Source organism: Taudactylus pleione, unplaced genomic scaffold (genome assembly GCF_031769625.1).
Source record: "Taudactylus pleione unplaced genomic scaffold, aTauple2 ptg000037l, whole genome shotgun sequence".
Classification (NCBI taxonomy): Eukaryota; Metazoa; Chordata; class Amphibia; order Anura; family Myobatrachidae; genus Taudactylus; species Taudactylus pleione.
The window spans coordinates 15,357,712-15,501,890 of record NW_028284439.1 but is presented as its reverse complement, the minus strand read 5'-3'; the positions used below and the strand labels follow the sequence as shown (position 1 = coordinate 15,501,890).

At 41.0% G+C, this 144,179-nt stretch overlaps 1 long non-coding RNA gene and 1 pseudogene across 1 annotated transcript; both read right to left on the bottom strand.

The window, feature by feature from the left end:
• Positions 1-14,452: 14,452 nt before the first annotated feature.
• LOC148538754 (uncharacterized) lies at positions 14,453-21,276 on the bottom strand (annotated as a pseudogene).
• Positions 21,277-40,435: 19,159 nt separating this feature from the next.
• Positions 40,436-76,903, bottom strand: LOC148538753 (uncharacterized). Its single transcript, XR_015871560.1, has 4 exons — positions 76,705-76,903; positions 48,102-48,598; positions 47,947-48,003; positions 40,436-40,517 (listed from the first exon to the last, which is right to left on the bottom strand). It is a non-coding gene; the product is annotated as an uncharacterized LOC148538753 (long non-coding RNA).
• Positions 76,904-144,179: the final 67,276 nt, after the last annotated feature.

Below are 144,179 nucleotides of genomic sequence, written 5' to 3'. Positions count from 1 at the left end.
TACTTACCAACAAAATATCTTGGACTTACTTTTGTCAGATTTTATGTTTTAAAAAATGATACTTATCTATTCTGGAAAGGTAAATTTGCCCATGTGACATAAGTTTTAGTTTTTTTCATAAATGATTTATCCATCCCTATGAGAAAACCCCTGGCTACATCGCATGCTGACATCACTAATACTTCCCGGCACATTAAAGAAACACTCTGATGCTCCTGTATTGTGGAAACAATGGGAAGATATTACTGAACCCACTGGCTATCATTGATAGTTGGGGTCCAAAGATGGGGGTTTATGTCAGAGCACTCACACAATGTTACACAAAGGCAAGTAATTTAAAGTGAATGTAAATGAGGGTTTCACATAAATAGTGACATACCTCCTTAACATACAAATAAAGAAAAAGGGGCTGATTCAGGGATGTATGCTAACCCAATGGTTAACGCACATCTCTGATTGTTAGAACACTGCAAATGCGTAAGATGTGTACTGTGCATGTGCAGCCCTCCATCTGCTAGTCCGCACACAATGCCTCCCAGCCACAACCTGATATACAGGCTGTGGCGTATGGGAGGCAGTGCAGGGGGCGATCCTGGGCAGCGTTCCCAGAAACAGAGCATGTCGCCCCTATTTTTCAGGAGGGAGGAGGCTAGGGTCTGCGTCGGTAGACACAGATATCCTGGCCTCACAAGCTGCCAGGACCCAGTCGCAATGGTGATTAATTTAAATGGTGGTGCATTTACCATTTCTGGGATAAAATTCCAGGCATCCTAAATGTGTTATGTGTAATTCATGTGCATTTTTTATCAGCCTTGTTGCTTCTAATACGAGAGATATGGTAACATTAGGATACAGTCTTGATTAGCTTTTCAAAAACAGAAAGATACATACACCATATAATCAGCAACTGTCAATGGTTTGAATCTCAAAACATAACATCTGTTTGGATTGGGATATTCCGCAATTCCAGCATCAAGTGTTTTCAACTGTAAACTTGTGTTAGTTTTGGGAGAAAAACATTCAAATGAAAATCTGTACCTCAAAATAATATTCATCATCTATAGTTTTAAATCTTCCTTCACTTGTAGATGTGACTATACATTCAATAAACCAATTTTGCTATAGTAATGTATGCTTACAAAAAAAAACAGAGGCAAATACATTTTTGTACTAATACTTGGAGAGCGAAAAAGTGGACAGAGAAAAAGTGGCAACCAATCAGCTCCTAACTGTCATCTTTCAAATACAGCCTGTAAAGTGACAGGAGCTGATTCAGGGGTGTATTTAAAATGGGTGCAGGGTGTCCACACTGCACACCTATTTAGTTTATACTCACCTTTCTGCAGTCTTCCGAGCAGCAAAGCAGCAGAGCAGTAAAAATCACAGGGAAAATGGCGGAGGTCATTTACCCGGTAACTCGCGCATACGCAGAAAAGATATCCCCGGGAATCAGCGCGTGCGCCATTTTGCCAGTGACCCGCACATGCTCATTAGATTCTGGCATTAAGCTAAAATCTACTACGCTGCCAGAGAGGAGGGGGCCGAAATGGAGGCTGCACATGGGCCCCCTCCTCTCTTAAAACATCCTTGAGCTGATTGGTTGGTACTTTAACTCTGTCCACTTTATCTCTCTCCTAGGCTTAGTACATAGACTCCTAAGTAATTTTCAACACAGGATTGATAGTAAACAATCTTAAAATGATATGCAGCATGCCTACCATAACACTCACTATAAACCCAATAATTCACATTTACAAAAGCTTTTGTAAAGGCCTGGTATGTACAAATATACACATTTTTTTACAGGGAAGCACATGGATATTCCATGTAGGGGTTGCAAGTATTAGGATTACTCAGGATGGGCTACTGTAGGTGCATGAGTGAATCTGCTCTGCACAAAATTTGCAAAAATATAACTGTTTTACTGGATGAGCCCAATGTATGAGATAAAGGAGTGCAGTTACTTATGACAATTAGACACCATTCATGAGGTGCTCAAATGCAGTGTTTCCTATGTCATTTGGAACACAGGGCCTGATTCAGCAGATTCTCGATGGCCGGAAATCTGCGCAGGCGCATGTGCAGTACGGGTCATGCGTGGTCACAGGCAGACTGGCAGTGATTGACAGTATGCTGCCATTTGTGGGCGGGGAGGGGTTGGCGACGGCCTCCTTCCTGAAAAGGAGGCATGTCGCCGCCGTTGGGGAGGGGGGATATCCTGGCTTCTTTCTCTCATTTGCGGTGGCCGGCTTGCGTGAACCCATAGGTCATTTAGCATGACAGTGTTCTTGCAGATTATTCGATGCTGCATTGTACAACGCTGCTCTGATAAGTAATGCATGCTGGAAGCGTGATGCCTCCTGCTGCATTACTGTAACTGCAAGGAAGGAATTGCAAATCTGCTTACGTGCAACTTCGCAATTCCATCCTAATCTGAATCAGACCCACAGTTTGAACCTTCACATTGCAGTGCTGTGGAACAGCACATTTTTTTTGCAGTTTAAACAAGAGAATAAAAAACACATCTGTGAACCTTGCTGCAAAGGCAGTCTTGGTATCCCCACACTTTTATGATTATGTAAAAACATACATAAAGGTGAACTATGCAGTATTATAAAAGGTGAAAGTTTAAATCTAATAATTAGGGTGGCTCTAAAGTAATATTGGGTTAGACTTGATCACGTTTCCTGCTTTTCACCAATTGCATTTTTTAGCATACTTAAAAACACACAAAACAAGATTGACTGAGATTATTTATAGTGTGTCAGAGTTTACATAAGTTTGATGGTCTTACACCAAGTTCTGAATGACAAGAAGTTCCTTCATGGGTGATAATTTGTGTAATAGTTTAAATATGTAGTTAAAATAGCAGAACTTAATATTAATTTAAACTCAAAACATTGAGCTCAAATGCAGTCAGGTGTGGTCTATAGGAGCATCAGAAAGTTCCCAATGGCAAGATATACAGGAAATTACAAAACAAAGTTAACCACATGCTGGCGCTTCTCCTTGGCAGTCACCAAAGTTTTAAAAGTTCTACACAAATGGAACGGCAGCAGAAATCATTAATTTAGTTCAAGATCTTTCGTTTTCAAGTTTTCAACATGTTCTCAGACCATTCCATAGATGTTCTTTTCTTTAAATCAAAGCCCAATAGCATGGAAATAAAAAAAATATTTATTTATTAGGTTTAGTTATGTAACACCAGAATATTCTTCAGGATGCGGTTAATTTACCGGCACCCGGAATGCCGGCCATCGGAAGACCGACCCCGAAGTGAGGGTTAGGTTTAGGGTGCAGGTGGGGGTAGGTTTAGGTGCCCCAGGGGGGACTTAGATTTAGGCACCACTTCGGGAGTTTTAGGGTTAGGAACCACCAAGGGAGGGTTTGGGGGGACAGGGGAGGGTTAGCATACTTAAGAGCCGCTGTTGAGATGTCATCCCTATGGGCTTCCAGTGTCAGTATGAGAACCGTCGGTATTTCATACCGATTCCTATTCTTCTTATGCTTTAAAATTGTAATACGTAATATGGTGTAAAACATGCAAGACAATATTCACCAAGTGTATACAAATAACTATAAGAGAGTGAATCTACTGTCACTCAAGGTTGTGCATAGTAGTGTATTTTTAATGTGTATTTATAATTTGTTGATGTCTGCCTGGCTGATATGTATCTTCTGTGATGCTGCATGAGTCTCAGACTCATTTACCTGTTGATACCTTGACAATGGTCTATGGGCCTGATTCAGAGTTGGGAATAGTGGGCCTGATTCAGAGCCGCTCGTAAGCGGCCTCTCGTTCGCTCCGAGGGATTTTCGCACATCTGCGCATGCGTATGGGTCGTAATGTGCATGCACCAACCAGTCAGTGCAGTCGGAAATTGTGTGTTCGCAAAATTGCGAGTGCCTGCTAATTTGAGTGACAGGATGAGGCGTTTGTGGGTGGTTACAGGGGAAGGTGCTTGAAAACGGGGAGTGGAGATCCGAACGCAGGCGTGCCAAACGGTCAAAACGGGCGTTTTAAGGGTGTGCATAATTAATAAAGCAGTGTCATCGACCACGTCACTTGGTTGTTTCTTAGTCTGAACTGCTCGCATGATTGCGGTAGGAAAATCCAACCACAAGCACTGCGAGCAGTTCAGACGCCTTTCGATGTACTCGATTAATCTAATAAACAGCGGAGATGACATATGATGTGAGTGGCCAGGGGGCGACTTTACAAAATAGCGAGCACATGTTTTGTTCGCTCGCTCAGACATAGAGGCGTCAACAGACCGCAAAGAGCGAGCGCTCAATTTAAATAGCCGGCCCCTTTTTCTGAACGAGTGAGTGCAAATAGCGTCCGGCTCTGAATCAGGCCCAGAGTGAGATGTCTCTCTCAAATGATCATCTTGGTGAAACCATGCTGCACTGCAGGTGGGGCAGATTTAAAATGTGTAGAGAGATTTACATTTGGGAGGGAGGTGTCCAAACTGACATCTAAATTGTAGAGTAATAATAAAGCTGTACAGTATTTGTGGGCTACATGTAAAAGCAGCCAGTATTTACCCCACATGCCAAAAAATTATGTATTTACACCCCTTGCATTGCAGCATGGTTTTTCCAGGTACACAGTTAAGTGTTATGTCTCTCTCTATTCCCAACTCTGAATCAGGCCCTATGTCGAGACCAAAACGTTGGTGTATTTATTGCGACCCTGATTGACTTTCTGAGATTAAATAAATGTGCTGATTTTTATCAAATCCGGTGAGTGCCCTTGTAACTACTCTCTGTGTGTGGTTCCTATCTTCTTTAGATATATGGATTATCATCCATGAGGAGCACCCCAGTCACTGGAATAGAGACGTGAGTGCAGAACTTTTGATTACCATATATAATGGGTGTAGGGTACATGGGCCCCTTAGCACAGGGGGCCCACACCGCACAGCTTGCACCCATGTTCTTTAATACTTATTTATCTAGAGTACCAGTTGGCAGCAGCAGTGCTTCAAAAATAATGGGGAATATAGCAAGGCAGACATTTTCACTGCAATTTGAGCTAGCACATTAGAAAAATCACCAGGAAAATGACTGCGACACCAGAGGCCTGCACATTGGCAATAGATACTGGCACAGCACCAGAGTCTACTCCATGCGCAAATTGACTATATGGGATGCACCCAGAGACTGCACATTGCCGTCTCTTCTCTCTGCATTTTTTGCCCTTTGTATATGCACTAACAAGAAATGCATTTAATTAGGCATATGAGTATGGCCTTTAGTATCAATAAGCAAATGGAAAATAGTGGCCTGCTTTTTATTTTTTTGGTGCATGAAATCAAAAAGAAGCGCAATATAGTTCTGATTATCCTCTATAAACCACTTGTAATATTAATTATAACATTTGCACAATACATAGACACAAATATAAGGTATCCCAAAATGAGCCATATGTGACCTCCTCAGAACGATATTAACAACACTTTCAATCAAAATTATTACCAGAGTGGGGAAAAAAGCCCAAGCAAACAGGATTGTTACATTGCCAATGTCCACAATGGCCTAGAGCTGAAATTTATGAAGGGCCTATTATGTGCCACTGCCTCGGGTGTGACCAGCACTGCAGCACTGTGACTGTTGATGTGGGCCAGTGTGGTGTAGGTGTGGTTTCCATAAGGATGTGGCCTGTGCTGTGCAACTTGTTTAAAACACACGTTTAAGTTAGCAACATTTAATTACTTGTTTTTGTTCTTTCAGTAAACCTAATGATAGAATTAATATAAGTTCTGAAACAGATTTCTTCCCATTTTACTGCTATATATATATATATGACAAGGCACGTAGTAATTATGGTTATGACAGGGCATGTAGTGCCCTACCACCCATAAACTGAAAACATTTTTTTTCAAAGCACAAGGTAATTATTGTCTGGTGATCACTAGACAATAGGTGGTAATGGGCCACTTAATTTGAAAGAGCTGACTCCACTTCAAATATGGATGTCCACAATGTTTCCAGTGCCATTATAGGGGTAAGTGGCACATAGTGCTCTCCCTCCATATACAGAAAACATACGTTTTCTGTAGTGCAGCTTGATATTGTCCGGTGTTCAAAGGTGATCACCAGACAATAATTACTAAGGGGACCCATCATTTGAAAGAGAGGATCTCCTCTTTCTTAAATGGTTGCCCCTGATTTCATGGATTCCAGGTTGGAGGAGACTTACAACTATCCCTGGACTAAATGATTGTTCTGTAGTGCAGGGGGACACATAGTTTGACTCCCTCTTTCAAACAAGGTGCCCCCATTTCTCTAGGTGCCTGGTTTAGGGAGATAGAAGGACTTAATTCCTCATCTCTGGCAATATTTTAAAGGTTTTTTTCTTTATTTAAACAGTGACATTAGCACATTTTTTGTAAGTGTATATACAGTACAAAGGGGGAAACAGGACGCACAACCTTGGGTGACGGGAGATTCAATCCCTTATACTGTACTTATTTGTGCACACATGGTGAATGTTGTCTTGAATGTTTCACCAGAAACTTTTATTTTTATTTCCATGCTATTGGGATTCGAGTTAAAGAGACATCTATGGAATGGTCTGAGAACATTTTGAAATATCTTGAAAATGAAAGACCTTGAACTAAATTCAGTGATTTTTGCTGCCATTCCACTTGTTGAGAACTTACTGTATATTTAAAACATTGGTGACTTGTAGAGAGAAGCACCGGTATCTGGTTAATTACTTTCTGTAATTTGTAGCTTCAAATAGCAGTATGAAACTGTAAATTTCAATTATGTATTTGAATAACCAAATTTAAATTAGGACATATACAAAGTATTTGCAGATTTTGGCATGGTGGCACAGTGGTTATTATCTTTAGGTCAATGAGTTTGATTCCAATTAAAGACACTATTTGTGTGTAGTTTTTGTGTTCTAACTTTTTTTGCATGAGCTTCCTCTGGGTCTTTCAGCTTCTTCCCAGAATCCAATAACAACTGAAAGTTATGTGCAGTAATACACTAATGCCCTTGGCTTTTATTTTAGAAGGTTTTTTACATCTACATTACTACAAACACAATTTTTGTAGTAGATGCTACAGAGTGCTGTGAATACACCCAGGATCCACATTATATGAAGACCTCTATTATTTGATGTTGGGACAATACATGAGCATCATTTCTTGTTTACATTTGTGTTTCTACTTTTTCACAGAGTTTTGTAGTGCCTCTTCTATTATACAAGAGGCTGCTGTGTTGGTAGCGCCTTAGGAACCTTTGCTTGCTTTTATACATATAAAATAAAATAAATCTAAATTGGCTAATAGGAATATTATACAGTAGCAGTTAATACAAATATTGTTGGAATAAAATGAACATGGAGGATAGAGTGATAGTGGTAGAGAATAATGATTGGTACAGAATGCATACAATATTATAGTATTGGAGTCAAATCTGTAGATTAATTTATAAAGAGAATATTTAAAAGAATACTTATTTATGAATTGTGTGAAGAAGTATAAATGTAAACAAAGGTGAAGAATTGTTCAAGAGTATATACATAAAATCAATATATTAGAAAGTGTAATTCATTAATGCTATGAATAAAATCAAGTGAACACAAATAAAATAATAATCAATTATTCTAGTAATTACTTTTGTGAATAATGAAAGGGAAGAATGCATAAGTTAAAAAGAACCAGAAAATGTAAATACTTGCATCTATAGTAATCCATTCTGAGGGGCAATGAAAATGTGATTACCCAGCAGTATGTTTAATGACAATGATTGATAACCTAAAAAAATCGGGTTCATTCAAAGTTTGGGCCCAAAAGGAAGTATTAATGCTATGCTGATCTACCATCTCTATTCCACTAAAGATCTTAACTGTCATTGTTGCTGTCATATCTGTTTGGCTGCTGGTCCCACTCAAACAGTCATTGCTGTTGTCAGTTCTGCTTCAATGTTGGTAATACTGAGATCAACTATCATTACTGTCTCCATGTCTGAGTAGAAGTAGAGTCTAATAGCTGGAAAGAAAGGCAGCATAAGATATTTTGACTGGAACAAATACTGGGTAAAGTTAACTGGGTCTGGTACACAGAAGGACAGCTCAGTATGTAGGGTTGAGGTAGAGGCAAAGTGGAGAAAAAGATGATAATGGTACACATGTACTGTAGGTAATTACTGACAGTATGCTGCAAAAAACTGAGGCATCTCATAAGAACTGTCAAGGAGGACGTGAGGGAACTTGGTTTAGAAAACTGTAGGAAGTAGTGGAAATGAGTAACAAAATACTGGAAGATCAAGATAGCAGTGAAATTGAACAGGACACAAGATATAGGCAAGGTTATGTCCAACAGGAAGAGAAGCCCAGCCAGCAGAGCAGCAGCCTTCAGGGCAAGGAGCCTTGAGCTTAAATCCTGACTACCTGTTCAGCTGCCCTTTGAGCTCAGTTATGATTGATTCTGCCATCTGTTTTTGGCTGCCTACCCACTGTGCCCAACTGTCAGGATTATTTGTTCAATAAATAATGTGTTGTATCTGTCTGTTTTTTTCTGTAGTCTGAAAAAAACCTGCAGTCTTTTCTAATTAAATTTAAATTGTATTTTTCAAGAAATGTGTGTATTTTATAAATTAGTTCACAAATTGGAATATTATGTTTTTGAGTCAGTGTATATTATAGTTTAATGTCCATGCCACCAACTGAAACAAGAGGTACAGTAGTAGCCAAGTGGAATTTCATCCTTTATATGCTTTAGTGGTTGGAGGAACAGCAAAAAGCCATCCAAACCTACACTACAAGCCAGGACACAGGGGAAGAGGTGGGGGCACGTTATCTTAGTCCTGCACAGCAGATAAAACTCTTCATTTTATTCAAGCTACTAAAACCATTTGAAATTTTATCCAATGAAGTGAGTTCAGACACTGCCAGCCAGGTCATACCCTTAATTAAACCAGAGAAGTGAGATGAAACTAAGTGCTTTCACTAAGTATGTTGGACTACTGTAGATCAAGTTCTTTGTTTGCTTTGCCAGGACCAAAGGATTTGCAATATCTTGCAATCAGATTACTATGTTTTTATTAATCATGCTTAATCCTAGGTTTAAATTGTATGTACTGTAATGCCTTTCTTTCCAACTAACAAATATTTCAAGAAGATGCAAAGTGCTCCTAGTGAGCAAGTTGTCAGCTCAAGTGGCACATGACACAATGACAGTTCATGCTTCAGTTTCTCCTGCAAATACTGCTGCCAGGAAAAAACCAAACACTTCCATGAGAGACATTGGTGATAATGATGAGTCAACTTAGTACATCAAAGAGAAACATTGTAACATCTGGTCATGCTTAAAAGAATTCCCAAAATATTTGACACTTCTACCATGACTCAATCTCATACAGTAAGCATCAATAGAATGGTGTAGGATTATAATCCAAGGACAATTCCATTGTGCTCCTGTTTTCATTATGGTCTTTGCCAAGATTGTGTGTGTTTTATAGGCAGCATATATTAATGTACTTCCCTGGGGCATTTATATTCTTTTGCATCTTGCAATGCCATCCATCACCAGCTTCCTGCAGGCATATAGGCCCCTGTTCCTGCAGCTTCTCAGCAGATACAGTGTAGTTTCATCAGTCATATAATTATTATATCTTGTATTGCCTGGGAGCCTGTGATTTGCTACCTAGATTCAGTTTTGACTTTAAAAAGCTCTTTGGGATTTTGGAAGCTTTTCTTAATAGTTTTTTCCATGTCTTCAATTTGTTTTTCTTGATAGTTGTTAGTAGTGTTAGTAATCAATCAATAAATACTTTACCTGGCTTCCACTACATACTCAATTTCCACTTACCTGTGCTGGCCTTGGGTCTCTGATCTAGTTCTTGATTAATGAAAATATTCTATAGGATCATCTAGTTTATCCTATCTGCCACTGCTGTGCTGCTATGTTTCATAGATGTGCTGAACTTTTAAACTGTCATGTATTTGTACTGCTGCTCTATCACTTAATTTTGCCAGCCAACATGCTGCAGCCTTTGGCCAATATTGATAAAACCAATATTGTGAGTTGTGAGGTGATCAAAATTGACTGAAAATCACTGGAAGTTAATGTTATTAACGTTAATAATACTGTAGTAATCAAAATTGCATGCTTTTAGATGTTTCTTTCTATTTTAAAGAAATCCAAACCCAAAACCAGAAAGGCCAAAGGAACTTGAACACCGGAGTCATTTTTAATTAGTCCAGGATCGCAGTCGCAGGCAAAGAAATACCCATAAAATGGTTGCAATATGCCTGTATTGAAGTATGCAACTACCCGTTGCCTCCAACAAATGGCCACCAGCATGGTTCCTGCATGTCAATTACTTTGCAAATGAATCCTCACTACAAGCAACATTGGTAATTAAACTTGATGCATGCACAGTGCAACTCAGATACATACGCAGATTACCGATAATAACTGCATCTACCTCTGAGTCAGGCCCTTAATCCTTATGTGAAAAGGTGTCATGAAATGCTTTCATCTATGTATCTTGTCTACACATATCTTGAACACAGAGATCACTTTTCATATTTCTTTTTACACTGGGTTTTTGTATTTTTGTATTTATTTAGGTATTGAACAATTGTGTGTATTTATACATGTTTTTACAGTGATTATTATTTCTGGGAACACTTACAGTGCTGAGGTAAGTCATTTTTCACTATATCACATTATACAATTTTTGGGGCTTTATTGCTGATTACATAACTTTACATAAATTATAGAATGCATATAATCCACAGTGTGTCACATCGCTGATGGTTTTGCAGTTGTTTGTCTGCAGAAGTTTGTAATGCAATGTTATGTTTAGAGCTTGTCATGTGCCTGGCTGGAGAATGAGGTGGCTGATACACAATTGCAGTTTCAGTGGGCTAGATTTTAGTCATTTGCTCCTGAAGCTGATGTGGTTGGTTACTTTTACCCTTCTTATGTTTGGCAGGTGATGAAGCAAGCATGGAGGGCTTAGCAGTGCAGTATTTGGCCCCACACACTCTGCATGTGTTTAAGCATGCTTGGGAAGAGTGGGGAGGTTTTTCCCAGAGTTGAAGACATGGAGGTAGGAGCTCTTGATGCTTTTTTTTGGAAGCTCTATGTTTTTGGCAGATCTTTGGCATCTGTCTCTCACTGCATGCCTGGGATTTCCTTTTTCTGTTTATTAAAGGGCCTCTCTCACCTTGCCCAGAGTTTTCTTATCATGAAGGCCTTGAAGGTTTGTGATCATCTTTACCCTGCTGTTGCTCTTCCAATATGATGGCTGCTGTGGAAGTGATGGTTTACGTTAAGAGACTTATTTCTTATCCATTACAAGACTTACTTATTTAAAATTTGTCTTTACTGAGGCCTTCCACAGGACCATTCCGTTTTTTTGGAGCTGGTCAATTCTTCCAAGAGGGTGGACATGACCATGCTCTGCTTCAATGTTCTTATCAGTGAGAGGTCTGTGCTTTGCATTTTATGATGATCCAAAGTGAACAGGCCAGCAGAGGCAGGTGGGTTTTTGTGGGTTCTTTATCAGGGCTCTTTATCAGAGAGTTAGCTCTCAGCTCATACATGTACTGTTATCATGCAGTACATCAATTTGTTATTATATGACCCAGAGTGGGTGCTACTATTATGTAGCAATAATTATTTTGGGGTGAGCATTTGGGAGTGGGGCCCCCGGGATTGTTCTGGCTGGACCTTGCTCATGGCATCACCACTTAATTCACATAGAATATTTTTTCACTTTTCTATGCGTTTGTGTATTATTTATGTCATTTTAATTCTTTTACACTTATTAACACTTATTGATTTATCTTTACACACCTATCCTTTAACACTTCACTATCACCTTTTTTCCCCTTTTCGTGTGATGCCCTGGGGGTGGTCCTTGGCTGGAATTTTTTGGGGTACCTCGCTTCTCGGACGTGAACCCCTTAATTTTAGGGATGCTGGTATAGAGGAGCCTTGACGATGGCCCAGCGCTTATTCATATATTTGCAAATGTATGTAAACCAATACCTCTGAATTTCTATTATCATGTAGGATTCAAGTATTTTTGATTTATCTGCAGTGTGCTGGAGGGCAATTTTCTTTTTTCTGTGTTCAGTGTAAACCCCGCCCTTTACAAGCACCTGTAGTATATTAAGCTGATTGAGCAATTACCATATATTTTTTGCTTGCAGTTTGGAGGCATGAAAGGAGTCAGCATTAGGAGGAGGTGCTGATCCTTATAGTGCCATGTGGAGGTTTTTTGGGGTACCTCCAAGGTAAGTTAGCTCTCAGCTCATACATGTACTGTTATCATGCAGTACATCAATTTGTTATTATATGACCCAGAGTGGGTGCTACTATTATGTAGCAATAATTATTTTGGGGTGAGCGTTTGGGAGTGGGGCCCCAGGGATTGTTCTGGCTGGACCTTGCTCATGGCATCACCACTTAATTCACATAGAATATTTTTTCACTTTTCTATGCGTTTGTGTATAATTTATGTCATTTTAATTCTTTTACATCTCATTAACACTTATAGATTTATCTTTACACACCTATCCTTTAACACTTCACTATCACCTTTTTTCCCCATTTCGTGTGATGCCCTGGGGGTGGTCCTTGGCTGGAATTTTTTGGGGTGCCTCGCTTCTCGGACGTGAACCCCTTAATTTTAGGGACGCTGGTATAGAGGAGCCTTGACAACGGCCCAGCGCTTATTCATATATTTGCAAATGTATGTAAACCAATACCTCTGAATTTCTATTATCATGTAGGATTCAAGTATTTTTGATTTATCTGCAGTGTGCTGGAGGGCAATTTTCTTTTTTCTGTGTTCAGTGTAAACCCCGCCCTTTACAAGCACCTGTAGTATATTAAGCTGATTGAGCAACTACCATATATTTTTTGCTTACACCCACTGCAGACAGCACCGAGTGGAGAGGAGCAGCATCGTGAGCAGCAGACATGATTGTGCAGGTATTGTATAGTATTTGCAGGGCACTTGTTTCCCATTACAAAGCCCACTGACCACCAATGTTAAGCATATGCATAGTGGGCATTGGTTTGAGCCCTGCACACACTGACCACCTCTGTTTACCCAGCAATGCCCACCCCTGTTTGCCCAGAAATGCCCATCTATTCCCAATCAATAGCCACCGTCTAGCTATTATTCACCCAACAATCCCCACCCGTTTGCCCAGTAATGCCCTCTATTCCCCAGCAATGCCCACCATCTAGCTATCATTTGCCCAGCAATGCCCATCTATTACCCGGCAATGCCCACCGTATAGCTATTGTTTACCCAGCAATGCCCACCTGTTTGCTCAGCAATGCCGATCTATTCCCCAGCAATGCCCACCGTCTAGCTATTGTTTACCCAACAATGCCCATCTATTCCCCAGCAATGCTCACCATCTAGCTACTGTTTACCCAGCAATGCCCATTGACCACCTATGTTTTTGAACCAATGCCCATTGGCCACCCCACCCCCAACCCGCCATGTTTTATCAATGTAATCATTGAAAGCACATTGTGATACTGAATTGGATTTATCCCCCACCCCATAGACAATTATATGCATCTCAAAAAAATTACACTTCCACTTTATTAATAACAAAAACAACAATTCCAACAAGTGTTCAATACACCATTTTGGGGTCCCCACTTCCACATTTCAATGGCCACCCCCACTGTTGGGGGTGGCAAGAATATTACTCCACTTGGGGGCCCCATTTACACAGTTCAATGGCCACTCCCACTGTTGGGGGTGGCCAGAATATAAGCCCACTTGGGGTCCCCATTTACATAGTTCAATGGCCAGAATATAAGCCCACTTGGGGGCCCCATTTACGCAGTTCAATGGCCACCCCCACTGTTGGGGGTGGCCAGAATATAAGTCCACTTGGGGGCCCCATTTACACAATTCAATGGCCACCCCCACTGTTGGGGGTGGGCATATTAAAAACCATCAAATTAATATGTCCTTTTTACTTTATATTGTTTTTTGTTTTCCCCATAGGAATGTCTCTGCATCGTGAACCAGAATTCATAACTGGCTTTCTTGAGCTATACAGGCACCATGACTGTCTTTGGCGTACCAAGTCCAAAATGTACAGCAACAGACAGAAGCATAACCAGGCCTTAAAGGAGTTGTCAGAGTATAGATACTCCATTTCATGAAGATGCAAAGTCCCTAGTGTGGGTGCGCAATAAGATACAGAATCTGTGTACAACATTCGTCAAACAGCACGAGAAGGTGGAGGATTCTAAACGTTCGGGATCCGGGGCCGACAGCATATTCAAACCCAAACTATGGTATTATGACCTGATGATATTCCTGGTGCAGCAGGATCCTGTGAGATCTTCTGTACAGGTGATGGCTGAGGCAGAGGAGTGCAGCCTGCTGGAAGAGTATTTCCTGGAATCTGCAGAGACATCAGCGGTAATTTCTAATTTTTTCAGATCAAATCTTCTTGCCATGGCACTGCACCATGCCCATTAAAATAGGCCATATATTCCTCTCTGACTTTTTTGGCCAGAGAAGTCCCGGGTTCCCTAACCACTGGTGGCGCCACAGAGGGGAACGGAGCAACCTCTTCCAGATTTTCGGGGTCTTCAACTGTAGGTGTTACCAATAACCTTTGCTGGGTGGCTTTCTTGCGCAGGAAGTTGTACAGGATACAGCAAGCCATGACCACCCAATCAATCTTCTCGACTTTTACATTTATAGGGATATGCAAAATCCGGAATCAGTTGCTCAAGATCCCAAAGGCATTCTCCGCAATATGCCTTGCACGAGATAAGCGGTAATTGAACACCCGCTTTCATAAGTCAAGGCCCTATGAGGGAATGGCTTCATGACATTTTCATGAAGGGCGAAAGCCTCATCAGCTACGAAAATGAAATTCAGCCCATGATTCCTTGACTCTCTGGACGGCAAATGAAGGGTGTTAGTGGTGAGCATCTCATAGAATGCCGTCTTCTGAAAAGAGAAACCTTCAGAAGAACGGCCATTCTTCCCCACATCTACAAACAGTTACTCATATTTGCGTTAACCACAGCCATCAGAACAACACTGAAGTACCTCTTATAGTTATAGTAGTAGGACCCAGTGTTGGCAGGTGGGTTTATCCTAATATGCTTGCCGTCAATAGCTCCTCCACAGTTAGGGAACTGCCAACGGCTCTCAAACTCATCCCCAATGGCTATCCACTCTTCCGTGCTTGTAGGGAACTGTGAAAGAAATTGAAAACTAAATAAAAAACTTAAATTTTACAAAATGTTATCTATTTACAGACTTCAGATATCCCCAGCAACCCAGACCTACACAGTGGAGAAGAGAGTGTTTCGACTCCAAACCATACACCACCAATTTCAAAAAAACAAAGGCGGAAAAACAAAAATAAAGAAAATGAAGAAGACCCACTACTTTGCCAGGCCAGAGGGGCCTTATTGAAACCACCGGATGAATATGACAACTTTGTGGCCTATGTCAGTGCAGCAGTGTGAGGAATGGTCCAGGACCAAAGAATGCAATTTGAAAGAATGACGTCTGACCTCATATTTAAAGCAAGGGAATTTCTACTGACATCGGACACTACCATTATTACCCTGCCAGTAGTTCCAATTCCCCCTACACTCAACACATCAACATCCACCTACTATTCATCCCAAACATACCATCCACCAACTACAAACTACCCACCCTACCAACCTCATCCCCCACCCACATCCTCCTACCAACCTCATCCCGCACCCACCTCCTCCTACCAACCTTATCCCCCACCCACCTCCTCCTACCAACCTCACCCCCCACCAACCTCCACCTACCATACTGCTCCCCCAACCACATCCTCCAGTGAAACAACTCACCCAACCACCTCCTCCTACCAACCACATCCCCCACCCACCTCCACCTACCATCAGACTCCCCCAACTACCTCCTCCTTCCAAACTGGGCCCTCCTGCCTTCTCCTACCAGTCTCTTCCCCCACCCACCTCCACCTACCATCCTGCTCCCCCAGCCACTTCCTCCTACGAAAATATAACTCCATCTGCCGCGTCCTACCAAACTACTTCTACACCCTCTCCACCCAATTTGTCCACACTATTACGTAAAGAAAATGGGGATTTATTTTAATTGTTATGTGTTTCCCAAAAAATGTTACACACTTGTTTGGTATTAATGAAGTTTCATACTCCCTGGTAAGTATGGTGCTGAATGCAGCATGGTGTTTGTGTTCCAGACTCTCAGGCAGCTAGGAACACATGCTGGAAGTGCATGTCAGTGGGGCCGGGCCCACTGAATTTGCACTTTCTGCATGTGTTTGCACCCCTGAAATCTGGGCCACAAACACCAAAGCTCATGCTGCACCATACCTACCAGGGATTGGGTAACTTGGTGATACTTTTAACATTTTATAGATGTGTTTTGTAGACAAAAAGCCATGTTGGCCTATTTTTGCACAGTGTTAAGGAAGTTTCATACTCCCTGGTAAGTATGGTGCTAAATGCAGCATGATGTTTGTGTTCCAGACTCTCAGGCGGCTAGGAACACATGCTGCAAGTGCATGTCAGTGGTGCCGGCCCACTGAATTCGCACTTTCTGCATGTGTTTGAAATCTGGGCCGCAAACACCAAATCTCATGCCGCAGCATACTTACCAGGGTTTGGGTAACTTGGTAATACTTTTAACATTTTAGCCATCTTTATATCTAAATATATATAATTTTCACATAAGTATTTAAGTTTCACATAAGTATTATTTTTGTATCTAATTTTTCACATAACTAGCAAACTACAGAAACCTGAAATAAAACATTTTTCTGGTTTGACAATAAATAAAGTGTGGTGTGTGTTTTATCCTACCTTACAATAATGGAACTGCAGCACCTTCACGATAGCCTTGCACGTCTCCGGGATAATGCGTCCCAAAGCTTGAGCCGAGATGGGGGTCCCAAACTTTAGGTCTTCAAAGGAGCATCCCATAGCCAGGTACCTTAGTGTAGCCATGAGCCTCTCCTTGGCTGTGATGGCCATCCAAAATTTGGTGTCCTGCTTCCAGATATAGGGGGTCACCAGATGCAGCAATTCCTGAAAGGTGGTGTCATCCATCCACAAGAAGTTGCGGTAGTCGTCTGGATTGTCCTCCCTCATCTCAGTCAGCATGGGCATATAGGATTGACTCTCCCTCTCCAACAGCCAATCTTTGGTCCAGCAGGACCTCATCCTCCTCACTCAGCATCACCACAGCATAGGACAGCAGTGCTCTATAATGACAGGGATCCATCACCACAAAAAGCAGAAAATAGACCACAGGAAATAGAGCAAGAAGCACTTTGTAAAGCCAGGCAATACAAAGCAATGCACAGTAGCTAGCAATGTGGAGCATTCAGCAGGGTAAAAACCAAGCCTCGCTAATCACAGAGCAAACAGGAGTGCACAGCGCTGAAGAGGCAGGCATTTTTTATACCCCCAGTGAAGCACAGCCCTCTATTTCAATTTGGGGCCAATCTATGCCATGATAGCATGTTATTGGTGAGGCACAAGTTCAACCGTTTACACGATCCGTCATATAGTGACGTGTGTTTGTACGACTGATCTAATGAAAATCGTGTGTAAAAAAAACCCACAAAATCGTGTGGTCAGGACTGCCGGGGAGCTCCGGGGAATTGAAAAGAAATCATATGATGCATCGGATCTTATGCTAGTCATGCAGGTTTATGGCCAGCATAACAAAAAGCAGTTGTCTGCAGAATAGCAGAGTTGTAGGTGTCAATGCATTTTGTAATTTTGACAATGGAGACTTTCTCAAGACTGACTTCAATCAGATGTCATGCATTCCATAACATGGACTGACTGAGAGCCAGATAAGCATTGGCACTGGTTTTTACTTTATGGAGGGAGTGTATATTGTCAATTTAATTTATATATTTATTTTTAACAGGAAATTGAATTTTATAAATAAATTACTTGCAATGTGGTTAGTTGCAAGTAGAAAACTTAGGAGTGGTGAAGCTCGTTAACATCATAATATATTGGTTGTCATGGTAGCAGCGATAGTGTTTCCAGAGAATAATGTGTTGTATAATTCTCTGTAGATGAAAGTTTATTCCTATGTATTCATGTAAAGATTGCCATAGCTCAGGGCAAAGTTGTTTCTCATGGTTTATCATTTGTGTATGTAGAGTGGATGCCTTGGGATGTGACTAAGATGTGTATGATGTATTTAATGCTATTTATAAGAAACAGTGCTCCTAGCACTCCTTCATTTTATTTTTCTTTGCTTTGGAACCAAGGGGATTCGGTAGTCTGTAAACTGGGAAGTGGAGTGAATATTATATAAGACTGCATTTTTACACAGGCAGCCTAACCTTAGAATAATTTGTTAGTGCACCTATTTTTTTTATTTAATAAAGTGTTTGTAATAAACTCTATTTGATCTCTGTCAAAGACTATACACTCTTCTAGTGTTTTGACTTTCACAAGTGTTTTATTATGGTGTAGGATTTCAATCATTAATGTTACAGCATTATATACTTTTTCCATCACATCCATTAAATCATTACTACTATTATTTGCACTACTATTATTATCTATATCACTATTTCATAAGTACCTCCAACCTAAATTATTAACAGTCTCAATACACTAAATCAGATAACTTTAAAAGTAATTTAACTAATTACACTTTATTTTTGTTGTGAAAATTTACCACACTTTTTCCATTCAGTTACTAGTCTACATTAAGCCCACTGGGGAAGTCTCTGACAATGGCAAAGTGCATTCATTTGAAATAACAGCTATTTGTGTAGATTAAAATGGCAAGGCCATAATACAATTAAATTTTTTGATCAGCAGGTAAGTAAGGAGGTGTTTTATTATTGATCCATTTTAAGTACGTCAATGAAGTAAACAGACAAGTGTTTGGTACTAATTGTTATATGACCTTGCCTTATGATCTTACCACTGGATATAAAAATAGAGGTTTTACAGTATAGTATGATTCAGTTGGGGCTCAGTAATAACTGGAACAATGATGCAACTGACAACTGTTTTACTCAAAAAATGCCTAAGTTTCCTATACTATATATACAGTACTCCCAAAAATACAAAATATGGTACATCCACCTGGAAGGCATCCTATAATCTCTTCACATATTTCTATTTGTCAACCTCTTGTAATTTGTTGATTATTTCTTGCAACCCATACTACAGAATAATGCCACTTACACACCAGACACCACTGATTTTTTTAATCATCTTAATTCCTTAAGAAATATTTCTGACAACAGGCTCATGGTAACACTCAATGTTTCAAGGTAATATACTAACATTTCTCATGATTTGGGTATGAGTGCTGTCAGAGACTCCAACTCCACAAGTTGTATGAAGGTGTATAGAAAATATATATTTTTTTAAGATTCCCTTTTATTTACAGTTCCAAGGAACTGCAATGGGGTCCAATATGACCCCATCACATACAAATTTATTTATGTTTCAAATTGAGAACAGGTTGAATTCTAATTTTTTTTTTTTTTTAAATGTATTTAAGATACATAGGTGATTTGTTTATAATTTAGTCTGATGGAGATAGAATCCTGAAAGCATTCAGTGATCATTCTAATATTTAAGATACCACAATTAAGTTCTGTCTTAATTACAATTGTAGCACTGTTAATTTTATAGATGTGTCTATCATCCATACAAATTCGTTTTGATACAGTATATAGAAAAAGCATTGATGAGAACAAAATATTAATAGTGATCAGTTTCCATCTAAGAACCTTGAAGAAAGGGCTGCCATTCTCACAATTGTTGAGAATCATGCACATTAGTTCCAATCCTTATTTATTAGTTATCTAAGGCCCTTTGTGATATTGGTAAACATTTTATTAAACATGGATATGATCCATTAGAGATTGACAAAGTAATATCTGATTGTTTAGACTTAAATTGGGAAAAGCTTCTTAATGTATATCCCAAGAAGGATGACAATCAATGTATTATCTTTGTTAATACTTATTCAATAGTCTCCAATAAAATTTAGCACACTGATATGCAACATTGGTATATTATTGCCTCAGGTCCTATTTTGGGCAAGGTTCTCATGGAACCCCCATTATTTTGCCACAATTTTAAGGATTGATTTTTGACAAATGACATTATCTACCATGACAACAAAACATGGCTATCATTGCAAACATGAGTATTCAAATACAGTGGATGTGTAAATTGCTAATTTCTGCTGACTGGGTACAAGTTTACAATACGATATTTGAGTTAAACTTTTTCCATCTCACAGAGACACAGGTGCAATCCTAATTGGCAAGGCGGTACTTATACAGTTTGATATAAAGTTTATTGTGTGCGTGTATCCCTTGACAAAGGTGCAGTGGCACAGAAAAAACAGCTGTTGGGCATTCCACAAGATGGACTGACTGAGGTAAGTTGCTCAATGTCATTATTTATATTTGACAATAAACTATTTTGCACTTTTTTCATATAACAGTGTGCTGGTTACTGATATTAGTTCAGTCTGGATTTAATATATGCTCATCACTAGATAACATTATGTATTGCAACAGGCAAATGCATGATTTTTAGAAGTGTTTCCCATGACATGCCACTGGAATGTGTACGTTTGTCATGCAATGGGCAAGGTTATCATTTTATTTGCTAAGCAACTCTCCAACCCCTTTCCATGAGCAGTGTGAATACTTACATCTTAACTGTCTTTGAATTTAGGACAACTCCACCAGAATCAGGAAGGTTGGAAGACTCTCCTACCTGTTTTTGCAGCACTCACTATGTATTGTTGCTAGAATATTAACATCAGTTGCTAATTACGTAGATCCTAAAATGTTGTCCCCCTTTTGAAAAATGGAATCAATACAGTACAATACATGAAATGTGGACACTCTAGTAATTAGTGATGACTTTAGGTCTTTATCTACTTAACCAGTTCCACCACTAAATCACCCCTACTTAATAATCAGATGCAATCCCTGGAGGGCAAATGCAACAAGTAGGCAAGAATGATCATGGTATCTAGTTAGCTTCTTATCTGACAGCCCTGGATACTGCTAATTGCATTTCACCACAGTTTGTTGTCTATTTGGAATTCCTGGACTTTGCATTCCTTACTCAGTCTATCCAAGACCCTTATCCTGTCTGATGTCCTGTGCCCTTTTCCTACAGCCTGTTTCCCAGCCTCAGTCTGCTTTCTGCTATCATAGTGCTTGCAATTATTTGTTTCATATTCTGTGTCTAGCTTGTTCATTATGCATAATTCCTTTGTGTGTCATGCTTAATAAATATCTCTTTATCTCATTCACATTGGTATACAGTTTGCTGCCTGCGTGGGACCAGTCTTTATGCTCAAATCTAGGCTTAAACCATCCCAGGTGATCTCTCCTGTAGAGATCGTGACAAGAATTTTTCTTCAAAATTTTCAAAGTATTATTCTTGCCAATGACAGTGAGAAATATATATATATATATATATATATATAAAATTATTATTCCATATATCTTTACAGCTTTATTTTTATATATTATTAGTTGTACAGAAAGAATTCTGCAATCCAAAATAAAATGTTTCACTCAGCTTTAGTTTCTATAGCAACATTGCCATCTGTAGCATTTATCCTTAGTACAAATATATATATAAATATTCATGAGGTAATTTAAAAAAAATGCATCAGTAGCCCATAACCTTTACTTGGCACTCCTCTTCATATATTATTTTTCTGTAATGTTTATATAATTCTTTATAAGATTCTCGTCATGTGTAGAAATAGACTATACAACACATATAACATTGGTAGAGGGCTGTGAAAATTCCAAATTTTATGATGCTAGACTGCAACTTGTTCTCATTATTTAATGTGTGGTGCCAGAGAATAACTTACTAGATGGAGCTCTCATGCTCTATGGGAATGCAAATATATACAGTAGGCAGGGCCGGCGCTACCACTAGGCAAACGTAGGCAGCTGTCTAAGAGTGCCGGCCACTGCAGGGTGGTAGTGTGGACCACACATAAATGCAGTCTGCACTACACTACTAGGAACAAACACACAGCCGCCGGCAGCTGTGTTTGTTTTAGCAGCCGATGAGAGTCAGACAGACTCTCATCTGCTGCTGTGCTCACTCCCGGAGCTGGGCTGGAGCTCACTCATGAGCTCCATTTTCCAGCTCCCACAGTGAGTGATGGGAGAGATGTCATGATGTCTCTCCCAACATGTAGAGTGGGCCGGCCCTGGGGACAGAGGAGCGGATGCCAAAGTATGGATTAAGGTAAGTGGAGGTTTTTGTTTTTTTCTTGTGTGTGTGCCTGTCTGGGGGCACTGCTGGGGGGAGGCTACTACTGGGGGAATTGCTGGGGGAGGCTACTACTGGGGGCATGACTACTACTGGGGGCATTGCTGGGGGGAGGCTACTATTGGGGGCACGACTACTACTGGGGACACTGCTGGGGGGAATACTGCTGGGGGTACTGCACTGGTGGGACCACTACTGGGGGCATTGCAAAGGTGGGGGACTACTACTGGGGGCACAGCTGGGGAGGAGACTACTGGAGGCACTGTTGGTGGGGGGACTACTACTGGGAGCACTGCACTGGGGGGTTAGTACTGGGGGCACTATATAAGGGGCACTGCATAGGTGGGACTACTACTGGGGACATTATATAAGGGGCACTTCATAGGGAGACCACTACTGGAAACACTGCATAGGGGGCCACTACTGGGGGCACTGTGTAAGGGGCACTGCATAAATGGGACCACTGCTGGGGGCACTGTATAAGGACTTGTGTAGCTATCCGAGGGTGGGGGGTGCAAGGCTGAAGGAATGCCTAGGGTGCCAAGAAACCTTTCAGTGGCCCTGAAAGTAGGTAAGCCAGGTTCCAGAGAAATATATGGAATCTTATCACTTTCTGCAGAATTGATGCACCATGGAATGACTGGCTAAGGAAAAATGTCTGTAGCTTTAGAAGTCTATTTCAGCTTTCACCATTATATTTCATTACAAGAAATGTTTCGATTTGAGGCTTAATTATATGCAAATATAATTTGTTAAACATCACTTACAACCACAATAAACATAGGCCCTCATTCAGAGCCGTACGCTCTGAGCAGAGCGCACGCTCTGAATGAGGGCCGCCCTCCATAAAAATGGAGCGTCCTCCTGGACGCTCGTATAGCTGTGGGTCACCACCCACAGCCTATACGAGCATGCAGTTTGATGGCCGCGATGGTTGTGACCATCGAAACTGCGAGCCGGAGCCTGTGGTTGAGGTTTTCAACCACAAGGCCCGGAGTGATTTTGGCTCTATCAGAGCCAAAATCACTCCCACTGACATCACTAGTGATGTCAGTGGGCCGGCTTCTGACGGGAGGCGTTCCCTTGGGAACGCCCCTGTCAGGGAGGCACGCCCACCAAAGGGGGCGTGCTGTCAATCAACATCGACAGCACGCCCCCTTTGATCAGACACAATGAGCGAAGGACTTTCCTTCTCTCGTCGCATCTGGCGCATGCGCACGACGGAGCTCCCTCCGTCGTGCGCATGCTCAGTGCAAAACATCGACCCACTTGCGAGCGGACAGCCGCTTGTGAGTGGGTCTGAATCAGGGCCATAGTCCCTTTCTTCTAGCCATTTAACTCACATTGAACGAAAATGAAAAGAGAAAAAATCATGGCACAGTAAATTAATATAAAACTTAGCAACCCATTTTAGTAATGACAGAATATATGTGTGATCCAACCGAAAAATTATTTCCTAGAAAGCCCTTCCCCACAGAAAAAACAAGTGAATTGTAAAACAGTTGTTTGGTTTCCCTTAGTACACTTAATAGATGTCAATGCTGAAAAGTATAAAGCTGGAAACATTTTTTTCAATCTTAGGTAGTAGATGGAAGGATGGCAGTAGGACATATTTGGCACCCCATTGTAGTGAAGTGTTATTGTGTGATTGGATAAACACAGGAGAGAAGGTACCTTGTGATGGTGCAACAGCAGGGAAAAGCTCTTGCTCTAGAGCATCAACCTTGGCAACACTGTGACTCAAACCTTTGGCCAAACTACAGCAGATAGACAAGAGATCGTGGGCCTGATTCAGACCCGGTCGCAAGCGCTGAGTGCTCGCAACTGGGTCGATGGTGGCCCAGAGTGCATGTGCAAGACGGAGTCGGCTCTGTCGTGCACATGCACGAGACCCGAATAGCGACAGGCAATCCGTTGCTCTGGGTCTCGCATCAAAGGGGGCGTGCTGTCAATGTTGAGTCACAGCATGCCCCCTTTGGTGGGTGGCTGCCCAAATGGAGGCATTCCCATGTGAACACCTACCATTTGGGGCCAGCCCCACTGACATCACAAGTGATGTCAGTGGAGAGATTCCAGCTCTGTTAGAGCCAAAATCTCTCTGGGGCTTGCGGCAACGAGACCCTACCAGGGTCTCGTCACAAGCCCGATGGTTGTGATGGTCAAGACCATTGCGACCATCTTCCTGGCTACTCGCTATAGCTGTGGGTGGTCACCCACAGCTATGCGAGTGGCCAGGAGGCCGTTCTAAAAAATAAAAAGACCGGCCCTGATTCAGATCGAGCGCTCTGTCAGAGCGTCCGGCTCTGAAACAGGGCCTGTGTCAGGTCAGACTTATGCAATAGAGTGTTGGATTTATTTAGTCAGCTGGAATGAGTCACTTCTATCAAGCATTGGTTTGAAATGTTTCATTCAATTAATCACATAAATCACATTTGAATTAACATAACTACACAACTTTGTGACCTTAGGGTTAAAATTGGTGATTTCTACATGGTTAGCATATATCCTATTCGAGGCTCACTGAAAGAGTTATCACATCGGTGAACACATACTTATAACAATGCATACATGCTGAGTAGTATAGAAAAGATGTTTCTACTGTCAGCATTGAAACACCTTCAGACCCCTGATGCTGTGCAGTGAAGGACAGTCTGATTGGTCCACAGCTTATGAGAGGACAGCTAAAAATTAGATGTTAAAGTACCTGAAATATGTCCTCCCCATAGACAGGAGTTTGTGGTGCGGTGGTCCTCCAAGCACACAAAGATACCCCCTTGGGTGGGCTCACAACACGTGTTTTGCCAGGGCTTTATCAAGAAAGCTCAATGTGCCATGTCTGTGCTAGATGCTAAATAGCTTCTTTTCTTTATTTTCTCTGTGCCACTAATAAGGACTCTCATCTCTCATCCAATGCTTTGCATGATGGCAGAAAGCAGTTCCTCATTTGGGTAAGTTCACAGGCTCTATTTTTCTGAAGTATTATTCAGGGGGGTTAGGGTTAGGCACCCCCAATGGGAGGTTAGGGTTAGGCACCACCAGGGAGAGGTTAGGATTAAGCACTAATAAGGGAGTGTAAGGGTTAGAGGGGGAGAGGGTTAGCATACTTACCACCCCTGTTGGCATCTTCATCCTTCGGGCTTCCAGTATCGGGATATGAACCAGTGACTATTCAGCCACTGGGACTTCATACCCATTCCCATTTATACTATGAAGATGGGTATTATGTGGTTAATTGTTTCACAACACTCTTCTAATTTTTGGATCTATACAGTATTTTTAGCATGTTGTGTGTTTAATTTTCTATCCAGTACTAGCCATATTTTAGGGAATAACTAATAAACGTTATATTTTATATTGCCTGGAAGTGTGCCCCATCAAGCTGTATTTTTTAGTTTCTCTTTTTTTGCTAAGAAGACTCTCAAGGCTAAATTTACTAAGAATTGTGTTGGTCCGAGATTGCAATCACTGGTGTGTTTGGCCATTTTTCAAATACAGAGGTTTACTAAAGGCAAACACGTGTGTAAATTCATGATTCTCCCTGCAAAACATGCGTGAAAACATACAGTAAATAGAAATAAATATGCTATCGGACAAACTCGCAAGTACTTTCCATATTTAGGAATACAACAGAGGCATTTAGCAAGAACCGTGGTTGCAAACATGGGTGTAAAATTAGCAAACTTAGTCCAAAATAGAAGTTCAAAATAGACTACCTCCTCAGCAGTGTGTTTAGCAGAACCATACACAGATCAGTTTTATCGTGCATGTTTCTGACTGTTATAAAATATATATATGATTAATCTTAAAAAATAGCGTGCATTCCCCCTCCCAAGCATAGCCAGCAGGGTATTTTTGAGCTGGTCCTAGATCATGAAATAGGGGGGAAATGGCATGGATGTCCCTTGTATTTCAATGAACCAGCACCAGGCTCCTGTGCCGCTCTTGGTTGAGGAAATACAAGGAAAAATGCATAGGGTTCCATCATATTTCCATCAACAAGCACTGGGATCTTATTAGTGGGGGTATAATGCCACAACCAGGGGACAAACTTCATGGGATACCCCGGTGATAGCATTCATCACCCCACACTAGTCAGCCTGACCCAGGCCAGGCGTTTTTTTTTTATTCAGCTCTCTACAGGGCTTGCCCATCGTTTTTTGGTTTTTATGCCAAGCAAGGCAGGTTAGCAGAGCCTTTCCTGTCATACTTAGGTATACTCCAAAGTTTTGACAAACCTTTCATATTTTTCACAGTAATGTCAAAATTACTGGATCTACTGGATAGCATCAGGTTGGGCCTGGTTACATTAGATGCAGATTTACATGCAGTACATCTGGGCATCCCAGAACTCAGAATTTGCTGACCTATTTAAAAAGTAAGCTACATGTATCTGTAACATATCACATGTATTTGAATGAAGCTATTGCTCCAACCATCTTTAATCCAAGGTGTATACTGCTTGATATGAAATATCAAGTTATAGTTGTACTCAATCACGACTGTACTTGGAATTATCACCCTTGTGGAAGAGGCCACTCCAAGTGTGTCTCCAGCGGTGGCAACTGTCAAGAAAGATGGGCCTGTCCATCTCTTCATCAATTCGGTCCATTCAATCAAAGCTCTCAAGCATCCCCAACAACCCCTGATATCAGAGAAGCATGTGATTGCTGATATGCTTAATGCCAAGATTTTCACCACTTTAGATGCCAAATATGGATTTTGTCAGATCACATTGAACAGAGTCTTCCATGCTGACTACTTTTATGCTACCAGTGGGCAGATATGCATTTCTTCAAGTGACTTATGAACTCTTTATGGGAGCACCTATTCTAGTGTTTTCCATGTGAAACAATTGTGGACAAGATACTGATATGGGATTACTCTATGGAAGAGCATGATCAATCCGTACTCAAAGTCCTGTATAAGATAATGTGGCTGAATATGATGATCAACCCTGACAAGTGTTGCCTCTGTGTCACCAAAGTTCCCTATTTTGGTCATCTACTGTACTCACGCCCCAGAGTGTCAAGCCTAACCATGTAAAGATATAGGCCATACAGTACATTTAATGGCCACATCATCAGATGAGATCAGTCTTCATCAATTCCTAGGCATAACCAACTATCTTTTCAAGTTTCTACTTTATTGCAGCATGCATCATTTGTTACACCAGGATGCTGTGTGGTGTTGGGATTCTCATCACAATGATACAATTGTCCATGCTCCCCAGTAGTCTTGTATTGTGATTCTTTGATGTAAACCTCCATGTGTTATCTGCATATGTCTTACAGCATGGCCTTGATGCTGTTGCATGCAAATTGAAAAAAAGCTTCTGACATTCATGTTTTCTTGCAAAAAGTTCCATGACTTCATATATGGATATCCAATGATTGTTTGCTTAAATCAATCACCAGCCCCTCATCACAGTTCCATGAAAGCCCTGCACACTGCTTCAGCCAGTATCCGGTGTTTCATGTTGAAGCATCAGCATTATCATTTGGATATGGTGTACTAGTGTGACCAATGGCCACTCTCATGCCTTCATTTCTGAGCCTGAAGTACTGTACATATTGATTAAATGGAGACGAATAAACTCTCTTCTCTCTTCTTGACGGTTTGATGAGCTTTGTGATGCTATCTTCTATAATGACTTCTACTGTTTATCTAAAGTTGTGCTGGCTTTCATCCTCCAGGGATCTGTACTAGTACTACTGTCCCTTCTTTTTCATGCATGATGTGCTCCTCCAAGTACAATAGTATATTATCTTTTAATCCTACAAAAGTTTTATAGCACTCAGCTGTACCATGGTAATCCTGATAGAAAGTATGGTGGTCGCTAAAATCAGCTTAATGATATTGCCCAGGTGCTTGTAAAGGGCAGGGTTTACACTGAACCAGAGAAAAAAAGGGATATTCTCTCCAGCACACTGCAGCAATATTGGCAAAAATACTTGAATCCTACATAATAATAGAAATTCAGAGGTATTAGTTGCATAGATTTGCAAATATATGAATAAGCACCGGGCCAACGTCAAGGCTCCTCTATACCGGCATCCCTAACATTAAGGGGTTCACGTCTGAGGCGCAAGGCACCCCAAAAGAATCCAGCCAAGGACCATTCCCAGGGCATCACACGAAAAATGGAAGAAAGGTGATAGTGAAGTGTAAAGTATAGATTGGTAAAAGATAATCAATGAGTGTTTATATAATAAGAAAGAATTAAAATTACATAAATAATAAACATAGAAAAGTGATGAAAAAGTATTTATGTGAATTAAGTGGTGATGCCCTGAAAACGGCCAAGCCAGAGTAACCCCGGGGGCCCCATGCCCAAACGCTCACCCCAAAACAATTATTGCTACCACATAGTAGCACCCACTCTGGGTGATATAATTACAATTAATGTACTGCATAATAACAGCACATATATAAGCCGAGAGCTGACTCACCTAGGAGGTACCCCAGAAACCTCCAAATGGCACTATAAGGACCAGCAGATCCTCCCTATGCTGGCTCTCTTCATGCCTCTCAGAACTACAAATATAAAATATGGTGATCGCTCAAATCAGCTTAATGATATTGCCCATGTGCTCAGGGGCGCCAAGAGGGGGGGGTGCGGGTACAGATTACCCGGGCCCGGGCTTCCTGAGGGATCCGGCGGGGGCCGGGGTCCGACGCCACCCTCCCTCCCTCACAGCAGCCCAGCACACAGCGTGTGCTGAGCTGCAGTTGGAGACTGCTCATGGCTGCTGAGCAGCAGCAACAGCAGTCTCCTATGCCTTTGCGGGGAAGCGATCACACTGATCGCGCCCCCCTGGCTTTGCGCCAGGCTGAGGGGGATCAGAGCGCCCCCCTCCCCGGCACGCAGCGCCAAATCTTTTTCATTTATTTATTTTTGTTGGCAAGGGGGCGTGGCCACGCCTCCCGGGATTAGGCCACGCTCCCTATTACCGGGGCCCGCCTTGGCTCTTGGCGGCCCTGCATGTGCTTGTAAAGGGTGGGGTTTACAATGAACCAGAGAAAAAAAAAGGGATATTCCCTCCAGCACACTGCAGCAATATTGAAATGGTCATTCTGATGCAGAAGCTGTAAAGTCTAGGGCAAAAGATGCTTTGTTTTAGCCTACCATGTCTGCCAACATTGAACTTGTTGTTGTTGCCTGTGCAACTTGCAATGTCATGCACCCATATGCAACAAACTATATATTCATTTTCTTCAATATTCAGGATGTCATATGTAAGATGAATGTTTAGAATAATTATGGAATATTTAAAATGTAGAGGCATTCTATAAAGACCTTATTGCACAAGGTAAATAGATTTTTTAAAAGACTCTAGTACACATATACTGTACAACAAATGACAATCACATAACAGCATAGTTGCCGATCTCTGGGAGAAGCCTGGAGGGCATATGCAGAGGACATATGATGGTGGCGGGGTCGGATATTGCAAATTGTGGCTCAATGGGGAGGGGGTGGGAAAAATATATGTTTTTATGAGAATCACTTCATATTGACCATGCCTCTGCCATACAGATTCGGTCTTCCTGCCTGTTTTAATATATGATAATTTTGTTTAATAATACTCTTAATAGCCGAAGCTTGGTTGTTATATTTACAGACAAAAGACAAGTGTTTATTGTCCATATCATCTGAAGACCTAGGAATCTTGGGTTGAAGTAATTTTTCTCAGGACTCTTTACTCAGTACCCTCTTACCTACAAATCCACAGATAATTTATAGAAAAAATAGATCAATTAAAACTATTTTGGTACATAGTCATCTCAAAATAGAAAAAACTGACAAAACACAAGAAGGTGGCTCAAACTGGTTAGTCCAAAGACCACTAGGTTTTTATAAGTGTGGGAAATCCAGATGTGTTCCCATGTAAACAGAAGGGTGACTACAATTATGATACCTACAAATAATGAACAGTATACTTTACGATATTTCATGAACTGTGAGAGATGTTATATTATATATGGACTCATGTGCGGCTGTGGATTATACTATGTAGGTCGCACAACCAGGTCATAACATGTACGATTTATGGAACACAGATACAATATTTTGAAACGCTATCAATATAGCGTTTCAAGACATTATTCTCTGAAACATGATGGTAATCCAAACTGTCTCTCGATATGTGATATAACAAATTATGTCGCCAAGAGGTATATTGGACCTCGCAATTTAATTCTTTACATCTGACAGGACTGAACGAAACCATCGAACTAAACTCAGTCATCTAATATCGAGTATACATCATAGGTTTAGTATAAATATTTGTGAATAGATCAGTTTTGGTTATTAAGACATAGAAGGAATTACTCATTGGGACCAATGATGTATTTTGACCACTATGATATTATTTCTACCATACCATTTAGTAGTCTGCAGATTTAATGATGGGTATTGAGATATATATAGTTATGTATTTTTTTTTTATTATTATTCTACTTGAGGATTATACAGACATTGAATAGAATTTTTTCATCGATCTGATATCCGACTGTTGGTTACTCTGTATATCAGTATATTACTGGTACAGTCAGGTGCATAAATATTGGGACATTGACAGAATTTTCATATTTTGGCCTCTATTCGCCACCACAATGGCTTTGAAATGAAACAAGCAAGATGTGCTTTAACTACAGACTTTCAGATTTAATTTGAGGGTAATTACATCCAAAGCAGGTGAACGGTGTAAGAATTACAACTGTTTCTATATATGCCTCCCACTTTTTAAGGGGCCAAAAGTAATGGGACAAACTAAACAATCCTAAATCTAACTTTCACTTTTTAATACTTTGTTGCAAATCCTTTGCAGGCAATTACAGCCTGAAGTCTGGAACGCATAGACATCACCAGACGCTGGGTTTCATCCCTGGTGATGCTCTGCCAGGCCTCTACTGCAAATGTCTTCAGTTCCTGCTTGTTCTTGGGGCATTTTCCCTTCAGTTTTGTCTTCATCAAGTGAAATGCATGCTCAATCAGATTCAGGTCAGGGGATTGACTTGGCCATTGCATAACTTTCCACTTTTTAGCCTTAAAAATCTCTTTGGTTGCTTTTGCAGTATGCTTCGGGTCATTGTCCATCTGCACTGTGAAGCGCAGTCCAATGAGTTCTGAAGCATTTCACTGAATATGAGCATATAATATTGCCTGAAACACTTCATAACTCATTCTGCTTTTGTCAGAGTAACATCATCAATAAATACAAGGGAACCAGTTCCATTGGCAGCCATACATGCCCACGCCATGACACTACCACCACCATGCTTCCTGATGAGGTGGTATGTTTTGGATCAAGAGCAGTTCCTTTCCTTCTCAATACTCTTCTCTTCCGATCACTCTGGTACAAGTTGATCTTTGTCTCATCTGTCCATAGGATGTTGTTCCAGAACTGTAATGGCTTTTTTAGATGTTGTTTGGCAAACTCTAATCTTGTCTTCCTGTTTTTGTGGCTCACCAATGGTTTACATCTTATGGTGAACCCTCTATATTCACTCTTGTGAAGTCTTCTCTTGATTGTTGACTTTGACACATATATACCTACCTCCTGGAGAGTGTTCTTGATTTGGCCAACTGTTGTGAAGGGGTTTTTCTTCACCAGGGAAATAATTCTTCTGTCATCCACCACAGTTGTTTTTCATGCTCTTAAAGGTCTTTTGGTGTTGCTGAGCTCTCCGGTGCGTTCTTTCTTTTTAAGAATGTTCCAAACAGTTGATTTGGCAACACCTAATGTTTTTGCTATCGCTCTGATGGGTTTGTTTTGATTTTTCAGCCTAATAATGGCTTGCTTCACTGATAGTGACAGCTCTTTGGATCTCATATTGAGAGTCGACAGCAACTGATTCCAAATGCAAATGTCACACCTAGAATCAACTCCAGACCTTTTACCTGCTTAATTGATAATGAAATAACGAGGGAATAGCCCACACCTGTCCATGAAATAGCTTTTGAGTTGATAGTCACATTACTTTTGGCCCCTTAAAAAGTGGGAGGCACATATAGAAACCGTTGTAATTCCTACACCGTTCACCCGATTTGGATGTAATTACCCTCAAATTAAATCTGAATGTCTGCAGTTAAAGCACATCTTGTTTGTTTCATTTCAAAGCCATTGTGGTGGTGAATAGAGGCTAAAATATGAAAAGTCTGTCAATGTCCCAATATTTATGCACCTGACTGTACATTTAGATGGTGGCATCTATTTCTACATTCATCTAAAATGGTATTATAATACAGATAGAGAGCAATATGACAAACTACTAACTAAGCTTACTATGATTATGGTCAATTGACTAAATGATAACAATTTGATATATGTCATATTGTGTTAATGAGTGGTTGACATTCAGTTTATCTGGAAACCCTCATTGTCAATAGTAGTTACCATGTTTTGATTTATGAATGAGAACATATTTAATTTGTTATGTGAACGAGTACAAACCTTTAATAGACATATAGCCATATCATGGAATTACCTATATTTATCTATATATGTAAGTTAACTTATTAACTACACTATTATTCACTGTTTTGGGATTTTTATATTAGATATATACAATATAAATAGTCCCACAATGTCATTTTAATTACATCGAATACACACAGACGGTTGCTTAACAACTGAGGTTTACTAATACCAATCTACTATAGGTCTCCTTTAGACACATGACTTGGTCACAGGATCGGAGGCTTTATGACACAATCAGTTACCACGCAACCGGTAAATATATACTGGTAATATTACATACAATTTGGAAACTCTCATTGTCATTAGGAGTCTCCATTTTTTGATTCATTAAATTAGAACATGTTTAATTTATCATGTGATCGAATATAAATTCTCAATAGACATATAGCTGAACCATGCAATTATTTATATCTATATATGTATGGAGATCGCAACATGATCCGTCTAATTTATGAATTACACAACTATTTACTTTCTCTAGGTTCCATGTTAGACATATAGAATATAATTGGTCCCATAATTTATTTTAAATACATCTATGTATATAGATGGTTGCTTAGTAACTGAGGTCCTCTAATACCAATCCATTATTGGTCTCCTTTAGACATCTGACATGGTCAGATGACCGGAGGCTCTATGACACAGTCAGTTGCTACACAACCGGTAAACATATGCTGGCAACATTGCTAGTTACTTCCTATCACGTGACAATTTACGATCACGTGATCAGATCGGAATCGTAATAAACATACTAATTCAAGCAAATAGTAATACCACGGTAATGTTTTCTTTTATTTCTGCATTTTGTTAAGATATGTACACTATAGTGTGTTAAAAAAGGATTGCCTTCGTTTTTATATCTATTTTCTATTATTTTAGAGAAGCGGAAGTCTAATCTAAATAGAAATGATTCAATACACAGGTGCTTACTGTGTATTGAATTGTACTGTTTTACTCATTAAAGGGGTATATAAGGAGTATCCTAGAGTCAGTTTAGTTATGCTTCTGATGAAGCTGGAGCATTAATATTCAGCGACACGCGTTAAGCCATTTCTGAATATTATTCTATGGACATTGGGACATCTTTTCATCGTGGATCCAGAGAACACTCTATATATTTAAAATTTACGGTTCTACCCTCATTGCTTGAGGATAAAGCTGCCATCACCACCGCACACTATTGCAGTGACCTGCCAATCGAACCACCATCCTGAGGGAATTTCCTGTGGACTGATGATTCAATTCCAGTCTCCTGTACCACTGATATTACTTCTGCAGTGATCTGCTAATTGGACTGCTATCCCTAAGGATTTTCCATTGGTAATTATCTGCTGTTTTTGAACCTATGTCCTACTTTACATTGACTTTCTACCTGGATACCACTTATGTTTCATCAATTTCCCATTAAGGATCTCCATAGAACTATCATATGACTCACCATTTATGCTCATACAGAGTACTTATTAATAACTAATGTTGTATGTATTTATTGTTTAATAAATGTTCATTGTGTTTTTAGACATCCGCTTCTCAGTAATATATTATCTTTATTAGATTTTTCATATTTTAAAGGTAATATCAGCCATTAAGTGCCAATCTTTTTACACTTTTGTTTAGCTATCTAGAGGCTGACTACCTCTGACTGGCTGCTCATTGACAGTGCACCTAACCACCTCTCTATACAGGGCATAGAAGGGGCTGTCACACAGGTCTGGGCACAGAAGTGGCTGTCGCACAGGGCTGGGCACAGAAGAGGCTATTGCACAGGGCTGCGCACAGTAGGAAGGCTGTCACACAGGGCTGTGCATACAAGGAGTGGTCACACAGGGCTGGTTTTCCCACATCCAGCTCTTACCTCTGTTCTGTGTCCCATACTAGGTAATGCAGCTGCTTTGCGTGCTCTAGCTGGCAGACAGGAAGTCAAAGTAAACTGACTTCCTCTCTAGCCTGAGCAGAGCACGAAGGTTGTGGTGTGGGGCTGCCTCCTGCAGTACTGATGGTGGCCACTAGATGGCTCTGCCAGTTACAGGTAGCAAAAAAAGGAAAGACTAATTAAGAAAAAGTCACCCAGCTGTCAGGTGGCCCCTCGGGTGCATCGGCCCACCGGGAATCTTCCCTGTGAATTCAATGGCCAATCCATCTCTGACGTGTCTGAGTCTTTGATACTCATGTGAATAAAAAGCATTATATCCCACAAGTTTGTATATAATGTTGCTTAGTAATATAGTCTATCAATGCTACACGGATCCGGTATGTAATGCCGGCTATCGGGATACCTCCTGTCACAATACCGACAGCAGCATCCAGATGGTTGTTATCCTGACAGGGATCAGGTAGGTATACTTACCCTCTCCCCCAACCTAACCCTCCCTTCTTGTAGCCTAACCCTAACCCTCCCCACCTGGCACCCTAACACTAACCCTATCCGTTAGTTCCTGAACTTAAGTCCACCTCCTTCATGTCTAAACCTAACCCTCCCCCCTTATTGCCTAAACCTAATCCCCCAGTGGTGCCTGACCCTAACCCTCCCCCCTAGGGGTGCCTAACCCTAACCTCAAAACCTAACGCTAACTCCACTAACTGCCCTAAACATAACCCTCCCCTCCTGTGGCTAACAGCACTGGTGCCCCAGACTTACCTGGTTAGAGATTCCGGTGTCGGGATTAAGATAGGCATCGGTAATTCGACACCTCTCAGCATCGGCATAGAGACCGGCAGCCTCACGGCTGCTGGTCTCTTGACTAAATCCCTGCTAAACAAATGAACCTTACTAAAAACATCAGCATTCTATTACCTTACTGTCATCTAAAATGTCATCTAAAATGTCCTGGTCACTGTTGTCTCCCTATTTCAACCCTGGAAGTCTTCTCATCACTTATCTGTGAATTTTTTATGTTCCTCTCTTTTAGCATGTCTGTCATTTCTTTCTCTAAAATAGCAGCCAGCTCCTTATGTGTATGTTTATGGATGACTATGATAAGGATTTTATATTTGTATTTGATTAACCTGATTACGCTTGTAATGCAACTTAAACAGGCATAATTATGAAAGAAGTTTTAGGTGCAGTAAACGGTGAAGAATAAATACTGAAGGTGAAAGTTACGCAGTTTCAATCTTTAATAAACAGACCCTTTAGATTTATAACTCAGTTGTCAGACTACTCTTAAGCTGGGTACACACTAAAGGATGTGTTCCCAGCGTAATTTAGTTTGTGGCAGGACCTGGCGGGGGTGTCAGCAACTGCAAATGCAAATAAACTGGCCGATCCCGGCACCGAAGATATGCCCCCCACTAATGATATCTGCATGCAGGTCCGAAGGGCAATGTTGCGTGCTTTGTCAGTGACATAGCGGATACAAACTGTCCAATGTGGACGATATGTCATCCGATCCGCCGGATCAGACGATATAAAGTCTAGTGCAGGCATGTCATACATGTGGCCACAAACCGCATGCAGCCCAAACAAACATTTTATGTGGTCCGACAGTTTGGGACCAAATACATGTATGCGGCCTAGCCTGGAGCCCTTCATTCACTCCTGCTGCTCTGCTCAGCCGGCCTGGCTGCTGTGATTGGAGCTCAGCTCTAATAGGGCAGTGTTACTTGTTAGAAAAAAACATGGCAGATGGGGGAGCTGCTGCGCATGCCCCACTGCCGTAGCTCCGCCCTTGAGCTTTTGCAGACCCATCAGGCACCACTGATGGTTCTGCCTCCAGTACATCCATGGTCTACCTCCAGCCAGGATGGGGGGCCAGTCAGAGCAGTCTGTCAGCCTGATCACAACTTCTCCACTCTCCCCTCCCCAGTCTGTGAAGTGTCATGTTTAAGTTTCATTTCACAGCCTGGGGAGAGGAGACAATTGGGTCTGGCTGCAGTCTAGGGAGTGATGATCTATCTGTAGGGGAGGGAGGTTTGATATACTAGGGGTGGGGGAGATGATGATCTGTCTGTGGAGGAGGGTGGCTCTGATATACTAGGGGTGGGGGAGAAGATGATCTGACTGTGTGGGAGGGGGGTCTGCTATATTAGGGGGTGGAGATGATCTGTCTGGGGGAAGGGGGTCTGCTATATTGGAGCGGGGGAAATGATCTGTGTGGGAGTGGGGGTCTGCTATACTAGGGGCAGGGGGAGATGATCTGTCTGTGGGGATGGGGTGCTCTGCTATACTAGGGGTGGGGATATGATGATCTGTCTGTGGGGGAGGGTGGTCTGCTATACTAAGGGCGGGGGAGATGATGATCTGTCAGGGGATGGGGGTCTACTACATTAAGGGTGGGGGAGATGATCTGTTTGGGGGAGGGGGGGTCTGCTATACTAAGGGTGGGGGAGATGATCTGTCTGTGGGAAGGGGGGCCTGCTATATTAGGGGTGGGGGAGATGATCTGTCTGTGTGGGAGTGGGGGTCTGCTATACTAGGGGCAGGGGGAGATGATCTGTCTGTGTGGAGGGGGTGCTCTGCTATACTAGGGGTGGGGGAGATGATGATCTGCCTGGGGGATGTTGGGTCTGCTATGCTAAGGGTGGGGGAGATGATGATCTGTCTGGGGATGGGGGTCTGCTACATTAGGGGTGGGGGAGATAATCTGTCTGGGGATGGGGGTCTGCTATACTAAGGGTCAAGGGAAATGATGATCTGTCTATGGGGACAGGGGGGTTGATCTGTTCTTGGGGGAGGGGGTATTTTGTGCTAAGGGGAGATGAACTGTGTGTGAAAAAGAAGGGCTATTCTGTGCTAGGGCAGGAGGACGCCACTGAGGAGACACAGGATGATGGCGCTCGGGAGACGCAGGAAGATGGCACTGTGGGTGGATGGTGGTGGAGAGAATTGGGGGTGGCACTGGAGAGGTGCAGGGAGGTAGCACTGAAGAAACACACAAGAGAGGATAGGTTGGAGACACACCAAGGCGGTGGCACTGGAGACACACATATAGGATGGTAGGAACACTGATACTATTAGAAGAAAACACTGGGACACAGTAATCTTCAGTAAGATAACAATGCTAATGAAACCATATTCTGATGCAAATGGTACCAAAGGAGCAAATATATTTCATTAATATAAAATTGTTTGATATGAGAAACCCACATTTATTATCTGGTTGAACCTCTGTTGCATGATAATGACATTGGTTTTATTGGGACACATACAGGTGGCTTCCAGACCATGGGATCTTGTGCATGAATAGCAAATACCAACTCAAGACACTGCCTGTCCAGGGAGGATCAATTTCTTCAGAGATTCCCCATTGCAGAGAAATCATATAGGTAATAAAATACTCATTCACATGCTCGCTGTTCTTATTCACTGGAGAGAGGGACTGTGGGCATACCCATCAGCTCCTGGAGTGGTAGGCATGCCCCCAGAATGACTGAAACAGGGGGAGTGGCTTGCGGGAATGGTGTTTCACATTAAACCACACCCCTTTCCACAAGGCCACACCCATTTTTGGCATGTGCCATTGGGGCACTGCATAATGGGCACTACTACAGGGGGCATTGCACATGGGGCACTACTACTGGGGGCACTGCATAGGGGTCACTGCATAATGTACACTACAACAGGGAGCATTGCATATGGGACACTACTACTGGGGCACTGCCTAAAGGGCACTACTACAGGGGGCATTGCCTAAGGGGCACTGCTACTGGGGACATTGCTTAAGGGGCACTACTATAGTAGCCATTGCATGATGGGCACTACTACTGGGAGGCATTGTATAAGGGGCACTACTACTGAGGGGCATTGCATATGGGTCACTACTACTGGGGGCATTAAGGTGCATATGGAATGGAAAGGAATGTTCCCAGAGTGACGAGAGAAACGGTGGTCATGGTATGTTCATTTTTCAGTGGACACGCCCCTTGTGGCATGTGGTCACGCCCACTTTTTTATCTTGCCCTGGATTTCAAATATCCTAATTACACCACTGCCCTGTATTACGTTAATTAATACAGCTAGCGCTTAATGTTTGCAGAGAAGTTGATTATGATTTTGTATTTCAACCACAAGCAAAATTAGAAATAATCATTTGGAAATTAACAATTGGGATTGTGAATTGCAAAAAGTACATATTGGTTGGTAATTCCATCTTACCCTTTCTTTTGATTACATTGTTTATGCTGCCCTCTTAGACATGTATGTAGTCTCTTGCTTCAGAAACTGTATGTTGTGGGTTGATGTGGCTTGTTCTGCACTGTGCAATTATAGTTTTAAGCCTTTTATACTGACCAATCAATTTATCCCTTTATTTGTTCTGAATAAAAATAATTATGCAACCTATCGGTAAGTTTAATACATAATTTATCTGTCATACATTTACTTTCTTTTCTGCACAAAATGTTTCATTTTCCATTGAAAACTTTGTGTGTTATTTCCGCTTACACCAGTCATCACGCTATTATTCCAAGTATGTCATCTTATAATAGTTTTCTTTGTACTAAATCCTTCTAGTTTTTGCCTGATTTTATGTGCTATTATCTTCCCTTGATTGGGTATGCCATTGTTCCTAAAGGATACTAATCTTGCCCTTAGAAGAAATCTCATTATTACTAACTTTGTTATTTTATTCCAAATTGTATTTATGTTATTTTAGAATTCAGAAATACATGTAACTATTAGTAACTATTATGTGTAAAAATATGATTTCAATTGGAATAAAAAAATTATATCTGTCATTAAGGAACGCTGATTAAAGTTGTTTAAAAGGATATATTTAATTATGTTGGCTGGGTGTAAGAGAAATAATAGTTCCTCATTTAAGGGTGTTGAATTGAAACTTATTGGTAACCAATGGTGGCTACTGCCCATCTGGGTGAGGTAGCTGCCCATTCTATCGTCCATTCAACGCCTTGCAAATGGTCACATACAGTATCAAGAAAAATTATCAAAAGGTTGTGAGTCCATGGTTCGCAAACTTTCTTGAAGGAGTTAGAAGAGTTCGGTAAGACATTTTTATGAATTCTATTTGGTATATTGCACAGAGAAATTTGATCTTTTTGAGATAGTCATGTCTCCAATATTGCCTCACAAAAGTCCATGCAGGGGACCAACAAGCACCATGCCTAATAGCTTGTAATTGTAAACCTTTTGATGCAGCTTTGCTTGCAGAAGCCCAATGCATGGTGTGATCTACTTTCATTGTCGCCACTATCATCCTCTAATGGAAGAAGCCATGGAAGGCCAGAAATATTTTCTATGGATTGTATACAATTGTAGAGTGTCCTGCCTGACAGGGTTTGTTAGAGACAGATAACCACACAAGGTGAAGGATTTTCATAATCTCTAACAAGGTCAAATAACAGAAAGAAGTGGAGAATGCTAGATATTTTTGTGTGGCAGCTAAGATAATATGGTATTCTTGCTGTGATTCTGGTAATTAAGTGTCTGAAACAGCAATTGAAATTACTGTCACACGTCAGATCCCAGGACCCCATTATTGTGTCCACTGTGTGTCACATAATAGTCTCCACAATGTATAGTCTCCACAGCCCCAAACACTTACCTGCATATTTAATAGAGAAGGTTTTAGAAAGAGTCAATACCACTTCTTATAAATAACTTCAAATTTATTTAAAAGTCCATTGCAGTTGGTTCAAGAATCCCACAGGTGGCAGGGAAAACAACATCTTGCATAAGGCATATTGAAGAAGAATTGCATAATCTGGATACATGTTTTTAAGGTATTCTGCCCGCTTCTTCAGACTTCTTTATACAAACCTAGATTTAATTATAAATATAATATATCAGTGAACCATCCATACAAACAGAAAGTAATAAATACTGAATAAAAATAAATACATAAAATGTAAATTGTGCATAATATTCTGTAGTAGCCATAAGTGTTAAGGAGATAGGCTGGGGTAACAGATCATAAAAAAGGATAATAAATTATACAATGGTACACCACATAACAGCATATGCAAGCTTTCTTAAATGGGAAAGTTTACTATAAATAGAAACAGATCCAAAAACACTAAAAGGTAGTTGTTCATAATGGAGAATAATGCAGCACATACTGTATCTAGTTGTTACAGTAGCAATAATCAGATTGACATTGGTGTAATGATAATAAGCATAAATGTATCAAAGTGAAAGGAATGTGTTAAGACACAACTTGAAACAAAATGGCAGTTAGACGGCACCAAAAGATGTAGACTAGCTCTTTATTTATGTGAAATTAACAGGTATGCCAAAAGTGGCACTGAAACAGATAGATGGAAAAATGTTTAGGGCAGGGTGAAAAAAATAAATGAAATTAAACTTCCCTTGGGATGTGTATAGATGCTCTCTAGTCACACTCAGGTACATGAAACATAAAATAGTTGTGAGAATACTGTACATCGATAACAGTATGAAAATTATATTCAGTCCATTTAGTATGTAAACATACATATGAATCAGTGACCATGGAGTAAAACTGATACATTTAATAAAAACCATAACAACAGTCATCATAATATGGCAATATACATTAATAGTAAGTCAAATAATAGACTGTTTACCCGATAAATGCAGTTTCCATGGTCAGTGATGTGCCAATTAGGAGGCTCTAGACCCTCCAAATACCATGAGAATATCACAAGATTCAGGTAAAGTTTTTTAGGCTATGCGCATCCGGAACTGGTATCAATGCATTTCGAGAGTTACTTTCTTTTCCTCAGGGCATGAATATCAGCTCTAGTAATCTCCGGGGCCTAAATAGCATGTGTGGATGATACTTCCATTTTTTTTTGGCAAGTTCCGAGTTCTGATGTCACTTCTGGTTTAGCTGGGATTCAGTCTTAGATGAACTTCAATTTACATTGTGTGCAATATGAAGTAATATAGAGGTAAAGTAAGTTATGATGAGATTAGTCACTATGAGATACAGTATTGTATTCCTACATTTATGAATCCCCATCTTTACCCATTGGCTGAAAGTGACGTCATCCAGCAGTTCTGACAATACAGGTAGTGACGTCATTTTGTTGTCCTAACAATACCAAAAATCATGGGTTTTTTTGTAGTTCCTGTGCTGGAAATTATGTATTTTGTAGTTCCAATGTCAGAAATGGAGTCTTTTGTAGTTCCAATGGTGGAAATATTGTAGTGTCACAAAATCAAATAAAAGGAGATTAAATATACAAGCCACAGAATACACTGCATTGTTTAAGACAGTAGGCAAAAATGATAAAGGTACAGCAAAGTACACAAAGTGTTGTATTTTGCTGGCATGCCACAAGGTACAGAGATGCATTGGCATTGTTTATACATGCATAGCATGCAATAAAATGCACAGAGGTGTTGGTAGTGGTTGAGCAGTGCATATCATGTAATAACGTACATGTGTTGCCACTGTTTTTACAGTGCATAGCATGCAATAGGGTACACAATGCTGTTGTTACTGTGTTAGGATCTGTGTTTGTTGTGGACCCGGGCTGGTAACAGGAGCAGACACTGGAACAGATTTAAACTGAAAAGTGGGTTTTTAAATGGGTGAACTTGAAGACATGTACACTGATAATATAAAGTCCAGAATATAGATGGGGAGGTGATGACTTAAAACTGAAGTGAAGCAGGAGTGGGTAATGTCCAGATAGTGGCAGAAATAATAAAAAGTAATTGTAATCCAAATGGTTACTGCAAGGCTGCAGACAGGATATCAGGTTACAAATTGATACTGGTGAGATGAAATCTAGAGAGGTTATGGAGTAGTAGGTTAACTGATGATTAGCACTGAGATGGCTCAGTGTAGAAACTGGATAGCTGCAGAGAGCTAGGAAACTGGAGACAGTGTAGGAACAGGGTTAACTGCACACTCAGGTCTTTAGACAGGGAGAGAGTTAATGGAAGGTGCAGGGTGGTTCCAGCAGGAGACTGTGAGCAGGCAGAGCAATGCACGCTGCTTGGAAGCTGGGATCCAGCAGGAGCACAGGTAAACAGACAGGTTTACTGGAGCACAGGAACTCTCTCACAGCATATGCTGTGAAACACGTTGCACTGGCAACTATGGGAAGCTCTGGACTCCCTTACGTACCCAGTGCAGAATCATGATAGGTCAGAGAGAGCATGTGACACACCAGGACTGGAGCTGCTAAGTCACATGACCAGAGGCAAGATGGCGGCGCCCATACCAGAGTAGATTGGAAACACCACCAGGCATACCCCGGACAGAATTACACAGTGTCCGCAGAACACCTAGCACAGCCAATGCCCGCCGCCAGACACCAGCCCCTCCATGAGAAGGACCACACCACAGTGCCCTCACAGGTAATATCCATCGGTCCCTATGCCGGGAAACCCTGGTTGTGACATACTGTTTGGACAGTGCTTAGCTTGTAACGAGATCCACATATGTGCTGGCACTATGGAAACAGTGCGTAGCATGCAATAAGGTATATGGAGCTGCAGCCACTGCTTGGACAGCAAGTTGCATGTAATAAGATCCATGTATGTGCTGGCACTGGGAAATATCATGTAGAGTGCAATGAGATACACAGAGTATGTTGCAATAACCCTGGAGCTCAAAACAGATACAGGTAGCAAGTGTATAAGAGTACACATACCCACATAGATGGTTAATGCAAACAGGTGGAATTGGTACAATGAAATATCCTGGTGCTGAGTCTAAGACCCCCACCAGACTTCACCAGGAATCCCACAAGAGGATATGGACTTTACTAAATGAGGGCCCAGGTTGCAGCCCAGGCTAGTTTGTTCCCACCCTGAAAGCAGCAGAGTAATTAGCTGGTATGAAGGCTCTGCCTGGAAACATGCAAATTGAAATGCAAGTATTTATGTGCTGTTTCGAGGAAACTGAACAACGGAGTTTAAACAATGCTGGAAGAAAACTGCTACTGTATATACTGGAGAGCATAGTTCTAGAGAGGGATCACATACATATCCCTATTAGAAGAATGTCCTTGAGGCCTCCGATTTGTTGCCAAAATCACCAGAACCTTGAAGACCAGATTCAGATAACATCTTTTAAATTTCAAAAAAGGCCTTCTCATCCACAGATTACCTAAACATTTACTAGATGAACATGATAAAAATACTAATTGCACCAAGTACATAGGCACTGAAGTAGTGTATCCTGGCATGAGGGGAGGTGAAAGAGAGCTATGTCTCTCCCAAAGAGAGGCATACTGGGTACATGAACTCAGGACACTAGCTTCAAAAGGGCTAAATATTGACATATACCTGGGAGCTTTTCTTGTATGAATCCATTAAAAACACTGTACTTCTCATTCATCACTTTATTCAGATTAGTTACACATAATACCAACACATTACCATTTAGTATATGATTATACACTAATCAGATCTTTAGTTCATTAAAGTTCTCTAAACGTCTCTATGTATTTTGCTATATACACTTAACATTAATATTACATAAATATACACACTACTATATATTTGATTAACTCACTGATGTTGGATCTGCCCACAAAAACGAAATTTCTGAATATCTTTCCTATTGACCTCTTATGTTATGTATTTTATCTCATCACCATTATAATACTAATGATTCAGCTTTGCACAGCTTAGCAAACTCCTACTCATGCCTTCACTAATCACACATCATATCTTTGTTATTTTTATTTTATTTTTATTATTTGTATTTTAATTTAATTTTATTTATCTTTATTTTTATTCTGTCTTATTTCTATTTTCATATTCTCCATATACAATATATATATCTCCATATACTGTATATTTTTTATAAAGATAAGGTTTATCAACCACAGGAATTCTGAAAACCACATTAAACACTACACTAAACATTCTCTAATTACTTTCTCCTTTGATTCCTCCCATTGAAACATGGGTTGATCAATTAAGGTTATCCTTGACAACACACCACAAGCACACTTATACAGACTGCCCAGAGACAGCTAGCTCTTTTGGCTTGTGATTTAGGGGTATATTTACTAAAGATCAATTTTGAAAATCGATCAACATCGACGTTGTGGTTCTGGGGCTAAATCACACATTTACTAACTGACATTTTTTGATTTAGTAAGTATTACTAAATGTGTGATTTAGCCCCAGAAACAGAACATTGATGTGGATTGATTTTCATTGGTTTTAAATTGATCAATATTGATTAAAATTGATCTTTAGTAAATATACTCCTTAGACACTAAGAGAAAAGAATGCCACCACTATGTAACTATTCCCATTTCTAGAACATGATTCTACAAGCTGCTGATGCCACCATCTGTAATTTCAAATTTGATATATCTACCTAGAATCTCACAGCTCCCCTTCAGTGCCCTATAGGGACACTACTTGAGAAAAGTATGTACCCTCTTGGTATGTAGTTAACATGCCTACACCCAGCATGCCGGCTGACGAAATCACGGTGCCAGAATGCTACTACCAGGCCAGAAGACCAGCGCAGGAATACCGACAGTAGTGGATATCCAAAACACTGGAATCCTGAGAGCTCGGATGGCGATGGTAAGTATAGTGGGGCTAGTTAGGTCTGAGCTGCCGGTGGAGGGTTAGGTTTAGGCATCATGGGGGGGTTACGGTTAGGCTAGAGGAGGGGAAGATTAGGGTTAGGTACCCCTGGGGGTGGTTTAGGGCTAGGCACCACTGGTGGGGGGTTAGGGTTAGGCACTAAGGGGGGAGGGTTAGGTTTAGGCACTAAGGGGGGAGGTTTAGGGTTAGGGTGGGGGGTGGAGAGGGTTAGTGTTAGTATACAGAAAAGAAAGGTTAGGGAGTGAAAGGGGGACAGTTAACATACTTACAGTTCCCATGTTGGGATCCTGAGCATTGGGATGCCGCTGTTGGTATATTGACAGTTGGCATCCCGAGTGCCGGGATTTCATACCGATTTCTACTCTCTTCTAGCATGTTGCCTTTCAAATTTTGTGTTATTATCACTTCATTTTGTTTAACCTGTAGTATATAAATCACACTGCTGATGCTGAGCAAACCTACATTTGTTGGTGCCATCTAACTGCCATTTTGTTTCAAGTTGTCTCTTGATACTGTACATTCTTTTTACTTTGAATCATTATTTGCTGTTCTATTCTTCATCATGAATGCTTGTATGTTAGTGTTTTTAGATCTGTTTCTATTTATAAGCTTCCCCATTTAAGAAACATTGCATATGTTATATTACATGGTGTTCCATTTTATAACTGTATTGATTTTATTAATCTTTATTACAGTATGATCTGTTAACCCAGACTATCATCCATAACATTGGGGCTACTACTACATCTTATAAACAACCTACCTTTTATATATATGTTTTATTATTTCTGTCTGTTTCTATGAATGTTGATATATATATTATATTTATAATTAAATTTAAATTGACATAAACATGCCTGAAGAAGTTGGCAACATACCAGTGAAATCAGTAACCAGTTTATGTTATTCTTCTTCCATGTGCCTTATGCAAAACACTGTTTTCCCTGCCACCTTTGGGGTGTTTGAACCAACTGCAACAAAATTTTAAATACATTTCAAGTCATTTTATAAGAAATGGTATTGACTCTTTCTATTGGTAGTTCTAAAGTCACCAAGAGAAGTTTTTTGAAAAAGACAGCAACCACTACCATCAGATTCACCTAGCTTCTTCAGTGAGAGGGCATGGAATTATTCTTCACCATTTACCTGCATGTGGTTGGCGCCCTCTGCTCAGCGGTTTCCACGTTTCCAGTCCATGGATGCCACCATCTTGGAATGATGTCACCTTGATGTCCAGTAAATCAGTGAACAGAAGGTCATGGTCATGTGATCAGATGGACCAATTGCTAGCCAAGGTGCCCTATTTAAGTCAGGAAGTGCTGGCAATGGATTTTCCATATAACAACTCTTCCAAATGGTAGTACTTTGGTTCTAGGTTCCTGTTCTGCATACCAGTTCTTGCACTACAGTATTCCTATATTTAACATCCTTAAAAGCTGCACAAGTGTTCCTACATGGGATATCCTGAAAACCTACTCCAGTGTTCCTACATTGGACATCTCGCTTAGGTATTTATCAAAAAATAGCATCCATCAACAATATAGGCAGCTAACAAGTAAGGCGGGTTAAACAAAAAACATATTTAACAATGAGAGGTAGTTATACATGGCCAACATATAGATACAGTACCTATATAAACATCATATCAAATACTGTTAAAAGAATGGTCATGTTTCATAACTACAGTACTTCAGATAGAGTTAATTCAGTTATTACAATAATATAAGAACACATTTTTGTAATAATTGAATTAAATAGAATGAAAAAGAAAAATCTAATAATCTTGGCTGCTTGGTTCCTGCTCTTCCTGTTTGCTTGTTGGCATCCGCTGATGATGGTATCTTGGTCCCAGTGTCCTTGTTGGGTCTAGAGGTGCTGAAGGATGTGACCAAATAGGTTCCTGTGATGGATCTTCTGAAATTGCTACAGGGACCAGTCTTATAGGGATAAAATTGTTCCCAGCTGCAAATTGACCAACATATCCAGTTTGTTAGCAATCAGTGTAGAATTTGCTGATGATTGCTAAAAACTTGCCTCCACCTGGGACTGACTCTGCGCTTGACATTCCTGGGCTGAAAGGGATTTCACCATGCATATCCTGTTTGGCAGAATTTTCTTTCTTGAGAAGTCTTGAGAAGGTCTTTCTGTGTCACAAACTTCTCAAGACTGCTTTAGGATGTTTCCAAGCTTTGCCTCAAACATAGAAAAATCTTTTTTTCAATGGCTAATTGATGGTTTTCTTGATGTTTGTTAATTTCTTTGGCAGTCATTAATGATTCTTATTCTGGCGTCTGTCCCAGCTGAAGATGAGGCTGCTAGGAGGGATGCAGATGTTTGTTGTTTTGCAGCTGTAGACGGTGGTCCAGTAGGCAAAGCTGGATTTATGCTACCGACTGCACAAAAGTATAAAAAGCCTAAATGTATTAAGTAAAGAAAGCATTACAGTTCTCTAGGCTGAAGTATTAAAGGATGACACCGAGGCATGTAGGATAGAGATGAGATATTGGGGAAAAGGAAGATAGGATACATGTGTCAGTGACAGGAGTGGGGCACATAACTGCTCACAAGTTGATTATAAAAACACAATGTGAGAGCATGAGCCATCACAATGATAATTGTGTGATATTGATGAATGTGTCCCTGTCTGTAAGTGCGTGATAATTACATTTCTACTTACCACTATCACAGATCTGCACAAAGGTGGGTCAGGGTCCTGTTTCTGACAGTTGAATATCTTTGAAAAATATTTATACAATGAATTAAAAAGATATAAAAATTAAGAAAAAAGATAAGAAGTAAAAAAAAGACAAAAGTAATACAGGATTGACTTACTGTAATTCAGGGGGATGGGTACAGAATGCCGGTGCTTAGGATCCCAGTGGTCAAAATCCCGCTGGCATCCCGACAGGGTTAGGATACTGATAATAAGGGTTAGAAATCACATGACCTGTGCTTGGTAATACATTACACAAAACATGAGTATTCCTTTAAGTTTCTCCAGTAGTCAGGTTATGACACACATAGTGTTGCAATTTATTTGCAGTATATTTCTTCATAAGCTGGGTAGATGTAAAAACTGTCAACGGGCAGTCCTTTACAGAGCATGTGATGTTACACATCAGTGTCGATCCCGGGCTATCCACTGGCCTCAGCTCCAATCACATCTACCCAGAAATAGAGTCCCTTGGTTGTCACCTGGTCTCCCTCGTCTGGACCACCAATGCGTTTTGGACCACTGTTCTGGGGTCTTTTTCAAGGCAAGTCCCGGTCATAACATGATGGTGTTATGCACGGAGGATGGGTATCCTGTGAGCTGGAAAAGAATTTACCTGGAGAAGGAGATTGGTAAATATTAAGCATTTGTCTGTATCTGCATACACAGTACTTAAAGATGCTCAGCAGGCACCTAAAACAGCATAGCTACTCAAACAGACATCTAAACAAATGGTTTGACTAATCATAAGCAGAGATCAAAGGCATCCCCTTATCCTGTTTTTGACAAAAAAAATTTCCACAGCAAGGGGTTTTCAAAATCATAGAAATATACCTGAAGTCTGTACAATTATCTGGTGAGATTTGAAAGTTCCTAATATGTGTGGTTTGGGAGAAATAAGATATATAACCAACCACACATCCCAGAGCAGTCTTTTTTTACAATCATATGCAGATTAAATAATGCAGATTCATTTAAATGTACCATATTTCATGCAGCTACTACACATGGGGAAGTATGTACAGTTATTTGTATGTGGGTTAAAAGTTAAGTGGATGGTCTTAGCATGGACCCTGGGTTATTAATCTTCCAGCCAGTCATCAGGCACTATAGGGGATGGGAAAGATGATAAAATATATACAGTAGGAGCATTTTGTTCTGTGTCAGACTTGGGATCAATTCTAAGTTGCAGCCTGGACCTTTATTTTCTGCCATGCCCCCTGGTCCACAATAAATTGAGTGTAAGTCTTTTATTTTGAAATTGCAACACGTTTGTTTGTATCATTCCTGTAAGTAAGCATTGTTCGTCCTATTGTAAATAAAGTGATCCTTTATTAGGACCCAGTCTTTGAAGAAGCTATTAGATCACTAATGTTATGCTAGAACTACTAATGATTGCTAGAAGCAGGGGGAGACCAACTAACTGAGTGCTAGTTAGTATCACTGAGACTGCACATTTGTGATAGAGTGTTAGTAGAAATGTGGTCCCTTTATTTTCCATGGGTGGTGGCAGTAAAGAGGGGTGTATGGTATAATGGGCAGAGTGATAGAATTATCATTGGGGGGGAATTTAATTCAGTGCGATGGTGAATAGCTGCTGGAGGGAGCTCCCACGGCTATTCAATTCAATGCGCTGTATGTAGAGACAAAGGATTTTTTCTCGCACCCCCTGGGGATGCGTGGAGAAGTCCAATAAAAGTGCCGGGCACACAGCTGTCTGCCGCCTTAGCGTGGCGCTAACAGCCACGCGCCTGGCACTTTAGTCATATAATGCCAGTTACCATGCCTTAACACCCAGGTTAAGTCGTGAGAACCAGCATTCTCTGTCTTACCCGCTTCCTGATAAGACACACAGTACATTGAATTGAATAACGTGGGAGCTCCCTCCCGTGGCTATTCACCAGCGTGCTGAATTGAATTCCCCCATTATAATTATTGCATTAGGCATTGTCTTCATTACATCAGGACTTGGGGATCTGCGTGATCACAGTCCTGACAGTAGTATAGTGCCAGTCAGAGTGATACAGTCAAATCCTGGATAACAATTGTGGTCCCTGACAGGTGTCCATGTGTGTCCCTTTTTAATTGGAACTCACATAATGATGCACATTTTGAAAGAAATTAGGAAAGTTTAATTCAAATCAATAGAGTATTTAAAAATAATGTAAGTTCACTTTTTAAGCATTGTATTCATGCCTGTGCTGTATGATGACATGTATAAGAACATTTGAATTGCTTTCAAATGATACTTTACTACTGAGATCATGCATCTAAACAATTCACATACACATCTGTCAAGGCAAACCTTTACAAAAATTCATAAAAAATACTTTTTTTGCATTTGAAATATGCATTTTTTTATATCTAAAAGTAATTTTCTCGTCTTTTTATTTATGGAATATAACAAACTAGAATTTTATTATGTAGATAACCAATACTGAAAAACTTTCATTTTTAAGGATAGCAATTTCCAGGGATTCAGAAAGCAAAAATTTATGGCAAATTGATGGTATGAGGGAACATTTGTGTCTAATATGCACATTATGGGCCAAATGTAATAGGCTGTAGTATTAGAAAAGTGCCAAGATTTCTGCAATTTAGCTGTGAGATTTACGTTGGTTTGCCTTTAGAAAACAACTGACATCTTAAAACTATGCCACATTGTGTATATAATTTTTGGTGTAATTGTATACTAAGATAACATTTTTGTTCTCTTTAGGTAGCATGCTAACATGTACACAGGGATGAAATTATAGTTAAAAACAATTAAAGTTGACAGTTCTTTATGTGTCATAGAAACAATACGACAATTGCTGTCAGTCCTCACTTTTGTAAACCTGTATAACTGTAGAAAAATAAAAGTTTGATGTTTTAGTTCCAATTTTAATCTAAAAATTTGCAGCCCACATCATAGGTCCTCAAATTTCCGCTAGTCCTACAAGGACATCATGCTTAAAATAACAACAAATTTCAGTTCAAAGCAATTGCACTGACCTCAATCACAGATACTAACATGCAGCAAGGCTGGTTTGTATGCAACACCCAAAAGGCCTAAAATATGCTTGATAGACAACAGACACCACTACATTAGGCAGTATGCCTTAGTCCAGTGGAGGCCAACCTGTGGCTCTTGAGCCACATGCGGTTCTTCCATTTTTCTGATGCAGCTCCCCTGACTGACACTGACTGCCTCCTCTGATAAGCACATAGCTGTTCAGAGGAGACTCATCTGGATGCATGTTTGGGTGATGTGGTGATGTCATGTCGCAAACAGGAGGCGGAGCTCAAATGGAAGCTGCAGGCATGAGAATTATTATTATCATTTATTGATATGGCACCACAAGTGTTCCGCAGTGCCTTACAAAGTACATAAACAAATAAGTTGACCAGTGGCTTACAGTACAATACAATACAATACAGGACAAAGAACATGCATAATATACATTGCTACATTAGCGACCATAACACCCAGATAACCAACAGAGCAAAGCAGCCAAGTGTTAGGTGCCTTAGTGGGTAGTAAGATATTAGATGAGAGTAGAGAAGGAGAAGCACAAGAGGGTAGAGGGCCCTGCTCATGAGAGCTTACATTATAAAGGGGAGGGGCAGACAAACAGGTGTGACATAGATGGGGTAGGTAGGGAGGAAGGAGTATGTAGCAGCAAGTTAAGATGAGAGCTGGAAGACTTTGATGAAGTACTAAGTCTTGAGAGCCCTTTTGAAGGATTGTAGAGAGGTGGAGAGTCTGATGGGAAGAGGGAGAGAGTTCCAAAGGTGGGGAGCAGCATGGGCAAAATCATGGAGGCAGGAGTGAGAGGAAGTAATCAACTGGCATGAGAGGTGGTGTGCATTTGTTGAACAAAGAGGGCATACAGGAGAGTGAAGAGAGATGAGGTCCGAGATGTAAATGGGAGAGGAATGGGTGAGGGCTTTGTAAGTGAGTGTGAGAACCTTGAATTGGGTTCTGAGAGGGTAGGGGAGCCAGTGGAGTGCTTGTAGGAGAGGGGAGGCAAATGCAGAGCAATTGGAGAGAAGGATGAGCTGAGCAGCAGCATTGAGGACAGACTGGAGAGGGGAGAGAGGGGAGTTGGGGAGGCCAGATAGGAGGAGGTTACAGTAGTCCAATCTGGAGATGACCAATGACTGTATGATGGTTTTAGTGGCATCCTGGGTGAGAAAGGGTCTAATCTTGGAAATATATTTAAGATGAAAATGACAGGACTGCGAGAGATTCTGGATATGTGGTTTGAAGGAAAGGAAGGAGTCCAAGATAAGTCCAAGACAGCCCACTTTGGGGCTAGAGGAGATAGTTGTGCCATCTCATGATAAAGAAATGGTGGGAAGTGCGGTTATTTTGGGGGGTGGGAAAATGATCAGCTCAGTCTTAGATATATTAAGTTTAAGAAATTGCTGAGACATCCATGAAGAGATAGCAGAGAGATAGTTGGAGATACAAGTGAGGAGAGGTCAGGGGAGGAAAAGTAGATCTGAGTATCATCAGCATAGAGATGATAATGGAGGTCAAAAGAGCTGATGAGTTCAACTAGTGAGGATGTATAGAGTAAGAATAGGAGAGGTTCAAGAATAGAACCTTGGTTAACACCCACTGTAAAAGGCTGTTGGGGGGAAGAGGAATCATGAGAGGAGACAGAAGGATCGGTCAGAGCGGTAGGAGGATAGCCAGGAGAGGGCAATGTCATGTAGACCAAGGGAGTGAAGGATTTGCATAAGGAGAGGGTGGTCAACAGTGTCAAAAGCAGCAGAGAGGTCAAGTAGAATGAGCAGAGAGTAGTGGCCCTTGGATTTAGCAGCAATGGAGGTTTTTGCTGACTTTTGTGAGGGCAATTTCAGTGGAGTGGAGAGAATGGAAGCCAGACTGAAAAGGGTCAAGGAGGGAGTGGGAGGAAAGAAAGGTGGTAAGGTGATTTTAAACAACATGCTCAAGGAGCTTGGAGGCAAAAAGGGAGGAGAGAGATGGGATGGTAGTTGGAGAGAGTGTTAGGATCAAGGGTAGGTTTCTTAAAAATGGGGGAGACAAGGGCATGTTTGAATGCAGAAGGGACAGTGCCTGATGATAGGGAGAGATTAAGTAGGTGGGCAAGATGGGAGCAGGCAGAAGGAGAGAGGTAGCGGAGGAGACATGAAGGGATGGGGTCAAGGGGGAAGTGGAAGGGGCAGAGGACTGGATGAGGGACATTACTTCCTCTACAGATGCAGGGGAGAAGGATAAACAAATCCAATATATCAGGCACCAAGCAGTCACTGATCTAGTAAAAATATATAGGTGATATATGCTGCCTCTTGCCACTTGGGAATAATTGCCAATCTTCCCAACAGTAAGAAGGGGAGAAGGATGTCAGAGTCTGTAAGGTGGATGGGGAGGGGTGATCTGGGAAAGGAGGAAGTGGAGGGCTGGGGGACTGGTGGGATATGATGTCCTGACATATGGAGTCAATTTTAGATGTAAAGAAGGTAGCAAAGTCAAGGGCAGAGAGCGAGGAGGGGAGGAAAGGAGGGGGTGGCCAGAGGAGGGAGTTGAAGGTGAAGAGATACTGGGAATTTGAGGACTGAGAGGAGATGAGGTTCTTGAAATAGGACTGTATAGCAAGGGAAAGGGCAGCACTGTAGGATGAGAGCATAAATTTGAAATGGAGAAAATCTGCCTTAGAGCATGATCTTCTCCACTGTTGCTTGGTGGTTTTTGACCACTTTTGCAGGTATCTGGTGCATTTGGAATGCCAGGGTTGAGGTGTGGATAGTGATCGCCGGAGAAACAGAGTACAGAGCAGAAGTAAGAGAGGCATTGTATAGGGAAGTGGCTTGTTCAGGGCAGGAGAGAGATAGGATAGGGGAGAGAAGTGAGTCAGCCTTACAAAGAAACTTAAATAGTGATTGCTGGCATGTGTATGCAATGATTACAATCAACCCCCAATATCCTCCCACTAATATGGCTAGCAATAAATTTTCTAAGGCTGGGTACACACGTAAAAAATTTCTGTCCAACCATCTAACTAGTTGATTGGTTGGAATGAAAATCTGGTAACATATGGGAGTAACTGATGATCAGCAATTTGCTCCTAAATGCCAGAAAACAGATGAAAATGGTCGTCAGACAAATTTGTTAAATGTTTGATCTAAACAATTTGTTCAGACAACAGTTTTTGTCCATTTTCCGGCATTTGGGAGCAAATTGCTGATTGTCATTTGCTTTCATACATTACCAGATTTTCATTCCAACCTATCAACTAGTTGGATGGTTGGACAGAAAATCTTTACATGTGTCTAGTTATTTATACACTGGGCAAATTGTTCAAAATGAGATATTTTGCAGCAATGATGGATATTAGATTACCTAATATACAATACAATGTGCAAACCGGTCAAAATGAGATATTCTGCAGCAATGATAGAGATTTGATTACCTGCCAATGAAGTAGAAGAAAAGAGGTGTCAATTCACAGTCAATATCATCTGAAGATATCATCTAATAATGCCGGAATAATGCCAAATTTGGTTAAAAATGTGAAGTGCGCTTTTAAAATGATGCACTTCGAAATATTGTGCACCAGCAGCCAAAAAAGAGAAGGATGTGGTCTCAGATGCCAGAGCCTACCTACATGACACAGACAGTGGCAACAGGGTAAGAGCTGTAGGGGGATTTTTTTTTAATAATTTTATTTGTGACATATGGGGGCTGGAGTGGCCTGTGGAGTGGGAGGGAGTGTGGGGGAAGATGGCTGGACTGGAGTGGCTCAGGGAAAGGGAGGCGGGTGGAGTGGCACATGAGGGTCTGCTGTTGTGATATGTGAGGGTCTGCTGGAGTGACAATTATGGGGCTGGAGTGACAATTAGGGGGCTGCTGAAGTGACACATCGAGGGCTGCTGTTGTGACAAGAGAGGCCGCTGGAGTGACAAATGGGGGGCTGAATTGACACATTAGAGGCTGCTGAAGTGACAGATGAGGGGCACTAAAGTGACACATGGAGGGGCTGGAGTGACACCAAAGGGAGTTGAATTGTATTATGTGAATCTGTTTTTTTTTTCAATGTATTTTTTGTGGATGTGGCTTTTTCAGTGTATTTTATATGAATGTGGCATTTTCAATGTATTATTTGTGCATGTGGCTTTTTTAGTGTATTTTATGTTGTTCTGGCTTGTTTTAGTGTATTTTCTGTGGATCTGGATTTTTCAATTTTTTTTTATATTGTTCTGGCTTTTTCTTTCCCTTTAATAGTTACCTCCATGTTGATTGTGTGCACACGCTTTTACATGCTCCTACAAACATCATTCTAGGGGCGTGGCCTAGCTGACCATGCCCCTTTTTGCATGTGCTTCTTTGGCATGCGCATGATCTTGGCTCTTTGACATACCTACAGATATTTTTGGTCTCTTTGCCTCTGACTGGTTGGTGACCCTTGCCTTAGTCTAATGTTTCAATGTCTGCATCAGGGGCATAAATACAGGAGACTATGGAAGGTGGTTGCATATGGGTGCCAGCCCTGAAGGGGATACTCTGACCTCCTCCATTGCTCTAGGGCACTGGTGTCAAACTTGTGGTCCTCCAACTGCAATGGAACTACACATTCCAGCATGCACTGCCACAGTTTTGCTATTATGGCATGCTAAAACTGTGGCAGGGCATGCTCTAGGTTTTGCTTTATGCAACCCAAAGCAGGAATAAGCAGGGAGCCCAAGGAGCATGTGCCACTGTCCTCCATCTCCCAGGGCCCCCACCCTGGAGTCTGCTCTCTAGGGACAGATTTCCAGCAAAGAAAACTGCACCAATGTACATAAAAGGGGTGAGGCAGAGGCTGGAGTGCATGGCTCCTCCCTCCTTTGATGCCTCCGCTGTTGCTGTGGATGCAGCAAGTAACAAGAATGGAAGACCCTCATCAGCAACAGGTAGTGTTTGTGTGCTGGGGTGATGATAGGGTTAGAGAAAGATCTCCTTCCATAAATGTATGATGACATCATCTGCCTGTGTCCAATGTCATTCCCTACCATGAAAGTGGGCACAGAGGGGGAAAATATTCTTGTGGCGAGCAAAGCAAGCCACCGTGCCTGCAGCGTAGCAAGCAAAGCGAGCCCGCAAGGGGCCAACTTTCTTATTTTTGTGGAAAGAAATCTCCACTTCCACCGTCACTCATGTCACTTCCAGGTACAGCTACTAAAGGGGTTTTATGCTCTTCAGTGATGATAGTCAGGGATGGATTAAGGAGGGGGGGTGACAAGGGATCCTGCTGTAGGGTCCCCGCACACATAGTGACACAGACACAGGGTTAGTGTGACCCTGCAATTACCAATAATTACTGATAATAGTTGTTCAGCCGCAGCTGATCCCAGACGGGGCTGCCATGGCTCTGTGAGCGGCTCCCAAGTCCCTTCATTCTCATCACATGACACATAATATCCATGACACTGATGAGCATACTTGGAAGCTGCTCTGCGCTGTGTGCAGCACTGACTGTGCATGCAAAACAGAGCCAGAAGGCACAGGAGGTGAGTACTCTGGGGCACAGAGGAGACACTATATACCATACAGAGTGGCACTGTGAAGCATATTGAGGTATCACTGTGTGGCATACAGGAGTGCACATTGAGGGGAGATAAATCATGTGGGGCAAGGTAAGGGGCATAGTGGCACGGTGTCAATTTAATTGGAGGCAGCCCCACAACTTAGTTGTTCTGGGGCCCTCACAAGCCTTAGGGCAAAATTTACTAAGCGGCGGGTTCTAAACCCCGGTATTTTGGTTGGCGGTTTGACAGCGGGTTCTAAACCCCAGAGGTTTAGTGGCAGTTTGGTGGCAGTTTCTAAATGACAGCCCTGTTCTATTCTATTCTAAAATTTATTTTGACAGTAGTTTTGCAGCGGTTTTGGCCTTAATAAATCTGCGGATAGAAAAACCACTGCCAAACTGACACCAAACTGCCAGGGTTTAGAACCCGCCGCTTAGTAAGTTTTGCCTTCAATCTGGCCCTGTTGGTAGTTAATTGGGGGAGAATTGTTGGTGACTGGGTACAGCTGCTGGGGTGTTGGCAGTGAATGCAGAGTGGAGGGTGTGTGTCTGGGTGCTGCTAGGATGTGGGGGGTGAAGAGAATGTGTATGGTGTGTCTGGGTGCTGCTAGTGTGTTAGTAATGAATGATGTTGGCAGTAAAGGAAGGGGGTGAATGTGTGTCTGGGTGCTTCTAGGTTGTTGTTAGTGAATGCAGGGGAAAGTTTGAGTCTAGATGCTGCTGGGGCATTGGCAGTGAATTCCCTGAGTAATCGTGTGTCTAGGTGCTGCTAGGTTGTTAATAATGAATGCAGAGGACGAGAAGAGTGTGTCCCTGTATGCTGATGTAGTATTGGCAGTGAATGCAGGGGAGAGAATATGTGTCTGGGTGCTGCTAGGTTGTGAGTAATGAATATAGGTGGTGTCAAAGTCAAAAATATTAAAAATACAATAATATCCCAGATTTTGACATTAACTGGCATATTATAGGTTAACCAATAATACCACAAGGAGTTGTAAATCCCAGGTTGGATATTATCTGCTCAAGCAACAATGGTGTCATAAAATGTGCAATTTCTATTCACCAACATTCCCTGTGTTTAATGTACAAATAAGCTGACCCTTACTGGACAATGGATGAACTAATTTATGACCACCCCAGGTCTGCTACACTGAGATTGTGATCTTAATTATACATATCGCCTACACACGCCTGTGCAAAGAGTGGCTAGTCCATTGTTCTGTAACATAAACAGAAAAAACCTGTTCAAACTGCCTTCCTAACAAACTAATATATTTGATGTACATTAAATTCAAGAAATTCCCTATTTGATACATGTATACATACAAACACATATGAACTCCTTGCTACAAAATATATAACTTTTTATCATTATGATATTAAGTTGAACAATTTCCCTTCTAATCTTAGTGTTAGTCAAGTATGTTTGATTTTGTAAGTGATATACCAGCTAGCAATGCTCCCACTTGTGGCTAGGAGAGATTGATTTAATTGGCCACAAATTAAATCTACTAACTTAGATATATCCAAATGCATTTTGAGGCATTTCTTGTAAAACCAATCTTTTCTTTATCTTACTATTTAGTAATTTCAGTATATATATATATATATATATATATATATATATATACAGAGAGAGAGAGAGAGAGCGAGAGAGAGAGAGAGAGAGAATTAGACATTTATATTACATGCCAAATGTACTATATATATCCCAGCTTACATGGCTCACACAATACATATAATCCAGGGATGGAACCACATTAACATCGTGTTTGGTATCATATTGTGCAGAATTATGTTGGCAGTGGTCTGATGGTTGTGAATAGATTGCTAATATCTGCTTGCCACAATGTGTGACAATGTCAGATTTATGTTTAATAATAGCATATAACAATGGTAGGTTTGAGCTAGTTTTTGGAGGGAACCCAGAGGTTAACTCTTGTAACTACATCATGAGCCTAAGCATCGCCTACTGTTCAAGCTAGCCAATGACCCCCCGTGAACTGGAGACATGCCGCCCCTGGACCAATGGAAAGAAGAGACAGATTACTATTATGCACACTCATAATTTAACTATATAAGAATGCGCTCCCCTGATCCAGGAACCAGTAGCTGTATTCTAACAGTCATCTGGTGACGACTGTACTCTCAGGATCCGGGGACACGCCTGCAAACGTATGTATACTGGTTTGTAACTCTGACCTCTGTTATTGTATTGTATTGTACCACTGTATAACTTGTTCAATGATAATCTTGTATATTCTTTCAATACAATATTTACTTTTGTGTGTTGGACCACAGAAACTGTGTGTGTGTTCACTTGCTTTCACATAAAGTTAATATACTGTGATATATATTACACTGTAATTCACATGGTATTTTGATAAGGAGGTAGCGATTATTATGCATACTGCTAGTGTTACAGTATAGGAATGTATTGCATATGCATCAGAGAGATTTAAAGTAGGATTTCACAGTGGTGAAGCTGATGGGGTGTTGGCAGTGGATGCAGGGGGAGGAGAGTGTGTACCTGGGTGCTGCTGGAGTGTTGGAAGTAAATGCAGAGGGCGGTGAGTGTGTGATGGTGCTGCTGGGATATTGGTAGTGAAAGTAGTTTATGGGGTGTGAGTGCTGCTGGGACTTGGGTGTTGGTAGTGAATGCAAGCTGAGGGGGGGTACCAACAACTTACTACCAAGCTCCTGGTATAAACTTACGCCCCTGGTATGCATCATTGAGACGTAGCAGCTTCTCATTGGTTAATAGATTTGCAAAGAATTAACTTACAGCCTGATTCAGAGATGGACGCTAATGCAATCACAACTGTGATCGCTTATGTATCTCAGTTGGTTGGTAAAATGTGCTAATACCTTCCAAAGCATAGCCGAGCATATGAACGCCCGATGACGTACAACAGCGTAAACATTGGTGCTATCAACGCAAATCAGCCAGTCATGCAGCATGTAAGTCAAATCTAACCAGCCATAAACACTGCAGCTCTTCTGACACTCAGAGAGCTCTCATACTTTGATGGTGATCACAATTGCTAATATATGCATGCCCATGAAACAGTGTTTAAACGGTCAGACAGGTCTGATTTTTCTAACCCAAATCCATTACCACCCACAAATGCTGATTACCTGTCACTCACTTTGCAAGTGATTCCTATGTACGAGAGTAATCACAATGCAATCGCAGCACGTGCACAGTTCACGAATACCCAATAGCAAACAATCGCTCATTCTGCAAAAAAAAAAAATCGGTATTGTGACCATCTCTAAATCAGATTAGTTAAGCTAAAAGTCATTATTCAAGGTGAGACCATGCTTATTTGATCTATGTGCATTTAAAATGTATAAAGATATAAAGAAACTGCTTGCAATTTCTCACTCAAAAAAGTGAACTTGCTCTACAGTACCATCAGTATTTCATTTAGTATCAATCAATTCAATCATTGCCAAATCTATTATTCAATACTTTCTAATGCAAATGCAATACTTTCTCTGATAGGTTTTCCGGTCCACATAGCGATAGATTTCTAAGCATGTGCCTCACTTACTCTCGTTCACAGCACAGTGCACAGGTGGATGTCTGTTTTAAAAATAAGGTCAAAGAGAATGCTTTAAGCTGCCATATTGGATTCTTAATATTAAATTGGTTAGATATTTGACTTTTGTGAATCTATCAATTTAAATCATCTGAATTATATTGAAATCCCAACAAGGCAAGTACAGTATCTATTCAAAATGTAAATATGTGATAAGCTTAAAAAAAATAATAAATTGTTTGCTGCAGAAATACTGCGCCACGTTACTATTTATCCGTTGCCAAACGTACAATATTATATTTACAATTATATGAGTACATTGTATCATCTGTGCTTACACTTACATGTCCTCACATTTCACTTGTCAGGGACTACACCGTGCTGAACAACAATTGGCAGAGAATCAAGCACTTGCTGTGTGTCTGATTATAGGTGATACTGTAAGTGTCTCTCAAACTGTCAGGGGTAAATTTATCAACATTCCTGTTGGGTCCGATTTGCATTTTCGGGTAATAAGATCACTTTTTTGCAAATTGGGAATTTACTATCCTTAAAGTCGGGTGATTTCTTCATATTTTCAACTTGAAATCGGGTGGTTTAATGCCGCAAATTCGGCTGCTTTGAACAATAGAAATAGAAATATATATCACCATCGGCTCAAATCGAAAGTAATTTTAACTTTTTTAATAAAAATCGGGAATTTATCATTATTCGTTTTGCTAAAGTCGCCCGTTTTACTCTCAAATCGGGGATTCAATAGAAGTTTTAAATGCACCACCTCCTGAGCTGTGAGCTGCCATCGAACATCGAACCCTATAATTAAAACCTGCACTGGACCATTTCTACTGGGGTGCTGATGCCACAGCCAGGGAGCCCTTTCACTGGGCCCCCCAGCCGCAGCATCAGTCCTGAACGCTAGTCAGCCCAGGCCAGGGATCCCTGGGGAGCTGGGGACGCCCCCAATAAAGGGGTCCCCCTCTCCAGAACATCCTTGGCCTAGGCTGATAGCCCGGGGCTATCCCCGCCAACCCTGGGCAGTGGGTGGCGGGTTGATAGCGTATGTGGTGTGTAAAAAATAGATTTAACAACTGTCTTTACAGTGGAACTACACATCCCAGCAAGCCACCCCCGCATTCTGGTACTTATAGAACCACATGTACCAGCATGCGGGTCATTTAGAGTACCTGTAGTTCACATGTAAAGAAATGTGTAAAAAAAACACACAACACACACCGTGAAAGTATAGTTTTTTTTTACATACATACACACATACTCACCTACATTACCTTTATTGGGGGGGCCAACTCCCCACGGGTCCCTAGCCTGGTCTGACTAGCGGTCAGGACTGATGCTGTGGCTGGGGGGCCCGGTGAAAGGGCTCCCCTGGCTGTGGCATCAGGCCCCCCACTAGAAAGGGTCTGGCGCTGGTTTTAATTATAGGGGGACCCCTATGCATTGCGCACACACAGTGCAACAACCGGCCGATCTGTGTACGCAGATGCAATTGCAATCCATCTGAATCAGGCCCAGAGTACCATATTGCAAGTAACTTTGCACCGTAGTAAAATACTGCAGGTGGGCAGGGCCGGACTATAGGTGGGGTGGACAGGGGTCCCCACATTGCTGCATATATTCAGGGACACTTTAGACCCTCTCTGGCCTGCTTCCAGCAGCAAACAGAAGAAGCAGTGACAGGCAGCAGCACAATCACTGATGGTGGACCATGTCTGACAATAGAAGCCTTGCCCCCTCACTGACATACTGCCGCGATTCGTGGATGTATGGGTAGGGAGTGGAGCCTAATGACATTAATTCCCCACCCCCATCAGAAGCTTGTCTGATGCTGCAAGTCTGAAGCAGGTTACTGTGTGTTTGCTCTCTGGACCTCATTCAGAGGCGGTCACAAGAAGCGAGCGCTCGCTCTGAATGAGGGCGGCCGCTTGAATTTTCAAGTGCGGCCTCCTGGTCGCTAGCTAAACTGTGGGTTACCACCCACAGCTTTAGCAACTGACCAGGTTGATGGTCGCGATAGTCAAGACCATCGTGACCATCGGGGCTTGCGATGAGACCCTAAGGGTCTCGGCAACCTCAAGCCCCAGGGAGCTTCCTGCTCTGATCGAGCAGAAAGCTCCCCCACTGACATCACTGCTGGTGTCAGTGCGGCCGTCCACAAAACGGCAGGCATTCCTTAAGGAACACCTCCGTTTGTGAAACCAACCTCCCGCCACACCTACAAAATGGGTAGAGCTGTCGATCAACATCGACAGCCGCCCCTTTTGTAGTGAGCTCCGGAGCGAGAGAAATTCTCTCTCACTCTGGGGCTTGCACACGCACAGTGTGGCCGCTGCGTGTGCGCAGGGCCTAAACATCGACCCAGTTGCAAGCACTCAGCTCTTGCGACTGGGTCTGAATGAGGTCCTTTATCCCTTCCTCCCTCTCTCTCTCTCCCTCTCTCTTTCTCCCATCATCTTTCCTTACCGCCTCCCTCTTTTCTCTCTCCCTCTGTCTCTCGCTCTCTCTGTCTCTCTTCCCTCCCATCCTCTCCCCCTCCCACTCCCTCCTTCTCTCCCAAGTCCCTCTCTCCCTCCCTTTCTCTCCCCTTTTTCTGTTTCTCCTTCATGACTTTTCTCTATCTTCCTTTCTCTCTCCCCCCCTCCCTCTCTCTTGTTTTCTCCCTCTCTCCCTCTGTTTTGCTGTCCTCCCTTCTCCTCTATTTATCATTGTATATTTGAGGTTTAATCGGGTGTTTTCGGGGGTCAACTACAAATATTAAGTTTCCCCCGGATCTACTATGGAGGTACCACAGCAGGTATCTGCTGTGATCCCTCCATTCACGCTGGCAGCCACATCCCCCATAGGTTTCTATGGGAGATGCGATGCTGCCAAGTTTACCAACATCCGGAATGCGATGCATTCCAGGTACTGGTCCCCGCAGCTAATACCACCTGAAGATGACGTTAGCCACTGTAACCTATAGGCTACACTGCACATAATTATCCGGCGGAGGGTTCCTCTGGAACTCTCCCCAGGAATGGCGGCTGTGCATGTGCAGTCAGCATGACAGCGCATGCGCAGCAGCCCCTGTAGCTCTCCAGCACATCACAGGGACGGGCTCTTTTCGGAGCCCATGTCCCTGATGTGCCAGATGATACATCCTGTCGCTATGATCACATATATCAATATGATCATGAGAGGTAATGTCATGCCTGGATCACAATGCAATTGCGATCATTAACACTGTAATTGGGGGCCTATGTCTCACTCCCTCTCTCCCTTCCTTTCTTCCCTCTCTCTCTCCCTATCTCTCTCTCCCTCCATCCTCTCTCTCTCTAATGCCCCACTAAAAATCCTGCATTTGCCCCTGGCAGTGTAAAAGGTCCTGTCTGCTATCCTGCCAGAAGTTGGTTCCCAGCAGTGTTGCAGACATGGGTCCTCATTCAGAGCCGTTTGCAAAAAGTGAGCGCTCGCCCTGAATGAGGGCGGCCACTTTTTTTTCAAAAGCCGGCCTCCAGGCCGCTCGCTAAGCTGTGGGTGACCACCCACAGCTTTAGCAAGCAGCCAGGCGATGGTCACAACCATCGGGGTTTTGCAACGAGACCCTTGCGGTAGGGTCTTATCTACCGCAAGCCCCAGTGAGCTTCCGGCTGTAGTAGAGGTGCCTAGTGTAGTGTAGTGGTGCCACCCCAAAATGGCAGGCGTTCCGTAAAGAATGCCTCCATTTGTCCAGCCACCCCCCCACCTACAAAACGGGATGAGCTGTCGATCAACATCAACAGCCGCCACATTTGTAGCGAGCCCCGGAGCGAGTGAATTTCTCACTCGCTCTGGGGCTTGCATGCACAGTGCTTCAACATCGACCCACTTGCCAGCGCATAGCACTTGTGAGCGAGTCTGAATGAGGGCCATGATGTATTATGCTGTGACCTTTGCATGGTAGCACTCAAAAGGTTAACTACATTGCAGTCTACATTCAACAGTTAAGATGGTCAAAAATAATTTTCTGAATACTAAAGAATTAATTAGAGCATAAGGACAGAAACATTTTAATTTTTAAGATTTCGTAAACAAAACAATAGCGCAGTGCAAGGATCAAAGAATGATGTTATAATATGACACACAATATGCTGCAAAAATGTAGTTTAGAATAAAAATTAGAAATAGGGTGTATAAATATTATATCGGAGACTATACAAACTGCTGCTGGAACTGGCGAGAATAAATGTACAGTCTACCTATCAGTGGGCATGATTCAGAGATGGGCATTGTAGCACAGCGGCTGTGATAAAATATGCATAAGCCACGGAGGCATCTTGTGTAAAAACTGCCCACTGCAGACTTCTGTGATTCACTGCTGCTTCCGATGATGCAGCATTGGATCAACTGCGTGAACATCAGACATCTGAGTAACCCTCAGGTTACTCAGAATGTCCAGTGAGATCACACTGCCGGAGTCAGTGAATATGCGTCCAAGGTGTCAGCCACTGGCTCTGGTAATCTCAGAAAACAGGGTTGATGCCCCATTTTCTAGAATACTGCATGTTGCAGTGTACAGATGACCGCCGCATTTCAATTATGCAGCAGGTTTTGGGGCACTGCAAGCAACATCACTGAAACAGATCTACACATGTGCAGTGCAGCTCCTGCGCATGCACAGATCTGCAAACATCGGAGATGTATGTAAATATCAAATTTACGTAAATCTATGAATGAGGCCCAGAATTGGGTTCCTTAATATGACAATTTCAAAACTATTACAAACCTATAGGGGGATGTAGTCAAAAGGTCGATAATGACAATGTCAACAGTTATTATGTCAACAATCTTAAAATGTGTCAACATTATCCGAGTATTGACTGGTGAATTGTTGACATTGTCAGAATGTTGACATTAGTGTTAGACTGCGGACGGGAGGGTTAGAGTTTGGCTGCGGGCTGATAGGTTAGGCATAGGCACTATAGGGAGGATTATGCGTAGGGATTAGGGTTAGGGATTGAGGAGAACTACTCACTGGAACAATGGAGAATCACAGCTCTGACCTGGTAGTTACAGTCACATGACCACCAGCCCTCGGGAGCAAGGTAAGCCACCACTGGGCCATCAGGGATGATCTATCAACATTCTAACATGAATGTTGACATTATCTACATCGACATTATGAACATTCCGACATTTGACATATTATATCTACAGTACTTGGTAATGCCTCTAATTCATGTCATCCACAGAATTCTATGAGTAGCTTGTTGATCATCTGGTACAGTTTATTGGTCTCTGGCTAACCCTTAGATTTTAAAATTATGGATTGACCTTAACATCACAGCTCTATAATTCCCCTTATTGTGGCTGATAAGTCATTTCACAATTACCTTATACTGTATGATAAATGTCTATTTCAAACATAATGTAGGCTGCAGTTGCCGAATTATAAATATATACAGTGTATGTGTCTAGTATAGATGTATCCCACCTATGGATACTAATGATGTATTTAGGGCTATCTACCCTTTCTCTCCCAATATATTAATTCAGTGCTTCCACTCAAGCTTTGTAGTATATGTTTATGATCAAATTCACCTTACAGCGTGATAAAAACTTAACTCCCTCTAATCTCTTATACTATATTACAGCCATGGCCAAAAGTTTTGAGAATGACACAAGTATTAGTTTTCAAAAAGTTTGCTGCTTCAGTGTTTTTAGACCTTTTTGTCAGCTGTTACTCTGGTATCCTGAAGTAAAATTACAAGCACTTCATAAGTGTCAAAGGCTTTTATTGACCATTACATTACGTTTACGCAAAGAGGCAATATTGGCAGTGTTGACCCTTCTTTTTCAAGACCTCTGCAATTCTCCCTGGCATTATGTGAATCAACTTCTATCAGGGTACATTAAGTATATGTCACCTTTTTTTCTCTTTTGTTTCTGTTGTGAGTTCTAAACTCCCCCAGCTACCTTTTACTACCACTATCTCCTGAACTCACTTATATGCATACTAATGTATAAGGTACCATACCCGCTGTATAGATAACAAAATATTAATATAAACATATTGTAGATCTTTAGGAGTACCACTACTGGGGGCATTGTATTCACCCCTTGTGAAAATTGGAGTTGGTCAGTGTCTCTTAACAGTGAAAACAGCCCTTCAAGAACAGTACTCAGCTGAGTAACATCTCCACATCAAATGAGATTGTCATCCTTCATGTCTCTACATTCTTGTTTTTTAGAGGTTAATTCATCATCAGTTAATTTATACAAAAGCAGGTGAAAATTAACACTTTCACATACTTTTCTATAAATTAAGTGTCAGGGCCATTCATCAAGTTCCAAAAAAACATGTTACTGAACACCATCCTGAGATGGCTTTCAGGGCCAATAATCCTCAGGATGCCATTTACATGGCAGCCTGTGAAGATTTTCATGGCAGGCTGCCACTGCAGCCAGCAGAGGCATCTTTTCAGATCCATCAGATGTATCTGCACTACTGAGTCCCGGGAGCTGAGAGCTTTGTGGCACCGCCGAGTAGCCCTGCTCCGACTCACCTGTCATGTTCTTCCTTTCATCCAGGCTCTGCAGCGCTGCTCCAGGTAAGAAGAGGAGACAGGTGAGAAGAAGCGAGAATGCCAATAAACGTGTTAACAGACAATTAGTAATTAGTATTCAGACTCAGGGTGGGGAGTGGAGCTGAGCAGGGCGGTGCAGGGTATTTACACCCCTTGCATTGTGACAGGGTTTGTCCAGGTACACATTTACTTGCTCTATCTTACTCTATTCCCAAATCTGAATCAGCTCCTGAGTTTGGAAACCACTGATGTACATCTTGAACTGACATTATGAAGAGTAAACTAAGTACTTAATCATTGTCACTTAATGATTTTAATAATTATGTGGGAAAAATTCAAACCGGTCATAGTTAGAGCTGCCAACCCTCACTAATTGAGGTATTAGTCAGAGGAAAAATGTACAGCAAGACCTATCCTGGATCACTTTCCATAAACATTTATTTTGAAAAAGCCATAGCTTTAAGAATGATACCTTTCAATTTAAGAAATTTTTGTCTTGTGATGAAAAGTACCTACATAGTATTGTTTTTCAAACAATGCTATACCCATTTTACACTAGAAATGAGCCATTTGATTTTACTGAAAACTGAACACACCCGATCTTTGGGGTCCAAGTCAAACCATGTCCAGACTGGTTTGCATTTAAGTCCCTCTCTCATGATATCATGAGCTGTGAGGTGGTCAAACTTGAGTGAAAATGACTGGAAATTAATGCTATTGATGTTAATAATACTAAAGGAACAAAACCAGTTCAAGTTAAATAATTAATTTTAGCTATTTTTATACATTTTTAATGAAATCCAAAACCAGAACGAGGGTGGTTTTGACAAAACCAAAACACAACAATGATTTAGAACCAAAACATGGGGGTCTGCATATAAGGTACATCTCTACTTTTTGCATAGTATGCTGACACTGAAAAATCTGCATTTTTAGGATAAATTAACCTCCCTATTTTTCACTTACTATGTTGGTTTTCCTGCTTCGCTCACAGAGGTTAAAAATGGCTGTTAGGAAGTACTGTAGATACTGTAGGATGAAGAACATCATAAATCTCTCCTATTGGCAGGGCTAAATTGTATCTAATAGAGCTACTTCTATTCAATCAAATTTACATGCATCTAATTGTGCCTGCAGGCAGGAGATCCTGATAGTGGTCTCCCTGCATTGTTGTGGGTATTCCCTATACTGGGGAAATATTTGTGATGTCACTGTGGTGATTTATCACGATCTAGTGTTCGGGTGAGTAAATAGCACAAAAAGTGATTATATAGTGTTAGCAACACTGTGCATACAAAATTATGTGCATTGTGCTATAAAAAAAAGAAGCATTTTGCACAATTTGTAAAGAATGATGAACCTCACCAAGCATCCAGCTCTTTAATGGTACCATGTGCACCGGTTTTACACCAAGAGATGTGGCTTGACAGTGAATGCTAAAGTTATAATACCCACTTTGTACACAATATAGTACTTTAATGAAGTATAGTATATACATAAGACAGTTTGTGTCATAGAAGTGTTCTTAGTAAATAATAAAGTTGTATTTACCATGTTAAATACATGTACAAAATAAAAGGGTTTCTTGAGAAAAAATAAATACAGACATCTATTGTCCTCCACTTTAACATATCAACTGGGAATCTTCTTTCCTCCTGTGTACTTAATGCAAATATATATGAAGTAATGCTAATAGTCTGCAGCTAAATTAATAATCTACATAGTATCAGTAGAAGGCATCAATTTGCACTCGACCAATTAGAAGCATCTGCATGATCTTCACTCCACTAGTGTACTTGGCCTATGCTTATATGCCACCATTCACTCCCTTTCTAATTGTAAGGAGTTGTAAGCACAAAATGCAACTGCATCTGCATCAACCCTACAGATCACTTTGAAAATGAATTGCATTGTTCCTGGAGCCTTCTATGGACTGCAGTGTCAGAAGTTTTAAAACAGCAAAGATATTCAGTCACTGCTCTGCTTTTTAGAAAACATGAAGGCTCCATAGTCCTGATGTGGCTGACCTATGTGCTGGTTACATGTTTAATCTACCCCACCCCCCTTTTTGAGCTTAGTTTTTCTTTCAGGTGGTTTTGTTGGCTATTTTTGATGGGAAATCATAGTAGATCATCAGCTTGGGTGCAGCTGTTTTGGGATGCACTAACTTTTAGTTGACATCAAAGTGGGCCTCCTGTAAGTAAATATCATTTAATGCCTCACAAATGAAAAATGAGGGACCTAATTCAGCGATGGAGATAATACCGATGTCTACACAATTGGTCGATTATTGGTTGTGTCTGAGTTGCATTGTGCATGCATCAAGTTTCATTATGAATGTTGCTCGCAGTCAGGATTTATATGCAAAGTGATGGACTGCTTGTGGGTGGTAATCGGGAGGTGGCAACTCAAACACAGTCATGTCATGTTTTCAGGGCACGTCTCTACCTGCAACTGTGACGCAGTACACAGTGAAAACAGCTCTGGCATCTCAGTTCCAGCTGCCATTCTGCACGACCAATGGATTTACTGAGAAGTCCCATAATCTCCTAATCTGCGACCAAGATGCATAATTGAATGCAGTTTCTTGGATTCGCAAAGCCACTACTGGGCGTCCCAATACAAATCTGGCAGCAATGACATTTGCATATGTTTGCACAACCACTGCATACAAATTTGCAGCTGCGGCGGCATTAGCGTACATCTTTGAATCAGCTCCAAGGTGTGTTTTATAGGTATCGTTGTAAGATTATAGATATCTGTTACTTTTAAATTCAGGAAGTGACCATAAGGAAAATGAATGAATATCACCATAAGGTTTATGATGAAATCTAACTTTATCTCACTGATCTAAGTTAAACATACACAGTATGTTGGGGAGGAATATGTTTACATATTTCAGTATTTTCTTTTGAACCAAATTGAAGAACGATGCCTTATACACTGAACATGCAAAAGAGATTGTCACTTTCATCCAAACAGTAAAGTGCTGAATTTGGTCTTTTTTAGATGTACACAAGTAATATTGTCAGTATTGTGATGCAGTACTACTTTCTAAACTACATCAAAAGTATACAGCAACTATTGTATCATTTATGTTTGCACTTAATTACATAAACAAAGAATACTAGACAGAGTAAACAAATGCTAGACAATGAATAAATGAAAACAGCATCTCTTAAAATCTAAAAAAAAAATTATCACATGGAGTTGACATAGAAACAACTGGGCATATATTTATGAGGGAGATGTGGGGAATTAACACATACAAGTAAAGTTGCTCTAACTAAATTTAGGCAGCCCATACCTCCCATATATACTTACATTTCTCTAAGTGGCTTCTACTGATATATTTTATTTTCTGCAGAGGCAAAGTTTGTTTAATGATAAATAGCCAGAATCGCATCAAGGAGGGTTCTGCTGTGTCTATTTCCTAAAGATTTTTTTTAATAACCGCATTTACAGGTTTATGTTTCTGCATTGTGCAAAACCATGGTCATAAGGAATACTAGACAGTTCAGTACAATCTATCAATAAACAAACAAAAACAACAACAACTCGCTCTTAAAAATAACAATGGTTATATGGAGTTGGTATCATATTAAACAGAAGAAAGTATTTATATATTCATTAGTGTAGAAATAGCATAACATAATTTCCTTATATCTGTTCCATTTTCTGCAGCTAAGCTTAAAAGAGAAGGTACTGTATATACACTTGTGATATCTTTGCTTCAAAAGACAAACTATGCAGCAACCTTATTGGGAATAGGGACAGACTAACAATATGGAATATAAAAGAATAAAATGTATGTTGAAATTGTGAGATGGGGTTTTAACAAATACATTTAGATGGTATTGTACAGGACAGAAGACGTTGGAAACACTATAAGCGTATAAACATACAGATGTGTCCTCATACACAGGACGTGACTGAGAATAACCAGTAGGATTAGTGTTTGATTTATGGATCTCTTGCCCCATTTTAACCATCTGTGTAAACCTGTGTCTACAGTATTTTCATATTGTCTGAGTTAAAGGCTTTGATAGATCAACAGAATATTTTGTATGTAGAACAAAGGTAATTTATTCTGGTCACGTAGTGATATGCACAGACAGTATTGAGCTTAACAAAATATGCTTATTGTTACAGAGACTACCCGTTAAGTTTAGAATGGAGTTGGCGTGAAGGGTAGCACTTCTCTGCTGTGGGTGGTAGCAGATAAAATATCCAAATTGTCATAGACATAGGGGTGCCAATAACTGATGCAGTGAGAAAAAGTTTTCATATAGAAACAATAAATGAGTTGAAAAAGTCAACATGTATTGCAACTACAGAACAGAAAACATTAGATATTCACACGTTGTCAGAAGGAATGTATGTTATGGAAATATTGCACAAGTTTGTGGAAATGGCAGCAAGGCAGATGAGGTTTTGAGGTTTCTGATGAAATGCTGTCACCTCAGTGGCATCCCTCCCCGCGGTGTCACCTGGTGCAGGGAAGGATGCTGTGCTTGCAGCATAGCTACCGAAAAGGGGGTGTGACCATGTGGGGAGGGGCGTGGTCTCATGGGCCAAACCCCGTAGTCCAGACTCCCGTACTTTTTAGTGGAAGGGCCAGGGGGTGCAGGAGATGTGAACTGCTCTGTGTGCAGTGTCGGCTCCCTCACAGTGACAGGAGCTGAGTGCTGCACTTAATACTACAGTGCAGCACCCGGCTCCTGTCACTGAGGGGGAGTCAGCACCTGGGTGACACCCGGGGTGTGATGCCATTGTGTCATTTTATGAGATAAATGGTGGTACTCCTGTGATAAATGGGTTACCAGGAACGGTCTAGTTTGTAATAAAATGAGTCAGAACCAGGAAATAAGATTGATATCTTTCAAAAAGGTTGGATTGAGTGACGCTTGGGGAGTGAAGATTTATTTTGCTTCTTCCATTCAAATATGTAAGGAATTAAAAGCCAGGAGGTGGGTGACAGGCAGTACTACAGTCATAATCCCTGCCTCTGAGACTGAAGACATACCCCATGATATTTACATGATACTGCATGAAAACACCCATCCAGATCACTTCACTGTATTACTAGACAAAGACACTGAAAATGGACAGTCTACATTATGTCACGAGAATGTTTGTGTTGAGGAAACATCCATTGCAAATGATGTTTATTTTTTACCATCTGATGCTAAAACAGGGGTTGTGGGAGACACTGACAAATGTACCAACAGCAATGCACAAAGTACATGCATCAGCAGATAAACTGATTGGGGATAACAGAGAACAACAGTGAAGTATTTTGGTATGTAAACACTTTGTTTTGTATTGCAGAAAAGTCTATGAGGGGTATTCAATATGAAACGTAAACTTCGCCGTCTATGCATGTCAAAGTTTTCACCGCACATCGGAGCTTTTGCCGGCGAAAAAGTATCACGCGCGCCCCCGATTATACCCGTATTCAATATGAAATCATCGAAAACAGCACCCGGTGAAAGTGAAATCAGCGAAAACTTTGCTGATTTTTGGGGAAATCACTCTAACACCCCCAAAAAGATGCTCTGACATGGGGGATCACTCTGGATACCCCCAATTAGCCCTGCTGAAAGTTTTTGGGGTCTTTAAACGGGCTCAATAGCTGCTATTTTGGGGATTTGGGAAGGTGGTGAAGAATAGTATTTAGAAGTTTTTTTGCAGAAAATAAGTAGTCCCAGCAAATTTGGGGTACTTGAAAATGGGGGTGAGCATATTTAAAGTTGCTAAAGTGGAGTTTTAAAAAACATGAAAAATTCACCTGCCGCAAACACCTGCAATGAAAAAAACACCTGGGGCATACTTGGGGACCCCCCCAAGATTGTAGTTTGCTAGTTTTTAACTTTGTACCCCCCAATTTTGTTTTTCACCCCCAAAATGAAAGTGCTTTTTGGGGAGTCTTCTGAGGTATTTTTTTTTTTAAATTTGACACAGTTTACCTTTGGGGGACTATCTGAAGGTTGCAGGGTGGTTTCCGAAATGTTGCACCCCAAAACCCCAATTCTGCACTTTTTTTCGCCACCCATTCCTTGGTGATACTTTTTCGCAGGGTCAAATGCAATATACTTTTCACACCAGCGAAAAGTTTTCAAATTGGTTACGGTGTAAAAGTAAAAGCACCGAAAATGACGTCATCCGAGCGAAAACATTGCAGAAACTTAGTTTTCGCTCCATATTGAATACCCCTATGTGCCTATTGTGAATAGTAAGAAAAATGAAACCCTAGTATATTTCCCACAACTTTCTCAGTCAGTTATCCTGCAACAGCTTAAGTACACTGCGATGTTACTAACAGCAACTATAACAACTTTCATGTTGACTTCTTAAGAGATTAAAGAAGAGCAACTGACTGTGCAAAGAATGACATATGATAGGACAAGACCCCTATTGTGTACCTGATGAATTGCAGTTACTTGTTGGACTTGTCAAATTTAAACCAATGTTGCCAAAGATACCAGAAATGTTGTGAAGCCGACGGACGGAATCCCGACCATCGGCTTCCCGACTGTCTAATCCCGGCAAGGGGTTAAATGACAGGTGTTGAAATCCCCACGCCTGTCATTTTACCTACGCCGGGAGCCTGACACCTGGCTTACCGATCGAAGGTAAGCCGTGCCCTGGGCGCGGACAGCTGCGGGGAGAGGGGGGGGAGGGTTAGGTTTAGGGTTCCCGGGATGCCCACTATTGGGATTTGAATAATACTGAATCCAGAACTGTCTATTTTGGATTACTTTATGAGTAAAACTCCACAGTGGGAGGATGCTCAAGAAAGAGAGCAGCTTTGGAAGGAACTTTTGTGGACTTTTGCTGCAGCAGTGCAGCTATCTTTACAGACTATCAGACAGGAGAAGAAGGGGCTAGCCAATTTGTTGAACCTTTGTCAGTGTTCCATGTTACTGAAAAGACTAAGGGGCCTATTCATCATAACTAAAAAATTGATGGAGGTAATTAGGTTTAGAACTCACATGGAGTTCTACATAATTACAGGAGGAATTCATCATTCATCCTCTCCATAAGTATCTATTCCGAAAAGCTGTAATTTTTGCGATGGCAGCTTTTTGGGAAATAGATACTTTTCCCTCTCTACTCTCACTTACCGCAGCTGTAATCAGTGCTGCACATGCGCCGTTACGTTCACAAAAAGTGGCGCATGCATAGCACTTACTACAGCTGTGGTAATTCTGTGTTGGTACAAATCCCAGCTGCCCCCCCCACCATCCCTTACCTCGCAGTGTCAGAGGCTGCCGCCGCGGACTGTCCGCTGCAGACTTTACGCCCGGCCCCGGTCTGCAGTGGACAGTATGGCAAGGGTGGGTTGAAGATTTTTTATTTAAAACTTTACTATGTTCTCCCCCGCCCCAATGCTGCTGCCTGGTAGCGTCTCCCCTCTGTTCCCTGGTGGCACTTGTAAGTGCAGTTAATTGAAGATGCACTTACAAGTGTCACCAAGGAACCGCTACCCGGCAGCAGCAGCATTGCAGAGGGGAGAACACACAGCGCAGCAGCCGGAGCAACGGAGGGAGCCAAAGGAGGACCTGCCCAGCTGAAAGCAGGTAAGTATAACCCGCTGTTCGCCACCTGAGAGTGGTGTATAGTAACACCATCAAATTCCGATAATACATAATTTCGGAATTTGATGAATAGCCTAATTTCCATATCCCCATACTAATGTGTGAAAATTAATGCAGACGGACTTAACCAGGAGATATCAGTGATATCTCCTGTGTTAAGTGTGTTAATGAATACTAAAAAAACAGTAATTACACTTTCCTTAAAACCATTATTTTAGTGTTGATGAATAGGCCCCTAAAAGCCCTGTAAATCTTCACACTGTAAACTGGACATCTGATAAGAAGCCTATGAAAACTGCTGTCCAACACTGGAAATGAGACATGAGACATGTTACTGTAGACACCAGTAACTTGAATGGAGAGTAAGTTATTGAACTGAGGCCCTGATTCAGAGCCGGACGCTCTGACAGAGCGCTCTCTCTGAATCAGGGCCGTCCCTGCTCCTTTTTGGAGCGGCCTCCTGGCTGCTCGCATAGCTGTGGGTGACCACCCACAGCTATAGCAAGCGGCCAAAATGATGGTCGCGATGGTCAAGACCATCGCGACCATCGGGCTTGCGATGAGACCCTGCGGTAGGGTCTTGCTGCTGCAAGCCCTGGAGTACTTTTGGCTCTATCAGAGCCAAAAGCACTCCCACTGACATCACTAGTGATGTCAGTGGGGCCGGCCCCAGATGGTAGGCGTTCCCATGGGAATGCCTCCGTCTGGGCAGCCACGCCCACCAAAGGGGGCGTGTTGTCAATCACCATCGGCAGCACGCCCCCTTTGCTGCGAGACCCATAACGATGGCTTGGCCATCGTTATTCGGGTCTCGCGCATGCGCACGACGGAGCCGGCTCCCTCATGCGCATGACAGACAAAGACTTTTGAGACTTTTAACAAACTTTAAGTAGAAGTAACATGGAATACACTAGTCAATTTTTTACTACCCACAAAACTACCAGAGTTCGGGGTCTACATCATATAGCCATTATAAAGCTACCAGAGGTTGGCATCTGCATTATACAGCCACCAGAGCTTTGGGTCTGCATTATACAGCCACCAGAGCTTTGGGTCTGCATTATAGAACCAGCAGAGAGGCTCTGCTTTATATAGCCAACAGAGAGTTGGGATCTGCTTTGGAAAACCTTAATAAACCTAAAGTCTGAATTGCAGTATATAGTAGTCACCAGAATAAAGGCTCAATTTTATAACAGTCATTAGTATACAATGTGTATATTATATCAGACCCTAGAATACAATGTGTATTGTAGAGAAATAACTATAATTGTTTCTGTATTACAATGAGAGAGAGAAAGAGAGAGAAAAGAGGCAGAAATACAATATAAAAAGTGTGAGTGAGTTTGGAGAAATTGGGAAAGAAGTGAATGGTTGTCTATGTTTAGTACTAACCAAATTGAGGGATGGCTGTATAACACTAGATGCCAGAATTGATTCTGTTTTGTATATCTAACACTATAATGGCCTCTGCTTTGTACACTATGGGCCTGCGTCCGGCGTGCGCATACATGAGCCCCGTCAAGCGACTGAACTTCAGTCGCTCCGGGGCTCACTACAAGACGGGGTGGCTGTCGATGGTGAGTGACAGCTCGCCCCGTTTTGTATGTGGGTAGGGGGGGTGGCTGCACAAACGCAGGCATTCCCTTAGGAACACCTAGCATTTGTGGGAAGACCTACTAACATCACTAGTGATGTCAGTAGTGGACTTCCTGCTCTATTAGAGCAGGGAGTCCACTCGGGCTTGCGGCAGCCGAGACCCTACCCCAGGGTCTCGTCGCAAGCCTGATGGTCACAATAATCGTGATGTCTCCAGCTCGCTCGCACAAGCTGTGGGTGGACACCCACAGCTTTGCAAGCGGCCTGGAGACAAAAAAACACACGCCCGCAGACCCTAAGAGCTGCCTGCGGCAGCGAGCAGGTCTGAATCAGGGCCTATGTCCCAAAATGGTCTCTGCTTTTTATTATACTTGGCAAAATGGGCTGTATTTGTATGCTAGTGACTCAACTTTGCAAGGGTAAATGTAATTTCTTTTTATGCTTCAGGCAGCCCTAAAAGAATTGTCGGTCTTGCTTGCATTACACACATAATAGCAGGGATATTTACAGAAATGGTAAGTTATGTAGTTTTATTGTGTAAAAGAGAATACAACAGGAATTTTGACATTAGAAGGCTATTAGAGAGAGCAAACAAATGTAAGAAATGCCTGTAATAAGAGCTACATTTTAAAACTGCTCCATGAAATATTCAGCTGGATTTGGACATTTTACAAGTAAAATTAGATCTTAAATGTTTACATTCCTACCCATTTCAGAACACTGTCAAATTAATTGATTATCATCAACTGAGTCCTATTCAAAGGCTATATTTAAAAAAAATAATAATTTACAAATACAGTGCAGCATGGTATTCTGTGGAATAGAGAATGCAAAGAACAGAACATGAAAATGGCATCATTGGTTATTTACAGTAGATACAGTATTTGCAAAGGTTTTGGTGTACCTGTAACCTTGTGAACAACATGTCATGGACAGTTTGTAGTAAACATTGGATAAATTCTGTCATCTTCTTTCTTTCTCTTTCTCTTCCTTCTTCCTCAGTTCATTAATTATTTCACCAGTAATAATCAATTGCCATTTTCCTTTTTTTAGATTCTACGGGGCCAATTTATCAAGTGAATGCGTCCATTATACTGTACATGCAGAAACTACAAGTTTAAAAAAAAAAAAACTTTATTTGTAAAAGAGGAAAACAGGAGTGTAAACCAATTATACACGTAAATAGCATGCAGTTACAAAATACAGGAAGAGAAACAGACAAATGTTACAGGTTACAGAATAAAAATACAATAAAAATTATTTTAACCACTTTTTTTAACTTGTTAATAAAATATTATAGAATATGCTACAACAGATCTACAAGAAGAGAGAGGGTAGGGAGGGGAGAGGGGGAGAGGTACAATGCAAGGAGCTCAAATCCAAAAGAAAAATCATCTAATAATACTATGATGTACCAAGAATTTGTCAGTGGAAATAGGGGTACCAAGGTCTCCAAATGTTGTGAGATTTGCATTGTATTATTTTTTTTAATAGTATAAATTTATTAAAAAGATAAGAAAAAAGAAAAGAAAAAAAAATTGTCGAGAGGACAACAGTGAATAAACAGTAGTAGTTGCAGTAGGTAGAGCATGAAAAAGGGAGGTAAAAGGAGAGAGAGTGCTGTAGAAGAACAACAGGGAGTGAGGGAGGAACAGAGATGGGGGTGGGGAAGGAGAGGCAAGCCAGGAAATTGAGAATAGAGTAGAAACAAAAACAAATAAGGGGTGATCAGCTGTAAGAAAAGATGGTAGGGTGACAGCATAGTGGTGGATAAATGATTAAGTGAGACCAGGAAGAGTTGCATTGTGAATCCTGTACCAAGAAGACAAAGTATTGTGAAATTTGTCCACTGTACTGTTTTGAAGGCTAGTGATGTACTCCATTTTGGACACAAAACAGACATGATTGAGAAGTTCCTGATGAGTTGGAGGGGAAAGGTGTTTCCTGGCCCTAGCAATCTGGTATTTAGCCGTACAAGAGATATTGTATGCATAATTAGTTTATTGTCAAACTTGGATAGCTGGCAGACCGAGGCACACAGGAGCAATGAGGCTGGGGAGAGTGGAGGGCACAGTGGGACTATAGAGGAAAAAGCAATTGGACAAGCATCCAAAAAGCTGTGATATTAGGAAATGCCCACCATATGTTGAAAAAGGATCCCACTTGACCACAATTCCGCCAACACAGATTGGAAGTAATGTTCTAGGACGAGATACCAATGAGTATATACTTTGTATGAATTCTTTTTAATGGAGACACTAATAGAACATTTTGATTATGTTGAGGCGAATGGCCTCCCAAGTTTCCTCCAGAGAAACACCCAGATCTAGTTCCCAGGAAAGTTTGTGGGCCACCAGAGGTGGATGGTCCTGGGTTAGGATAGTGTGATCAGAAACTTTTTTTTTTTCTAATTGATCCATTCATCACTAGTGCTCCAATGTGCCAGCCATAAATTCATCAAGCTACAAAAATTTTAAGTGTTCAGAGTCTAACCTCTGAAAATGCCACTACCTGTATATGCCGTTAGCCACTCCTTCCTATTGGAAGGAGATCTGGAGTGCGAAGAGGGATCCATGCAGATCCCTGCACCTCTTCCAGCCCTTAATGTGTACATGCATGAACTAAATTCATGCATGCGCTGTAACACTAATAATGTAAAATGTTGCTGCTATTAGTTAGTTCATTTTAATGGATAGGACCCTAAATATTTATATTCAGATATAGGGCCTGATTCAGACCCACTCGCAAGGGGCTGTCCGCTCGCAAGTGGGTCGATGTTGTGCACTGCGCATGTGCACGACGGCGGAAGCTCCGTCATGCGAATGCGCCCAGATGCGACGAGCGAAGGACTTTCCTTCGCTCGTTGTGTCTGATCAAAGGGGGCTGTCGATGTTGATTGACAGCACGCCCCCTTTGGTGGGTGTGCCGGGGGCGTGCCTCCCTGACGGGGGCGTTCCCAAGGGAACGCCTACCGTCAGAAGCCAGCCCACTGACATCACTAGTGATGTCAGTGGGAGTGATTTTGGCTCTGATAGAGCCAAAATCACTCAGGGCCTTGCGGTTGAAAAACTCAACCGCAGGCTCCGGCTCGCAGTGGCGATGGTCGCGATGGTCAAGACCATCGCGGCCATCAAACTGCACGCTCGTATAGGCTGCGGGTGGTGACCCACAGCTATACGAGCGTCCAGGAGGACGCTCCATAATTATGGAGGGCGGCCCTCATTCAGAGCGTGCGCTCTGCTCAGAGCGTACGGCTCTGAATGAGGGCCATAGTTCCTATAGTTTTTCCAAGCACATACTGTTTTGTTAATATACTGTATATATTTATTTTATTAGTGTGCAGCTACACAGCTCACATATAACTGTAACCCTTCTATATATACTGTAACTGATCATTTATTCAAAAAATGTAAAATGCCCTTCTTCATTTGTGGTAATCACACCTAACCTGTACAGCTGTGGCCATATACATCTAGTCTCCTTGCGCATTCGCACCATGACATGACAACTCAGTAGCACCAAGCATCTTTTTATATGTGACTTTTCCCCTTACAGTGAGTCTTATTCACGACTCTGGCTGTATCTGCATTCACAATGCTAAATTACACTGTCACAGCCACTGACATGTAGCATTTCACATGCAGATATAACCGCAGTCGCAGATAGAATATAAGCATGCCGCATATCATTTTAATCAGCATAAGCTGCTTGTGCATCCTATTCACATATATTTGTGAATACGATGCACTGTAAGGGAAAAGTTCCTTGAAATGAAGCTCAGCGCTATCGAGTTGCATGGCGCTCACGTGTTATTTGTAGCGCACGGAGGATAGATGTATGTGGAAACATTTGTATGTCCTGTACAGATATTCTATAGCTTATTTATGAAACCTAACTTATCAATTTATCTCCAAAATTACTACATTCAAATAATGGGCGTGATATATTAAGTCAACATTCAGAATGTCAACACCAGTATGTCAACATATTCTGAAAGTTGACATTTCCAATATCAACATGGGCAGAATGTTGACAATTCACAATGTCAACATGGTGAAAGACAATAATCAGCATGTAGACAATGTGAGTTTTACATTGAGTCTTCACCTAATCCAAACGCTCGCTCTGAATCAGGGCCCACCTCCATTAATATGGAGCGTCCTCCTGGACGCTCGTATAGCTGTGGGTCACCACCCACAGCATATACGAGCGTGCAAAATGATGGTCGCGATGGTCTTGACCATCGCGACCATCGAAACTGCGAGCAAAAGCCTGCGGTTGGGTTTTGCAACCGCAAGGCCAGGAGTGATTTTGGCTCTCAGAGCCAAAATCACTCCCACTGACATCACTAGTGATGCCAGTGGGGCCGGCTTCAGACGACAGCACGCCCCACGCCCACCATCGACAGCACGCCCCCTTTGATGAGACACTCAGAGCGAAGGAAAGTCCTTCGCTTGTCGGGTCTCGCGCATGCGCACGACGGAGCTCCCTCCGTCGTGCGCATGTGCAGTGGGGACCATCGACCCACTTGCGAGCGGACAGCCGCTCGCGAGTGGGTCTGAATGAGGGCCTTAATCTTAATAACAACCTAGCCTTAACCTTAATTTAACCATATACTTAATATTGATAGTTGCCATTATGTACAAAACAATAAAAGAAAAGGAGCCACAATCCACACAAGTCTAATGTAGAGGAAGAATCTTATATATGGTATCTAGGAAAACCCCTAATATTTAGCAGAACAATAAAGCATATTGTATTACATTGTTTAAAGGGGGTGCTATCATAGACAACAACAGTAAAGAACAATGATGGGTAGAGAGGGAAAGAGTTGTCTGTAATTGATGTACAAAATTAAAATATAACTGTTATTAGTCTTTAAAATATGTATATCAATGATACAGTCCGTTAAAAAAAGAAATTAAAGTGGGATATAGATAAGAAAAAGTGTCATTAAAATAGATTATCGGTACCAATTTAGGTCTGTTTTTAATATTTTTCTGAAATATATAGTAGTAGTATCTTGGATATCTATATATTATTATTTATTTAATATATTGCAATAAATAATTATTTAAACCAAATGCCACTCTGTCAGTATTATTTCAAACATTGATTATAGTGCTGTGTTGAATGGAGTACGTGTATGTCCACATAGCATAACATAAGTAGATATGTACGGAGGCCGTGAGAAATGTAGTCTAATACGTTGGTCAGATATTTGTACATTTAGTTCTCATAGTAAGAAAATAATTGCTAAGTAGCAGAAAACATGCTCTCCAGGGAGTCTGACAACTCTCCTGCTTGTCATAAAGCTGCTGTTCTGGATGTATATCAGAACACACCCATTGGTATTTGCCTGAAAATCATGGTGTGATTATATTTCTATATAGTATATAGATATAAAGGCATGAATTGATATTGCCTAAATGTTAACAGGATGACGTCACTTATTTCAAATATATGATTTTATCATGTGTATGTATAAGTGTTGATAGACTAAATAATTTTCGCAGTACCAATACACCCCATATATAACAAATGGAGAATATACCTCAGTTCATAATGACCCCTGATGGGTATACGGTCAATTTCATGGGTTAAATCAGATAGTAGGCGAATTATGCTACAAATAAAATGTAGCAAATACCCTTATAGATGGGGAAAAAATAAGATGATATAAATGATAAGTTCAGTGTGTTTAGGATATTATATCATAGATATATATCAGTATGGTGACCAAATAACAGTCTGCATACATCCATGCAGTAGGAATACAGATTGATCAGCAACAATTAGAGTGTGTGAAGAAATAAAAAAATATATCCTATGCTTCTATCTAACTATATATTATAGTTTTCATTACGGACTATTTCCATTAGCATGCTGCCACTGAATGGGTATAGAATATGCGTTCTTATTTGGCCTCTGATACAAATACTCAGTTTGTTAATTTGGTATATTGCAATAAATAATTATTTAAACCAAAAGCCACTCAGTCAGTGTTATTTCAAAACTTTGATTATAGTACTGAGTTAAATAAGTATGTATGTGTTCCCATAGCATAACATAAGTATGTATGTGTTCCCATAGCATAACATAAGTATGTATGTGTTCCCATAGCATAACATAAGTATGTATGTGTTCCCATAGCATAACATAAGTAAGTATGTTCAGAGGCTGTGACAGAAGTAGTTTTAAGCTGCATACACACACAATGATTTTTTTAATGATTATCGTTAAACGATATAGTTTAACGATAAACGTTTGAAAAAATCGTTCACTTTCTGAGTCAAATGATGAACGATTATCGTTCATGCGCGTTCACGTTTGTAGTTTGTAGTTTAGTCAGACTTGTCAACTGAACGATTTTCATTAAGGGAATATGCAAAAATCGTTTGTAGTTCATAAAAATCGTTCATTACACTTTAAAAAATCTGAAAGATAATCTGACAGATAATCTGACAGAAAATCATTCAGAAAATCGTTGGTAACAAAATCGTGTGTGTATGCAGCTTAATAGGTTAGTCAGATATTAGTACATTTAATTCTCATAGTGAGATGTAATTATAAAGTAGCAGAAAACATGCTCTGCAGGGAGATTGACAACTCTCCTGCTTGTTATGAAGCTGCTGTTCTTAATTGATATCAGAACACACCCATTAGTATTTGCCTAAAAATCCTGGTATAAATGTATATCTATATTGTATATAGGTACAAAGGCATGAATTGATGTTATTTAAATATTAGCAGGATGACATGTCACTTATTTCAAATATAATTCAGTGTTTAGGATACTATATCATACATATACATAGGTCTGCCAGTAATATAGTGACCACATAACATTCTGCGTACATCCATGCAGTGGGAATAAAGGTTGATCAGCAACAAATAAGTTGTGTTCAGAAATAAAAGTTATCCTATACTTCTGTCTGACTGTATATAATAAACCCATAGAGAGAAATATAGCAAGCTCATTCGCATAGAATTATATTACTTATTTTGGACCATTCCCACTAGCATGGTGTCACTACAAGGGAGTAAAATATGGGATCTTATCTGGCCTCTGATACAAATACTGAGTTAGCACTGAATCACAGCAAGAATCATGTTAGTGCTGAGAGAGAGATTAGCTTGTCATTTTGCATATGCTATCTTTTATACTCCTCTCATACAGGCTGTTCCCCCTAACATGGTGCCACTGAAAGAGTATGCATTTTCAATTATCATATTAGACAGCCACTGTACAGCCGGTGGGAACTGCCATACATTTCACATTGACTGCTTTCTCAAGGCACACAGAATGCACTTCCAGAGCCCGTTTAAATCTCATCTGGTCTGTGATCCTTCCAATCAGATTTTACTATGTGCTTCAGCCAATCAAGGAAAATTCTCAAAGTTAACTCTATATTCTCCATTGGGTATTCTTTATTCATTAATTGGAAGTAGACAAACACTAGATTTGTATTAATATATAGATCGGTGGTTCTCAAACTCGGTCCTCAGGACCCCACACAGTTCATGTTTTCCAGCTCACCCAGCAGGTGCACAGGTGTATACGTTACTCACTGACAGATTTTAAAAGGTCCCCTGGTGGAGCTAATTATTTCACTTGTGATTCTATGAGGAGACCTGGATAACATGCAGTGTTTGGGATCCTGAGGACCGAGTTTGAGAACCTGTGATATAGATAATAGTCTCTATCCTCTATAAGTTGTTTAAACCTCATGAATTGCAATATATAGTTTATCATAAAACTTGCATGAATGAGAGCCCTCATTACTTCTACACAATAACTTAATTGTGGAAATACAATTACTATGATTTTTACAATACCATGGATTGCAATTATTATAACATATGGAAACAAATGATTACACATATATACTATAATCAAGTTTTATTATACATGGGTATATCACATATATGTTTGCATATACAGATATACCACAAGTAATATTACTAATACATGTTGATTGTATGGACTATTTATTAAAATGCATACTTTTTCAGCGGCACCATGTTAGCGGAACATCTTGTATGAGAGGAGTATAAAAGATAGCATATGTGAAATGACAAGCTAATCTCTCTCTCAGCACTAACATGATTCTTGCTGTGATTCAGTGCTAACTCAGTAATACCCCTTTTACACCGGAGCTACAACCCGGGTTTTTGAAGGGTTAACCTGGGCAGCTCCCTGGTGTAAAAGGGCAGAGGGTTGGATCGCCGGGTCGAGTGACGCGGCAATCCAACCCAGGTAACTAGCAGGGTTTAACACGGGCGTAGCCCGTGAAACCCTGCTATGGGAACAGCGCACTCCGGGTCACGAAGACCTGGAGTGCGCTGCTAGCCGGCCGACTGGTCCGGCTTCAGTGGCTCTTGGAGATGACATCATCTCCAAGCGTCCACTTTCACTCCGCAAAAGCCGGGTCTATGCAGACCCGACTGCGGTGTGAGCGGCGCTGACTCGGGAATATCCCGAGTCAGCGCTGGCAAAATTCCGGGTCTGATCCGGATAGGAACTTTGTTCCAACTCCGGGTCAGACCCGGAATTTAGGTGGAAAAGGGGTATATTTGTATCAGAGGCCAGATAAGATCCCATATTTTACTCCCTTGTAGTGACACCATGCTAGTGGGAATGGTCCAAAATAAGTAATATAATTCTATGCGAATGAGCTTGCTATAATTCTCTCTATGGGTTTATTATATACAGTCAGATAGAAGTATAGGATAACTTTTATTTCTGAACACAACTTATTTGTTGCTGATCAACCTTTATTCCCACTGCATGGATGTATGCAGAATGTTATGTGGTCACTATATTACTGGCAGACCTATGTATATGTATGATATAGTATCCTAAACACTGAATTATATTTGAAATAAGTGACATGTCATCCTGCTAATATTTAAATAACATCAATTCATGCCTTTGTACCTATATACAATATAGATATACATTTATACCAGGATTTTTAGGCAAATACTAATGGGTGTGTTCTGATATCAATTAAGAACAGCAGCTTCATAACAAGCAGGAGAGTTGTCAATCTCCCTGCAGAGCATGTTTTCTGCTACTTTCTAATTACATCTCACTATGAGAATTAAATGTACTAATATCTGACTAACCTATTAGACTACTTCTGTCACAGCCTCTGAACATACTTACTTATGTTATGCTATGGGAACACATACATACTTATGTTATGCTATGGGAACACATACATACTTATGTTATGCTATGGGAACACATACTTATGTTATGCTATGGGAACACATACTTACTTATGTTATGCTATGGGAACACATACTTACTTATGTTATGCTATGGGAACACATACGTACTTATGTTATGCTATGGGAACACATACGTACTTATGTTATGCTATGGGAACACATACTTACTTATGTTATGCTATGGGAACACATACTTATGTTATGCTATGGGAACACATACATACTTATGTTATGCTATGGGAACACATACATACTTATGTTATGCTATGGGAACATATACATACTTATCTAACTCAGTACTATAATCAAAGTTTATTAATAACACTGACTGAGTGGCTTTTGGTTTAAATATTTATTTATTGCAATATACCAAATTAACAAACTGAGTATTTGTATCAAAACCCAAATGAGAACGCATATTCTATACCCATTCAGTGGCAGCATGGGAATAGTCTGTAATGAAAACTAAACAATATAAATATATATGCAAAAGGACTTGCTATAATTCTCTCAGTATTTACATAGCTCCCTTCATGGATTTATCATATATAGTAATACCTCTTTTCCACCAAAAACCCAGGTCCGACCTGGGTTTTTGGACATGGTTCCAACCCTGGTCAGACCCAGGTCAGACCCATTTACACTGCACCTTTCATCTGGGTTACTCCCAGGTCAGCCCTGTTCACACTGAACTCAGGTCTGCCCTGCTAAACCTGTGAGGTCATAAAAAGTGGGAGGTGAATGCTCGACAACCACCAATCCACTCATTTTAGGCATGATCCAGATCAGATAACCTGGGTTGCACCGTTTACACTGCACCATTACCTGGGTCCATCCTGGGTCCAACCCTGGTAGCTACCTGGGTTGGATTGCAGGGTCACTTGACCCAGGTTATTTTTCAGGGACCCTTTTACACTGAGCTGCAACCCGGGTAGACCCTGCAAAAACCCAGGTTTTTGCTTTGGTGTAAAAGGGGTATTAGATAGAACTGAAGCATAGGATATATTTTTTTACTTCTTCACACACCCTATTTGTTGCTGATCAATCTGTATTCCTACTGCATGGATGTATGCAGAATGTTATTTGGTCACCATACTAATATATATGTATGATATAGTATCCTAAACACACTGAACTTATCATTCATATCATATTGATTGCTTTAAAATTTGTCTAAAAATAACAAACCTAAAACTCACCATGTACTACACATTTCTTTTTATCAACTCTCTCCTTTGTATTTTCTCTAAGGATATAACATCCCTAACTCTCCCTGCATCTCCCCTCTCTGGGCACACTGCCGCCCTATTGAGTCACTCACCTCCTCTAAAAACTAATGAGCTTTCTTTTCATCAAAAATTGACAATTACAGCCTCATTGTGTCACTATAAAAAACTTTTACACACCTACAACTATATCTACTTCTCCATCCTTCTGCTTTTATTATCTGGTGACATATCACCAAATCCAGGCCCCTCACACATACAGCGGATTTACTATTGAATATATATCCTGCAAACGTCACATGTCTCCCATCACCCTCCAAATCAATAAATGTGCCTTATAGAATTCACACTTGATCACAACTTATTATTTTACATCTGAACATCTCTTTACAATAACTGCTTTCACCAATTTCGACATTTACCTGAGACTGCTGGTTCACACGTTAACCACACTCTCTAAATAGCCCCACATTAAGTGGCTTCTGCCACCCGTCAGACTTCACGTAAACTGATATAACAGCCATGGCTCTCCACAAACACCTACAAAAACTGCCTCTTAAAGTAGAATGTCAGTGGCGTAAATCTTAATTCAAATTACTTACACACATACTGCAAAATAGGAATCCAGCCATCTGTCATCCTAACCCTCTGTCCCACGCTCACTGTCTACCCCATCTGTGTCACCCCTGTCTGTCTGCCCATCCCCTTTAGAATGTAAGCTCTCGCGAGCAGGGCCCTCTATCCTCTTGTGCTTATCCTTTCTTTACATATACTATCTGCTCTATACTCAAAAGCACCTAACCCGTGACTTTTGCCATCCTGCTTCTGTTGCAGCAGTGTTTATATACCATGTACTTGTCTTGTAGTGTCTTAAACTGTATGACACTGTTTTCTTGTTCTGTTCAACTGTTTATGTACTATGTAAGGCGCTGCGGAACCCTTGTGGCGCCATATAAATAAAGGATAATAATAATAATAATATCATCTTATTTTATCCCCATCTATAAGGGTATTTGCTACATTTAATTAGTAGCATAATTTGCCTACCATCTGATTTAACCCATGAAATTGACCGTATACCCATCAGGGGTCATTATGAACTGAGGTATATTTTCCATTTGTTATATATGGGGGTATTGGGTACTGCAAAAATTGATTAGTCTACCAACACCTATACATACACATGATAAAATCATATATTTGAAATAAGTGACGTCATCCTGTTAACATTTAGGCAATATCAATTCATGCTTTTATATCTATATACTATATAGAAATATAATCACATCATGATTTTCAAGCAAATACCAATGGGTGTATTCTGATATCCATCAAGAACAGCAACTTCAAGCAGGAGAGTTGTCAGACTCCCTGGAGAGCATGTTTTCTGCTACTTCATAATTATTTCTTTAGCTGCATACACACACAACAATTTTTTAAATGAACGATTTTAGTAAATGATTTTCGTTCATTTTTTCAAGGGAAAAATGCTCCAAAATCGTTTACTAAAATCGTTCATTTACTAAATGTAGTGAACGATTTTTTGAACTACAAACGATTTTTGCATATTCCCTTAATGAAAATCGTTGAGTTGGTCAGTGTGACTGAACTACAAACTACAAACATGAACGCGCATGAATGATAATCGTTCATCGTTTTAACTTAGAAAGTGAACGATTTTTTCAACGATTGAAAAATAAATGATATCGTTAACGATAATCGTTCAAAATCATCGTTGTGGGTGTATGCACCTTTACTATGAGAATTAAATGTACAAATAACTGACCAACCTATTTGACTACATTCCTCACGGCCTCTGTACATATCTACTTATGTTATGCTATGTGGACATACACGTACTCCATTCAACAGAGCACTATAATCAATGTTTGAAATAATACTGACGAGTTGCATTTGGTTTAAATAATTATTTATTACAATATATTAAATAAATAATAATATATAGCTATCCAAGATGCTACTACTATATATTTCAGAAAAATATTAAAAACAGACCTGAATTGGTACCGATAATCTATTTTAATTACACTTTTTCTTACCTATACATCACACTTGAATTTCTTTATTTTAATATATCACGGACTGTATCATTCATATACATATTTTAAAGACTAATAAGTCATATTTTAATTTTGTGCATCAATTACAGACAACTCTTTCCCTCTCTACACATCCCAGTTGCCATTATGGCTGTCGACATTGACAATGATGACATTATGTCAGGGTTGAATGTCAACATTCTTTGCATGTTGACTTTCTGAATGTCGGCGTTCAGACCAAGTTGACCTTCTGAATGTCAAAATTGTGAATGTTGAGTTTATGACTGCATACCCAAATAACAGCAATTTGGTAAGGTTATTTCCGCCACTCACTTTCTCATACTGATCCATATCACAAACAACCCTCTGTCTTAATAACACAAGCCCGCTGTCTACTATGTCTGGAAACAGTAATGAGCATATGCATGTTTCTATAAACTCTGTGATATTAGTCATTTTAAATTCAGCATTTGTATGTTATCGAGTTTGCTGAAATAACAGTTTGCTTTTATTTTTTAACAACCAGACAGAAGCCTACACTAATAAGGAGGAAAACAGTTTATCCTTGTTTAATTGGCAAGTATGCATGCACTGTATCAGAAATGAACTAGTTTTCCCAGGAGGAGCGTACAACATTGAGAATTAAAGTGAAAACAGCCTTTCACACATCCGCAGATGTTTTCATCTTCATGTCAAGAAATCGTTTGATGATGAGTATAATATAACATTGCTATTAAATATGAATGTTATTATATAACTTTGATGACATTTGTCACTTTCTAAGACTTAGAAACATGGCTAGATGCAAAAGGAGAACAGCTTTCACAACATCTGGTAAAAAAAACTCCAACTTGCTGGAAACCTGGCTGGGTACTCCAGAGACGGCCATGGCAGAAGGAGTCTGCAAAATAACTTTGTGTTTGTGGACTTCAAGAGAATGTCAGAAAGGCACCACATCAAAGTTACATTAGCATTAATGTTGTGTATGGATACATTAAATTACTGTTATCTATGTATGTAACTGAGGTTGGTCACTTTTAATTTAGGTTGCTGTATCAACTACTGTACATAGTAATGGATAGGGTCGGACTGTCCCACAGGGATATTGGGGAAATCCCTGGTAGACCACAGTGTCTGAGAGACCCACCCACTTCTCTAATGTCAGGTTATACACTATACACTTGTATTATACATTGTTATTCTATTAGAGGATAAATTACCAGGTAGAGGAGGAACATGGATGTACATGGGTTGTTGGTTTTTTATACAGAAACTACACCAAGAATTGCCCACCTGACAATCAAAAACAGAGATTGGGTTAACAGATCTAATGTTTTCTGGTGTGAAAATAACATCTTAAATGTAGCATATTGCATTCTACAGTAAGAAAGTATTTGTAATAAAAACTAATCAACACTTATGTCATCCCAGTGGTTAAAATTTAGATAATTGAACTTTTTTGGTCTTTACTAGCCTGAATACAGTTCTCATTGAGTTTTAGACACTGGCTGGTGTTTACATGGGTCTCCTATAATATGTAGAGTATATATAGACTGGATCACCATCATGTGTTTTATGATTATATAAATGTTATATTATACTGCATTCACAGGACTGTGGTCTATTCACTACAATGCACAATCTGATTGAGCATAGTGCATGAACCTTTTTTTTTGTGGAGGCTAATGTGTTTTATTTTCCTGTGGACATTAATGTGTTATATTTTTCTGTGGGTACCAATGTATTTTATTTTTTTCCTGGGGGGGGGGAAATGTGTTTTTTTTATTTCTTGTGGGGCCAATGTGTGTGTTTTTTTTTCCCTGTCGTGTGTGTGTTTTTTTTACTGACCTATGTGAAAAAAAACAGAGTGTCACAAACATCAAGCCAGATAGACAAAGAAAAGAAGTCAAAGGGGAGAGACAAGTAGCTACAGTAGATTAAAGATACAGAATAAAAAGAGAGAGGCTGGTCCAGAGGTTCCCAAACTTTTTTGAATCATGGTGCCCTAGAGTAATAGCATTGTTTTCATGGCACCCCTAAGCCAAACGTTTGTTATTGAGAAATTCAGAAAAAATTTAGTAAAGTGAAGTAAATTGTGCTTACATGTCATCCTTAGGTTCAGTAATGTGGTTGTGGACAGGTTTGAGCTTCTGTTTATCCACATATTTACATTACATTGACCAAAAATAATAAAATAATTATTGATTGATTTGGTGCTGGACCACCAACCTGAGGCACCCCTGCAAGTGACCCGATGCACCCCAGGGTGCCACGGCACACAGTTTGTGAACCACTGGGATGGTCATTGTCCAAGTACAAAATGTCCATTCTTAGAGAAAGCTGCTCCAGATGATCCTTCAAGTTCTGTTGAGAGTTTATTTAATACACAATACCATCACTATGTGTTGAGGACAATTCTTTTTTTGTACATAGGGTGGAGATGGGTGTGAGGGTAGTGGACTCAGCTTGGATATGCAAATATCAAGTAAAAATGAGGATCCTGTGTTATGTCTTGTAACTCTGCAGTTATACATGGTTTTCTGTCAGAGGCAAAAACCTGTCCACTAAGAGACAATGTAGTAACTTAGATATTTCACTTGATTCAAAATAACCACCAAACATGTTTCATCTCCTTCCTGGGTGATTTGCTTTGTTATCCGAAGATTAAATGACAGTTCAAACTACTCATGCTCTTTTTAACTCCCTGGGCAGGGCCGAAACTAGGATATTTGGCACCCCCCCTGGTAATTCCCCCATAGTAATGCCCCCTGCAGCAGTGCCCCTATAGTAATACCCCAATGTCCTTGTAGTAGTGCCCATAAAGTAATGCCCCTGTATTAGTGCCCATATGGTAATGCCCCCATAGTAATGCCCCTGTAGTAGTGCCCATATAGTAATTCCCCTGTAGTAATGCCCATATGGTAATGCCTCCATGGTAATGCCCCTATAGTAGTGCCCATATAATAATGCCCCTTTAGTAGTGCCCATATGGTAATGCTCGCATAGTAATGCCCCTGTAGTGCCACTTACACAAAAAAGAAACAATACTTACCTTAAACCCCTACCATCCGCTACCATACAGTTGCCCGGCTGCTGCTCAGAACTATGGAAGAGACGTCATGACATCTCTCCCATAGTGCCCATGGGGAGAGCCGGAAGCTGGAGCTCAGTAGAGAACTCCAGCCTCCGGCTACCACGGCGCTGCAGGGAAGGAGCCGGGCACCCGCTGGTAATAAAATCTCAATGGGCGTCCGTCTTGGAGCCCCCCTGCGGTGCAGGGCTGGAGGACACTGGCGGCACATGCACCTCCAGCCCCCCCTAGTTGCGGCCCTGCCCTGGGACCACTAGATAGGTGCTTTTGCAGATCTGTTGAGCTGTTTTTGTGACAATCATTATCATTCATCCTATAAAATCTGGAAGTCTGTTTTATTTTGTCAACATTTACAGCAATAAAAAGCAGTGCTACACCACATATGAAAGCAGCCCTGAGACACAATTACCATGGCTCACAAACCGCAAGTATCACTTCTTATTAATGTGTACCAACAAGTATAGAAGTGTTTCATTACCTCCTGAATACTACATCTCTAAATAGGAGTCAATTATTGCTTTTTCATCCAGATAAAGGATTACATTGCAATTGATATATTTTTTTTATTATACACCAATTGCAGTGGCATAAAAAAGAATTTGTAAAACCTGATCATCTGTAGTTTTCATTGTTGCTTATTACAGATTTAAGAGATATCTCTATTTTATGTGGCCAATTTTTTGGTATTTCACCTCAAGAAAAGTGCCAGTTTAAACCCTGTGGAGGACCCTAGGCAGTTGAATCTCGGGGCCCCCCTCACAGCTTATATACTCATCGGTGTTCTCGAAGATTCTACTCGCAAATATTCTACTATGATCTGGAGTCGGCGGGAACTCGTGACACACACAAATGCACAGAAAGCTTAGTTTCTCATGCGCGCACTCTAGTGGGATAACATTGAACTAAGTAGTGTGCATGTTGGCCGCTAGTTGGAGATGACCATCCCTACTGTACATTACACGTATGTAGGTTGCACCGAAATTTTCTACAAACTGACAGAAGATGAGCTTTTAAGAGACAAACTATAATGTGGGTCTGATGTATATGGTTTATGTACTTTAAGTTGTTAATACAGTATATTATATTAATACAGTATTTTCTCTATAGTCTTTAATGTACAGTTTTTGTTTCTTTGAGTTGATTAATTTTTTCTATCTTTTGGAAACAATATAAGAATTCTTAATTATAATTTTCTTTCAAGATCAAATCAATATTATTTTGATAAGTTTGTCGCGGGCCTATTGGCTGGTTCCTCTGCCTATTTGATAATCCGGCACTGCTCAAGGGTCAATTAGTTTTAATTTATATTAATATGGTTTGTGTATATTTGTATATATTTTGTTTTTAATAAAAAAAATAAGTTTTATATTTGTAACCACAAGATGTTAGTTGGTGCATTTATACTTGTATATGTATAGAATTTTTTTCATATAATAGTAGGAATAGTATATTCTCAGTGCTGCTATGTTTGTTTTCAAAACAAATATCTGTCATTTGTTTACTTTATAAAGAATACTTAGCCATGAGTCCCGGGCCCTTACATATTTTTAAGATGTAACCTATTCATGAGATTTCCTAGTGTTACAGCATAATTATATTATTCACCATGTAAGCATAGTGTGCACTAGAACATAGAGGAGCAGACATTTTGTATGGTCCTCACAAACACTGGCCATTTCCCAATAGCTATCTATCAGTTTTGCTTGTTTTCATTAACACACGAACAAACTTGGCCACACACACGATGGCCCAGAAGTACGCAATATCCCCTCCACTTCCTATGAGTTATGTTATATCCAAGAGGAAAATGAACATGGTCTGAACACACTCTTGTTTTGACTGTTCGATGAGAAGGTGTTCAGGTAAGAGATGAGCGGGTTCGGATTTCAGATATCCAAGCCCACCTGAATTTAGCAGATCCGAGTCATCTCAAAGCCGGCTCGATTTTTCCCGCCTGACTCGGATCTCAAACCGAGGCAAAACTATAGAGTCTGAAATCTCATGATTCGTGAGCTTTCGTCTCTATGATCAATGTAGTATATAAGGGACCACGTGACGGATGACATTTCACTCCGGCTGTGGAGACTGAACAGGGAGGGTGGGTAGTGTACGGCTGGGAGAGTGGGAGAGGTGCTGGTGCTGTCTGCTGTGACCTGGGCTGGTGCTCATCCATTCCTGCTGGGCTGGTGCTGTCACTGTGCTGTCTGCTGTGTCCATCTGGGCTGTTGCTGATACATCTGGGCTGTCTGTGCTGTCTGCTGTGTCCTGGGCTGGTGCTGCTCATCCATTCTGGGCTGCTGCTTTGCTGTCTGCTGTGTCCATCTGGGCTGGTGCAGAACTGCAGATACATCTGGGCTGGTGCTGTGTCCATCTGGGCCCAAGTTCTGGACTCAAAAAAAGATATATATATAGTCAAAAAAAAAAAAATCAATCAAAGTGTCTTTTATATTTTTCTGTGTGTGTGTGTGTGTGCGTGCGTGTTAGACTTAACTGTAGTACCACACAAGATCTAGCCAGCAACGCAAGTTGCAACCTAGTGCTGCCCGACTCCAGTCATGATCAATCTGTGCTCTGGGCCCAAGTTCTGGAGCTGAAAAAAAATAAAATCATATAAATAATTGTCTGTGTGTCTGTGTGCATGTTAGGCTTAGCCGCACAAGACTAGCGAGTCGGCAACACAACCTAGTGCTGCCCAACTCCAGTCATCATCAATCTGTGCTCTGGGCCCAAGTTGTGGACCAGCAAAAAAAACAAAAACATAGTGTATTTTTTTGTAAAATTTTTTATGTGTGTGCACGTGTGTGAATTTTGTAACCGCACCTTGGCTACACTATTGGTGCTTGTGACACTGCTTCAAGACTGCAGAAAATATGGAGAGCTGTCACATGACAGGAGAGTAAGGCCAAGAACAACATGTTGTAGCTGCCGCCAGCAGTGCAAGGCCATCAACTTCCTCGTCCTCTATGAAGGCCCATGCCCCAGGGCTTAAGTCACGCCATTAATATGGTAAAGCTATTTTTACTGAAGTTAAGAAAAAAAATTGAAAGAAAATTTGCCTTTAGATAAACAAAAAATTGGCAATATGCCATTCACTACACGAAGCGGCAAAGAAAGGATATGACCTTGGTCTTTCTTTATGAAGAATGCTGGTTCTGATTCTGATAGCCCCTCGGAAAAAACAACTGTGTGCCCTGATTAATCGAAATCACAAATCCGCGAGGAGAGTGCAAGTTTGTTCCCGCGGTTGCCATGTGTGAGCTAGACCTAAATACTAGTGTACTGGAGGATCCTCCAAGTTCCAACATTTGTGTGCCCTCTGTAAATGTGGGGAAGTACAGTCAACATCTTGCAGATGTAGTCAGTGAGGATGCTTCTGTGGAATTGCACATGGAGGAGGAGGATATTTTGGTAGTTGAAGGTGCTAAGGTTGATGAGGATGTTGGTGATGAGGATGTTGATGCCGAGCATGTCCTTTGTGTAAGTAAGGCAACAGCTGTTGCCCATGGATTGAAAAAGCCAAAGCCCATTGTTGTCATGCCGATGCAAAAGACAAAAAATCCACTTCTCACATGTGGAATTATTTCCACCCCAATCCGGACAACAGTTGTCAAGCCATATGTAACCATTGCAAAGCAAGAGTGAGTAGAGGCAGGGATCTAAACCACCTATGAACCTCCTCCTTGTTATGTCACTTGGAGCGCATTCATCAAATATCAAAGTGTATGTTGCCAAGTTCCAAAACTCAAAACGTAACAAGTCCAGTATCACCTACCAGCGCCCTCTCTGTGGGATCCAAGCACCTTCGATCTCCAACACCAACACCTGCATCATCATTAACATCCTCATTCGTGATCGGAAGTAATTTAAAAAAACAATTGACTATTGAACAGTCCTTTGAAAGAGGAAGTAAGTATAACAGCTGTCACCCAGTTTCACAGTGGATCACTGACGCCATGACGGCTGTGCTAGTGTTAGATGGTGAAATAATAAAAAATGAGGATGATAGTGTGGAGGAAGTGGAAAAGGAGGATGAGGGGGAAATTTGTGTCCTATCTGACGCTAATGTGGATGTTGATGATAAGGATGTGGTTTGCATAAATCAGCCACCAGTGGCAGCAGTTCTTGCTAATGATAAAAAAGAAAGCCAGAAAAGCCACGTCTTGGGTGTGGAATTATTTTAATCTAAATTCTGACAACAGTTGTGAAGGCATGTGTTCCATTTGTAAAGCCAAAGTTAGCAGAGGAAGGGAAGTTAACCATCTAGGCACCTCCTCCCTGTTACGTCATTTGCAGCGAGTTCATGCAATTTGTGTAACAAAATTATAATAATTTGTAAATTAATAACAAGCAGTCCAGTATCAGCTGCCAGCAGTTTGGACCAGCACATGCAATCTCCACCACCAACACCCTCACTATCGTCCTCCTCCTTAATAATTGAAGGTAGTCCTTTCAAAAAATGTTTTGTGGGGGCCCAAACAAACCAAGGAGTTCAGCTACGAAAGTGTCAGTCCTAGTGGCTAAAGTGCTTGGTTTGTTAAACTGTGCATGTCCTTTTTAATGTCCCACATAAGAGTGGGTGGGAGGGACAATTCCATCTTGCACATCTTACCTTTACTTTTGGCACAATTTGGGGCATTGCCGACTGACATTATTATAGTTTATTAAACTGCCATCCTGTCTGCCACTGCTGTGTTTCATAGATGTCCTATATTATTTTAAACTGCCGTGCGTTTGTGCTGCTGCTCTGTTGCTTACTTTAGCCAGCCAGCTTGCTGCAGCCTTTGGCCTGTATTGGTGAAAAATAGTGAAATCAATATTGTCAGCTGTGAGGTGGTTAAAAATCCCTAGAAATGCCTGAAAATGATTGTTATTAAGGTTAATAATACTGTAGGAACAAAAACAGGCCCAAATTATGTGGTTTTAGCTGTTTATATAATTTTTTTGAAAAAATACAGATCCAAAACCAAAACCTAAAAACAAAACACCAAGAAAAAAAATCCCAAACCAGATTCAGATCCAAAACCAGGGGAGATCCAGATCCAACAGACCTGAACTAGAGATGTGCACCGACCCCCAAAACACGGGGGTCGGTGCACATCTCTAGTTCAGGTCTGTAAACTGCAAGGACATAGGTTTCCTATTATATTGCATTGCTTATATTGAACAGATGGAATAGACATATGTGAGCAAACTGCATTTTATATGTGTAATTGAATATATATTTAGGTAGTTATTTGTGGCAGGTATATGCATGTACTGGGTAATCCCATTTTGATAAACTGTAGTAAATATTATATACAGAATTGTGTGGGCATCTTAAGTTATTGTTATATTATTCTATGTGGTGAAAGGACTAAATTAGGAAAGATTTACAAGGTAACGTGCAAGTTGATTTAGAATCAATCAAGGAACAGTATATGGAAATAGTGGGTGTACAATAACATATTTAATAGTATACACACTAGCCATCCTCTTATACCTAGACTTTACTTTAATTTACATTCTGAAAATTAAAATAATAAATATAAATTTTCATATATTTAAATGGTATATCTACCATCATAGAATATTATTGCTCAGATGTAACTTTTTTTTTGATTACAACAATAGATATTGCAACTGAGTCAGATATAAATCTCAATGCAGACTGATTGAGCAGATTAAACCTTACTGCCCATGCGCCAAATTAGTCTTAAGCACATGGACGGCGTTCACTAGTGCGTATGAATTAATGCCTCTATCGGCTGACTACACTATCCGTGAAATGGGTGTGTCTGGGTGGTAATTGGGTGGTGACCATGCAGATCTGATCCATCCATGGGACATTGGTTTCAGATGGCAGCTGAGGCTGCGGACTAAAGAGCAGTGGGTGGGATAGGCTCCACATGCATTTGCAGAGATTTATATTATACCCAGCTGTATTCTCACATTAGCATAATGTAGTAAGTAGACATTGGAAAAGCAGCTGTATCTCTGTCTGACTCCGAATTAGCCCCATTGTATCTAAGGAATAGGGTAGGAAAACAACTTTATTTTCTGATAGGTGGAGTTTCCCTTTAATTACATACAATTAATTAATGATATTGTATTTTATTTTCATACCCCTGGTCATCTCCATATTTACCTGTGCTAATACAGAAATTGCAGGAGAATTACAGGTAACACAGACTCACAAAGAGCCTCTGGTTCTCTCCAGGCTACATTCTGTTTTTTTCACATCTAGCCCGAGGGAAACTCTCATTTGCCTAATACTCTCACTGGAACAATTACTATGGGCTAAATAATGAAATGCAATCTTGCTTGTAGTATTTTTCTCTATAAGGATTTAATTCCAGGCATATTATTCTGTACTGTATTATACTGTAAATGGCCACAACTGCAAATTTGTGTAATGATATTATGTACCATTACATTCAATGAAGTGAAAGGGTAAGCAAAGACGATGAAGATATGTAAATTCTATTACTGATACCAAATAGCATTACAAAAGAAAAGATGATTCAGTCAGTTACTAAACGTCATTCTGTTATAGTGCCCGAAAATGAAACAAGCAAAAATCAGCACCACTCAGTGAACTCTTCATTGCACCTTGGTCTTTCTTGATTATTCCAGGATACTGCATAAACCAATGATGCGCATGTATATCCTATAAGGTAAACCTAATATTTATTTGATGCAAAGGTTTTCTTTCACATTGCCTCTATAAGGCTGCCTGCTATATAAATGTCATAAATAATAAGAATTGGTCCTTACATTATGTACATATTATGGATTTGCTCATGCAGAATGAGTGCATTACACTAAAGCAGAGCTATACAGAAGTGTCAACATTATTAGCATTCCCGTTTCTACACAACACTCCACTAATTTAATCTTTCCAGGTATTCATGCATACAAATAGAGATAAAGAACAAAATATTTGCATAACCCTACTGTTGGCTTCATAATATTTGCATGCTTCTGTGACGAGATAGGTGTGTCAGGACCTTGAACATAGGGGTTTAAATTATTGGACATCCCAAACTGTATTTAACATTGCTTATATTGTATTGTGTTAATCATGCATGTATGTGTTTGATGCTCATGGTTCAACCCTTAAATATTGCCAGGTGGATTTACAAACACTATTGTGTAAACATGCCTTTTGTTGTGCATATGCTGCATATACACAGAACTACTATCATTCAAAACAGTCAACAACACATGCTCAGAAACAACCAGAAATGGTCAGTCCAACTATAGAGAGAAATCAAACATGTTTGATGTCTCCCGAGTGATTGGGAAATTATTTTTGCAGTGTAGGAATGAATGAACAAATGTATCAGAAGTATGCAGGCACTCTGCCTTCTTCTGCTCCTGGTGCTGGCATTCTGCTGTGCAGGAGGGAAATATGTGTGACATGCTACCCCCCCCCCCCGCCCTGGAATGCTGCACCTATCTGCTGTCACTGCTGCTCCAATACTGCTGTTGTCTCTTCCCAGCATCTCAGCCAGTTCCAGGATAGAGACAGCCTCTTTCTGAATCCAAGATAGCCAATAATAAATGGATCTGTATCCAGATTTGGGATGAGCGGGTTCGGATCTCAGAGATCCAAACCCACCCGAACTTAGGGGATCCGAGTCAGATCCGAGTCGACTCAGGTTTTCCCGCCTGACTCGGATCTGAAAACGAGGCAAAATGTCATCATCCCGCTGTTGGATTCTCACTGGTTTTGGATTCTATAAAGGTCCCGCAATCGCTGCCATTTTTCATTCTGGCTGTGGAGAGTGAAGAAGGAGGGAGCTGGGAGCTGTGCTGTGCTGCTGTGCATAGGGCTGGCTACAGTGTTGCTTAATGTCCATAGGGGCTGGCTGTTGTCCATATAGGGGCTGGCTGGCTGTTGTTATGACTGAGGTTGTCCTGTCCATTCATAGGGGCTGGCTGTCTGTTGTCAATATATAGGGGCTGGCTGTTGTCCTGTCCATAGAGGCTGGCTGTAGTCGTTAGGGGCTGGCTGTTGTCCATAGAGGCTGGCTGTTCTGCTGTGTTGTCCAGGGGTGCTCTGTCCATAAGGGGTGCTCTTCACCCACCCCCAGTGTGAAAAAAAATAAATATTTTTTTTGTGTGCATGTTATCCACATCTGTCATCAACGTAGGTGCGCAGGGGTGCTGTGCTGTCTGTCAAAGAGCTGCTGCCCCTTTCAGGGGTGCTTTTCACCCCCAGTGTGAAAAAAAAATTCTGTGCATGTTAGCCACACTTGTCAGCAACATAGGTGCACAGGGGTGCTGTGCTGCTGTCTGTCAATGGGCTGCTGCCTCTTTCAGGGGTGCTCTACACCTCCAGTGTGAATAAAAAACTATTTTTTCTGTGCACTTGTCAGCAACATAGTTGCACAGGGGTGCTGTGTTGCTGTCTGTCAAAGGGCTGCTGCCTCTTTCAGGGCTGCTCTTCACCCCCAGTGTTAAAAACAAAACAAAACAATTTTTCTGTGCGTGTTAGCCTCACTTTTCAGCAATGTAGGTGCGCAGGGGTGCTGTGCTGCTGTCTGTCAAGGGACTGTTGCCTCTTTCAGGGGTGCTCTTCACCCCAGTGTGAAAAAAACCCAAAAACATTTCTGTGCATGTTAGCTACACTTTTCAGCTATGTACAGATGTGTCCTCATACACCTTTCCTTTTTTTCTTCATTTGGCACAAGATGCCATCACAGCTAAGATGCACCACGACGAGTAGCAATTAGATAGATCCCAAATTTTGTTTTCCTGCAAAAGTATTAATTTAAAATATCAGATTAAAGTAGCAAATTTTAAGAAAAATCACAAGGTAAAGTGGCTCGATTTTAGGAAAGGTGTATGTGCAGAGCCGGCCCTAGGCATAGGCATTCTAAGCCAATGCCTAGGGCATCTGGAATGCCTTAGGGGCATCCCACGGCTCTGCGCCTGCGCCATAGTGATGGCGCGGTGACTACAGGTTGCCCGCAGCTGCCGCGATCAGAGCTCAGCTCCGATCGGGCAACGCAGCGGTCAGAATGAGCTTCTGCACATGTGCAGAAGCTCATTCTAGCTTCATTTAAGATGGCCACGAGTAATGGCTCGGGGATCACACAGCGACTGGGCAGTGACTGCAAAGCTCCAAGCCTGAGCTGCGGCAATATCAGTGGCATCCTCGGGACTCAGTCGGCGCTCACTCATCCGCGGCAGTTGTAGGGTCCGCAGGCTGGGAGCACATGGAACAATCTGGATATTGGATCACCTATCTCATGGATGGGGATTGCATCCTGGAGCCAGGGTCCATCTGGCAGCCTCTATCGCCCATAGTGCCTCATGTGATTGCATGTTACTAAACTAGTCACAGTGCAGTGCAAACAGTCATGGGGCAATGGTTGCAGCCTATGGAAATTAATTTTAGAAAAAGGTACAGATTGAAACAATTTTTTTGTCTGCAATACTAAAATGGGAAAATAAAATTATTAATGTTATAATTGCTAAGAACAAACATTTATACTATGTATGTTCAGTACTAGCACCAGAACATTTATTTAGTTGCATCACACACACGTACGTACGTACGTACGTACGTATGGGATGCCGCAAGTCGGGATCCTGATGGTCAGAAGCCTGACAGGGTTAGCATACCGATATTTTTTGGTTTGTATGCTAACCCTCATCCTCTCCCTGAGCCTCCTTCTTTGCTGCCTAACCCTAACATCCCCCTTTAGTGCCTGATCCTAACCTCCCCCTCCCCGCACCCTAAACCTAACACTCCCCCCTTAGTGCCTAACCCTCCCCCCATCCCGTGTGTGTGTGCCTGTGTGTGTATAATATATATATATATATATATATATATCAGCACAAACAAGCGGCAGCACTCAAACTTTTTAAAGAGTATCAGAAATGTGTATTTAGGAATATATATACATGTGACACCAATGTCTCCGAGTGCTGCAGCTTGTTTGTGCTGATATAGTGGATGGATTTTTCCAGAAGGCACCGGAGTTATTGAAAACCCTTAGGGTGAGTGCCATTCCGATTTGGTCATATATGTGTGTGTGTATATATATATATATATATATATTTGTGTGTATATATATATATATACATATATATAAAAATATATATATATATGTGGTGGGATTATCTGTTAGGGGGCACCAGCCAAAATCTTGCCTAGGGCACCAAATTGGCTAGGGCCGGCTCTGTGTATGTGGACACTTCTGTAGGTGCGCAGGGGTGCTGCTGTCTGTCAAGGGACTGCTGCCTCTTTCAGGTGTGCTAATCACCCCAGTGTTAAAAAACAAAACAATTTTTTCTGTACATGTTAACCACACTTGTCAGCAACATAGGTGCGCAGGGGTGCTGTGCTGCTGTCTATCAAAGGGCTGCTGCCTCTTTCAGGGGTGCTCTTCACCCCCAGTATGAAAAAAAATAAAATAATTTCTGTGTGTGTGTGTGTACGCGTTAGTCACACTTATATGCAACATAAATGTGCAGGGGTGCTGTGTGTGTTATTTATCAAGGAGCTGCTGCCTTGTTCAGGGGTGCTCTTCAGCAATGTAGATGTGCAGGGGTGTAGCCTGTGTCATTTATCAAGGGGCTGCTGCCTTGTTCAGGGGTGTTCTCCCCGCCCAGTGTGAAAAAAAAATATTTTTTTTTCTGTGTGTGGTTATGTGTGTTAGCCACAACTTAGCTGCGTTATAAATGCTTGGTGACACTGCTGTAAGACTGCAGTGATTATGGAGGACAGTCACTTGACAGGAGAGCAGTATCCACATACCAGTCTTGTAGCAGCTGGCAGCGTCATGATGATGATGCAAGGCCGTCAATGTCATCTATGAAGGCCGATGTACCAGGGCTTAAGTCAGGCCATGTAAAAATAATCAATTTTTACCCTGTTCAAGAAAAAAAAGTCAGCTTTAGAGAAACAACAAATTGGCAATATGCCATTCACTACATAAAGTGGCAAGGAAAGGATAAGGCATTGGCCTTTATTTATGACTGGTGGTTCTATTTGTGATGATTTAAGCCCTTCTGCTTGTAGAAGAGGTACAAAAAAAATGTATATTGTCTCCGAAAAGTCACAGATCCCCAAGGAGAGTCCAAGTGTGTCTCCACGGTTGCCATGTGTGAGTCTGACCTTTGTAAATCTGTACTTGGAGAGGATCCTCCTTCCACATCGAGGATGCTTCTGTGGAATTGCACCAGGAGGATGAGGAGGATATTTATGTAGTTGGCAATAATAACAAGGATGATGAGCATGTTGATGGTGAGGATGTTTGAGTAAAAACTGTAAATCCCATTGTTGCCATGCCTGGGCAAAGGACTAAAAAATCCACTTTTCATGTGTGGAATTATTTCCACCCAAATCCAGACAACCTTTGCCAAGCCATTTGTCACCGTTGCCATGTAACAGTGAGTAGAGGTAAGGACCTTAACCATCTAGGAATCTCCTCCCTGTTACATCACTTGCAGCGCATTCATAAAATTGGAAAGTGTATTTCAAATTCTGGAACTTTGGGGACAAAAAAATTAACAACTATCAGTCCAGTGTCACCTAGCTGCTCCCTTCTATTTGGATCCAAGTGCCTGCAATCTCCACCACCAACACCTGCATCATCATCAACATCCTTATGCATGATCGGCAGTAGTCCTGCATCCAATTTCATAAGCATGACTGACTTCTCTCCTATCTGTGATTCCTCAGAAAGATCCTTGAGTGCTACACCTGTTGCTGCTGCTGGGGGTGGATCTTCATCCCAGAAAGGAACCAAAAAGACTACTACTAGTAGCAATTTAAAAAACAATTGACTATTAAACAGTCCTTTGATAGAAGAAATAAGTATAACAGCTGTCACCCAGTTTCACAGCGGATCACTGACGCCATGATGGCTGTACTAGTATTAGATTGTGGAATAATAGAAAATGAGGATGATAGTGTGGAGGAAGTGCAAAAGGAGGATGAGGGGGAAATTTGTGTCCTATCTGATGTTAATGAGGATGTTGATGATCAGAATGTTGTTTGCGTAACTCAGCCACCAGTGGCAGCAGTTCTTGCTCATGAAAAAAGAAAGCCAGAAAAGCCACATCTTGGGTGTGGAATTATTTTAATTTAAATTCTGACAACAGTTTTGAAGGCATCTATTCCATTTGTAAAGCCAAAGTTAGCAGAGGAAGGGAAGTTAACCATCTCGGCACCTCCTCCCTCTTACATCACTTGCAGCGAATTCATGAAATTTGTTTAACAAAATTATAATAATTTGTATATTAATAACAAGCAGTCTAGTATCAGCTACCAGCAGTTTGGACCAGCACATGCAATTTCCAGCACCAACACCCTCATCATCAACCTTCTCCTTAATAATTGAATGAAGTCCTTCAAAAAAATGTTTTGTGGGGACCCATACCAACCAAGGAGTTCAGCCACAAAAGTGTCAGTTGTAGTTGCTAAAGTACTTGGTTTGTTAAACTGTGCATGTTCTTTTTAATATCCCACATAAGAGTGGGTGGGAGGGGACATTTCCTTCTTGCACCTCTTTTTTTACATTTTGCACAATTTGGGGAATTGCTGACTGACATTATTATAGTTTATTAAACTGCCATCCTGTCTGCCACTGCTGTGTGGCAATGTTTCATAGATGTCCTATATTTTTTTCAACTGCCTTGCCTTTGTGCCACTGCTCTGTTGCTTACTTTAGCCAGCCAGTTCGCTACAGCCTTTGGCCTATATTGGTGAAAAATAGTGAAATCAATATTGTGAGCTATGAGGTGGTTAAAAATCCCTAGAAATGCCTGAAACTGATTGTTATTAAGGTTAATAATACTGTAGGAACAAAAACAGGCCCAAATTATTTTGTTTTAGCTGTTTATATAATTTTTGGGAAAAAATACAGATCCAAAACCAAAACCTAAAAACAAAACACCAAGGAAAAAGATCCAAAACCAGATCCAGATCCATAACCAGGGGAGATACAGATCCAAAACCGAAACATGGGGGTCAGCGCACATCTCTATTCCAGATAGAGCAGTTTCATATCTGACATTTTGAATTGAAAACAAGGCAGCCTCTTCCTTAGGAGCTTGCTAAAATGCAGGACAGAGACAAATTCAAGGACTTTAGCAGCAGAGATGGGATGTAGTCAGTTTGTGGGATGCCAACAGTCTGATACTGGTGCCGAAATCCTGATCGGTCAGGGTCCTGGTACCAGTTTCCTGACTGCCAGCATCCTGAAGGTAAGTATCAAGGTGTTACTGGGAGGTTAGTGTTAGGCACCAGGTAGGGAGTGTTAGGATTAGGGTGCAGGGAGAGGAAGGTTAGGTTTAGGCACTAGTGGGGAGGTTAGGTTTAGGCACTGGGTGGGGGTGTTAGGTTTAGGGTGCAGGGAGGGGGAGGTTAGGTTTAGGCACTGGGGGGGAGGTTAGGGTTAGGCACCGGGGAGGGAGAATAAGGGTTAGGGTAGGGGTTAGAAAAACACTTCCCTGTCTTCCCTATGGATTTCGGGATTCTGGCTGGATGCCGCTGTCGGTATTCTTTACAACTACAATCAGCACAATGAGCAGAACTAAAGGCTCTAACAACGCCATGCCTATTGGCAGAGGGAAAATTTATAAATATATACACAGATAGTAGATACACTTTTGGCATGGTGCACAATTCTGGGGACCTATGGAAACAGAGACTTTATGACAGCAACAGGCAACCCAATTACACATGTAGGTGCAGTAAAGGAGTTGCTAGAATATATATAATCTATACCATCATCAAATGCCAAGCTGTTTTGAAAGGATGTGATAATATTACTGATATTGCTGCAAAACCAGCAGCACAAAGAGAAATTGTAAAGAAAAATGTTTTCTCATTTACTAATTATTTATGTATACCAAGTGAACAAACATTAATCAAAATGCAATAAGCTTGTTATTCACACGGAAGAACTACGTGGGAATTGCACAGTGAAGACAATGGAGCTTATGGTGAAGCTCTTAAGGTAAGATGCTGCCCCAAAATCACTCTTGTCGGAATTGGCACAGATGTCTCATGGACTTATGCTTGTAGGCAAGATGGCCATGATTAGTCTGATTCAGCCTTACTGCTATGCTCCTAGGTTTGCATCAGTTGCAGCCATATACTATGCTTCCTGTATTGTCTGTCTGCAGAAAAATGCAGGCTGGCCAGTTAAAACACTACATTCATTTCCTCCATAAACATCAGTTTTTTTTCCAGTTAAAACAAATTGAGTTCATTCCGCTTCCAAAGGTTACAATGTTTTAGTATGTTTTTGTATGTGTAAACTTGTTTTCAAGATGGGTTGAATGATATGCCCTTTCTAGTGAATCTAGATGTTTTTAATAAGATTCAACTTCTCAGAATAAAAAAGTAGCTACATACACCATGTCATCCACAATCCAGTGGAATAATTAAGAACAAACAATCTAAAATACAGTATGTTGAGAAACTAGTTTGCAGTGGCCCGAAGCTTTCCCATTTTCCCTGAATTATATCAGAATAAGCCCTAGAAGAGAATGCAATGTTTCCCCCTATAAAATACTGCTTGGAAAAGTCATGATTGCACCCATATGAACTCAGTAAGATAAATTATATACATGTGAACTATCACATCTAACTGAGCAACCAGCTGAAGCAGATGCACACTGATGTGATCAGTACACAACCAATACCTGTGGAAGGTGCTTGCCATGATCTACAATCTGGTGATAAGGTAATGGTCCAAAATGTCAGGCTTGCTGATAGACCAGTGGGAAGAACCAATCAAGTATTGTTAAAAACTCCAACTGCTGTTAAAGTGAAGGAGAAGATAATGTGCATTCGCGCTACTCATTATAAAAAAAAATCTCCCAAGACAGTGCAATGGGAGGATATTCTTCAAGATTCAGCTACTTCACCAGTAAAAGCATCAAGTGAGTGGTTATTAAAGGCACCTCATGGGTTACTTACCAACAAAGTGAATGGTTGAACCAGTCATAATGAAACTGGGCCATTTGCCCACACAGTAACTCTAAAGAGAAACATAATTCTACAGTATATACAACTGAAATATGTTGCACCCAAAGCCAGATTTGGGACATTTGGGGTTGCATTATAGAATGGGGTATTCTGATTATCATGACCTTTATTCTGATTGAAAGTTTCAATATTTCAATGACTATGGATGATATAACCAATGATACATATGATTACTATGAGTAATATAAGTAAATGATATACCAGGAAGAATACATGTACAATATATGAATACTTACAAAGGGGAGATCAATAAAATTATTTATCAGGAAATTCAATTATAGAAATGCATAGTGGGAATTTCAAAAACACTTATTAGTAAATGTTAGATTTGTACTCCCCGCCCTATGAGTGTAGAAGTAGGCAACATCACAAATATGATACAAAGAAAATGGTCTTGCCATAAGAATACAAAATGGAAACACACCTGTTTTAACAAGTTCTTAAAATGCAGTCTGTAGCGGATTTCCCCTATCTTAATGTATCAGCAGCTAGTTTAATTTAAGCTCCTACCTTACAAGTGACAGTTGCTACAGGGTGGCCGGAATTTTGTATAAATATAGATGATAAACAACATATAAGACAGAAAAGGTTAGCACATTAAATGTTAAGAGACAAAAGCTGGGTTATACTAATTGTACATGAGCAACCTTTGTAACTAAGATGCCAGGGCATATATTTACTAAAGTGCGAGTTTTTAGAAGTGGAGATGTTGCCCATAGCAACCAATCAGATTCTACTTAACATTTAACTAACACCTTCTACAAGATAATAGCTAGAAACTGATTGGTTGCTATGGGCATCATCACCACTTCTAAAAACTCTCACTTTAGTAAATATACCCACTAGTATCTATTCATGTACTGTACTTATCTAAGCTCCTGTTGGTATTCAGTAGATAATTGGAAGCCTTTGGTTATGAATAATATTTTTTCAATTATAAAACAGTAGTTGTATTTTTGAAGATGCAACTTGTAAAGATGCAGCAGGAAATAATAAGACTTCTTTATGGTGTACATTGGATTAATTATACTAAAGTAGCAGGCAAGCCATTACCTAAGGCTATGCATTGGATACAGTATTTGGAAACTGGGCCTATTTATGGATTTCCTTAGGAGCTATTGCACAATGTGTACTCTTGTTCAGTATATTTTGGATTTCAGTTAAACCAGCCATTCTAACTGGAGCATTTTTTTAAAAAAAAGAAGAACAGTTGTCTTAAGAAAGGTGATGGTTATGCAATGATAAGTGACCATTTCATCTTTTAAAGTAAACCAATATATGTATAACCATATACAATTCAGGCATATAAAACAAATTAAGAACATGATCACATTTAATATTTCATAAAAGCAGCTCCTAACAGCTGTAACATCTATATATCCCACTAAACATAAAATCTTAAATATGTTTGGAAGTGTTTCACTATCATATAGTAATATAATACATGCTCAAATACGAAGCACAGACTAGAGGAGCAAGTACAAACAAGGAGCGCTTAATGTAATAAAAAATGTAAAATCAATTTTTAATACAAATAAAACATAATAATACACAATGACATACATTACACATAATGAATGTCAAACTGATGAAAAATAAATGTAGCTGATTCCAAAGGTATGTCTTTTTACCTAGAGGAGATCACCTCTACAGTAGTACCCTCTGACGAAACCACTGGCTCATGGAGCAGAGAAATGCGTAAGTGTCTCTATACCTGTCAAACTGATGATACATTACAGGGGTAGGGAGTGCCATGGAAAGTACCAGTTTATACCCTTCGGAGCGGTGTTGTCTAGAACATTAGCGGCTCCAAGTATCCAGAATTTACTTCATATAATGCTGGCAAGCCATGTGTTCCTTGGAACTTATAGATGGTAGTTTATTTACTTCTAGTTGGCCAGTGACTCACTTCATCTTGTTATCCAATGTCCTCTGTTCTACACAACTACATGGAATCAGCTCATAAAGATCTGGAGTGTTAAGGACCTGATTTATGCTCAATTAGACCTTATGCTTGGACTGTGAGGTCTATAGATATTGTGCATTGTGGCATTAAACAACAGACAAGGAGTGACTTACAGTGAATATTTCTCCAAATCAGCTCCAGTACTTACTAAACCCCGAATCAGACTATAATATAGGAGATACCTACTGCAGAGATGATCTCCTCTAGGGAAAAAGACATAACTTTGGAATCAGCTATATTTATTTTTCATCAGTTTGACATTCATTATGTGTAATGTGTGTCATTGTGTATTATTATGTTTCATTTGTATTAAAAATTGATTTTTTTTATTTTTTTTTTACATTAAGCGCTCCTTGTTTGGACTTTCACATGCTCCTCTATTCTATGCTTTTTATTTGAGCATGTATTATATTACTATTTGATAGTGAAACACTTCCAAACATATTTAATATATTTTAAAGGTTTGCTATTCCTTTGTGCTTCCCAATCATGATGATCAGAACCTAGGCACACCAAGTTTGATTTTCTCAACCCAAAATTTTAATATTTTTCAATTATTAGTGCATGTTGATACAGTATAAAACTAACAGTATTCTCTTTTGAAGTTGACAAACATATTTAATATATATAATAAGCTGCTTTAAAACTGAGATGTCTGTCATTTCATCACATAGAACATTGAAATAATCTGCTGAATGTAAATGTTTAAGCATTTCTTATTTGTGAAGCTAAGATGTCATGCAATTCTTGCATTATTCTTTCCGAAGTTTAGTTTAATTTGCACTCTTTCCAATTTCAAGATGCCTCAAAGATGTACAACCCATAACTATGCAGTGCTTAAGCAATTGTCATACAATTTAGTATGTGGTCGTTGATTTTTTGCCAACCAATACCTAGTTTTGAAAGCTCCCACAAAAGCATCTCTTTGCAAGTTAATCAAAACTGAAATTGTTCGTTCAGTGTATCCTAACTCAGTTTCTTCAAGAACATGTTTTTGAAGTATAGTTGAACATGAATCAATATGTACTGTAATTTACTTTGAAAAGAAAGTTTCCTTGACCATGAGCAAAGTCTTTGGCACAGAATAGTAATCCTCAGTATAACAAAGGTACAAGAGGTGGTGCTAAAAAACCATGAAGATGTGATAACTTCAATCCACCTTTATATTATATGTATGGAGGACATAGTTAAATCGTGAAAGAAAATATTTATTTCCAATCATTTCATATCAAATAAATAAATGTTAAAAAACAGGTTAATAATATATAATATAAAATATCAGGTTACATACAAAAAATCAGTAAAGTGGCGCCATGCATTATGGATAATCATAAGTCCATATGGGTATCTCAGCATCCACACGTGCTGCTGTGGGCTAGCTATAAAATCAAGAAAGATCCTGGGCTGGAGAGTTCGGCACCAACGCAGAAAGCCTTCTCTGACCATATATAGGTATCTAGTGTGATGTCCACCACCTGAGCATGAAGTCCGTACAATGCGTTTCGGTCCATGACCTTTTTCAAGAACAGATACTATGCCAACATTTAGAGGGGTTTAAATACCCCTAATCTGGATCTTCAATTTCCATCTATCTGCACCTGGAAGTGATGTGTGCATTCCAATCATCACTTCTGGTTACGTTCCAACTTGCGGATATTTTCTAATTCTTACACTTCGTGACTGGAATTGACATTTGTGCTCTAAAAGCTCCTTCCAGTTTGCGATCTTGGATAAGTCTCTTAACCCGTTTTGGCAGCAGCTCTGTTAGATCAATTTAAATAAAGCTCCAGGTAGCTGCCATCTTTAGAATGGGCAACCCACTTCAGGATAGCATCTTTAGCATTCAAAGAGGCCATTTTTAGGTTGGGCAAGATGATGTAATGAAGAAATGTAACGAAGCACATCTGATGTCACCTAGTGAAGTGGTACTCATCTACCCTCAATCTATTTGATCTACTGTCATACTTAGGATTCCAACAGAAACCTGATTCTGTGTATGCAACGCAGTGCATGTGTGCAAGCCAGATGCTTCATTCAGGGCTGTGATCGCAGAGAATAAGCAGACCCATGGCAGAGTGATTTGACAGGAGGTTCCGTTTATGGGTGGTGACGGGAGGGTGGTCGGGTGAATTTAGGTGTGTCAGTACATTTCAACGGCATTGCAGGGGGATGCATAAATTAGCCACTGTGATACCAGACGCCACCTGAGGCCTCATAACGTGCGCTGAAGCAATTCCTGAGTGAGGTCTGACCTGCATTAACTGTGTGTATGGGTCCGATGTTATTCGACGTTACCGATTGATTCTCTATGATGGCCATGAAAATGGATGTGAGTAAGGGGAAGTGGGCGTCCTTATGTCAGGCTGCGATCCTAATGTGAATGCAAACATTTACATATCACCACTGATATTAACATGCGTATAAGCAGAATAGCGATCCGTGCTGAATCAGTCCCAGAGTCTTACCCTATACCAGAGGGAAGATATTTATCACTCCACTAAATCTTGTTGTATTGTGTGCATTGATGAAATATAAAAATTAATTAATAATCAAATAGACAATCCATTCAAAAGACATTATGTATAGTAATAATCACTGAAATATGATGATTTAGACCTCCAGAATTACATATAAAATATAAAGTAGTCATAAAATCTTAAAATGAGTCTAAATTGGGAGCATCTGACCATTAAGGTTATGAGGGCAGCAAGGGCAAACCTGGTATGCTGGTGGCATTTTATAGACAATGTGTTTTTTTATCTGGAAAGGGAGTGATGAGTCCCTAACCTGTTTTTGTGAAGTTTGAAATCTAAATTATTTTAATATTCATTTAACTTTTTATATAATTAAATGTGAATTAACTTTGTTTAGATTTGTTTATCAGGTTGATAAAAGAGCCGGTGGGCTCTGAAACGTTGGTATAATACAACTTTTTCACTTTTTCAAAGACCCAGAGTGCCGTCTGTGTCTGTCTTTTGATTGACGTATTCTGGCTACATTGTGTGTGTAGTGCTAACACAGGAATATGTGGTCGTACATGTTCCTCAGCAATTCACGAATATATGCATGCTTATGTTCCTTTATTTTCCCTTATATTGCAATGCAGAATATATAGTAATGTTTAGGATGATATTCAGTATTAGTATAGCTGTGTGAGGTGCAGCAGTGTCTCATTTGTTGAATGGTCTCATGCTAGGAGAGATATAAGACCTACCCTTTTCCTCTCCAAAGTAAATAGATGGGTCCCTGTTGCATCAGTCATTTTGTTTAATGTTTGATCTAAAAGTATATTATATAATGTATTAAAAAGTATATACAGATTAGTGTTTATTTCTATTTAGCTGTGATTAACTGCGGAGATATGGATAAGTTAGAACTGATGAGGCAGCCATGTTTTTTTATGGTTCAGATAGAAAGGACTTGGAAGTTTAAAATCAAGTTTAATATGAGCAGAAAAGAGCAGACAGTCAGTCTCAGATTTTATAAACAAAGAGAGCTAATCAAGATGGCCTTGACCCACATGAAGCAAGAATTAGTAGCTACAGGAGAACAGAACAAGAAGATGACATATTATATTTTGGTTAAGACATATAACCAATTAGTGTCTAGCACATACGAATATTAAATAAATTAATATAGTATTAGTAAATATAGTATAAAGCTCATGAGAGAAAGAGGGAGGGGGGCAGTCGGAGGACAGAGGAGAGAGGGAGCACATCGAGGGTCTGAAGGGGGTGGTGCTGGGCGCGGTTGCCCCGTGCGGTATGTATGAAATTGGCTGACTGGTATGACTGGCACTAGGTGTCACAAATTTATTTTACAAGTATTCCCACTGCTGCTAAAATAACCTAAATATTATGTTTTTTTTGTTGTAATTCTGCACTGGCAAAATACATGTATGAGACTGCTGTCTCTGGTGATGACAATGCTGATGTAACGCTTAGGCTTATTGATATATCTATGCTTGCTTATTTTAATCAATAATACCAAGATTTGTATTTTATAGACTATTGTCTCTGAAGCTGACTTAATGCCTAAGCTTACTGTTATAGTTATTCCTGTTTATTCTAATCAACAATTTGTTTATGACTATTCCCCAGAAGTGAACTGTTAGATCTGATTCAGCTGATTCAATTGATGATTATTACTGTATGTGGCATTGTATACTGTCTTGATTCTGTTCATTCACACACTTTTGATTTGCAGCAACCTGTCCCCCAGTTGGGGAAGATGGAGGCAGAGTCAGAGATGAGGAAGGGGGGTCACAGGAACAGATGGGGAGAAGTGGTCACAGGAACACATGAAGAGAGCTTGTCAGAGTAACACATGGGGAGGGGTGTCAGAGGCACATGGGGAGGAGGGTTCAGAGGCACACTTGGGTATGGGGGTCAGAGGTGCACTTGTGGATGGAGGGATCAGAAGCATACTTTGAGAGGAGTGAGGGCAGACACACTCTTGGGTAGTGGGGACCAGAGGCACACTTGAAGTGGCCAGAAACATACTAGGGGAGGAATGGTATAGAGGCACACTTGGAAAGGGGAATGCAGTGGCAAACTTGGGAAGGGAGGTGCAGAGGAACACTTGTGGAGGAATAGTAGCAGTGACACACAAGGTGTGATGGGGTAGAGACACAATTGGGAAACTTCTGTGTGCCTCTATTACAGTGCAGTACAGCAGTCAGTTCAAGAAACAGTGGGAGGAGAAGAAAGGAGGAGGTGATTTGGGGATGGGGAATAGGATGAGCCAACAGTCACTGAACACTCAATGCTCCAAAGATAGGAGGGCCCAGGGCATGCAAGTTCCATGCCTCTCCCCCATCTAAATACCATTCTGCAGCCACATGTGTATGTGATGCCCCACCAAAAGACCCTAAATACATATATGTTTGACTATGGTGGTATCCACAAAAAAACGGCTCATATGGATATGATTTATGAGAGCTGCCCCATACTATTAATGGTAGTATCTCATGCTCCTTTTAAACTATTGTGCAAGCACTGAAGCAGCGGTGGGAGACCAATGTGGACAGCCGGGAGCCAGAACTTTCAGGGCATTGGCGGCAGTTGGGAGCTGCATGCGCTGCAGTATAAAGAGGCACTATGAGCAGCAGTTGAGCAGCTTTTTCCTAGAGGACAGGGCTGTGTCAGTCAGTGACGGTAATGTGAATTCCTGTACCAGCAGAGGAATGAGGGCAAGATTTGAGGAGGAACCAGTGAGAGTAACAGGCTGTGGACAGAGATATCTGGCTAGTATGACACAACTGAGGAGGCGATGCTGTAAGATTCACTTGGCCCTATTAATGAGACTCACCCCTTGTATAATGCCCAAACTCAGTAATTTTTAAGTGAATTGCAACTTTCCTCCACGTATAAACCATTAGCTACAGTAACAACTGTTTAAGAAATTCATTGGAAAGGTCTAACATTACACTGATGTGCAATAGCAGTGTCTTCTAACATTATTCAAGCTTACATCGGCTATTGCTACAACCGTCAATCAAACATTATCCTGTGTATTTTACAAGAGGAAGCAGAGAAATAGTGTACACCACTGAGCTCATTATCTAGGTCAAATGTAAAGACATTTTGGTTAAACCAAGGCTACTTATACAGTTATACTGCAGTATAACATTCATTTATTGTAATGGTAAATTGTTGTATTGTGCAAGTTACTTATTGTAAAGTGTTGTGAAGAAAACACAAAAGATAATTTAGCGCTAAAGGTATTTTGTAACTTGAGTGTAATTTATTGACATTGCATTTTATAATTGTATTGCTGTTAATTTGTTTATTGTATTAACTAACCTGTTACTTTGCGGAACAGTTGCTATCAGATACATGTGCTGATTAGTTCTGTATAATAAAACTGAAATTGTTTTAAACAATTGTATTTATTACCTGTGATTAAATTATATTAAAGTTACATTCCATAGGAGAACTTGCCTCTCTGATAAAAAGATGCTTATTCCGGAAGTATATGTAGGAAACCCTTTACTTATCCATCACATATTTAGTCTATGAACCTGTAAAATCATTAGAGACATAGAGCTGTATTCAATTAGTTTCGCCTCCGTGAAAAAGTTCCGCCTACCCGATTATTCGCCTACATTGCGTGTTTTGGACGCTAAAACTTATCGTGCGCGCCCCCACTTTTCGCCCTATTCAATTACTAACCAGGCGAAAACAGCAAGTGGCGAATGTAAAACAGGTGAAAAGTACTAACAGAATAGGGGAAATCAGTCTGAACCCCCCAAAAGGATGTACTAACTTTGAGGATCAATGTAGAAGTGTTCCAATAGCCCTAATAAAACAGGTTGGGGTACTGTAGTTGTTTTAAATCCTTGTTATTAGCGTCCTTGTAAAAGTAGTGAAGAATGGCATTAAGCAGTATTTTTTGGTGAAAATAAGTATTCCAGTCAAATTTGGGGTACTAGAAAATGGGTGCTAGCATCTCTTAAATTCTTTAAAGTGAAGTTTAAAAATATGTGAAACGCACTTGTTGCACCTGCAATTCCGAAAGCATCTGACCCATCAATGCAGAGCCCTAAGAAGGCTATTTCGCTAGTTTTTATGCTTGTCCCCCCACTTTGTACTTTTTCACCCACAAAATGAAAGTACATTTTTGGGGTGTTCTTAAGTTTTTCCCCTGAATTTTTTGACACAGTTGTCCTTTGGGGAACTGTTCCAAGGGTTCAGAGTGGTTTCCACACATTTGCACCCCAAAATAAAAATGTTGTACTTCTATTATCCTGCTATTCTTAGGCAAATCTTTTTTGACTACTTCATTGCATTGACTTTCTGCATAGGTGAAAACCGGATGGAATTGAATTTGGAGATATGTTCCAACCATGCAAAAAGCTGTGATCGGCGATACTTTTCGCTTCTAATTGAATACGAAACTAAGTGGGCTTCTGGGTCACCACAAGTCAATGTTAGACCTGGGGCAGGGCACAGTGTGCCAGTGGTTTCAGGAGCAAACAACTTTTCTTGATCACAGGCAGACCTCTGTGCACTGTGCCCCCCCCCCTTCCCTGTGATCTCCAGCCTGATATATCCGTCCCTGGTGATAAATGCTTTGTGCTTATTCTTCAACGTTTCATATATATTTCCCTGTTTTTACATCTTTAATTGTGTGATATTGAGCAGTGATTGGTCACTGTTTCCATTTTCCAATGTATTGTTTTGGGTGCTCTATTAGGAATTAACAATATTAATTATACAGTCAGGTACATAAATATTGGGACATTGACAGAATTTTCATATTTTGGCCTCTATTCACCACCACAATGGCTTTGAAATGAAACAAACAAGATGTGCTTTAACTGCAGACTTTCAGATTTAATTTGAGGGTAATTACATCCAAATCAGGTGAACGGTGTAGGAATTACAACGGTTTCTATATTTGCCTCCCACTTTTAAATAAGCCAAAAGTAATGGGACGATCAACTCAAAAGCTATTTCATGGACCGGTGTGGGCTATTCCCTCGTTATTTCATTATCAATTAAGCAGGTAAAAGGTCTGGAGTTGATTCTAGGTGTGACATTTGCATTTGGAATCAGTTGCTGTCGACTCTCAATATGAGATCCAAAGAGCTGTCACTATCAGTGAAGCAAGCCATCATTAGGCTGAAAAATCAAAACAAACCCATCAGAGAGATAGCAAAAAGATTAGTTGTGGCCAAATCAACTGTTTGAAACATTCTTAAAAAGAAAGAATGCATCGGAGAGCTCAGCAACACCAAAAGACCCGGAAGACCACGGAAAACAAATGTGGTGGATGACAGAAGAATTATTTCCCTGGTGAAGAAAAACCCCTTCACAACAGTTGGCCAAACCAAGAACACTCTCCAGGAGGTAGGTGTATATGTGTCAAAGTCTACAATCAAGAGAAGACTTCACAAGAGTGAATATAGAGGGTTCACCACAAGATGTAAACCATTGGTGAGCCACAAAAACAGGAAGATGAGATTAGAGTTTGCCAAACAACATCTAAAAAAGCCATTACAGTTCTGGAACAACATCCTATGGACAGATGAGACAAAGATCAACTTGTACCAGAGTGATGGGAAGAGAAGAGAAGGAAAGGAACTGCTCATAATCAAAAACATACCACCTCATCAGTGAAGCATGGTGGTGGTAGTGTCATGGCATGGGCATGTATGGCTGCCAATGGAACTGGTTCCCTTGTATTTATTGATGATGTGACTGCTGACAAAAGCAGTAGAATGAATTCTGAAGTGTTTCGGGCAATATTATATGCTCATATTCAGTCAAATGCTTCAGAACTCATTGGACGGCGCTTCACAGTGCAGATGGACAATGACCCGAAGCATTTTGCAAAAGCAACCAAAGAGTTTTTTAAGGCTTAAAAGTGGAATGTTATGCAATGGCCAAGTCTTCCCCTGACCTGAATCCGATTGAGCATGCATTTCACTTGATGAAGACAAAACTGAAGGGAAAATGCCCCAAGAACAAGCAGGAACTGAAGACATTTGCAGTAGAGGCCTGGCAGAGCATCACCAGGGATGAAACCCAGCGTCTGGTGATGTCTATGCATTCCAGACTTCAGGCTGTAATTGTCTGCAAAGGATTTGCAACAAAGTATTAAAAAGTGGAAGTTAGATTTAGGATTGTTTAGTTTATCCCATTACTTTTGGCCCCTTAAAAAGTGGGAGGCACATATAGAAACCATTGTAATTCCTACACCGGTCACCTGATTTGGATGTAATTATCCTCAAATTAAATCTGAAAGTCTGCAGTTAAAGCACATCTTGTTTGTTTCATTTCAAAGCCATTGTGATGGTGAATAGAGGCCAAAATATGAAAATTCTGTCAATGTCCTAATATTTATGTACCTGACTGTACATGCCAAGCAAGATCAATGGGTACATCTAAAAACACGGTTCTGTCAAAAAACAGCACTTCAATCCAATCAAAGAGGATCCTTGTGCCAGCAGCATTAATAATAAGGTACAGGAAATTACAGCAGACATAAAATACATTCAGTAAAAATAAGCAATTATGGGCAGATGCAAAGATGCAAACAAACGCAAGATGTATGCAGGTCTGCACCAGTAGTAAGTATCATAATATAAAATATATATGAATAATTTAATTAGAGAACGTTTGCTCATCCACCGAGATACAACCATGATGTACTATTATGAATTAAAAATCACTTGTTGATTTGCCAATATGGGTCTGTGTATATTAGTCTATAATATGCAGAGTTGTACATATCTTTGCAGCGCATTCTGCACCTATCTGTACGCTTCGATAGATACTCATCATTATCAACCTATACTTGGTGCAAATGATATGCCTGGAATCAGTTGTAGTTACTTTAGGCCAGATTAAGTCCCACATGGGCTTGGAGCTGAAAATGATAAAGGGCCTATTGTGACGTGTAGTGTGGGTGTATTCAGTGCCATGTGTGCTTGTCCTCCTCCTACAGCAGGGGTGGGGAACCTTTTTTCTGCCAAGGGCCATTTTGATATATATAACATTATTTGAGGGCCTGGAGCAGGCCACGCCCCCTCAGTGTGATCTCACACAGGGGTGGGGCAACAATCGCCAGTGATTACTGCAATGCCCACAGCATTCTGAGGATGCTCCTGGGAGCTGCAAGGGCAGCTTTGTAACCGTCTGAAATGTCCTAAGGACGCTCCAGGCGGCACTGTTGCATAGATTCTGGCTGCAGATGAGGCTAGCAGAAAAAAGCTTAGAGGGCCAGACCAAATGCTTCCGGGGGCCTTTTACGGCCCCCGGGCCTGAGGTTCCCCATCCCTGCCCTACAGTATGAGCAACAGTATCTCCTTAAATATGTAAAAGTGAAAAAGTTGCATAATTTTGTAAGGAAAGTAGAAATACAATTTTATTACTTGATTTAAGGCTTACCATGTGGTCAGCTGGGCAGCTAGTTATCATCATGCTGATGGGCCTTTTTTAAGTAGAGGCCTGGGGCTGTAGTCTCAACCACCCCATCATTAATCTATTTCTGGTTTATGTATAGCAATGCAAAGTCCAAATTTCCATCTTCATACACTCTCTAAAGTTTCACTCTCAGCCCAATTACACACTTTCAATAAAGTGTAGATGCAATTGATATAGGTAGAACTCAGCATCTCCTGTACTTGGTATTGCGGCATATGCAGTTCCAAAACATGTAACATACACTTCCACAAACAGAAAGTCCCTATGGTTTTATCTAAGTGAAAGATATTGTTTATAATATTATATTGTTACTTAACAATTTCAAACATATACTCAGTTATTGTCTACCACAAGGGTCTCGTCGCAAGCCCCGATGGTCGCGATGGTCCATCACCTGGCCGCTCGCAATAGCCGGAGGCCGCACCAAAAAGAAAACAAAAATGCCCTGACTCAGAGCGAGCGCTCTTTCAGAGCGTCCGGCTCTGAATCAGGCCCAGTGTCTGCTGCCATTAAAAATACACTGCTTTACCAAGTACCTGCCTGTCTGGAGTCCTCATTTCAATACTCAGTGTTACAGCGGGTTTATTGAAGTGGAGTTGTTGCCCATAGCAACCAATGAGATTCTATTTATTTATCTAGCACCTTCTAGAAGATAATAGCTAGAATCTGATTGGTTGCTATGGGCAAAACCTCCATTTCTATAAACCCGCACTTTTTACTGTTTTGGAAAGGTGTACAAGAACCACAAAGTGTTTATTTGTGGTGCTCATAAGACAAAAATTTTTTTTTCCTTTTGGTTCCCCTTGGGTTAAAGTTTTATGGATGTGTTTGAATGAGTAAAAACACTAATAGTACAGTATTTTCTGAAAATACTAAGGGGTATATTTACTAAAGGTCGATTTTAATCTATCAAACTCGATTAAAATCGATGTTGGGTTTCTGGGGCTTAATCACACATTTACTAACAGACCATTTTTTATTTAGTTTTTTACGTATTAGTAAATGTGTGTTTTAGCTTAAGAAACACAACATTGATGTTAATTGATTTTGATCGATTTTAAATAGATTAAAATCGACCTTTAGTAAATATATCCCTAAGTCTTCTGAAAAAAAAACAAGTTATAATTTGTGTGGGTACTGTTAAAAAAAACATTGATATTGATGTTGGAATGCGACGAGCGCAAATGTGTAAAAATGACCTCAGCACAAGGGTGAGAAACTCTCAGCAGCAAAGGGGGTCAAAATTCTTGGATATTTATTGAATTGAAGGAACTGAAGTTATCTTTAGTGGATTAGCAAAATGCCATGTTAAAGCACATAAATAACCCTATACAGTATAAAAACATATCACACTGACAACATAATAATTTGTTATAGAGTGGTATATAATGTAACAAGTGATGTGTTATCTACTGCCATACAGTTATACAGCCCTAGCATTTCAAAGACATCAAACTCAGTGAGATATTGAAAGAACAGAAATTTAGAGTTTCTATGATGTTTTTTTTTATATAGAATATGTTTCAAGTACTTAATAGTTCCAATCTAAATCATTGTTATATATTTTAATGATCATTTAATGCACCTGCATGTTATTTTCTTTACTAATTGATGGCATAAATCTAAATAATAAATTACAGTTATATAACACATATCCCCCCCAGCATTTACTCACCTTATGAAAACTGGCCACCTGTTTCCAGGTTAACCTACGCTGTCTTTAATGATCTGCTGGCTGTTTCTTTGAATTATCGGATTGTACAGATGTACTGTAGCAAGTGTTAATATGACACCTGGCACAATGATATTAATAAACCATGTAATTCCCTAGTTACATTTTCACATTGCAATAATATAATGTAACTGTCCAAATAAGCATTACTGGTTTGCATGTAGAACCTATGGCTACATGGGTGACACTTGCCACATTACAAAAGTAATTCACTCATAAAATCTGTTTCCATGTTTAAGAAAATAAATAAATAAAATTGATAAGGTGCCCCCCACAAATAAATAACCAGCACCGATGTTCATAGCATGAGCTGGTTAATGCTTATTTGTGTGGACAGCATGATGACCCCCTGCAAAAGCAGCAATCAGAACCAGTCTCTGTCAGTATGGGCTTGTCACACATATAACACACAGCATGAGATCTGTATACCATAGTGTGCCAGTCCCAGCCTGGTCAGCACTAGGCTGCAATCTCATGAGAAATTGGGCCCGCAGAAACTTAACGCAAAGCAAAAGTCTCATGGGTGTGCGATTGAAGTGTTGGGTGAAAGCAGCTGCGTTCCCAGATGCATAGCAGCTTCCACGGAGGCCATGTTCAGACAGAGAAACTGCACCTGCCATAAGACAGGTGCAAGTTTTGATGGTGCACCCAATGGTGCCCCGATGGTGTTGTGTCAAGAACCACCGGCTTTGTTAAAGCGTGTGCGGGCTTTGTCTTTTATGATTTTTATTCTATTTCCCTTTGGAATTGGATTACATCCTGGATGAAATTTCACTATGATCTACTTCTGGAAGAAGATTACCGGCCTGATTCAGAGGGAGGATCAGCTGCAGCTGCAATTGCGTCTTTTTATGCAACTGCATCTGTGTCTTTATGCAAATTCTGTGACTGATTCTTAGCTTACTGAGGTATTCCGTCATCGCACGTACTAAGATGCACCATCGGCCACAACATTGAAGATTGCACCTAATGTATGGCTAGTGCAATTTCGATGTCTAAACATTGCCGCCAGTGTCAGTGCAATTGAGTCTTTGGATGCATGACTGCAACTCACCTGCATTTGGCTGGCAACCCCGTTAGCACCCTGAAATGCCCACCGAAATCTTGGAGCCATCATCCTTGGGTCGCATGCGCAGTGAAACTCAGCCACTTGCAGACTGAAAACATCAGCCACTTGCATACATCATCAATATTATGTGCATCAAGCCCTACATTTGAATTTAGGTGTTAAGACAATTGTTAATGAGGGTTTGAGGGAGATTGTATTTTAATCAAATTGCTTTGAAAGTTGGTGTGTGTATATTTTTGCCAAATAGTTACTTTTGCAGAAATATATTTTCTTCTGGGTCTTGGCTGCCAGTGCAAGCTGGATGTACGGGACTGGCACATCCTAGGGATTGCCTTTCTAGGTAATTATTTTTAATCCTGGCTAAAATGGGACTGGCATAAATTATGACAGGGAGACTCACAATGCAGGTCTCCCCGTTATAGTGTCACTGGCCTGGCGCTGGTAGGTGGTATTGCAGTAGGACCTCATTAGTGGTAACCAGCCCAGGCTATAAGCATTGCTGCTACAGTAGCTATTTAGGGGGATGATTGTTTTTTACTTTTTTTAAATGGGGAATTGGTTTATTATAGGGGTGAGCGGGTTCGGATTTCTGAAATCCGAACCCCCCCGAGCCCCCCCGATCCGAGTCCGATCCGAGTCAGGCTCGACTTTTCCCGCCTGACTCGGATCTGAAATCGAGGCAAAACGTCATCATCCCGCCTTCCGAGTCTCGCGGGTTTTGGATCCTATATAAGGTACCCGCGTCGGCGCCATTTTCTCACTCGGCTGTGGACAGTGAAGAGGGAGGGTGGGAGTTAGGGCTGTGTAGTGTAGTGTAGTGTAGTGTAGTGTAGTGTAGTGCTGCTGTTGTCCACTACTTCAAAGTCCATAGGGGCTGGCTGTGTTGTGCTGTGCTGCTGTTGTTAATAGGGGCTGTGTCCACTACTTCAAAGTCCATAGGGGCTGGCTGGACTGTGTTGTGCAGTCAGTTCTCCATAGGGGCTGTGTCCACTCCAAAGTCCTGTGCAGTGTCCCAGTCCTAAAGGAGTGCTGTAGTGTTGTCCAGGGGGTGCTCTGTCCATCAGGGGTGCTCCCCCCAAGTGCTAAAAAAATAATATATTTTCTGTGTTTGTGAATTGTGTGCGCAGTAGCCGCACGTGCATCAACAAAGTAGTGCCAAGTGTGCGCCTGTGTCATAAGTAAAGGGCCGGCTGGCTTGACCGTTAAAGGGTGCTGTAACCCCCGAAAGTACACTCCAGTCCAAACCAAAAAAAAATTATTTTCTGTGTTTGTGAATTGTGTGCGCAGTAGCCGCACGTGCATCAACAAAGTAGTGCCAAGCGTGCGCCTGTGTCATAAGTAAAGGGCCGGCTGGCTTGACCGTTAAGGGTGCTGTAACCCCCGAAAGTACACTCCAGTCCAAACCAAAAAAAAAATTATTTTCTGTGTTTGTGAATTGTGTGCGCAGTAGCCGCACGTGCATCAACAAAGTAGTGCCAAGCGTGCGTCTGTGTCATAAGTAAAGGGCCGACTGGCTTGACCGTTAAGGGTGCTGTAACCTCCGAAAGTACACTCCAGTCCAAACCAAAAAAAAAATTATTTTCTGTGTTTGTGAATTGTGTGCGCAGTAGCCGCACGTGCATCAACAAAGTAGTGCCAAGCGTGCACCTGTGTCATAAGTAAAGGGCCGGCTGGCTTGACCGTTAAGGGTGCTGTAACCCCCGAAAGTACACTCCAGTCCAAACCAAAAAAAAAATTATTTTCTGTGTTTGTGAATTGTGTGCGCAGTAGCCGCACGTGCATCAACAAAGTAGTGCCAAGCGTGCGCCTGTGTCATAAGTAAAGGGCCGGCTGGCTTGACCGTTAAGGGTGCTGTAACCCCCGAAAGTACACTCCAGTCCAAACCAAAAAAAAATTATTTTCTGTGTTTGTGAATTGTGTGCGCAGTAGCCGCACGTGCATCAACAAAGTAGTGCCAAGCGTGCGCCTGTGTCATAAGTAAAGGGCCGGCTGGCTTGACCGTTAAGGGTGCTGTAACCCCCGAAAGTACACTCCAGTCCAAACCAAAAAAAAAATTATTTTCTGTGTTTGTGAATTGTGTGCGCAGTAGCCGCACGTGCATCAACAAAGTAGTGCCAAGCGTGCACCTGTGTCATAAGTAAAGGGCCGGCTGGCTTGACCGTTAAGGGTGCTGTAACCCCCGAAAGTACACTCCAGTCCAAACCAAAAAAAAAATTATTTTCTGTGTTTGTGAATTGTGTGCGCAGTAGCCGCACGTGCATCAACAAAGTAGTGCCAAGCGTGCGCCTGTGTCATAAGTAAAGGGCCGGCTGGCTTGACCGTTAAAGGGTGCTGTAACCCCCAAAGTACACTCCAGTCCAAACCAAAAAAAAATTATTTTCTGTGTTTGTGAATTGTGTGCGCAGTAGCCGCACGTGCATCAACAAAGTAGTGCCAAGCGTGCGCCTGTGTCATAAGTAAAGGGCCGGCTGGCTTGACCGTTAAAGGGTGCTGTAACCCCCGAAAGTACACTCCAGTCCAAACCAAAAAAAAATTATTTTCTGTGTTTAGCCGCACGTATATATCAAATCGATATAACATAAATGGAGGACCAAACTTTCTCCGATAAAAATAAAATAGAGAAAGATCAAGAACCACTTCCTCCTAGTGCTGAAGCTGCTGCCACTAGTCATGACATAGACGATAACATGCCATCAACGTCGTCTGCCAAGGCCGATGCCCAATGTCATAGTAGAGGGCACATACAATCCCAAATGGCAAAGTTCAGGAAAATGACCTTGAAAAAGACATTTAAATCAGCTGAAGAGAAACGTAAACTTGCCAATATGCCATTTACGACACGGAGTGGCAAGGAACGGCTAAGGTCGATCCCTAGTATGTTCATGACTAGTGGTTCAGCTTCACATGACGATGGAAGCACTCCTCCCACTAAAAAAATCAAAAGAGTTAAGCTGGCAAAAGCACAGCGAAGAACTGTGCTTTCTAAGAAGATATCACAAATCCCCAAGGAGAGTCCAAGTGTGGTGGTGGTTGCGATGCCTGACCTTCCCAGCACTGGACGGGAAGAGGTGGCTCTTTCCACCATTTGCACGCCCCCTGCAAGTGCTGAAAGGAGCACCCACAGTCCACTTGCTGATATGCAAATTGAAGATGTCACTGTTGAAGTACAACAGGATGAGGATACTGGTGTAGCTGGCGCTGAGGAGGAAGTTGGCGAGGAGGATTCTGATGGTGATGTGGTTTGTTTAAATCAGGCTCCGGGGGAGACAGTTGTTGTCCGTGGGATGAAAAAGCCCATCACGGTCATGCCTGGGCAGAAGACCAAACATTCCACCTCTTTGGTCTGGCAATATTTCTATCCAAATCCGGACAACAACTGTCTTGCCATATGTACCATATGTAAAGGTGAAATAAGTAGGGGTAGGGACGTCAACCACCTAGGAACATCCTCCCTTATACGGCACCTGCAGCGCGTTCATAAAAAGTTACTGTCAAGTTCAGAAACTTTGGCTAAGACCGTAAGCAGTCCAGGGACACCTAAATCCCGTTGTCCTGTTGTATCCAAGCGCCTGCAAACCACACCGTCAACTCCCTCCTCGTCAATTTCCTCCTTAGTTAGGATTGGAAGTAGTCCTGCAGGCCATATCACTGGCATGACTGACTCTCCTATCCGGGATTCCTCCGGAGGATCCTGCATTGCTACGCCTACTGCTGCCGCTGCTGCTGTTGCTGCTGCTGCTGGGAGTCGTTCATCATCCCAGAGAGGAAGTAGGAACACCACTACTTTTACTAAACAATTGACCCTCCAACAGTCCTTAGCGAGGAGGATGAAGTACGACAGCAGTCATCCTGAAGCAAAACGTATAACTGAGGCCTTGACTGCTATGTTGGTGTTAGACGTGCGTCCGGTATCCGCCATTAGTGCAGTGGGATTTAGACAATTGATGGAGGTAGTGTGTCCCCGGTTCCAAATCCCGTCTAGATTCCACTTCACTAGGCAGGCGATACCGAGACTGTACAGAAACGTCAGAAAAAGTGTCCTCAGTGTCCTGAAAAATGCCGTTGTACACAATGTCCACTTAACCACGGACATGTGGACAAGTGGAACAGGGCAGACTAAGGACTATATGACTGTGACAGCCCACTGGGTAGATGTATCACCTTACGCAGCAACAGCAGCAGCGTCACCAGTAGCAGCATCTCAGAAACGCCAGCTCGTTACAAGGCAGGCTACGCTGTGTATCACCGGTTTCAGTAAGAGGCACACCGCCGACAACCTCTTAGAGAAACTGAGGGAAATCATCGCCCAGTGGCTTACCCCACTTAGACTCTCCTGGGGATTTGTGATATCTGACAACGCCACCAATATTGTGCGGGCATTACATCTGGGCAAATTCCAGCACGTCCCATGTTTTGCTCACACAATAAACTTGGTGGTGCAGAATTTTCTGAAAAGCGACAGGGGCGTGCAGGAGACGCTTTGGGTGGCCCGAAAAATTTCTGGCCACTTTCGCCATTCAGCGACTGCGTGCCGAAGACTGGAGCGCCAGCAAACACTCTTGAACCTGCCCCGCCATCACCTGAAGCAAGAGGTTGTGACGCGGTGGAACTCAACCCTCTATATGCTTCAGAGGATGGAGGAGCAGCAAAAGGCCATACAAGCCTATACATCCACCTATGACATAGGCAAAGGAGGGGGTATGCACCTGACTCAAGCGCAGTGGAGAATGATTTCCGTGTTGTGCAAGGTTCTTCAGCCCTTCGAACTTGCCACACGTGAAGTCAGTTCAGACACTGCCAGCTTGAGTCAGGTCATTCCCCTCATCAGGCTTTTGCAGAAGCAGCTGGAGAAAGTGAAGGAGGAGCTAAGACGGAGCGATTCCGCTCGGCATGTGGGACTTGTGGATGAAGCCCTTCATTCGCTTTGCCAGGATTCCAGGGTGGTCAATCTGTTGAAATCAGACCACTACGTTTTGGCCACCGTGCTCGATCCTAGGTTTAAAGCCTATGTGGTGTCTCTCTTTCCGGCCGACACAAGCCTGCAGAGGTGCAAAGACCTGCTGGTGAACACACTGTCAGCTGAAGCGGAACGTGACACGTCAACGGCTCCTTCTTCATTTTCTCCCGCAACTGGGGCTGCCAGGAAAAAACTTAGGTATCCTAAGCAACCCACTGGCGGTGATGCAGGGCAGGCAGGACCAAGTTTGGACATCTGGTCCGGACTGAAGGACCTGGCAACAATTTCTGACATGTCTACTGTCACTGCATATGATACTGTCACCATTGACAGAATGGTGGAGGATTACATCGGTGACAGCATCCAAGTAGGCATGTCAGACAGTCCATACCTGTACTGGCAGGAAAAAGAGGCAATTTGGAGGCCCCTGTACAAACTGGCTCTATTTTACCTGAGTTGCCCCCCCTCCAGTGTGTACTCCGAAAGAGTGTTTAGTGCAGCCGGGAACCTTGTCAGCGAAAGGCGTAGGAGGTTGCTTCCACAGAATGTGGAGAAGATGATGTTCATCAAAATGAATTATCAGCTCTTCCAGGGAGACCAGCCTCCAGAACGTACAGAGGGACCTGTGGTGGTGGATTCAAGTGGGGACGAGTTAATACTTTGTGAGGATGAGGATGTACACACTGAAGAGGGTGAGGAATCGGTGGATGAGGAGGATGAGGATGACATCTTGCCTCCGTAGAGCCAGTTTGTGCAGGGACACATTAATTGCCAGCTTGTTTTGTGGGGGCCCAAACGAACCAATCATTTCAGCCACAGTTGTGTGGCAGACCCTGGCGCTGAAATGATTGATTTGTTAAAGTGTGCATGTCCTGTTTATACAACATAAGGGTGGGTGGGAGGGCCCAAGGACAATTCCATCTTGCACCTCTTTTTTTCTTTGCATTATGTACAGTTTGGGGCCTAGTTTTTCTAACTGCCATCCTGTCTGCCACTGCAGTGTCACTCCTAGATGGGTCACGTGTTTGTGCCGCCCACTCGTGTCGCTTAGCATAGTCATCCAGCTACCTCGGTGCAACCTTTTGGACATAAAAACACTATTGTGAGGTGTGAGGTGTTCAGAATAGACTGGAAATGAGTGGAAATTAAGGTTATTGAGGTTAATAATAGCATAGGAGCAGAAAAACCTACAAATTCTGTGATTTTAGCTGTTTTTATGCTTTTTTTCAAAAAAATACAGATCCAAAACACAAAACCCAGAACCCAAAACACGGAAGGGTGGTTTTGGCAAAACCAATCCAGATCCAAAACACGAAGAAAGATCCAGATCCAAAACCAAAACACAAAACACGAAAAGTGGCCGGTGCACACCCCTAGTTTATTATATATAAGAATGACTTTCGTAAGGTGAATTGTACAGTGTATCAATGAAAACTCCAGAAAATCCAGCACTAAGATCTGATGGTAAGAAAAAGTCATTTCAATTTAGCAATGGATATGTAATATACCCTGTGTTTATGCTATGGAAATATGTGTCACACACCGGATCCCGGGGCTCCATTACCAGGTCAGGAGGTTTTCCCAGTTGTGCTGCCATCTCCCCAGAGTGCTGCACCACAGAGCCCAGCACTTACCGTGGCTGGCATCCTCGTCTAGCGGTTAGGTGTGCTGTCATTCAGCTGCCCGACATGTGAGCATACAGCAACTCCAGGTCATGTGTCTGAGGGGACCAATCTCCATTAAAGGCACCCTATTTAAAGCAGGATGTGCTGGCAATACATTGCCAGCACAACTACTCTCTCAGAGGCTTAATACCTTGGCACCAGGTTCCTGCTTTGCACCCTGAACTTCAGTTCCTGCATCAGTATTCCTACACTGGATATTCTGCTGACCTACATCAGTGTCACGAGACTGGATATTCTGTTCTTCTGCATCAGTGTCCCTAAACCGTATATTCTGTTGACTTGCTTCTGTGTTCCTACACTAGACATTCCGCTAACCTGCATCAGTGTTCCTACACTAATACTGTATCTTGTAAACCAGTTCCTTTCTTCAAATGCTCACAATCCCATAATTCCACTCCAGTGCTTACACCTGGCTATTTCCCTGTGCACGCTGACACCACTCCTCCTTGCTGCAATCCTCTCACAAAGTTCCCAGTACTGCAGCAGACAAGACCACTTCCCATTCCTCCAACTGGTCCACAGGAGGAACAGCATCACCAGGCCATCAAGCTTCAGTAACTTACCAGTACACCCAGCTAGCCCAAAGGGTCCCATCCCAAGTCTCAACCCTCCTAGTACCATGACAAAATGTAATTAAAGAGTTTATGACCTGATTGAGATGTGCATTTTGTTACAGTCTGCAACTCTGTCTTTATGCTAATGCCGCAGCCAATGGGATTCATTCAGAAAAACACATCGGCTGTGGCACTAATCCACTACAGTGCGCATTAAGATGCATCATCGACCACACATCAGTTTCACCATTTAACACTGCACCAGCCCTATGGAGGTGCAGAATCTACATCTGAACATTGCCACCAGAATCAGTGCAACTGCAGTAAAAGACGCAGCTGCTGACTGTGACACACCCACGTCTGGATAGCCACCCACCTGTTATCACCCAGAAACACCCACTGAAATTGCTTTTCCAAATTCATTGAGTGGTTCCCGGGGGTAACTATTAGTGTGACTCGGATGCATGCACATACTGAAAACATTGACACTTTGTGCACCTCCTGCATCAGGCCCTCTGTGTGCCTTGATTTTGTAAACAGTTAATTTTTGCTATTCATAAATCATTAACTTTGATTATTTCAGTTCAGTTTCATTATGTGCATAGGGAAACATATTGACCATCAGTTCATTATCTTTTTTTTTGTTTTTGTGGCAGGTGCTCATAAGAACATTTCACACCATATACAGTAAGTGTTCTGATTGTCTATTGGATTGGTTCTTAAATTCAACTTTTACATTTTTCATTTATAATACTAATTTCATCACTTAATTTCTACAAAAGCTCTGTGGTGTAAAATGAGATGCTGGCATCTCATTCTACAGCACAGAGCAGCTGACCGAGGGTCACAGAGCATGGCGATCAGCTGACTGGATCATGGAGTAGCTTGCAGGATCACCGGTCCCTGGGTTCAGGTGTTTTTTTTTTTTTTACTTTAAATATTTTTGTTTTACAGAGATCAGTCTGTGGTCTATTTAGGCACATAAAGCTGATCACAGGAGCCAGCTGCTGAGCAGGAGTCGGTGAAACAGGGGAAGGCCCTAACAACGCCATCTCCAGGAGATGTTATTATTGCAGGGCTCCCTCCTGGTATTTTTTTTACAATTTTATTTTAGTAAATCTGAAACAGATCGTATTTCCCGTTCCTGGGCTTGGAGTAATGTTTTACAAAAACTGCTCCAAAAGCCCTATATTACATTTAAGTGATACTAAAATAATATGAAAAGGGTGTGAAAACAACCATTTAAATATTATTTTAGTAAAAATATTATTGATAAATGTGTCCGTTAGTGGGCATTGGGGCAATCTTTAATAAATGTATCCCTTTATGTGTGTTTGAATATTTTTATTGTATGGGTTTAGCCTGAGTGGTTAAAAAAAATTTATATTATTGAAACCATGGAGTAACTCATGATGTGGAAGATGCTTTGCAGTCACCTGCTGACCAAGGAACACCGCTTTAATTGTGTCTTATTCACCTTTTGTATCAAATTGATATATTCTAAACTCTAATATTTACGTCAGTGTACTTCATAGCGCATAAGTAATCTTAGCCCAAATATAGGAGAGAAACTTCAAATTTGTTACATTGCTCATATCACAAGATTTTCCGCTACCCAAAACTGCAGCCATTTTCATTCTTAGGTACACTATGTATGTGCTTGTTGAACATTTCATTTCACAACCCACAAACACCAGCCACCCACCCGCTGCTATAACAGCCTCTGCTTTCTCAAAGATTTTTAACTGGATTTTGGAACAAAGCTACTTCACATCCCATCAGCTATAAGAACATTAGGGAGTTGGGTGTAATTATTGGGTGTTAAAGCCTGGCTCACATTAAGCATTCTGATTCTTCCCAAAGCCTTTGATGTGGTTGAAGTCACTGCTCTGTGCAGGTCGGTCAAGTTTTCCACACCAAACTAGGAAAACTTTATTGTTATGGTTCTCTCTTTATACAAGGAGGCATTGTCATGCTGCACCAAGAAATTACTTTCCCGAAACTGTTATCAGAAAATTGGATTCACCCTAGAAAGTCTAGTTATGCTGTAGCATAAAGATTTGTCATCACTTTAACTAAATAGATAGGCCATGAAAAACAGCCCCAGACCATTATTCCTCCTCCACCAAAAGTTGCACTACACATTCCGACAAATATTGTTCTGACTTCTGTCAATCCCAGATTCAGCCAGTAGACTGCCAGATGATGAAGTGTGAATAGTCATTCCGATGAACATATTTCCACTACTCCAGATATGATTGTGTCACTCCAGATGAAGATTGGCATTGCACATGTTGATCTGAGACTTGTGTGTAGTTGTTTAGCCATGGAAACCAAATCCATAAAGCACCTAATGAAAAGTTCTTGTGCAGGAGTTGCTTTGAGAGGCAGTTTGGAATTAAGTTGTGAGCTTTATATCCTAGGGCAGATGATTTACACATACAGTAGTACGTGCTTCAGCACTCATCAGTAGCATTGTGTGAGCTTTTGTAGCCTAAAGGCGCACATCCACTACCCTAATACACTAATGACATCATTATCATTCAATTGTTTGTTAATCGGCAAAAATTGGGCAGCTTAATGTCAAAAACGACCAACGATGCACACTCCCGCTGGTGGTTTTTTTACATCTATCATCACCAGAACATGCTGGTCAATCTGCCGATAATGACATGTTCAGGGATGAGGTAGGGTGTCTACACTGAACGATTGATCGGTCAGTGTAGGCACAGGACAGACTGGGAAACAACTGCACGATTACAATGCCGTAATTGTGCAGTCGTTTCACAGTCTGCTAGTGGATGTGTCCCTTAATGCTTTGCAGCTGAGCTCATCTCTCCTAGACAATTCTAATTCACAATAATACCACTTACAGTTGACTGGGACAGCGCTACGTACAACCCAGTATACTGCTAATGTTTAATATTACATGGCTGCATATTTTCTGCACCTGCTAGCAACAGGTGTCACTGAAATGGCAAAACACAGTAATTAGATTTACATTTGGCTATTAAGTGTACATCTAGTTCTTATATAAACAGGCTAATTTATTAAAATTAGGTGCATGATATTCCAAAACAGGATATGCAATGCTTGGCCCATTTGTACATATTCATAAATTACCCTTAATGTCTTATCACTAACTTACTGTACTATTTCAAGTATCAGGCATAATTCAAGTGACTTGTGATATCAAACATAGTTTTTACAAATTTATGAGCTGTTACCCTTTGTTGTTTTTCATTATTGTATTTTATATATTTTTGCAATTATTAAATGTACAAACATTCTTCTTAGCTTTCCTGATTAAGCTATTTTGTTTTTATTTTTTTTACATAATTTATCATTTAGACTAAAATAACCTTAACAATTTTAGAATCTCTTATTACTCCATAAAACAGGTACATCATGTATTTAGCCCTATGATCCAAATCATCACTTAATTTCTTCAAAAGCAGGTGAAAATGGAAATTTTCACGTGCAATTGTAGAAATTAAGTATTTGGGCCTTTCATCAAGAAGGCAAAGCAGGAGATATCACAGATATCTCCTGCTTACCTTCCTCTCAAGGAATGGCCCGCTGTCCCCATACACTACTATGGGGACAGAATTCATCAAGCTCTGAAAATACAATATTTTCGGATCTTGACTGCGGGAGCATTCACCATCTTCAGATGGCGAATGCTCCCGTACTCGCCGCTCACCCTGCTCCTTCCCTATGGGAAGGAGTCCCAAGTTTGTGAAGAGGGATCCTTTCGGATTCCTCCGCCACTGTCTGGCTCCTTCCGCCAGACGGCGGGGCTTTTGTGCGCATGCGTTACCTGTAGCAGTGAAAAAACTCGTGGGGATAGTTTATTTTTGGATCAGCTGTCTCTGCACTGGAGCAATGATGAATTGCTCCGGCGCTCGCAGCGAGTAGGAATGTAAATTAACGGGGTGCATTTGGACCCCGATAATTAGCATAATGAATAGTGTCCATAGTGCGGGTTTGAAATCGTAATAAGTTTCCTTTAAATTACTTTAGAGCTGTCCATAAATTAAAATATTGTCTTTCTTAAAATAGACCTAACATTTTGGTACTTGAATAAAACATGACCAACAGTGCAGCTGAATTAGTAAAAGTCAGTGTACCACATTAAAAAACTTAAAACATTTTTGCGAAGGAGAAAATATTAAGTTATATCATGCTCACCCATTAATAAAATGCATATAGATTTATATTTTGGTTGCAACCCATCCATTTGGATCCATTAGAACTTCTACAAATGAAGACCAAACTCACTCAACCTGTTAATAATTTTATCTTACTGAATATGACAAAACAATGATTTTTTTAAACTTAACAAAAGTACAATGCTGGATTATTTATACCAACCACATTTTAGAAAAAGCTATTTACCTGAAACATATTACCTGGCTTCTAGTCATTCCAGATTTTCCATACAACATTGTCACATGATCCTTCTTTATCCCAAGTATCTGCTTGGCCATCACATTAGTTACTATTGGGCATGCTTCTCTACTTTGTCTGGAGTCCATCAGTTGCACACACTGCATCATACAGCTCCTTCACTACTGGGTATATTTTTACCCCTGTGCTGAGCATTAGATGTCAATAACAGACTTCATTTTCAGAAAATACTGTACCATTGGTTGTTTTATAACCAAAGAGATTCAGCTGTTTCTTGAGAGTGGTACAACAAAAGAAATCTGTGGCATCACATAGTACAAAGAGCATCCTAGTGATTGCCACACAGTACAGAGAGAATCATAGTGACAGCCAAACAATACAAAGAGCATGCAAGTAACTGGCACATAATACAGAGAGCATACTAGTGATCAAAGTCAATACAGGGAGAATCCTAATGACTGCCACCACTGATGGTTTAAAAAAAACCAGACCTTTAAGGCTGCAATAGTTGACAGTTTGCAGTGAAAAACATCATTGATGGATATATATTGCAGCTGCTGTCAACCATGAAAAATTATTATATGACTCTGCTATGATTGAGTGATATGTGAAATATGCTCCTGAGTATTGCGGAACTATTAAAGAGGTACACTTAAGCTCAAGACAGCGTGTTGATTTAGTTATATAAGTGTGACCTTTATATGGCTAGAGCCAGCCACCCATGACCATTCCTGATTGATGTCTTTTATATCACCCTGATCATTTGGAGAACTTTCCCTATAGGCTATAATTGAGCCATAGATGAGCTTACGGTTCCAGATTCATCTTCCCCGGATTTCATCTTTATTGTTCTCTTAATGGAAAGATCATATATAGATATGTATTTCTATTGATATAGTTTATGAAATTTTTTTGCTCAGCTGATTATAATAACTTATTAGTAACTAAGATCTGTAGATGTTCTTTTTGGAGCAAAGTACTTGTCTGTGTTCAAGATTATAAGTGGTTTATGTGATCTATAAGAAAAAATATCGCTGTTGATTATTACATAATTCTAGATAATTGTTTTGTGGCAGACAACATCCACAAAATTCCTATTGGTGAACCCTAGCACTGGCAAACATACTATCCGAGCAGATGATGAATCTCCCTGACAACAGGAAATACAAATCTTTTAAACTGTTAGTTTTTACCACAGCTCTAGGCTGGCTGACAGATGTCCCACTCCCTATGAGTCTTCCAACAACCACCTGTCCTAGATTATAGCAAGTGTTCTCTTTGGTCTGTTAGCAAGGCTACATTACAGCTATACCCTGAAGTCTGAGTGTCTCTGTAAGACACATGCGATAAGTACTTTAGTTTGCCACACTATCAGAGGTGTAGCCAGGTGAAGTTTGAAATAGTCCTGAATAATTTTGCCATAATATTGTTTTGCCTGACAAGTGTTGAATGCTGATGCTTCTATTTATGCTATTTATCTAAAAAAATTTTTTTATCTCATCTTGTATGCCTTGTGGATGATAAGCTCAGAGCTATTGATAAAAGAACAGAATATAAATAGGCACTTAAATCAATACTAGTATATATAGTCCCACTACACAATGTAGCCTGAATGCTACCAGTATGCACTAAGCAAATAAAACATTTGAGTTGAAATAGAAATACCTGTATAATATATCACAAATTGTGCCCTGGGGAGTGACGCAGCACACACTCAGGGGAGCAGCAGGTGGTCAAAGCTCAAAACAAATGAACTGTATTGAAGGCTCTGCCGTGCACTGCCTTTACCCTTAACACAGGCAGCATTGCTTAGTGTCACCTGCACAGCCCCTCCACTGTCCCTCTATTCACCTCCTCCTTTACCCCTCTGTGGGTTCTTCCTCAGGGTCCCAGGCTCCCTGCCTAGCTGCAATGCATGTAGGGTCACCTTCTTCCCCTGCTCTCCTCCCAATTCCATTTCTGTTACCCCCTGTGTACCTGTCTTCCCAAGAATATCTCTCTACCCCCCACTTTGTGTGTACTGTATATCTCCCACTGTCCCTGTATTTCATCTAGTCTCCTCCTGTTTTCCCACAAAATTGCACAACCCACTGTCCACTTCCTCCACACTCCCTCTCCTTTCGACACTCACTTTACTCCCTACTTTACACCTTTCTTGTTCCTATTCTGCTCAATGGGGTAAGCAAAACCACTGCTGGTGGCTGCAGATCAGAAGCGACAGGGACAAAGTAAAGTGCAACCATGTTCATCACCTGGATGGGTGGTTTCTGCACCAGGGTCTGGATATGCAGGGTGTTTGGGAGGTATCATATATTAACATACAATAGTTGTGTAGATGCAAATAAAAATACAGTATACTGTGCCATTGCAATGTTAAAAGATTAAAAAGCTATGTACCAGTTGGTGTCTAATTATATACATTTACTAGCTTTAGTAAAGTTAGAAACAACACATGAAAACAGGAGTGACATTGAAACACATTGTCACCATAAACAGTCGTGTTAGCATTTGCGGTAGGAAGTGTTGTGTTAGTTTTGCTGGGCAGCGTGTTTTTAGATGGTGCCTGCTCCATTTTTTGTTCAACCGAAGTTATACACAGAGAAGTATCCTCCTATGCAAGTAGAAGTGGACGTTATCTGCTATAAGCAAAACATATTCATGTTTGACATGCAGTGTCCGTGGTGTATGGTTTTCTGTTTTTCAAATGCGAGTGGGTACCTGGGCTTATGCATGCCACTTGGCTCAATATAGGGGTTTTTTTTTACATGTGTGTACATGATTTCTGGATTCTGGGCCTGATTTAGACCCGAACACAGTCCAGAATCGGTCGCAAATGACCGATGGTTTTCGGACTGCACATTTTCCAGGGCCGCAGTGTGCCGCAATGTTACTGTGACCCTGGTCGCAGTGCACTGTACGCTGAAGCTTGATTGACATGCTGTAGGCGCTTGGTGAAGAAGCGGGCTGTTGCTTAAAATGGAGGCATGTGGCCTCCATTTTGTGGGAGTGCCAAAGCCAACATTTACATCTTTGGACACAGATTCACTGGCCTCATCAACTTAGATGCGGTGGACATTCTGAGTAATCTTAGGGTAACTCCGATGTTTGAAGGTCCGCCCGATGTCCCCAATGGTGATCTGATGCTGTGTCTTCGGACACATGCAGTGGATCTCAGAAGCCACAGGTGGGCATCTCATTTCAAAAGACAACACCTGCATCATTTACATAGCTTCTCAGATCTGCTGCCACTGAAGACGCAGTACCAATCACTCCTGCACCAACCACTGAAACAGGCCATCTTTTACCAACAGTAGACTATAAGCAGATCTTAAAATATTGCCTCACATAAAGGATTTAACTGATTTGGTGTTTACTATCAGACATGGATATGCAATAAATGCTTCTGTCACAAAGTTCCTATTGTCAGTGCACTCAGTTTGTAATCCTTGGTGATCCTTCTTGCCTGGGCAAGGAACACCCTCAACTAATGGACTAGCAAAGCTAGGAAAGTGGTTGGACCAGTGGTATATCTATACTGGGTGCAGAGTGTGCGGTGCACATGGGTCCCTGGGTCCAGGGGGGCCCACACTGTACACCCTGCACCCATGTTTTCTAAAACTTACCTCTCCGAAGTCCCGCATCACCTGTAGCAGCCCTGCACAAAATACATGGAAAAGGGACAGACTAGTGCCTAGAGTCTACTGCTTCAGTCACCAGGAATAGAGAGGAGGGAGCCCCGGAAGGGGAATGCACATGGGCCCCCCCCTCTCTTAATACGCCCCTGGGTTGGACATTCTTGTATATACTGTAGGCATATACAGTTACTAGTGAAGAGGAATGCCAGATCACTAGTTAAACCAGTACCAACAGCACCAGACTGATTATTGTTTCTGTAAAAAAGGGAAATGGGAATGGTAATAATTCCCCACTTCCATGGAGTTTAGAGTCATGTTGTTGACGTTTCACCACATAGCTTTTGGCCTGCCATTGCCATTAGATTTTTGTTTGTATAAATATAAAAATATAAATCTGCATTTAACCTATTTAAATGGAAATGAATAAAAGTCTATTTTAAGTGTCTCTCTTCTTAGCAATCCTCAGGGTGCCTTGGTAATTTTGGGTTGCCAATCTGGTTGTGGATATTCTTAATAACAGTGTATGTAACTAATTATGTGTTTTTAATAGTATCATTTAATTCTTATTGTGGAGGTTATTTGATGTTGAGTATAACTTCTAAAGTAAGTTAAGTGTGTGGAAGTACAGAAAGCAAATTAGATGCAATGTCAAAAAGACAATAAATTCTGTAAACTTTTATTTCCCGTAGTGAAATGATCTAAGTAACCTGAAAAACAAACACTGCCTGCAAAAATTACAATTTAATGCAAGAGCAATTTGACAGTTACATACTAATCTGCAGTTTAACATCATTCAAGTATTGCCTTTAAAGGTAATTTAATGTTTTAATTCATCAGTGAGTGAGTTACCTATTTTAATCTAAACAGTAGAAGCTTTATAGACAGTATTTCTAGATTCATTTTTATTTATGATCCATTTTATGTGAATATTTGGGCATATATGAAACATGGAAAATTAAATAGCATTTTAATATATATACTGTAGTTGGAGATTTAAACTAGATGGGTCAATTGATCTTTACATGTACTTAGCATTTTATGTTTCTATGGTTAACACAGCTATACAAATGGCAGTGCAGTATTTCTTGTGTTCTTTGATCATGTCATGAGTAGAAATTTCCGAAAAAAAAAATTAGTTCTTGGAGGAACTATGGTCTTGATTCAAATGTGAACACAAATGCCATCGCAGCCACAGTCTCATATGGTTTTGCAATTGCGAAATATGCTAATGACCCATTCGCTGTCCAGAGCTTAGAGAAGCCCACTGACAGCGTCTCACATCCGACGCCCATGCACAAAACCGGAAACATTGGACACATCAAGCGCAGATCAGGCGGCCATCAACCTTCTGAGTAAGTCTAGGTTGTTGCAGACATAGCTGGTCTCCATATATGACGAGGGCTCTCCTGATGTGAGCAAGGACACCAGAAAACAGTGGTTAAATGATCCGACATGCCTGCACTTCTCTAGCCACCTCCTGTTACCTCCCCCAAACGCTGACGCCTGTATCTTTGTGGGTGAATCCTTTGTGTGAGCGTAATTGCAATTCAGTCGCTGTTCGTGCGCAATGGCTAACAATTTATCAATCTGCGTAAATATCGGCATTGCATTCACATATGAATCAGGTCCCATGTTCTTTTGGATATCAAGGTGTTAATATTTGAACATGAAAAAGTCAAAACATCAAATGTCCAATGTGACACAGTTTTATTACAAAGGTAAATATACTTAGCTTCAGGAATAGCAGTCAATCAAAGGTTATAAGCCAGGGAGCCTCGCCATCTTAGACGCCTGTACTTGTGGAGTGAGCTGGACTGGACATCGTGAAATCATCTGGTACCAGGATGAGGCTGCTGTGTATTCTTCCAAGTACTTTTTATAGGGCTCTCAGGACGGTACATAACATTTGATTGGTATAGCTCAGTACAGATTGCAGCTCTAGCCTTACTGATACAAAGGAACATGGCCTTACTTAGTGCAAAACAACTTAAACCTTACAGGTAAAAAAGTACATGATCTTACTAAGTAAAAAAAAACAACACCTTAATCCTTACCAGTACAACAGTACATAGAAAGCACACATTGGAAATCCCCTCTTACAAGAATGCAGCTGTGTTCATAACCACATACAAAGCACATATAGTATTGGAAATTCCCCTTACATACTGTAAATTCATACAATTTTCAAATTCAGCTGGATGTCTGAGATTTGCCATTGCAGATTAATGTTTCCTGATTTGGTAAAATATGATGAATTAATGATGCAAACTGCACCACTTGGTGGGTCCTTAAGCGCGCTTTCCTTGGATATTGCAATATTTTGGTATGCTTCCTCCTCTCCCCTCCCCTCCCCTCTCTTTTAAATAAATAATGCAAACTGCAGGACCAAAATACTATAGAGTATGGACTATAATGAAACAAAACTGCAAAAATCAAAATATATCACCCTTTTATAGCCTTAAAAAGTAGCTTACAGACGGTATGCATTCGGTATACCGGTGGTCTGGATGCCAACGCTTACCTTACCCGTGCCAGAATACTGACGCCGGTCAGAATCCCGGCGCCGGCATCCCGACCGCCGGGATGTCAAAGGTAAGTAGCAGGAAGGGGGGCAGGGTTAGGGATTAGGCACTTGGGGGTTAGGTTTAGGATGCGGGGAGAGGGAGGTTAGGTTTAGACACTAGGGGGGATGTTAGGTTCAGGCACTAGGGAGGGAGGGTTAGGGTAGGGAGAGGGTTAGCATACCGACCACCAAGTGTCAGTATGTTAACCCTGTTGGGATCCAGGCGTCGGGATTCTGACCACCTAGACTGTACACACTAAGGGGGAGATATATCAGGCCTTGGAGAAAGATAAAGTTATGAAGTACGCCAGAGCAAGCAATCATCTTCTGTCATTTATGTAGCACAGACTGAAATGACAGTAACAGGCTAATTGTTTGCTATGAGCAGCTATTTTACTTAACTATTTTAGAGTTGAATGGAGTAGTAAGGAGGCTCCATAGACAGGGGTGTGTGTTGATGTGTGAGTGAGGGATGCTACCGCCCTTGAAGTAATGCAATGGAAGGATATTAAGAAAATACAGTACAAAAATATAAAATTACATGAATTGTATTATCCAGAATGAGATAAGAAATATAGTATTAGGCAGTGTCAGGGAAAGATTGTTTCTGGTTATCTTCACTGTTTGATCAACTGTGTTGTTTAACTGCGCTTTTCCTACTCTTTGTGAGCTTAAAAACCTATGTGCAGGAAAACACATCTGCCTCCAGCATGTCTGTCCAGGGAGTGTTACAATAAGCTGGGGCTGATTAAGAAACAAACTTCATCTACAAGGTCATTGAATAGTAGCCTAATAACTGAGACAGAGTACAAAATTCTGTTTGGTGATATTTGTTGCCTTTTAGTTTTCATCCAAAGTGCATGGGTTTGCACATTAAAATGGCAGCATGTGAACTGGTGTTACAAGTCGCCAGCATGCCTTATTACTTACTCGTGCTCTGGGTCTCTCTCCTCCAGGTCACCAATCACTCTCCCGGAATCATGCACCTAGACAACGTACACATCGTACTGACACGGCATCGCCAGTTGCTAGGAGATTGGAACGCCGGTCTACGGCTCATGATACTGGATGACGTTTCCTGTAGATTCCATTAATCACCTGCCTCGCATCCATTGGTTCAGCACCTTTCTTAAAAATGTTGGTTCATCACCGGCTTGCTGGCTATAGTGTTTCTGACATGTGCTTACGGTTCCTGCCAGTCGTGTATCTGCCCGTTTGTGCCAGATTCTGCCTGCACTTCAGAGATTCTCAGTGATTACTCTCATTTCATTGTCTAGAGATCTGTTTCTCTGCAAGCTGTGGTATTCTCTGGGTCTTTGTCACCAAGACCGCATATATGCAGTTAACATCTTGGCTCTCCAGTTGCACTCTGGCTCTCAAAGTCACACCCCAACTCTCAAGCCGCACCTCGGTTCGCAAGCCGCACCTCAGCCCTCAGGGGCATATCTCTGTATTTTACATCCCGGCTCTCCAGCCGCACACCGGCTCTCTAAGCCGCACCCCGGCTCTCAAGCCACACCTCAACTCACAAGCCACACCTCAGCCCTCAAGGACACATCTCTGCAGTTAACATCTCTGCTCTCCAGCCACTTTCCGGCTCTCAAATCTGCACCCCAGCTCTCAAGCTGCATCTCAGCTTGCAAGCTGCACCTTGGCTTTTGTACCCACACCTCGGCCCTCAAAGCCGCATCTCAGCTGGAACCTCGGCTCTAGTAGTCGCACCTCGACTCTCAAATCCTCATCTCAGTCTGTACCCCTATCAGCTATTCAAGAAGCACCCTGGCTCTAAAAGTCATTTCCTGGCCCTCAAGGCCACATTACCATCGGATTATCTATCGGCTCACCTGCCATATCACGGACCTAAAAGCCGCATCTCAGTCCTCGTAGCCGCTACTCAGCCAGGATATCCGTTGCATATCTCACTCCCTCCTGAGATCCTACAGTCACATAACATCTTGTGGCCCTAGGATAACCTTGTAAGACTCTACTATTTTGAGTTAAGTCCAGGCGGTCACTTAAGTACCAGTGAACATGTCCAGTTCTAAGGGAACAGCGGGTGGCTGTTACTGGTGAAGACCTCGGCTGAGTGATTCTAGAGGTCTTACACGATGAGTCCTAGGAGACCGTAACAACTGGTTAATGGAAGGATTTGGGTGGAGCAACGACACTCCTTGCAAAATGGGCTGGTAGAATCTATGGTTAACGAAACTTTGGACAATTCACAAATTTGTATTTAAACTTGAGTGGATCAGTGCAAGAAAGAATTTGGAGAGGAAAATACCTTATTGCCCTTTACATGTGTCATATGAAATGGATTTTCCCTCTAAATTGTGCCATTAATCTTTATATGTATTATTTACTCATACCATACCTCCCAACCAAAGGAATTTGTTGGGGGGTGGGAGGTGGGGACTGCTGCACACAGGAGTGGAAGATGCCTCCATGGGGTACAGAAGAAAATAAATGGCTTCTATTGAAAAAAAAAAAAGAAGTTAGTTGTGGTATTGCCAGACCACAAGTGGACCATGTCCACTTGAGTTCTGTCCACACCCTCTGGAGAACTGACCAAATTGCCACGACTATGCCCCATCCCAGTTTTGCAACCTCCCATTACTGGGAGAAATGCATATAACCCAAAGCTAGTTAGAACTTTTGCTAGCCACATGTACTCAGTTGGTTATATGCTCTTCTGTGTAAATAGCCTGCTAGAAAAATTGGTTAATACTCTAGCGATTGTTTATCAAATTCTAAATTATAATTAAAACATTTATTAAAAAAATAATTTCTATAATACTAGTATTAAAATCATTTTGAAAAAACTCCACTCTCAGTATCAAGTAGGTAAATGAAATTTAGAAGAAATCTTTTATTTGTTTTGGAAGTAACATTTTAATAATATTTGCATTCCCATAATTTTATGATTTCCTTCCATTGCAGGATTCAAATGAGTTATCATATTAGCAACTCATCTGTGAAATAACAAGAAGCCAGCATGGTGTTTTCATACATTTATCACTTGTAGACTCTGCAAACTACAGTAGCAGTAATCATAACTGACATACAATTTTTGTAAAACTACTGTATGCTGGATACACAATATTAGCATTTTCTAACTATTACATATAGTCGAGATAATATGTTTTATGTCTGTTTTAGTAACTTGCAATTTAAGCACTTCCAGTTTACAGTCTGTGGTAGCAAAACACCAGTAACATTAGCAAGTTGAATTACAGTACTGACCACAGCGCAATACAAACTAACCATAAGCTTTTACAAGTCCCAGACCATAAGCTTTTACAAGTCCCAGGTTTTGGCCCCGTCTGTCACTGCTCCCGAGGATCATGTAAGCCAGTGATTAAAAACCAGTGAGGGCCCTAAATACACATCCTGAGGAAAACGGATACTAGAGAACTGAGGTCAGTAGCATTGGTGTGAATTGGGGCACTGCATAGCATATCATTTGAACTAGAGGCACTTTAGAATATATGAAATGGGGCACTGTGTGTCATATAATGTGAACTAGAGGCACTGCGGAATATGTAAAATCGGGGCACTGTGTGGTGTACAATGTGAACTGGTGGCAAGTGTGGCATATAATGTGAATTGGGGGCATAGTTTGTCATACAATGTTAGCTGGGTACACAATGCAGCACACAAAGAAAACTGGGGGCACAGTGTTGCATATAATATGAATTGGTGGCATGGAGTGGCAAATAATATCAACTGTGGGCATTGTTTGCCATACAATGTTAAATGGTGGCAATTGGTTAATTGTATGGCATACAATATGAACTAGGAGTACATTTTGGCACATAATGTGAACTGGAGACACAAGGGTATATTTACTAATGTGCAGGTTTTTAGAAGTGGAGATGTCGCCTATATCAACCAATAAGATTCTAGCTATCATCTTCTAGAAAGTGCTAGAATCTGATTTTTTTGCTTTGGGCAACATCTCCACTTCTAAAAACCTGCACTTTAGTAAATATACCCCACAGAGTTCATATAATGTGAACTGGGCACACAGTGTGGTATCAATATGAACTGGGAGCAGTGTGTGGCATCAATATGAACTGGTGACACAGTGTGCATATACTTATTATACATATTATTTTTACTTACATGAAATTTAGAATAATCTCATTATTTGCAATGTGCAGTGAGAAATTTAATTCATGTTTAAATTTTAACCTCTATAAACTTTGTATTTTTCTTTATGTCAAGCCTGTACCTAATGGGTAGGAACAGAAGGGCCCCAAAAGCTACAGTAAGTGTACCGGGCCCCAAGATTTCTGTTGCCAGGCCTGGAAAATACTCATATTTAGTGCAGACATAATGCAGTATACGGGTTATACGGCACATATTTTTTAGATAAATGGCGTAAATCATCACCCACTAAAACATGGTAGATATGCAATATATTGGATAAGTAACTCATGTGAAAGCAAGTAAAGGGTTACTGGTTTACTAAGAGCTCCATTAGTTAAGCTTTGCTAAAAAAAAATCAGTGTAAGTTACATCACTGATGACATCCAATTCCTTATGTGTTCAACATGGGATGTAGTCAGCATCCCAGCGTGCGGGATGCCGATGGGTGATATACCGGCACCAAAATCCCAACAGCATCGGGATCCCGGCACCAGAATCACGACCGCCGGCATCCCGAAGATAAGTATCGGGCGTTAGGGGGAGGGTTAGGCATTAGGGGGAGGGTTAGGCTTAGGCACTAGGGGGGAGGGTTAGGTTTAGGGTGCGGGGAGGGAAGGGGGAGGTTAGGTTTAGGCACTAGATAGGGAGTTTAGGTTTAGGCATCGGGGAGGGAGTGTTAGGTGTAAGGTGCGGGGAGGGGAGGTTAGGTTTAGGTACTAGGTGGAAGGTTAGTGTTATTTAACAAGGAGGGAGGGTTAGGATTAGGGTTAAGGGTTAGTTTTACCTTCTTTCCTTATGGGTGTCGGCATTGTGACTGTTGGGATGCCTCTGTCGGTATTCTGACCAGTGGAATCCTGACTGCCGGGATCTCATACCCAACCCATTTAACATAACCCTCTAAGAGGGAGATGCCTGTCTTTGTTGTTACAGCTCCTCCAAGATCAGTTACTAGTAACATAGTGAAGGCTGTGTCCAACATGGTCTTAAGCTGTACTAATCATAGATGTATATATAGCTTTTTGTCCATGTGATGCTATTGATTTTAATTGCATACCTATTGTAATAAATAAATAATGTTTAATTGATACCTGAACTTTTTTAGTTTCCATCATCAC